Below are 144,179 nucleotides of genomic sequence, written 5' to 3'. Positions count from 1 at the left end.
TATGCGCAATAGGAGCAAGTCCTCTTAACCCAGATTGAAGCACGAAGCCAACAAGAAGAGACCCTATGGTGACAAAAATCTAGGATCAGATGGCTAAAGGAGGAGGAGAAAAATACAAAATTCTTTCACAAGTCTACCATTCAAAGGACAATGCATAATAACATCGCCTTCATCAATAATCAACAAGGGGAGCATTTGGAGGTGCATGAAGAAGTGGAACAGGAATTCACAGAGTACTTTTAGGACATTCTTCGGGAGCCCCTGGGCTGCAGAAACTAGGCTATTCGATCTATAACGCAGCACATTCCAAAATCCATCACGACAGACCACAACACTATGCTTCTCCAACCCATCAATATGTAGGAAGTGGAGGACGCGATGGCCCAACTCAAGGATGGCAAAGCACCTGGCCCTGATGGCTTCACAACCAACTTCTTTCATGCCTTCTGGGAGCATATCAAAACAGAGGTCTGGGAGCTTGTGGAAGAATCACGATCGATGCATTGGATCCTTCGTTCCCTGAATACGACCTTTATAGTGCTCTTTCCTAAAGTGGGAGAATCCAATACTCCTGACAAATATAGGCCCATTGCACTATGTAACATAATTTACAAACTCATATCCAAAGTCTTGGCGAATATGCTCAAACCTCTCCTCCCCCTCCTCCTCTCGCCAGAGCAGATATGCTATGTAGAAGGGCGCCAGATTCTGGATGGTATCATCCTCTCACATGAAGTGATCCACTCCCTCAAGATCCTAAAAAATCCAGTTATGATTCTCAAGTTAGATCATTCTAAAGCCTTCGATAAGCTTAGCTGGACCTATATCAATCATATATTACTTGCCCTCAGCTTCAATGCCACCTGGACTCGATGGATTATGAATCTCATTTCCTGCCCCTCTTTCTCCATTCTTCTTAATTGTTCTCCTTCCCTACCCTTTCATCCTTCCCGGGGTATCCGTCAAGGCGATCCTCTCTCCCCGTTCCTTTTTGTTCTCATGGCTGAAGGACTGAGTCGCCTTCTTCATTCCACTATCAATTCACACTCTTTAAAGGGCATTTCTCTGCATGGTCAACCCCCCATCTCTCACCAACAGTTTTTCGATGACAATATGCTTTTCGGCCATCCATCAGTTTAAGAGGCCTCTACCTTCAAGTCCCTGCTCAATCTCTTCTCAGAAGCTTTTGGCACCACTATCAATGCCTCTAAATCCTAGCTCTTCTTCTTCCATACTCCCATTCTCACTCAAAGAAATATAGCCAGGATTCTAGGCTTTCCGATAGCCATGCTTCCTTTGTAATGTCTTGGAGCTCCCCTGTTCGATTCAGCCACTAAGCATGCCTCCTGGAAAACCCTCCTTAACAATTTAGAAATCAGGCTCTCCTCCTGGACTTACTGCTCACTTAACATTGCAAGCAGGTTTATTCTAATCAAATCCGTTCTCCAAGCCATGCCTCTGTATTTATTTTCAATCCTGGCTGCCACTAAATGGGTTCGTAAAAATATTTGTAATCTTCAAACAAACTTTCTTTGGGGTTCCTCCGGCCATAATAGAAAATGGGCTCTGGTCAAATGGACAGAGGTCTATCTTTCGAAGTCAGCTGGTGGGCTTGGTCTAAGGGATCCCCTCCACTGCAACAACACCATGGGCGCCCGCATCTGGTGGAATTGGATCTCAAAACCGCTCACTCCATGGGCACGTATCTCGCAGGCCAAATACACTCCACGCAGTTCAATGGAGAATCTCATCCGCATCAGCACGACCACCCCTGGCTCGCTGATCTGGAACGCGGCCAAGCAACATAGTGCCTTTATTTAAGCACATAGTTTTTGGGAAATCCACTCAGGTACCACTGTAAGATTCTGGGAGGACTCTTGGCAACAACTTCCCAAACTCGCCTCTCTCTTTCAAAAACACAGGTGGCAAGCAACTATGCAGCAAAATGATCAAATTCATGTCCATCAATTTTAGCAGCAGCAATCCCCTCAAGGTTTTCATCTCTGGTGAATAGCTAACACTTGGCAAGCTAACTGGCAGGAGGAAACCTATGAAGAGATCGATCAAGAGCTCAATCTCGGGAAAATTAAACTCTTTGATTAGAAGGACAAGGTGCGATGGGGATATACTCCCAAAGGTATGTTCACTACTAAGGAAGCATAACAACTTCTCTATCAACCCACACAGAGCATAAAGGATCAGCTATGGGATCAGGTCCGACAACCAAGTATCTGGCCTAAGGTCTCTGTTGGGTCCCTATAATACTAGTAATTACCCCATTACTATTGTAGTTATACCCCTTATTTATATTGTTGTGCCCCTATTACCCCCATATTGTTATTTCTGTGCCCCATAGAATCCCTCTATTGTTATTTTTGTGGCTTTATATTATTATTGTTAGGTCGGCTGGATTATATTTTGACTCCTTAGACTCCTATATATAGAAATGAGGTTTTTTCATTTGTATCATCCAAGAATTGTTCATTTATGTAATGTAAAGGAGGTTGCCCCCTCGAAGAGGCTGAATTCTAAGGCGTTGATCTCTCTTTTCTATCTTTTCTTGAGCTGGTTTCATAACATTTGGTATCAGAGCTTTGGATTCTAGGGTTTCACTGCTCCAAACAGACTCCTGAATTACACTCAAAATAGGTGACCTGGGGAAAATCGTCATAACTTTCTTTCTGAGCATCGGATTGAAATTTCGTAAGAAGTCTATAATCAGGTCACTGCGGGAGATTGTGCATAAATATTTCTTGGAGAATCCAATTTGGATCAGACTAGTGGCATTGGAAAGAGGACATAGAAGGCTACTACAGGTCACAATTTCAGAACTGGATGATTCGAAATTACAGAGATACATCAGATTCAATATCAGGCTTCTACAAAGTAAAAAAAAAGGTGTGTAGTTTTTTTTTAATTTTTGCATAAGCTTGGTTTGAAGGAATTCAAAGGGCATAGTAAAGCATTATTATCGGTAACTGATGCCCCGAGGAAAGAAAATGCAAACACCTAGTAAGGAACCTGAAAGCTCTAGCATGACTCATGAAGAAGAGGAAGAAATGCTACATGATATATCAAAATTACAAGAACAAGTGCAACAAATGTCACGCTCACAAAAGCTAACAGATGCTAAGATAAATGGCGTGGAATCTAAGATAAAGGGCATGGAAGATCAGGTGAATGGCATGGACGCTAAAATTGATGGCATGGATGATAAGATGGAAGAATTGAAGATAAATATGAATAAGTTGCTACAAGAAATGGTCACTAATGGTGAAAGGTAGTAAAGGAAACTCATGATGAGAACAAAAGAAATGTTAATCATGATTCCATAGACTCTAATGTTGGATCGAAGACTCACCATGTTCCAAAAATCGATATGAGGAAGTTTGATGGCAAGGATCCCGCCACATGGATATTACAGATGGAGCAATTCTTCGATCTCAATAATGTGCAAAACACACAAAAGGTACGTATGGCAACTTTATATTTGGAACCAAATCAGTTTGTATGGTATCAATGGCTTTGTTCTCGTAAACAATTTATCACTTGGGCAATTTTTACGGAAGAATTGATAGCACATTATGAGGATACAAAAAGCAACACTTTTTTTAGCCAATTGATAAGTCTCAAACAAAAGGGTTCAATAATGGAGCACATTGAGGAGTTCCAAAAATTGAACATAAGGGTAAAAGATATTCCAGAGGAGCATAGGATTGATGTGTTCATAGGGTCTTTAAAGGATAATATCCAACATGATGTGCGCCTTTGGGAACCTGATTCATTAGAGAAGGCATTCAGGTTAGCAAGAAAAATGGAAAGCAAAATTATGGCAACTAGGAAGCATACCATTCACAACTATAAAGACGGAAGTGTTGTTGCCCATAGTCTTCCACAACCTACAAGGTTGACACCACAACAATTGGAAGAAAAAAGAGCAAAAGGGCTTTGTTACAATTGTGATAGCAAATACACAAAGGTCATAAGTGTGCTGAGAAGAAATTATTCTACATAGATTGTGAAGAGGAAGAAGAAAAGGAGCAAGAAAGGTCAAAAGAAGAGGATATATTCCAGGAACAAAGCCTAGATGAAGAACAAATAAATCCGACCATATCTTGTAATGCATTGGCGGGAATTACCACTCCTCAAACCATCAAGATAGAAGGACAAATCAAGAAGAAAAAGGTAATAGTGTTGATTGATTCAGGAAGCACCCACAATTTTATTCATTGTAGGGTAGCAAAAGAATTGAATTGCTTCCTATATCCAGCACCAGAGTGTCAAGTGATGATTGCAAATGGAGGAACAATAAATTGTTCTGGAAAGTGCCATAATATCAAGCTATCCATGGGAGAATATGTATTGACTAGCCCAATGCTTTCCATTCCAATGGGAGGTGCTGATGTTGTACTAGGAGTCCAATGGCTACAATCCTTGGGTACAATAGCTTTTAATTTTCAAGAACTTTTCATGAAATTTTCTGTGGAAGGAAAGGAAGTTGAATTAAGGGGTATTGCAGGGAAACCAGGAAAGATAATCAGCTCTAATGGCATGACAAAGCTTCTAAAAAAGGAGCAAAGAGGTGTAATTGCACAATTATGTTCGCTAGATGTTTCCACATTGGAATCATCTATTTCTCCAGATCTCCAAAAAGTCCTGGACAATCATTCCAAGGTATTTGAGACTCCCAAAGGTCTCCCACCTATGCGTGATCATGATCATGCTATTCATCTGATTCCAGGAAGTGTTCCTCCAAACATCAGGCCGTACAGATATCCCTATGTCCAAAAAAGTGAAATTGAACGTATGGTTGCAGAAATGCTAGAGGCTGGTATAATTCAACCGAGTCAAAGTTCTTTCTCAGCTCCAGTAGTATTGGTGCACAAGAAGGATGGATCATGGCGCATGTGTCCAGATTATAGGGAGCTCAACAAGCTCACTATTAAAGATAAGTTCCCCATTCCTGTCATTGATGAATTACTGGATGAATTGCATGGATCAATTTACTTCACCAAGTTGGATCTTCGTTCGGGATATCATCAAATCAGAATGAAGATTGAAGACATTCCGAAAACGGCATTTAGAACTCATGAGGGTCATTATGAATTTTTGGTCATGCCTTTTGGCCTTACCAATGCACCTTCAACATTTCAAGGTTTGATGAATTCAATTTTCAAACCATTCCTTAGAAAATTTGTGTTAGTATTTTTTGATGATATACTAATCTACAGCAAGTCTTGGAAGGATCATGTTGAACATGTTGACAGGGTGCTACAACTATTGGAGGAGAAACAATTATATGCAAAAAGATCCAAATGTTTCTTTGGAGTCCAGGAGGTGGAATATTTGGGTCATATTGTATCTCATGAAGGAGTTAAGGTAGACCCTAGCAAAATTAAAGCCATTAAGGAATGGAAAATCCCCACATCCATAAAGCATCTGCGAGGATTTCTTGGGTTGACAGGGTATTATCGCAAGTTTGTTAAGAATTATGGGAGAATAGCAGCACCTCTAACAACATTATTGAAGAAAGATTCATTTTCATGGACTCCGGAAGCAACAAAGGCCTTTGAACATCTTAAAGAGGCAATGTGCCAAGCACCGGTCTTAGCTACACCGGACTTCACAAAAACCTTTATTGTGGAATGTGATGCTTCAGGAAATGGAATTGGTGCTGTTCTAATGCAAGATGAAAGACCCATTGCTTTTGAAAGTCGTCCAATCAAGGGAAAGTTTTTAAGCAAAGCTATTTATGAGAAGGAAATGTTGGCAATACTCCATGCACTTAAGAAATGGCGACCCTACCTAATGGGAAGACACTTCAAGGTAAAAACGGATCATGATAGCCTTAAATACTTTTTAGAACAAAGATTATCCTCTGAAGAGCAACAAAAGTGGGTCACAAAGATGTTGGGTTATGACTTTGAAATCATCTACAAAAAAGGGAAGCAAAATGTGGTGGCAGATGCACTCTCAAGAAAGGATGAGGATGTGGAAGCATTGTTGTGTGCCATTTCTATTATCCAACCAGATTGGATAAACGAAGCAAGGGAGGAATGGAAGAATGACGAAGAAGTGTGGGCACTTATTCGAAAGCTACAACAAGATTCCAGTACTTCTGATACATTTAGCTGGAAAAATGATTCGTTATGGTACAAAGATCGCTTATACCTCTGTAAGAATTCCCAGCTAAAACAAAAGATTCTTATGGAATTGCACACTTCTCCCTTAGGAGGGCACTCAGGATTTTTAAAAACTTACCACAGGGTTAAGAAGGAATTTTTTTGGGATGGCCTTAAATCAGATATTCAAAAGTTTGTGGCGGAATGTTTGGTTTGCCAACAAAATAAAGTTGAAACAATTAAGACACCGGGTCTATTACAACCTTTATCCATTCCAAGCCAACGTTGGGAGGAGGTTTCAATGGATTTTATCACAGGTTTACCCAAGTCTGAGGGAAAGAGTGTCATCATGGTGGTAGTTGACAGACTTACCAAGTATGCACACTTTTGTGCATTATCACATCCATTTAAAGCCAGTACAGTTTCTACTGCATTTATGGAAACAATTCAAAAGCTACATGGAAACCCAAAGATTATTGTAAGTGACAGAGATCCCATTTTCACTGGAAATTTTTGGACAGAATTATTTTCTTGTCTTGGTACTCAGTTAGCTCATAGCTCATCTTATCATCCTCAATCTGATGGGCAAACTGAGATAGTAAACAAATGTTTGGAAGGATATCTTCGTTGCTTTGTATCTGATAAACAGACACAATGGGTCAAATGGTTGCCTCTGGCTGAATGGTGGTATAACACTTCCTTCCATACAGCAACAAAAATGACCCCATTTATGGCACTTTATGGGTATCAACCACCATCCATCACATCATATTTAAGAGAAAATTCTAAGGTTCAGGCAGTGGAACATCACATCGAACATCAACAACAAGTCCTCCAACTCTTAAAGGATAACCTCGTGTTGGCACAAAATAGAATGAAACAACAGGCAGATCAACATCGCAGTGAAAGAAGTTTTGATGTAGGTGATTGGGTATTCCTACGGCTACAACCATATAAGCAAATGTCCCTAAAGCAAGCTAAGAAGGATAATAAATTATCACCAAAGTATTATGGTCCGTACAAGGTGTTGGAAAAGATTGGTACTATGGCATACAAATTGGAGCTTCCTGCAGCTTCTCGATTGCACCCAGTTTTCCATGTTTCATGTTTAAAGAAGGTTATAGGCGACAAGCTCCCAGTTCAAACAATATTGCCAGAACTTGACGAGGAAGGAAAAATTATATTGGAACCGGAAGCAGTCACAGAAACAAGAACTCGACAGCTACGAAATCGATCAATTTCAGAGTATCTTATCAAGTGGAAGAACTTATCCGCTGAAGATTCCACATGGGAGGATGAGAATTTTATGCAGAAGTATCCAGAACTACTCAAGCGTTGAGGACAACACTTTTTTGAAGGAGAGGGGCATGTTGGGTCCCTATAATACTAGTGATTACCCCATTACTATTGTAGTTATACCCCTTATTTATATTGTTGTGCCCCTATTACCCCCATATTGTTATTTCTGTGCCCCATAGAATCCCTCTATTGTTATTTTTGTGGCTTTATATTATTATTGTTAGGTCGGCTGGATTATATTGTGACTCCTTAGACTCCTATATATAGAAAGGAGGTTTTGTCAATTGTATCATCCAAGAATTGTTCATTTATGTAATGTAAAGGAGGTTGCCCCCTCGAAGAAGCTAAATTCTAAGGCGTTGATCTCTCTTTTCTATCTTTTCTTGAGCTGGTGTCATAACAGTCTCCACTTTCCTCTGGCTACTAAGCAAAAAACGGACCCTCACTTTGGATAATCTACACAAATGAGGATTCATTAGGGCTTCCAGATTTCCCAATTGTAACCTTCACATAGAGACCATCTTGCATCTCTTGGACACCTGCCCATTAGCAGATCAACTTTGGGGGAGAACAACAAAGTGTAATAGAAGAACGGGCAGCAAGGATAATTTTAGGGGCGAATGTTCGCCCTTTGGCGAAATTAAGGGGTTTTAAATTTTTAGTGGGCGAATATTTTGTATCATAGTACATTTTTACAAATCACCTCAAATAGCCCACCTTATTTTAAGGGAGAGGGTAAAAAAGGTAAATTTAGCCCTTGAAATTAGGACTTACAACCTTCCATTCGCCCATTTTCAAGAATAGGTTTTATTTAAGTGAATCCATTCGCCCATTTTCAAGAATAGGTTTTATTTAAGTGAATCCTATGGGCCAAATACCATATTTATAAAAGAGGTATGGTAAATTAATAAAAATATAAATAAATGAGAGGTATGGTAAATAAATAAAACGTCTTTTTATACTTACTCAAAAGGTATGGTAAATAAATAAAAATATAAATAAACTAGACGTATCGTAAATAAATAAAACCTCTTTTTATATTTAGTCCATAACCCTCGTTCTATTTATGAAGGCTCAAGAAAGAGGTTTTATTTAAGAATCCTATGGGCCAAATACCATATTTGTAAAAGAGGTATGGTAAATTAATAAAAATATAAATAAATGAGAGGCATGGTAAAAAAGTAAAACATTTTTTTATATTTACTCCATAAGTAACCTTATATTTAAGAACACTCAAAAAATGAGTTATATTTAGGTAAAACCTATGGCAAAAATACTATGGGACAAATACCATGGACTAGATTGTTGTTAATACCATGCAAAAAACCATTATTAACCCTAATATTAGAATTAATAAAAATAAAAGTGGCACATGGTATTGACCCATGGTATTCAAAAAATGGCACATGGTATTGACCCATGGTATTCACCTAGAATGTAGCTTATTTAAATGGGGGAATTAAAGCAGCATGTAGCCTATGCTAAGATTCACTAGGACTTTACAAAGTTTTATTATTTAGTGAAAGACTCGCCAAGATCTTACAAGATTTTATAATTGAGTAAAATATTCGCCATGCCTGGTGAGAGATTCGCCAAAAAATTATATATACATATTATATTATTGATAAAATCACCTTCCATTTTTCCTATATACCATGGAGATTCGCCCATTTATTATATTTATAAATTTAGGGGGGGTTCTTAAAATTTTCCCTGACGGGCAGATGTGCGGGAGATATTTTAAATACCATCAAGAATTGGCCCCGACATCCTTTCCAAAGTCCTCTACTCAATTCCCTCTGGAACCTCATTCTGGGCTTTGTCTATTGGATCATTTGGAAGGAAAGAAATTACAGAATCTTCAAAAATCTTAGCAAGCCCCTAAACACTCTTTGGCTACTTCTCAAGCAAAACCTTCAAGAAACACTAGCTCTAAGACATTGGCAAGATTTAGATATGCCAGTTTCACCCCAGGAATGCCTCATTCTTGCCAATTGGGACCTGGATCTCTCCTCTTTAGCTCATACCAAGCCCAACTCCTCCATCCACTGTGAGTCCCCCAATTCTGGTCCCCTCCTGCCATCCACCCTTACAACCTGAACTTTGACGAAGCTGCTAAGGGCAATCCTGGGCCGGTTGGTTATTGTGGTATCTTCAGAGATGCTGCAGGCTCTACTCTGCACATATCTCATGGTTCGCTTGGAAGAGGCACAAACAACGCTACCAAACCTGAAGGCTTATTGAAGGGCATTTGTATAGCAGAAATAAACAATTTTTTCCGTCTAGAGGTGGAAGGGGATTCTCAAGTTTTAATAGAGGTTGCCATTCGGATTCAATCAGGCTCTTCAGTAGCAAAGATCACTTCGAGCTCGTGGCTCCTAAGCAGACTGGAACAAATTGAAGAATGGTTTAGGGCTCCACATAGCATCACCTTCAAGCATATTCGGCGAACAACCAATAAGGTAGCAAATAAACTGGAAAATCAAGGAGCTGATCAGCAGCTCCCTTTCTTCTCTGGCCCATTGAACAGTTCCAATGATATACAACTCCAACGATACTATACTCTCCTGGTGCAACAAGATCTATTTCTCCCTGATCCGGGTGTTTAATTGCTCGAATGGTATGTGGGCGGCCATAGCGGTTGGCGTGTGGCTCATTACCACATCCACCCGGCCTTGTGCATTTATGGTTTTTAATGCTGCATTAACATAGCCTATCCCTCCCTATCTGTCGGTTCATTCTTCAACCATGTCGCCCCTTCCTGGTCTCACTTGCGCTCCGCCTCTGTGCTCAAGTCATTGCTTCACTGTTGCAGAGCTAAGCTCTTGGACCAGGCCTAGGAACCGTTGGGCTCTAGAACGCTGGGTGGAATTATTGTTGGTCCTTCAGGTATTTCTCCGCCATTTCTGCATTTGTAATAACAACTCATCTTTTGTCACTCCCACAGCCCCTCTGAGTGCTAAAGCTCAGCCTCTCTTAGTCCCCATCTGCATCCTCAGTATTGCAGTCATTTCTGAACCTCCTGCTCTTCTCACTATGCCAAGACTATGCCAGAGAATGAGTTACAAGAGGGGAAGCTCCCGGGGGCAAGTTACCTGCCAAGCCTCCTCCTCCATGATGGATCTCTCGTCATTCTCCTCCGACTTCCGCGCTGACCATTATCCGGCTACTAGGAGTGGTCATGGATAGGGTCGTGGGAAGTTCAATTTGGTAGCGCACTCTCTCTATACTCCTCCTAACACAGCTCATCTTCAGTTCCCCTTTACTCTCAGCAATGTCTCCTTTTTAGCCTTTGTCACCATCGAGCTTAGTGAGGTCACCTCTAATCAGGATGCCGTGACCTCCGGGGCATTTATGGAGATGAGGGAGGAAGACAGGCATGGCACTACTCAGTTCGATAACAAGCAAAGCAAGGCTCCCGGTCCAAGTAAATGCATTGCAACCCAGGTCAAGGATAATCAGGCTGGTCCGAGCGTCCCTTCTGGCGGTGCTTCTTCAAGCAAAGAGGGCCATCCCTCTGAGGATGAAGACCTCTACATTTATGGTTGCTGCATCATTGAAGAGAATCCCTCCACCTCTCATGAAGCCTAACCAGGTCTGCGTTCTATGGTTTTTGTCTTTCAGTGGCTCGAAGGTGCTCATTTTCCTCTTGTTTTATCGCCATGATATGCTAAACAGTTCTCATGTTCAGTCCTTGGTTCCAAAGTCCAGAAGATGGTTTCCCCTGTGTGGGCGGCATTGTTCAGGCAATATGTTTTGGTCAGAATTCATTTTTGATCTGGGAAGCGCCTTTTTGGTTTCTTGCCTGAGCCCAGTCATCTTGTTTTGGTTGTTGAAATTCCATGGGTCAGTATTCAGTTTTCGTCGGGATAATGGTGTTTTTCTTGGTCATCTTCTCAGAAGCCCTTCTGGCTGGTCTTCAACAGGTTTTTTGGATAGTGTTTGGCTTAGCAATGAGTGCATGCCGCATCTCTGGGCTAGACATCTCGAGGTTGTAGTCTCTTTGTATTTTTTTTTTTTTTGTATCAATATAGGAGTAGACCAATTCAGATATATATATATATATATATATATATATATAATAACAATAATAATAATTATTATTGAGAATAACATAATGGTACACATAAATACATATTATTAATAATAAATAAATGTTATTATTATATTGTATGTGACATATATTATATTAACAAAATTTTATGTAATAATCAATATTAAATTAACCTATAAAATATTGTTATTATAATAATTATAATTATATAAATAAAAAATAATATAGTTATTATTATTCATATAGTTATTAATAATGAGAAGTAGTTAGCTTTTAACAAATACAAGTAATAGTTATTAATGTGGTGGATGGTGGATATATGTTTATCTGCTTATATCGATGATATTGGTAAATGTAAAATCACTAAATTAAACATTTTTAATTAGTTTGACTTACTCTGGATTTCATTCTTAAATCCCATTATTTACTGAATGCTTTATAGCATCATAATTTCATTAAACTAGCGCAAAATATTGCAGGTGAAATGTTGCTAAACACATGAAATGATGAGATGTATATAATATATAGGGACACTATGGTTTTTCTAAGCACATGAAATATACAGAGGCGTTGATTTTGGGAAGCATATGAAATCAAGCAATTTATATAGAGACACACTGTGACCAGAAGGAAATGCCTCGTCTAATTCAGTCGGAGTCATATCCCAAAACCAAATTTTACCAAGGAACAGGCATGGGATCAGCTATGCTTTAGCCCATGGAAACCGACCAGGTCTCCTTTAAATGCTCACAGTCGTTGGTTCACATATTCACTATCTATTTCAAATATCGATTTAAGTCATGTTGTTTTTATTCGTTTGTGTTGGAAATTTCTGTTTATTTCAAACACAAAAGAAATTTCACAGAGAACAATGCTCTGTTTTGATACAGGATCTTAATCATATAAGATAATAAAAAAAAACTGTTACAAAATAGTCTTCCTCGACTCAGAGGGATTTACAACAGGAACGCTTCAGTTCCAGAATCTGATTTCACTATCTGAGCATTGCTATGCATTTCAGAAATTACAAGAGGGAAACTCTCAGATTCTTCAACATACTTCACAGGACTTCTGTTCATTACACACACACACACACACACACACACACACACACACATATATATATATATATATATATATATATTGAAAAACATATCTGATTCTAAACGATAAGATAGAAGAAAATATCCTACCTACATTTACCAACCGCTGTAAATTTCATTTATTACACGGCTGAAAATATCTTCTGGTATTTAATGCATGGCTTATCACAATGTCGCACCATTGCATCGGTGGAAGAGAAAAGAATGTGTCGCCGCCTCCATAACCGTTGAATCATGCGATTTGCGATATGCGATCAGATCGCATCACGAAATCGCAATTGCAAACAATCGAAGGGACGCGGTGAAGGTTGACAAGAAAAGAAGTGTGATATACGATCTGCGATCGCATCGCATATAACAAAGGAATCTGTCGGAAGGCTGACATCTGCGATTTGCGATGGATCACATCGCAGGGAAAAAACCTGCAGTTTTGAAATTATAATTTCAACACTCCCCTTTAATTTCAACTGCTGGGTTTTTCTACATACCCAAGCATTTCCTGAAATGATCAAAACTTTTCTTTCCCAATGGTTTTGTCAAGATGTCAGCCAGTTGATCCTCTGTACTACAGTACTGTAAAACAATCTCACCATTGTTAACCAATTCACGTATGAAGTGAAATTTGGTGTCTATGTGCTTTGTCCTTTTATGAAAAATAGAATTTTTAGACAATGCTATTGCCGAGCTATTGTCACAGTAAATGGTTGTGCCCTTTTCTTGTTCATGACACAAATCTCTAAGAACTCTTCTCAGCCATACTGCTTGGCATGTTGTTTCTGTTGCTACCACATACTCTGCCTCTGCTGTCGACAAAGACAAAACTGGTTGCTTCTTGGAAGCCCATGAGATGGCTCCCGATCCCATATGAAACACATATCCAGATGTGCTTTTCCTATCATCAACACTTCTAGCCCAATCACTGTCAGTGTAACCTGTCAACATGAAACTTTTAGAAGAGGAGTATAAAATACCAAACCCCTTCGTTCCATTCACATACCTTAGAATCCTCTTGGCTGCCTGCCAATGAGTCTCTTTCGGTTTTTCCATAAATATGTAAATTACACTCACAGCGTGCATAATGTCCGACCTAGTTGCAGTTAAGTACATAAGGCTGCCAACTATGCTCTTGTACAATTTTGGATCAAAATCCTTGCTGCTATCTTCTTTGGTCAATTTCAACCCCATTACAGTTGGAGTCATAGCTGCTTTGATGTTCTGCATGTTAAATCTCTTCAACACTACTTCTACATATTTATCTTGAGAAATGAAAACACCATTTTCACTTTGGTCTACTTTGATTCTAAGAAAATATCTTAAGAAGCCCAAGTCAGTCATTTCAAATTCACTTTTCATGACTGCCTTAAAATCAACAATGAGAGAAGCATCATTGCTAGTAAAAATCAAATCATCTACATATAAAACAACAATAATAATCTTACCGTCATTCTGTTTTATGTAGAGTGTGGGTTCACCATCACACTTATCAAACCCATTCTCAATCAGATAAGCATCTATTTTGCTGTACCATGCTCTTGGAGCTTGCTTCAGCCCATAAAGAGCCTTCTTCAGTTTACAAAATTTATGCTCTTGGCCTTCAACTTCATAGCCCAAAGGTTGATCAACATAAACCTCTTCTTTTAACACTCCATTCAGGAATACAGATTTAACATCCATCTGATAAATCTTCCATTTGTGTTGTGCTGCAATAAACAACACTGTTCTGACTGTTTCCATCCTTGCTACTGGTGCAAAGGTTTCATCATAGTCTTTGCCTTTTTGCTACTTGTAGCCTTTCACAACAAGTCTTGCTTTGTGCCTGTCAATCTTGCCTTCAACATTGCTTTTGGTCTTATATACCCACTTAACTCCAATGGCATCTTTGCCTTTAGGGAGGTCCATTAACTCCCATGTTTTACTCTTCTCAATTGAACCAATTTCTTCATTCATTGCTTCAATCCATTTATCTTCATTTACAACATCTTAAAAATGAACTCGGTCATCAACATGACAATACAAAGCGAATAATGAATTCAGACCGGTATTGTTACTTACCTCTCCTTGTTCATAAATCTCATTCAGATCTCTGAATCTTGGTCTTCTTGGTGTGCTAGGAGTTCCATCTGAACTTGAGGGTATTTCTGATCCCTGTGGTGTGCTTGGAGAAGCACCTCCTTGACTTCTTAAGGATGTTCGAATTCCAGCTTGTGGTGTGGTTTGTAGTACTTGCTGTGGTGGAGGAGGAGCCACCAACGAAGGATTATTTGCTGCTGTCCCTTCCTCTTCTTCTTCATGAGACACAATTGTCTTCACATTCACTGTCTTCTCTAAGCTTCCATCCCAAGCTTCATCTTCAATGAACTGCACATCTCTGCTTACTATCAATTTCTTGGTGGATGGATTATAGAGTTTGTATGCTTTTGACTCATCACAATAGCCAATAAAGACACACTTCTCCCCCTTACTGTCAAGCTTCTTTCTTAGCTAATCCGGTACATGTGCATATGCCACACAACCGAATACTCTCATGTGAGTGACAGTTTGCTTTTGACCACTCCATGCTTCTTCTGGTATTTTGTTCATGACAGCTTTGGTTGGGCATCTATTCAAGATGTAAACTGCGCAAGTGACAGCTTCTGCCCAATATTCATGCGGAAAGTGCTTTGCTTTTAGCATACTTCTGACCATGTCAAGAATGGTCCTATTCTTCCTTTCGGCAACACCGTTTTGCTGAGGTGTATACCTTGCGGTGAACTACTTTTGTATGCCATTCTCTCTGCAAAAATGCAGAAAGTATTTGGAGATGTACTCTCCTCCTCTATCTGTTCTGAGCACTTTGATATAATGCCCACACTGCTTCTCAAAAAGAGTTTTGAAGTGGCGGAATTTCTCAAACACTTCACTCTTCTGTTTCAGCAAATACACCCATGTCTTTCTGGTGTAATCATCAAAAAAGGTTAAAACATATTTATTTCCAGAAAATGATGGTATTTGCATTGGTCCACACACATCAGAGTGAACAATTTCCAAGGGTGCTTTTTCCCTTATACTCTTTCCCGTTGGAAAGCTTTCTTTGTGTTGCTTGCCTAAGATGCAGCCTTCACAAAGGCTGTCTTGTTTCTCAATCAATGACAATCCCTTTACCATTCCCTTTCTGTGCAACAGATTCAAGCCTCTGAAATTGAGATGTCCAAATCTCAAGTGCCACAACCAATTCATATCTTTCACTTGTTCCTGAAAGACTTCTTGTGTTACAGCCGCAATAGTTCTAGCTTCCTTCAAATCTGCTCTGAGTTTGAGAGGAAACATTCTATTGCAGGTCATCTACACCTGTGCAATGATCTTCTTGCTTGGAGGTATGTCTCTAATTGTACACATATCATCTTGGAAGAACACATTGTAACCTTTGTTAATGAGTTGTCCAATGCTCAAAAGATTACATTTCAGACCAGGTACATAGTATACCTCTGGCACAATCATCTGTTCTCCTTTTTTTTCTCGGATACTAACTCTGCCCTTGCCCTTGACAGATATCTTATCATCAGTCCCTGTTGTTACCTCAGATTTCACATTTTCATCCAGATTGGCAAACATTGCAATATTTCCAATCATGTGATTACTACAACCTGAGTCTAAGAACCAAAAATCTTCTTGCTTGTCTTATGCAATGTTACATGTTAACAACATATTCTTTGGATTCTTATCTTCTTCATTTACAAAATTAGCATTCTGCCTATTATTCATGTCACTTTGTTTTTTCCTACATTCATTGGCATAGTGCCCATATTTCTTACAATATTGACATTGGACTTGGTATTTGTCATACCTTTGTCCATGAGCTCGCTGTTTGCTTGAACCTTCAGCTTGGTTTTGATTGCATCTCCTTCCGCTTGTGCTAGCAGGATAATTTCTGCCTCTGTTTTGGCTTCTTCCAGGACCTCTGTTATTTGCTCTGCCTCGACCTCTTATTTGGTCAAAAGACATCTGAGTCTTGAATGCTTGCTCAAATTAGGAATCTGTTCCTCTACTCAGTCTGTGTTCATGAGACAAAAGTGAAGAACTCTGCTCATCTACTGTGAACTGTGAGAGGTATTTTTTTTCTTTTATTGCTACCACAATAGATTCAAACCTTGAGGGTAAACATCTCAAGATTTTCTCTATAATCCTTCTATCTTCAAGAATCTCACCATGAGATCTTATTTGGGTTATCAAGCCAATAACCTGAGTGAAGAACGAATCTATTGTATCAGATTCCTTCATGCTGAGTGTTTCAAAGTCTCTCCTCAACATCTGCAACTTCGCAGTGTTCACCTTCTCGATGCCTTGGTAGGAAGTTTTGAGAATATCCCATGCCTCCTTGGATTTTGTTGCTGCTGCAATCCGCGGAAAAACACTTTCATGTACTGATTGGAAGAGGAAAAAGAGGGCTTTGGCATCCTTCTTTTTGTCGCTCTCCAACTGGTCTCTTTCTGCTACTGTCAAAGCAGTCAGTGTTGTTCCATCTGCAGGTTCAACATAGCCTGTTTCAACCAGCTCCCATATTCCTTGAGAAGCAAACAATGCTTTCATTGTTATGGACCAATAACGATAATTTTTCCCATTAAACTGTGGCAGTTTGGGATTGTCAAACCTGTTCCAGCATCTGCCATCTTAACCTGTATTGGTAAAGAAGAGATACTGACTGTATAATAAAAAGCAAAGAAAAATTTCTCTGCTTGATAAGCTTCTTACAGCTCCTACAGTGAAAAAAGAACTCTGTTTTTGACTCACTGAGTGCCTAGAATATCTCTGATACCATGTTGGAAATTTCTGTTTATTTCAAACACAAAAGAAATTTCACAGAGAACAACGCTATGTTTTGATACAGGATCTTAATCATATAAGATAATAAAAAAAAACTGTTACAAAATAGTCTTCCTTGACTCAGAGGGATTTACAACAGGAATGCTTCAGTTCCAGAATCTGATTTCACTATCTGAGCATTGCTATGCATTTCAGAAATTACAAGAGGGAAACTCTCAGATTCTTCAACATACTTCACAAGACTGCTGTTCATTACATATATATATATATATATATATATATATATATATATATATATATATATATATATATATATTGAAAAACATAGCTGATTCTAAACGATAAGATAGAAGAAAATATCCTACCTACATTTACCAACCGCTGTAAATTTCATTTATTACACTGCTGAAAATATCTTCTGGTATTTAATGCATGGCTTATCACTATGTCGCACCATTGCATCGACGGAAGAGAAAATAATGTGCCATCACCTCCATAACCGTTGGATCATGCGATTTGCGATATGCGATCAGATCGCATCACGAAATCGCAATCGCAAACAATCGAAGGGACGCGGTGAAGGTTGACAAGAAAAGAAGTGCGATATGCGATTTGCGATCGCATCACATATAACAAAGGAAGCGGTCGGAAGGGTGACATCTGCGATTTGTGATGGATCGCATCGCAGGGAAAAAATCCGCAGTTTTGAAATTATAATTTCAATAGTTTGTTGACATAACAATTTGGTTGTTTGAACCACTCCCTTATCATTATTCGTTGGTTGACATAACAATTTGGTTGTTTGGGCCATCTAAGTTATCCTTATTAATTTCATGTTTGGGCCATCTAAGTTATCCTTATTAATTTCAAATCTCAATTTCTAATAGTGATTTAGAAATGTGTACACATAAATATTTTCCCAAATAAATAAACAAAATGAAGTCCCGAACAGATTCTTTCAATTAGATTTGATATTTCGTTCCCGTAGTAGTGTTCTAAAATCATTTTTTAAAGAATTAATAAAATATTATGATATTAGCAAGTTACTACTGCAGGGCAAGCCTTATACTCTTAAATACTCTTTTATACATCAGTTCACTTGGAATTTAACATGCAATCCCATTAGTTCTCTTACACTATACTTCTACTACAGTAGAAATTCTAATAGACTGACTTGACTTCTACGAATCTTAGAGTAAATTTATACTCAACTAAATTTCTATGAAGTAGGCCTACGCGGTCTTTCACTCTTACAAACAAAAAAAACAATATAGAACCAAGAACAACCACCACCTCTTCCTATCTCCATTGTGCTGGGAATAACAACTAATCTTCTTCCTGCATTAGTAGCTAAAAACAAATATGCCATATCATAGATATCAATACTCAGTAATTCATTTTAACTACCGTTATAACTAGTAGTTGAACAAAGGAATCCAATCTAACACACATCTATTTCATCTAGATTTTAATTGTAAATCCTAATTGTATTCATAATCAAATCAACGAGTATCAAAATATTATGAACCCATATAATATATATATACAATGAGATAAATTAAAAATATATGAGAAAACATGTTTATTTTTCATTTTCTTTTAAGAGAAACATGCTTTGTGAATTTCCAATTTATCAGTGTATCTTTCAAAAATATCGAGAGTTGGTACTCTTCCTATATGGAATTTAGTTCTATAAGTGCATCTTTCAAAAAATATCGAGAGTTGGTACTTTTCTTATGTGGAATTTAGTTCTATAAATGCTTACACTTAAAATTTAAGTAAATATATAATAATATATTTTTAAAAATTAATTATTTTTTTAAATATTTTTATTTTTATTTTTTTATTATATTTTTTTAAACCTAGTTTAGATCTCGGGTTTTTCCTAATATCTTGGTTTCCTTTAAGTCTACTTATCACACTTGTATCTATGATATTTTTTAATTAGTCAATTTAATTATAATGATAAAAAAATGAATAATTAGATAAATTTTTAACTATTAATTTCTAGATATTACTAAGAATATTTTAAAATATTTTATAAAAACTAAATATCTATCATTCATCTAATAATTATTGATAATTAAATTAAAATTATAAAAATCCATATTTAAAATTAAATTATAAAAACCAATTTAATTATAATGATAAAAAAAGAATAATTAGATAAAAATTTTAACTATTAATTTTTATATATTACTAAAAATATTTTAAAATATTTCATAAAAACTAAATATCTATCATTTATGTAATAATTATTGATAATTAAATTGAAATTATAAAAAACTATATTTAAATTAAATTATAAAAACCTTAATTAAGAAGTAAATAACTATGCTAGACATACAAATTATTTCAACAGGATTACAACAAAATTTCTATTTTGCTCCCACAATTGTAATTGAAATAAAGCTACATATCTTAATCAAACCATAGTAACTGAGTTCACAATTTATAGATAGTCAGATTCGAGAAAAGATTAGGCAATCTGACACTCAATTATACAACATTCTAAAAATTAAGATGGCCGGATTCGTGAGGAGATTGGCGGGTTATATCAGAGTCAATTAAACATCTCTGCCAATTAACTGTATATATTTCTCCTTCCCTCTACTTTTTTCTGTTTTGGAACCTCTCGATAGCAGAGCTGCAGCAAGATTGCTGGAGAAAATAATAATTTCTGAAATAAAGTACGTAACTTCCTTATCAGGGAAGGATTTGCATTGGGGTTTCCTATAACGCATTTAGTGGTCATCGTTATGGCTATGCAGATGATCGTTGTGGCTGCAGTATGTCTGAACCTGCAAATACATAGTGCGTCCATAAAGAATGGACGGATTATAAGTTTTATGTTTGAAAAATTGTGGCTTTATTTCGTAATCGATCGGTACGTCAAAACAGACGTCAGAATATGTTCTTTTATCTATTTATTGTTAGCTACAACTCTATTCGGTGCTATTGTGTGATTTTAGGGTTCTAAAGTTCTTTTTAAAGGATATCCCATATGTTCTTTTATCTATTTATTGTTACCTTATCAAACAATTCAAATTAAAGACCTACAATTCTTTTCCATGCTATTGTGTCATTTTGTTAAAGTTATTTGAATGTGGCATTGTTGTATCAGTTGTAGTATATGTCCCTCCTCTATTCATCAGAGTTATAACTGTGGGAAATATTAATCTTAATCATTGCGTTAAACACCTTAATAATGGCCATATTTGTATTTTTTGCAGCTTCTGACTGTGTTGGAAGATGGAAGGATGGAAGCCAGAGAACAGAGGTAGCACAAGAACCATTCCACAACACAACAAAGAATTTAAGGCATTTAATGTATTTTGCTAAATAGATATGAGAAAGCATTCATTCTCTGACTATTGGCCACACTCCACAAACACGTGCGCGATTAGTGTCCACACTCAACAACAACAAATTTGTTATGTCATGTATTAATGTAAAATTGTATGTTGAAATAGATATGTATGTAAAAGTCATTTTGCAAGCAAAAGAGAAAGAGAGCGAGAGTCTTTCATGAACGCGTGAAAAACGACATTAATGTGTTTTATTCTGTTATTTCGCATGAAGTGTAAATCACTGCAAAACCTTTGTTTTCCTAGGTGAACAAGCCACAAATGTCTTTTCATGATTTAGAATTCCATCCTAAGTTATTATTTTGTTGCTCCAAACTTACTCTGTTTTTTTTTTTTTTTTGGTTCTGCTTTCTGTTTTTTTGGATGAATAAATACTATGTTTTTAAGTCTCTTTATAACTGCGGGTAAATTTTTTCAACAATACCTTATGCGTCGAATATTTAAGGGAAGTCCTACAACTGTAACGGTTGCTCTGGGCAATAGTAATTTCTTAGAACAAACGAAATTGCGGTTGAACGTTCTCTGGAAAACTGTGAGATTAGACATTGGCCCGGAGCGTGGCGGGTGGTGAATCCAGTGGTAGGAAACGCCATGATGATATTTGACGATGATAACGCAACATATTGAACAGTTTGATTTTCTAATTATATGCAAACGAAGAACAACCCTTATGGAACGAAGAGATGTATATATATATAGGACACTCTGATTTTGGTAAGTGACTTTGGCAAGCAAATAAAATGGAGGGATTTATACAAAGATAGACACTGTATGTGGAAGGAAATGCCTCACACTATTACCTGTAGGGTGTTTTAAGACAATATTTAAGACAATATTTGAGTCAATTGTCTTAACTTAAGACAAAAAGAAACTTGTGTATTGTCTTAAATATTGTCTCTAAGTGGGGGTGGCAAAATATAATGTCTCAAAAATTTGTCTTTATAAAGACAATATAGAACACATATTATTATTGTCTGTATAGAGACAAGAATTATTGTCTATTAAGAGACAATTTGATTTGTCTCTAGAGACAATTTGATTTGTCTCTCTAGAGACAACTTCATTTATGTCTCTTTAGAGACAATTACATTTTTGTCTTTTTAGAGACAATAGGTGAGATTAAAAACATATTGTCTCTATAGAGACTATATGTCCATAATTCAAACTATTTTATCTCTAGAGACAATATAAAAAATTATTTTAAAAAAATAAAATAAAATCATTTTGAATGTTCTTTCAAAGTAGTTTCACATTCAAAGTTCACAAATAGTACTCATGTATGAGAGAAACCACCACAGAAATCCTTGTCTCATAGAAACCAGTGCATATGGGTTATTAATATTACCTTTGTTTAGCAAGAGGGGATTCAATTCATTACTAAATTTACACCCAAGTTTTACTACTTCAAATGGGAGTCAGAAGATTGGATTTAAGATGCTACCTTAGCTTTGATAAGTGTTCCATCTCCCAGTTTTACTATAGTTAAAGAATAATCTGTAGACTGTTGAATGTAAATGACTTTAGATTTAGACAATGCGAATCTTTATGCAGAAATCAATCAAGAGCCCAGTTAATGAAATGGCGATACCTTTATGTGTTCGACAGACAACATACCCACAAGAATACCCAGGCAGGCTTGATAGCCACAGTTATCAACTATGTAAACCAATTTCAGAGTTAAAATAAATCCTCAAACATAGCTAGAATTTTCAGAGAATGTTTTGACAAGCCATAATATATTACAAGCAACAATCATCGCAACTAGCATTTCCCCCAATAGTGCACAACGAAAGGCACTTGAGCATTCTTGAAATATTTGAAGAGTACAAAAATTTCTTGTGCAAAATGTGCAAGAGTATATAATGGAAAAAATTATCTTAGCATATAAAAATAGCTCTATAATGGAGTTGAACTAAGATAGCTTAGCCAACTCCACTGATGAAAACATCTACACAGTACCCAAATCACATATAGAGAGATGCGATAATGCTATTCTAAGCCCCAAATACAAATCAGAATTAAATGTCAAAACTCAAGAGCAAACTCTAATGATACACAACTAATTGAATCCGCCAATCCCTAAATATGCAAAATCATCTTAACAAAGCTATTCAAAAGCATCATCATTGTCATCTAGAAGGGGTTGGGCCGCAACTTCTACAAGCTCTACCTCGTACCTGACAACATAAAAGATTGTAAGCCAAAGTTTCAATCTTTTAGAAATGGAACAAATTATTTAAATTAAAGTTAACAAAAATAAATAAGAAAATAGCATTGTACTTACTGCTGCTGGGTTGCAAGGTCTATCTGAACCTCAGGAGGAGCAGGAGCAGGTGACTCCACAAAATGAAGGTTTGTATCCCTATAAAAATAACCCATTATAGAATCATTGCAATTTTTTTAATATAGCATTCATATTAGGGAGCATCAGAAACTAGATTAAAGGCTCACCCTGAGAGCTTCTGTGCCAAGTATAGGAATGGCTTCTCAAAGTTGTAGTTACTTTTTGTAGATATCTCATAGTATTGAAGATTCTTCTTTCTATGAAAAGTAACTTGCTTAGCTTTCACTCGCCTATTCTTCACATCAACCTTGTTTCCACATAGAACAATAGGAATGGTCTCACACAACTTGAAATTCACAAAGATATTTAGCTAATCGGTTCAGGTAGTTGTGCCACCACACGATTAAGGAACCTTCATTTCTACTTAGAGATCCAACCCATCTACAAAATAGATACCTGCAAAGATCTCAGTGCCACGTTGGGACATTCTTGTAAGTCAATCGTGCAGTGAAATCAAACATGATAACCTCACATTGCCCAGGAATACTGCAACAAACAAAATCCCAATCAGTAAATTAGAAGGAAACAAATAAATAGAAGTGGAAAAACACGGAACCCTCGCCAATTCAATCAGGAAAATGCCAACGGAAACAGGGAAAGCAAACTAGTATTGACCAAAACAACCAATAACAAAGTCTATCTATAAATCCAAAATCAAAATAAATTAAAATTCAAATAAATATAAGTGGAAAAATATAGAACCCTCGCCAATTCAATGAGGAAAATTCCAACAGAAGCAGGAAAAGCAAACCAGTATTGATCAAATCAACCAATAACACAGTCTGTCTATAAATCCAAGTTTAAATCCATGTAGGACCATTTTAAACAAAAGGTTGAAAAGGCACCGCAAAAGCTCAAATGTACAGTGCTCCAATCAACAGGTGTCTACTACACCTGTAGAGGATGACAGAAAACACAACTTTCGTAAAGTCCCAAGAGACCTGATTTCAAGTGAAAATCAAAGTCATTCTAGTAAAATACAGAAATGGGAAAATAATCAAACTAATTATTGACGTACCTTAACCACATTTTTTCATTAAACCTTACCTCAGTGAGCTATAAATTTGGGTCAACATTTCATCCTTGGCTTTCTCAACTTGACAAAGCACTATAGCCTACAAATCATCAAATCATCAATTCAAGTATCATGGACTGAACAAACACTGAGATTCTCTATGGTTGTATTGTGTGCCCATCCACATGGTTGTCTTACTTTGGCAACATTTGCAGCAAGACTATTCGGAACAGCTTCCACATAACCACAGACTTCTTGAGCCATCATCTGAGCTCCTCCTCTGTATCTACAGGCCTTCTTCCCATTGTTTCCTACATTATAAACAAGAAAATCAAACTGAGGTTGAATATTAACTTGGGAAATAATTTTTCTATTCTCATTGTTGTATATGGTCATGGTCTCCTAGGCTAAAATGTGTATTGATTCTTAAATTATTTAATAGCAAACATTTTGATTATGTATATGTGCAACTTACGATGGAACTTTATGTGCTTCATTGCCTATATGCAAGTGTTTCAATACAAGCTATAGTTGTTCACGATTATACTTTGGGTTACATAAAGTAGTCTTGGCCTCTGGCCAGCTAAATATGGCCTACCCTCTACCTTATATCTATTTAAGTTTTAACAGTGGAAATAGTCTGTCTTGAAGATCGAAGAAAACTCAAAGGATGTTAGTCCTAGCTTAAAGCAAAGACTAACAATCTATTTTCATTTTCTGCTAAATAGTTCTCTACCAGAGAAACCAAATTTTTTGGTTACCTGTAATTATTCATAAGTTGAACAATTGTCCACCAACACAATGCCTGCTTATCTGTAATATAATTGTCTAGCAGAAAATAATGTGACTAGCATGCATTTGAATGCAGTTTACTAATTTTTTAACCATAAAGAGACATGTGAGTAGTCGATAGTAAATCAAGACAATTCCATATAACATAATGTAATTCAGTTAATGAAGGCTTCTCACCAGATCATGCCATCATTATTTCAGTGGTTATAATATATACAATATACAGTTGTGGAGGAACTTCTATTTATGGATATATAACAGTGAACTCAACTCAGCTTGCATTTTATTTGTCTCAAACAACCTATGAAAGGTTTGTTGTAGTATAAAGGGTGCATCTTTATCCAATGCTTTAATTGTCTTTGCAGGTTGACATTGTAATGGGTCAAAGGTTAATGACTCTATCTTCCAGCAAGAATTGGCAAGCAAATGAATTTCATCAATGGCTCCAACATGGAACCAAATTTCAGGAATGGCAGACTAGTGCCTTTCTAGCTTTGATAAGCGTTCCATCTCCCAGTTTTACTATAGTTAAAGAAGAATCTGTAGACTGTTGAATGGAAAAATCTTTAGCATTGAATCTGATCATTTCTAGAGCCAATTATTTTGCAAGGGTATCCAGAAGCATACTCCTTTGCATGCATCGAACTTCATGATTTCTGCTGATAGAGAGGAAAAGTACTTAGTATTACAAAGCATGCGAAAAACATGATGACCAAAATAGTTAATGGGATAGAAAGTACATCATGTCATAGTGGTAATGAGGGAGTGCTGAAGCCATCTCCTAGATGCAGAAATGACTAGGAACAGAAATAAAGAATGCAAACAGGTATACCCTAGACAAAGAAGCAGCAGGTGAAGCATTAAAGATGAAACAGAGAAGCAGAAGCATTAATCTAAAAGAACCAACCAGACTAAAAGGTGAGGGATTTGAGACGAGAAGCATTGGATAACAAAATAGGAAAATCAAGAAAACATCCAATGTAAGTGAGATTTTTTTTTAAAATCGAAGTTTAAGCTACCCTTTAGATGTGAAATAAAAGGCTACCTAATATCAATCTGGATAGCCATATTTTTTCTCCTCTATTTTACTATGCTGTTTTTGGATACCAGGTTTCATAGGTGTTGTGATTGCAAAGAATGTTAAGAATGTTGTTCCCAACAAGAATTGGCTTATATGATTTTGAATTTCTATTGGTTAAACTTAGGGTTCACACCTTTTAGGAGTCCATATTCTAGCATGGCATGGACTATCTGCCATGGAAGACCCCTCTAGTGAGCCCTACGATCATTGTAATATTGAAAATATTCAAATGAATATGGACATTTTTCTAACTGTCCACTGGGTGCACCTATATCAACCCCCTATAAACGGTAAAACTAAAAACCTATTACTCTAAACGCAACGCTGCATGCCTTGAGATAAGTTATGTGTTGGCCATTGTGGTCTTATTGTTTTGGCTATCAAATCCTGAATGCATGAGTGCAGAAAAAATAATATGGTGAGCTTTTACAGTTTCTACATCTATGTTTGATATGGTCTTGCATGCTTTCTAAGACATTTATCAGCCAAGAGTTATGATGGCTTACTTACCATTTTCCAAAGCCAGTGTATGAGAGCTGTTTGGTAAATGTTGAAGGGGAGGAAGTCACCTGTGCCCTATAAATTGGCATACAAGAAGATAAATTATAGTGGGAAGAGCAGCTGGAGATAAAATATAGAGGATCAAATTGAATGATGTAATGATGTAATGATGTAATGAGGATCAGGCGAAGGGACTCTGCAACACCAAGAACATCGAGAGCCCTCCATAGTAGTCTGCATACACAAATGATAGTTTGAATATATCGACTAGTAACTAAACAAAGAATGTAACTTATGAATTCATGAGGCAAGTGCTAGAATGCAGGGTTTGGAGCATACATACAAATAAACAGTGTAATTGAGTAATTCCTAATGAACAACTAAAGTAGCTTACTTTAAATTGTGAGTCTCCTTATAGCTTCTACTCTAAACGAAATGCTGCATGCCTTGAGATAAGTTGTGTGTTGGCCATTGTGGTCTTATTGTTTTGGCGATTAAATCCTCAATTCATCAGGGCAGAAACAATAATACAGTGAGCTTTTACAATTTCTATATCTATGTTTGTTATGGCCTTGCATGCTTTCCGAGACATTTATCAACCAAGAGTTATGCTGGCATATTTACCATTTTCCAAAGCCGGTGTATGAGAGCTGTTTGGTAATAGTTGATGGGATAGAAAGTACATCATGTCGTAGTGGCAATGAGGGAGTGCTGAAGCCATCTCCTAGATGCAGAAACAATAATACGTTGAGATTTTACAATTTCTACATCTATGTTTGCTAGGGTCTTGCATGCTTTCCGTGACATTTATCAGCCAAGAATTATACTGTCATACTTACCATTGTCCAAAGCCGGTGTACGAGAGATGTTTGGTAAATGCTGAAGGGAAGGAAGTCACCTGTGCCCTGTAAATTGGCATACAAGAAGCTAAATTATAGTGGGAAGAGCAGCTGTAGGTATAGTACAGAGGATCAAATTGAATGATGTAATGACAATACCCCTGTAACTGCGATGATTCAGGCGAAGGGACTCTACAACACTAAGAACATCGAGAGCCCTCCATAGTAGTCTGCATACACAAATGATAGTTTGAATATATCGACTAGTCACTAAACAAAGAATGTCACTTATGAATTCATGAGGCAAGTGCTAGAATGCATGGTTTGGGGCATACAGATAAATAAAGTGTATAATTGAGTAATTCCTAATAAACAATTAAAGTAGCTTACTTTAAATTGTGAGTCTCCTTATAGCTTCTACTCTAAATGCAACGTTGCATGCCTTGAGATAAGATGTCTGTTGCTCATTGTGGTCTTATTGTTTTGGTGATCAAATTCTGAATGCATGAGGGTAGAAACAATAATACGACGACCTTTTACAATTTCTACATCTATGTTTGCTATGGTCTTGCATGATTTCCGAGACATTTATCAGCCAAGAGTTATGCTGGCATACTTACCATTTTCCAAAGCCGGTGTACGAGAGTTGTTTGGTAAATGTTGTAGGGAAGGAAATCACCTGTGCCCTGTAAATTGGCATACAAGAAGCTAAATTATAGTGGGAAGAGTAGCTGGAGTTAAAGTACAGAGGATCAAATTGAATGATGTAATGACAATACCCCTGTAACTACGGATGCTTCAAGCGAAGGGACTCTGCAACACCGAGAACATCGAGAGCCCTCCATAGTAGTCTGCATACACAAATGATAGTTTGAATATATCAACTAGTCACTAAACAAAGAGTGTAACTTATGAATTCATGAGGCAAGTGCTAGAATGCAGGGTTTGGAGCATACAAATAAATAAAGAGTATAATTGAGTAATTCCTAATGAGCAACTAAATTAGCTTACTTTAAATTGTGAGCCCGCTTATAGCTTCTACTCTAAACACAATGCTACATGCCTTGAGAAACGAAGAGCTCATCTTGCTCAAAAACCTATCTTGAAGATGCAAACATACCATGGAGCCAACTGGCAATTTAGAGAATTGAAGACCATGTCCAAAGATTCATGTAGATATCTTTGAACACGATCACTTGAGAAGAACTCATCTTGAGAGAAATAGGGATTTTTTTATAACACAGTAAAGCTCAAGGAAAAAAAGCTACCAGATGCCTCAAGAATGATGTGGAGAGAAGAATTGGACCTCTCTTATGCAGAATCACTCCAAAATGCTTTCCACCTTGGAGATTTCGAAGGTGCATGTGAAGTGACAACTGACTGCCTGTCAAACTCAAACCATGCTTTAATAAAAAAATAAATATAACATGTCCTCCTACTGACACAAGATGTGAATTGATACTCTGTTTCAATTTCTGAGATGAGAGAATTACTTATGAGAATATTTAAGATATCTGCACATTCAGAGTGAGGTGGAATTCATCAAATGTTTAAGTTCCCTCCCTCCCTTTAGAAAAACCAAACAGGAATCATTTATCGGTCGCCTGAAGGATGAAAACATAGACCCACAGAGAAAAAAGTAAAATATTGAACAATCTACCTGGCTGGTGGGCAGGTTAAGCAGATGATAATTACCACTGAAAACACTATAAGTCAGTCCATGATCTCAACATGCCCATGCCCTATCCATTTTTTTCTGCCGAAAAAATAAATAAATAAATAAATAAACACCTCAAAAAATAGAAAACTATTGGAATCAGATGTATGAAATCAAATATTGTTAATGATTAACATATAGCATCACAAAATAGATACAACAATGCCAGGCTTCTTGTACAGTCCAATCATAAGGTGCTTTAGAAGGTGTAGATGAAATGAGAATACTATGAATAGAAATATCTGCAAACAAATTCCATGAAACATTCTTATTTCTCATAGCATACCAAGAGCCATTCATGGATATGCTCATGATTCCATGATGTTTATCAACTACTATGATTCCTTCTGACATATATACCCCACTCTCAACACTTCTAATTAATGAATATGGTTGGTTAGAACTCTGTGAAACAAATCAGGACCAATTTCTTTAATTAATTTAGATGTATGGTATCAATCTACACGTACCTGGTCATCTGGAAATAATATATTGATGTGCAAAGCACCTCACAAATCACAACATACCTATTTCATGCCCTGCAAAAACTTGTAAACTCAACCACTGAGATAAAATAATGAAATTAAATAGCATTTTGAACTGTTAAAAATAGAAGGAACGAAGGCCAAGTACTATGTAATCCACACAGTCCACCAAGTGAAAAGGCTAGCTGGCTTGGCTACTCACCAACAAAAAAAATTTAACCAACCCGCGGAAGCATAATATTTACCTGGAAGGAAGAAGCGAAGCACTATCAATGTAAACCCTAAAGCCTGCACTACCTCCTCCATTTTTCTTTGGTTTGGCTGGACCGCTTGTAAAATTTGAAAGCCATCAAAATTGAATGATGGATGACATCAATTATTGCCATTAATCGAGTTGCCCTTCAATATTACATTTATGGGCAATAAAATAAATATAACAGGATCCAACTCTGTTTCAAATTCCAAGATGAGAGAATTACATGATGGAAATATTTAAGATGATAGGATTTACACATTCAGACACCAGCGGAGTGCATTGAATGTTTGACTGTCCTCCCTCCCAATAACCCGAACATCAGTGATTTATTGGTCACCCGACGGGTGAAAAGTGGAGAAGCTAATCAAGTTTGGGTCTGTGTCCCGGCTGGATTGGATGAGAAGACGTCGAACCGGATCAAGCGCATGTAGTTTTAATTTATCCTTGATCCCTTATTCAACTACGTTAATAAGTTATCCTTTAAAGAATTATTCTTACTATATTTTAGATAAGGCTTAAGTTTATTTTAATTTAATAGCTTTATTAATAAGATCGATTAATAGATTTAACAACAATTAGTGGTTTTGGTAATAAATATAACAATATTAACTTACAATTATATTTTTAATTTTTATTAGCACTTTTGATTAAATATAAATTAAAAACTAACTTACAATTAATTAACTAAATATTTAATTATAAAATTTATAAATTTACCATAAAATTTGTAAAATTTATAAATTTATAAATTAATTTATTAATAGTTTATAATAAGTTTTTTATATGTTTATAATATTTATTATTATAAATAATTATTTTCTTTTAAAAAAAACATAAATACAAATTAATAATAATAATAATAACATTCAAACTAGCATTAAAAACAACATTATTAGTAATATTATTAATCATAAAATTATTTATAACATCATTAATCCAATATTAATGATGTTTACAAAAACGATATTAATAAAATTACTAATTAAAATTTATTTTTTAATTATTAACATTCATTGTTACTAACATAATAACATTCTTATTATTAATAACATCTTATTAATAATGATAGGATCTGTTGGGATCGGCTGGTTCTGAAGCAAGATGGCTAGGGTTTACATGAGGGCCACCGTCACAGTGCGCTGCGAGGAGGCAGAGACATCAACAGATCCCTCGAGATTGAACGTCGGACTGCTGGATCTGTATGCGCCACTCTGGATAGGGCATTGCAGAGGACTAGATCACAAACCCCCGGCAATAAATCGAGCATTGGATGAAGAATGCTCGGCTCACAGGTCTTTTTTGTTTTCTCATTTACTGAATAAGGTTTATTTTTACGGTAAAACCCTTGCCCATCCTGTAACAGATCACGGCCAGGATGAAATAGAATGCCTATGTTCAGATCCGCTTTTGATAGCACAACCTCGCCTTGATCCGCACCCCTTGATTGCGAATAAGGGCAAGTATGGAGAGCTGAGGCTGGAGATCCGCCAATGTACAGATCCGCATCTGATAATGCAACTCCATTCGCACCCTCTGACCACGATAAAGGGTAAGTATGGAACAGAGTGGCCAGAGTGGGCCGCGCAAGCAGGGGCCACACAGAACATCGCCCCCCCATTTCCTGTCGGAAGAAGAAGGAGCGGCTTGGTCCCGAGATCAGAGAGCCCTGATGCCATATATCAGGCAGATCTAGTTTATAAACCTGTGAATCAGGGACTATTCCTCACCAACACAGATCTGCTCCAGATCTTTATAAAATCTATTGAAGGCAAACATTTTTGCATGAGACTCAGTAAGGGGACGCGCGTACACGAATTAAAGCAGAGGATCCAGGGGCAACTTGGAACCCCAGCTCATCATCAAAACCTTATCTATTCTGGATACAGTTTACAGGACAGCCAAACACTCCAACACTACGGTATTGCCAATGATTCAACCATCATTCTTAATCTGCGACTGTGTGGTGGTAGCAGCGGTTCCAGCTCAAAAAACACGAGCTCTTTTCGGGATGCAGTGAAGGGGAAAAAAATGGAACACAAAACAGAACCACCATCAGAGCTGCCAGGTCCATACATCGTTGAACAAAAGCCAGAATCACCAACCCTACAAGTTACTGTGCCAGAGGTAAATAACATATATACCGATCTATCCAATACTGCAGTTATTTGTAGATTCAATGGCTTCTGGCCTAAATCAGATGCCCTCCATCAATGGATCTACTCAACATGGTCACCTAACTGTGAAATTTATCTCTGCCCTAAGGGGTTTTTCATAGTTAGATTTAACACAGAACAGGAAAGGGACAGCATTATCAATCAGGGCCCTTGGTTCTGGGGCAGTGCCGGCCTCTTCACCACCCCCTGGTTCTCGGACTTTGATGCTACAACAATGATAGTCTCAAAAATGCCTGTATGGGTGAGGCTACATGGACTCCCACTTCACTTCTGGCATCACAAAGTGTTAATCGCCATTGGGAATTCTCTAGGGAAATTCCTAAAAATGGATGAAGAAAGAGCCATCAGGGGAATCTTCACATTTGCCAGAATATGCGTAGAAGTGGACTTGAGCGAGGGGCTACCTGACCACATCACGCTGAACTTTAATAATACTCAATGGATACAGCAGCTTGACTATGAAAACACAGCATTCCGATGCAGGACCTGTTTGCAGACAGGGCACCTTCAAAATAACTGCCCATTAGCCCGAAAGGACCCCAGGAAAACCAAGAAACAACCAAAAAAGCCCAAAGGCTGGCAGAACACAGACCCATTAGAAGAAGAGGACATAAATGAGGAACCCACAGAGAACCTGACGGAACCAGCCTCTCAAATGGGACAGAAACAAGCACAGGCAGCGAATCCACCATCCACTCATGCGGGGCCGATCATCACAGATCTGCATCAGGAGTTACAATTGGAAGTAAGTGGCATAAAGAGAACCCACAGCTCAGAGGGCTCAGAATCAGACAAAGAACCACAAGTGACCACAATAGAAAACCAGCTAGCTATCATTACACCCACCGCTGACTCAGGAGGATGGCGACGGGTGGAAAAGAAGAAGGGAAGAAAAGTATAGGCTCGCTGGAATTCACAATTTTCTTTTTACTGTTACTCTGTTGTTTCCTGACTTTACAGGAATAGTTTCTCTGCTACCTAGTGTTATTGTCTTTGCCGCTGCCTGTTATTAACAGGATCAGCCATTTGCATATGCCTTGGCATCTACAAAATGTAATTTTATCAATTTATGAATAAAATTACGACTTTTTCCTAGGGGAAAAAAAAACATCTTATTAATAATATTATTAATATTAATATTTTTTTTTTTTTTACTTTTAATGTGTCTATTATGCTTTTGTTTAGAAATAACAATTGATATACAAAAGTCAGTCTATTAGTAACCTAGCCTATTTCATAAACACATGTTAAATGTTGTTTGCAATACATATATACCCAATCATATTCAATTTTATTCAAACTCTTAGTATTTCCATTTATAAATTTACATGGATAATAAAGTTAATAATAATATTTTTTTTATTGTTTAATTTGTGTTATTATGTTTTAGTATTTAATTAATACAAAGTTGAATACAAACATAATATTTATTCCTTTTCAATAAATTAAATTTGAATGCCTTATATGTGATCACTTCATACCAATGTGATTGATATACCACATATATATCATACTTTATACTAACTATTCAACGTCGTAATGCGAGATTACAAAATTAGGGTTAAATATTAGAGTTTATAATATTTGCTCTAATATGGAGGTTTATAATAGTTTGTTTAATATTGGATTGATAATATTACATTTAATATCAAAGTCTTGGTTATTAATAACGAAGTTTATAATATTGGGCTTAATTTTAGGGTTTAATATCAAGTTTCATAATATTAGAGTTTATAATATTGTGCTTGATATTGGGTTTATAATATTAAGGTTTAATATTGAGTTTTATAATCCTATGGTTTATAATATTTATTATAAGGTTTATAAAAATAATCCTAGGGATTATAATATTAGTATTAGCTTTTATAATGTATAATGTTAGGGTTTATAATATTTGATTTAATATTAGGGTTTTATTTTGGAACCATAGAATGCTATGTAAATATATCAAATGTAAGAGTGTGAGAAGCATCGTCGAAATACAACAAACAGTGTGACAATCATTGCCATAGTGATACACTACATTGCAATGTATTTAACACCTCATTATGACAATGGCTAAATTAGGGTTTAATATGTTGCTTTATAATATTGGGTTTATGATTTATAATATTAAGTTTTATAATCATAGGTCTTATAATATTAATCATAGGGCTTTTAATCCCTTGGGTTAATACTATTAATCCTAGGGTTTATAGTCCCGTGGGTTTATAATATAAGTCATAAGGTTTAATATTATTCCTTTGGGTTTAGAATATTGATCCTTTGAGCTTATTAATTGATCGTTCTTATATTAATAACTAATATTTATAAGAATATATTAAGGTTTATAATCGTAGGGTTTATAATATTAATCTTAGGTTTGATGTATTAATCATAGGGTTTGCAATATTTATATTAGGGTTTATATTCTTCAGGTTTAATACTAATACTAGGGTTTATAATATCAATCCAAGTTTTTAGTATTAATAACCTTGGTTTAGAATATTAATACTACCCTTGGTTTATGAATCTATTAGATTTTTAATATTAATCCCATGGGTTTATAAAATTAATTGCATGATACATTACATTGCAATTTATCAATGTCACCATGTGACATTGAATAAATTAGGATTTAATATTATGGTTTATACTATTTGGTTTAGTATTCATTATGGTTTATTATATTGGGTTTAGTGTTTATAATCTTAGCATAACCACATTTACCAATGATAAACCGTGATCAACCATGACAAACCATGGTTAACCATGCTTATTTTAGGCTTTATAATATTCACCTTGGGGTTTACATACCTTGGGTTTATAATATTTATTCCTTGGGTTTAATATTATTCCCTTGGGTTTATAATTTCTTGGGTTTTAATATATTAATATTCTTGAGGTTTATGCCATTAATATATTGATGTATTAATATTATTGTATTAATGGTTTAAAATTTAATAATGGTTTATAATTTTTTTATGATTTATATTGTATTAATATTAATGTATTGATGACAACTTATTATATTAATGTGTTAATCGTTTTTAATATATTAATATTATTTATGTTTATAGTATTAATGTTAGGGTTTAATGGTTGATGATGGTCCATCGTCCCTTTGCACAAAAGATTGTATCAAAATGAAAATCAACCATTGCCAAATATCAACTAACATGTTTATTAGATGGTGCATAATATTTTTGTTCATATTTATATATGTTTAGTTTATATTGTTCAATAGGGTTTAACATTGTTGCCTTGGGCCTAATTCTTTAGTTCTCATTTATAATACATTCGATTTCATGTATTAATATTTATCTTCGGGTTTATGTGCCTTGGGTTTATAGTCTTTCTCCTTTGTGTTAATATTATTCCCTTGGGTATAGTATTAATGATTTTGGTTTAAATTATTCCCTTGGGTTTATAGTGTCAATCCATTGGGTTTATTAGTCTAGGGGTTCTTACCTAGGGTATAATATTATTCATAGGGCTTATAATATTAATCCTTGGGTCTAATATAAATCCCCTTGGTCAATAATCATGGTCAATCATGGTCCAATGTAGCATTGGTACAAATATTTTCTCAATATGAAAAGCAAACGTGGCCCAATGTTGCATTGTGGCAAAGATTGCCTCCATATAAAAATCAATCATGGTGAACTATGGACATCACACTATGAGAAATCTTGTCTTAATATGAAAATCAACCATCGTCAACCATGGTCCAACATTGGATTCTCACAAAGATTGTCTTAGTATGAAATATTATTCATAGGGTCTATAATATCAATCCTAGGGGTTAATATAAATCCCTTAGGTTTATAATCATGGTCAACTATGGTCAACCATGTTCCAATGTCACATTGTCAGAAATATGATCTCAATACGAAAACCAAGCATTGTGAGCCATGGTAAACCATGGCCCAACATCTCATTGTGACAAAGATTGTTTCAATATGAAAATAAACCATGTCAACAATGGGTCAACGTCGCATTGTCAAAATGATTGTCTCCATATGAAAACCAATCATGGTGAACCATGGTGCAATGACACACTATGACAAAGTTTGTGTCAATATGAAAATAAACCATAGTCAATATTGGTCCAATGTTAGATTCTGAAAAAATAATGTCTCAATACGAAATATGTCGGAGATATTTTAAATACCATCAAGAATTAGGCCCGGAATCCTTTCCAAAGTCCTCTACTCAATTCCCTCTGGAACCTCATTCCGAGCTTTGTCTATTGGATCATTTGGAAGGAAAGAAATTACAGAATCTTCAAAAATCTTAGCAGGCCCCCAGACACTCTTTGGCTACATATCAAGCAAAACCTTCAACAAACAGTAGCTCTAAGACATTAACAAGACTTAGATATGCCAGTTTCACCCCAGGAATGCCTCATTCTTGCCAATTGGAACCTAGATCTCTCCTTCTTAGCTCATACCAAGCCCAGCTCCCCGTCCACTCTGAGTCCCCCCAATTCTAGTCCCCTCCTGCCATCCACACTTACAAGCTGAACTTTGACGGAGCTGTTAAGGGCAATCCTGGGCCGGCTGGTTATGGTGGTATCTTCAGAGATACTGCAGGCTCTGCTCTGCACATATATCATGGTTCGCTTGGAAGAGACACCAACAACGTTGTCGAACTTGAAGGCTTATGGAAGGGCATCTGTATAGCAAAAATAAACAATTTTTTCCCTCTAGAGGTGGAAGGGGATTCTCAAGCTTTAATAGAGGCTGCGATTCAGATTCAATCAGGCTCTTCAATAGTAAAGATCACTTCGCGCTGGCGGCTCTTAAGCAGACTGGAAAAAATTGAAGAATGGTTCAGGGCTCCACGCAGCATCACCTTCAAGCATATTCGGCAAACAACCAACAAGGTAGCAGATAGACTGGCAAATCAAGGAGCCGATCAGTAGCTCCCTTTCTTCTCTGGCCCATTGAACAGTTCCAATGATATACAACTCCAACGAGACTACACTCTCCTAGTGCACCAAGATCTATTGCTCCCAGATCCGGATGTTTAATTCCTCGAATGGTACGTGAGCGGCCATAGGGGTTGGCGCGTGGCTCATTACCACCGCCACCTAGCCTTGTGCATTTATGGTTTTTAATGTTGCATTAGCGCATCCTGTCCCTCCTGATCTGCCAGTTCATTCTTCAACCATGTCGCCCCTTCCCGGTCTCACTTGTGCTCTGCCTCTGCACTCGAGTCATTCCTTCACTGTTGCAGAGCTAAGCTCCTGGACCAGGCCTGGGAACCGTTGGGGTCTGGAACGCTGGGTGGAATTATTGCTGGTCCTTCAGGTATTTCTTCGTCATTTTTCCATTTGTAATAACAGCTCATCCTCTGTCACTCCCATAACTCCTCTGAGTGATGAAGCTCAGCTTCTCTTAGTCCCCATCCGCATCCTCAGTATTGCAATCATTTCCAAACCTCCTGCTCTAGCCACTATGCCCAAACTACGTCAGAGAATGAGTTGCAGGAGGGGAAGCTCCTGGGGGCAAGTTACCCGCCAAGCCTCCTCCTCAACGACGGATCCCTCGTCATTCTCCTTAGACTTCCGCTCTGACCGTTATCCGGCTACCAGGAGTGGTCGTGGACAGGGCCGTGGGTAGTTCAATTTGGTAGCGTTCTCTCTCAATACTCCTCCTAACACAGCTCATCTCAGTTCCCCTGTAATCTCAGCAATGTCTCATTTTTAGCCTCTGTCACCATCGAGCTTAGTGAGGTCACCTCTAATCAGGATGCTGTGACCTCCGTGGCGTTTATGGAGATGAGGGCAGAAGACAAGCATGGCACTACTTAGTTCGATAACAAGCAAAGCAAGGCTTCGGGTCCAAGTAAATACATTGCAACCCAGGTGAAGGATAATCAGGCTGGTCCGAGCGTCCCTTATGGCGGTGGTTCTTCAAGCAAAGAGGGCCATCCCTCCGAGGATGAAGACCTCTACATTTATGGCTGCCACATCATTAAAGAGCATCCCTCCACCTCTCATGAAGCCTAACCAGGTCTGCATTCTATGGTTTTTGTCTTTCAGTGGCTTGAAAGTGCTCATTTTCCTCATGTTTTATTGCCATGATATGCTAAACAGTTCTCATGTTTAGTCCTTGGTTCCAAAGTCCAAAAGCTGGTTTCCCCTGCATCGGTGGCATTGTTCGGGCAATATGTTCTGGTTTGACTTCATTTTTGATCTGGGCAGTGCCTTTCTGGTTTCTTGCCTGAGCCCAGTCATCTTGTTTTGGTTGTTGAAATTCTGCGGGTCAGTCTTCATTTTTCGTTGGGATAATGGTGTTTTTCTTGGTCACCTTCTCAGAATCCCTTCTGGCTGGTCTTCAATAGGTTTTTTGGATAGTGTTTGGCTTTGTAATGAGCGCATGCCACATCTCTGGGCTAGACATCTCGAGGCTGTAGCCTCTCTATAATTTTTTTTTGTATCAATATAGGAGTAGACCAATTCAGAATATATATATATATATATATATATATAAAATTATTGAGAATAACATAATGGTACACATAAATACATATTACTAATAATAAATAAATGTTATTATTATATTGTATGTGACATATATTATATTAACAAAATTTTATGTAATAATTAATATTATATTGACATATAAAATATTGTTATTATAATAATTATAATTATATAAATAAAAAATAATATGATTATTATTATTCATATAGTTATTAATAATGAGAAGTAGTTAGCTTTTAACAAATACAAGTAATAGTTATTAATGTGGTGGATCATGGATATATGTTTATGCTTATATCAACGACATTGGTAAATGTAAAATCACTAAATTAAACATTTTTAATTAGTTTGACTTACTCTGGGTTTCAATCTTAAATACCATTATTTACCGAATGTTTTATAGCATCATAATTGCATTAAACTAGCACAAAATATTGCATGTGAAATGTTGCTAACCACATGAAATGATGAGATGTATATACTATATAGGAACACTATGGTTTTGCTAAGCACATGAAATATAAAGAGGCCTGTTGGGAATTTCTGATAATTCCAAACAAAAACTACTTAACAGAATAGAGGAAAAATGCTTTGTTTTAACCAAGGAAATTTAAAAATTTGTTTGCTGAAGACAGAGTTTTACACATGCACAATGAACAGTTTGATTCATTAATAAAATTGTTGTTACATAAATTTCTTCATCTCAAAGGTATTACAACTAGACATTGCTTCAGATGCAGTTCCAAAACAAAAAAAATTCACTCTGTCTCTCCAGAAAAGTACTCTATCTCTCACAAAATAAAATCAACACTGCTGTGTAATTTTTTTCATTCATTGACGCTGCTGCGTTTTTATATTTCATTAAAAAACATTACATTTTCTCTATACATATTACACTAAAAACCCCTTTTTTTACTTCTTCATATGCTCTGCTACGTATTACAAAAAAAAAAACTCTAGAACAACAAAAAAACATTTCATACATTGACTTTTTCTTGTCACTTGTCCCGTAAAACAAAAATTACATTCGTGCAAAAAAAATAATCAACTTAAAAACTTCACCTATATCTACCCACCACAGTACATTTATATTAATTTCATTTAATTGCTTTACGGACAAAAACTGTGGTCAACGAAACTTTCACTTCAGTTTTCACTTCAGGTTAATTCCATATGGTGCAGGCTTGTGCACAACCGTTAATCTAATCGAACAGTTGACCGCAATCCCCTGGAGGTCCCATCTTTCCGAACTTTACCTGCTGGGGAAGTGGTTTTTCCAAAAACTACTGTGTGCACGTGGCAGCCGATGATTGTCATCGTTGCCTCCTCCAAAAATACCGGTGTTCAGCAAAAGCGGTGCGAGGATATGTTGGTGGTTTTCTGCAATAAATGTCGCAGTACAGCAGTTGAAAATAATATTTCAACAAGGCGTTGATTTTGGGAAGCATATGAAATCAAGCGATTTATATAGAGACACACTGCGAACGGAAGGAAATGCCTGGTCTAATTCGTCCGGAGTCATATCCCAAAACAAAATTTTACCAAGGAACAGGCATGGGTTTAGCTACGCTTTAGCCCATGGAACCGACCAGGTCTCCTTTAAACGCTCATAGTCATTGGTTCACATTATCACTATCTATTTCAAATATTGATTTAAGTCGTGCTGTTTTTATTCGTTTGTTGACATAACAATTTGGTTGTCTAGCAGAAAATAATGTGACTAGCATGCATTTGAATGCAGTTTATTAATTTTAACCTTAAACAGACATGTGAGTACTCGATAGTAAATCAAGACAATTCCATTTAACATAATGTAATTTAGTTAATGAAGGCCTCTCACTAGATCATGCCATCATTATGTCAGTGGTTATAATATATACAGTGTACAGTTGAGGAGGAACTTCTATTTATGGATATATAACAATGAACTCAACTCATCTTGCATTTTATTTGTCTTAAACAACCTATGAAAGGTTTGTTGTAGTATAAAGGGTGCATCCTTATCCAATTCTTTAATTGTCTTTGCAGGTTGACATTGTAATGGGCCAAAGGTTAATGACTCTATCTTCCAGCAAGAACTGGCAAGCAAATGAATTTCACCAATGGCTCCAACATAGAACCAAATTTCAGGAATGGCAGACTAGTGCCTTTCTAGCTTTGATAAGTGTTCCATCTCCCAGTTTTACTATAGTTAAAGAAGAATCTGTAGATTTTTGAATGGAAACAACTTTAGCATTGAATCTGGTCGTTCCTGGAGCCAATTCTTTTGCAAGGGTATCCAGAAGCATACTCCTTTGCACGCATCAAACTTCATTATTTCTGCTGATAGACAAGAAAAGTACTTAGTATTACAAAGCATGCGAAAAAAAGATGACCAAAATAGTTAATGGGATGGAAAGTACATCATGTCATAGTGGCAATGAGGGAGTGCTGAAACCATCTCCTAGATGCAGAAATGACTAGGAACAGAAATAAACAATACAAACAGGTATACCCTAGACAAAGAAGTAGCAGGTGACAGAGAAGCAGAAGCATTCATCTGAAAGAACCAACCAGACTAAAAAGTGAGGGATTTGAGATGAGAAGCATTGGATAACAAAATAGGCAAATCAAGAAAACATCCAATTTAAGTGACTAAATAGAAGTTTAAGGTTCCCTCTAGATGCGAAATAAAACGCTACCTGATATCAATCTCAATAGCCATATTTTTTCCCCTCTGTTTTATTATGTTGTTTTTGGATACCAGGTTTCATAGGTGCTGTGATTGCAAAGAATGTTAAGAATGTTGTGCCCAATAGGAATTGGCTTATATGATTTTGAATTTCTATTTGTTAAACTCAGGGTTCACACCTTTTACGAGTCCATATTCTAGTATGGCATGGACTATCTGTTATGGAAGACCCCTCTAGTGAGCTCTACGATCATTGTAATCTTGAAAATATTCAAATGAATATGGACATTTTTCTAATTGTCCACTGGGTCCACCTATATCAACCCATTGTAAATGGTAAAACTAAAAACCTATTACTCTAAATGCAACATTGCATGCCTTGAGATAAGTTGTGCGTTGGCATTGTGGTCTTATTGTTTTGGCGATCAAATCCTGAATGCATGAGGGAAGAAACAATAATACGGTGAGCTTTTACAATTTCTACATCTATGTTTGCTATGGTCTTGCATGCTTTCTGAGACATTTATCAGCCAAGAGTTATGATGGCGTACTTACCATTTTCCAAAGCCGGTGTACGAGAGCTGTTTGGTAAATGCTAAAGGGAAGGAAGTCACCTGTGCCCTATAAATTGGCATACAAGAAGCTAAATTATAGTGGGAAGAGCAGCTGGAGGTAAAATACATAGGATCAGATTGAATGATGTAATGAAAATACCCCTGTAACTGTGGATGCTTCAGGCGAAGGGACTCTGCAACACCGAGAACATCGAGAGCCCTCCATAGTAGTCTGCATACACAAATGATAGTTTGAATATATCGATTAGTCAGTAAACAAAGAATGTAACTTATGAATTCATGAGGCAAGTGCTAGAATGCAGGGTTTGGAGCATACAGACAAATACAGAGTGTAATTGAATAATTCCTAATGAACAGCTAAAGTAGCTTACTTTAAATTGTGAGTCTCCTTATAACTTCTACTCTAAATGCAATGCTGCATGCATTGAGATAAGTTGTATGTTGGCCATTGTGGTCTTATTGCTTTGGCGATCAAATCCTGAATGCATGAGGGTAGAAACAATAATACGGGGAGTTTTTACAATTTCTATATATATGTTTACTATGGTATTTCATGCTTTCTCAGACATTTATCAGCCAGTAGTTATGCTGGCATACTTAACATTTTCCAAAGCCGGTGTACGAGAGCTTCTTGGTAATAGTTAATGGGATAGAAAGTACATCATGTCATAGTGGCAATGAGGGAGTGCTGAAGCCATCTCCTAGATGCAAAAACAATAATACGTTGAGATTTTAAAATTTCTACATCTATGTTTGCTATGGTCTTGCATGCTTTCTGAGACATTTATCAGCCAAGAGTTATGCTGGCGTACTTACCATTGTCCAAAGCTGGTGTACGACAGATGTTTGGTAAATGCTGAAGGGAAGGAAGTCACCTGTGCCCTGTAAATTGGCATACAAGAAGCTAAATTATAGTGGGAAGACCAGCTGGAGGTATAGTACAGAGTATCAAATTGAATGATGTAATGACAATACCGCTATAACTGCAGATGCTTCAGGCGAAGGGACTCTGCAACACCAAGAACATCTAGAGCCCTCCATAGTAGTTTGCATACACAAATGATAGTTTGAATATATTGACTAGTCACTAAACAAAGAATGTCACTTATGAATTCATGAGGCAAGTGCTAGAATGCACGGTTTGGAGCATACAGATAAATAAAGAGTATAATTGAGTAATTCCTAATGAACATCTAAAGTAGCTTACCTTAAATTGTGAGTCTCCTTATAGCTTCTACTCTAAACACAATGCTGCATGCCTTGAGATAAGTTGTGTGTTGGCCATTGTGGTCTTATTGTTTTGGCGATCAAATCCTGAATGCATGAGGGTAGAAACAATAATACGGTGAGCTTTTACAATTTCTACATCTATGCTTGCTATGGTCTTTCATGCTTTCTGAGACATTTATCAGCCAAGAGTTATGCTGGCATACTTACCATTTTCCAAAGTCGGTGTACGAGAGCTGTTTGGTAAATGGTGAAGGGAAGGAAGTCACCTGTGCCATATAAATTGGCATAAAAGAATCTAAATTATAGTGGGAAGAGCAGCTAGAGGTAAAGTACAGAGGATCAAATTGAATGATGTAATGACAATACCCCTGTAACTGCGGATGCTTCAGGCGAAGGGACTCTGCAACACCAAGAACATCGAGAGCCCTCCATAGTAGTCTGCATACACAAATGATAGCTTGAATATATCGACTAGTCACTAAACAAAGAATGTAAGTTATGAATTCATGAGGCAAGTGCTAGAATGCAGGGTTTGGAGCATACAGATAAATAAAGAGTATAATTGAGTAATTCCTAATGAACAGCTAAAGTAGCTTACTTTAAATTGTGAGTCTCCTTATAGCTTCTACTCTAAACACAACGCTGCATGCCTTGAGAAACAAAGAGCTCATCTTGCTCAGAAACCTATCTTGAAGAAGCAAACATACCATGGAGCCAATTGCCAATTTAGAGAATTGAAGACCATGTCCAAAGATTCATGTAGATATCTTCAAACACGCTCGCTTGAGAAGAACTCATCTTGAAAGAAATAGGGATTTTTTATAACATAGTAAAGCTCAAGGAAAAAAAGCTACCAGATGTCTCAAGAATGATGTGGAGAGAAGAATTGGAGCTCTCTTATGCAGAATCACTCCCAAATTCTTTCCACCTTGAATATTTTGAAGGTGCATGGGAAGTCACAATTGACCACCTGTCAAACTCAAACCATGCTTTAATAACAAAATAAATATAACATGTCCTCGTACTGACACAAGATGTGAATTGATACTCTGTTTCAATTTCTGAAATGAGAGAATTACTTAAGTCAATATTTAAGATATCTGCACATTCAGAGTGAGGTGGAATTCATCGAATGTTTAAGTTCCCTCCCTCCTTTCAGAAAACCTAAACAACAATCATTTATTGGTCGCCCGAAGGAAGAAAACATAGACCCACGGACAAAAAATTAAAATTTTGAACAATCTACCTGGCTGGTGGGCAGGTGAAGCAGATGATAATTACTGCTGAAAACACTATAAGTCCCATCCATCTATTTGATTCCATGATCTCGACATGCCCATGCCCTATCCATTTTTTCCTGCCGAAAAAATAAATAAATAAATAAACACCTGAAAAAATAGAAAACGTTTGGAATTAGATGTATGAAATCAAATATTGTTAATGATTAACATATAGCATCACAAAATAGATACAACAATGTTAGGCTTCTTGTACAGTCCAATCATAAGGTGCTTTAGAATAAAAATTTAACATCTGGTAGAGTAGATGAAATGAGAATACTATGAATAGAAATATCTACAAATAAATTCCATGAAACGTTCTTCTTCCTCATAGCATACCAAGAGCCATTCATGGATATGCTCATGATCCCATGATGTTTATCAACTACTATGATTCCTTCTAACATACATACCCCACTCTCAACACTTCTAATTAATGAATATGGTTGGTTAGAACTCTGTGAGATGAATCAGGACCAATTTCTCTAATTAATTTAGATGTAAGGTATCAATCTACATGTACTTGGTCATTTGGAAATAATATATTGATGTCCAAAGTAGCTCACAAATCACAACATATCTATTTCATGCCCCGCAAAAATGTGTAAACTCAACCACTGAGATAAAATAATGAAATTAAACAGCATTTTGAACTGTTAAAAATAGAAGGAACGAAGGCCAAGTACTATGTAGTCCACACAATCCACCAAGTGAAAAGGCTAGCTGGGCTGGCTACTCACCAACAAAAAAATTTAACCAACCAGCGGAAGCACAATATTTACCTAGTAGGAAGAAGCAGAGCACTATCAATGTAAACCCTAAAGCCTGCACTACCTCCTCCGTTTTTCTTTGATTTGGCTGGACCGCTTGTAAAATTAGAAAGCCATCAAAATTGAATGATGGATGACATCAATTATTTCCATTAATTGAGTTGCCCTCGAATATTACATTTACGGGCAACAAAATAAATATAACAGGATCCAACTCTGTTTCACATTCCAAGATGAGAGAATTACATGACGAAAATATTTAAGATGATAGGATCTGCACATTCAGACTCCAGCGGAGTGCATTGAATGTTTGACTGTCCTCCCTCCCAATAACCCAAACAACAGTGATTTATTGGTCACCCGATGGGTGAAAAGTGGAAAAGATAACCAAGTTTGGGTCTGCGTCCCGGCTGGATTGGATGAGAAGACGTCGAACCAGATCAAGCGTGGGTAGTTTTCATTTATCCTTGATCCCTTATTCAACTACCTTAATAAGTTATCCTTTAAAGAATTATTCTTATTATATTCCAGATAAGGCTTAAGTTTACTTTAATTTTATAGCTTTATTAATAAGATCAATTAATAGATTTAACAACAATTAGTGGTTTTGGTAATAAATATGACAATATTTTTTTTTTTTCTACGTAAAGGCTAAATCTATTAAAAAGGAGAAAAATATTTACAGAGAGGTTAAGACCTTAGAGGAGGCTAATGCCATCCAACAACTAGATACCTTGATAGACATATACCCCGGTGACAACAATCCCGGGATTGAGAAGACTCAAAACATGTTTTATAGAGCTCTTACAGACAAAAGTTCGAACCAGAGTGATGAACATCACTACAAAGCATTCGAGGACTATGGCTTTACAAATAACCGTTCTGCCCTGATAGCCATATACAAAATTTAGCAAAAACACTGGCTTTCTGAGCCATGACCTGATACAAAGCATTAAACTATAATGGCTGATAGCGATACCCACCCAGGACCTGATACAGAACAAAATTGACATAATCCAAAGAAGCATAGCAAAATGATATAAAGACCAGAAGGGAAACTACCATCATTAGGCGTGGTACCATAAAAATCAAGCATGTTTTAGAGAGTCTGGAGCACCCTTATCCACCCAGCATGGAGAGCCCATCCACATGTCAATGGCATTGTCCCCATCTCCCATGTTGCCACCACCTGGAGGAGCTACCAAATTCAGATTGTCATCAGAAGGGTGCATCGGCTCGACCACAGGCAAATTGCACTGAGCAGAATCAACTGGAGGCTGAGGTACCTCCGGCACATTCCCCGCTTCCTGTAAATCATCACAATTAAACACAGTTCCTACCACATCTCCTTGAAGCACACTGTCGTCCTGAGATTGCAACGGTGAGGTATGAACTGAGCTGCTGGGCTTATCTTCTTCCTCAGCCAAAATAACTATAATGCTGGCTGAGAGAATTGGTTTATTGAGCCGACTATGAAATTTGAAACGGGTGGTTTGAAAAGAGTTATGCTAGAAGGGCCTGCCATGATCATAGGACGGGGAAGCTGAAGCCAGCGGAATGATATTCTAGGGAGCAGGCTGAGAGTGACCACGATTACCACTAGTGCCTCCACGACGTAAAACACCACGGCGTCGCACCATCTTCAAAAAGACAGAGAGACCTGAGAAGGGGAGTAAACAAGACCAGACAGAATAGGGTCGAGAGTGGGTGAACCAGGTAAAGAACAGACTCTGGATAAGCCCCCAAGCTGCTAGAGCAAAACAGGGATGCGGGAAAAAAGGCAGACGGATATGCAAAGACCCGATGACAGCGATAGCCAGAACCAGAAACTGAGCCATGAATAAAATAGCTTGTGCTGGATCTCGAACAGGGCACACATTCATTATCGAATACTTAACGATCAGCCTGTACCTTAACACATTCACATCAATCGCGGGAAGGTTGTGGGAGCTATGCTAGATAGCCAGGTGCGAAGCCAGCTGCCGGCGGAGAGTTAACCCACCTTAAATGCACCTCGGGAGCACCCGCATCTGGGTAATAAATATGACAATATTAACTTAAAATTAGATTTTTAAATTTTATTAGCCCTTTTGATTAAATATAAATTAAAAACTAACTTACAATTAATTAACTAAATATTTAATTATAAAATCTTTAAATTTACCATAAAATTTATAAATTTATAAAATTTAAATTAATTTATTAATAGTTTATAATAAGTTTTTTATACGTTTATAATATTTATTATTATAAAGAATTATTTTCTTTAAAAAAAGCATAAATACAAATTAATAATAATAATAATAACATTCAAATTAGCATTAAAAACAACATTATTAGTAATATTATTAATCATAAAATTATTAATAACATCATTAATGCAATATTAATGATGTTTAAAAAAACGATATTAATAAAATTACTAATTATAATATATTTTTTAAATATTAACATTTAATGTTACTAACATAATAACATTCTTATTATTAATATTAATATTTTTTTTTTAACTTTTAATGTGTCTATTATGCTTTTGTTTAGAAATAACAATTGATATACAAAAGTCAATCTATTAGTAACCTAGACTATTTCATAAACAAATGTTAAATGTTGTTTGCAATACATATATACCCAATCATATTCAATTTTATTCAAACTCTTAGTATTTCCATCTATAAATTTACATCGATAATAAAGTTAATAATAATTTTTTTATTTGTTGAATTTGTGTTATTATGTTTTAGTATTTAATTAATACAAAGTTGAATACAAACATAATATTTATTCCTTTTCAATAAATTAAATTTGAATGCCTCGTATGTGATCGCTTCATACCAATGTGATTGATATACTACATATATACCATACTTTATACTAACTATTCAACGTTGCAATGCGAGATTACAAAATTAGGGTTAAATATTAGAGTTTATAATATTTGGTCTAATATGGAGGTTTATAATATTTTGTTTAATATTGGATTGATAATATTACATTTAATATCAATGTCTTGGTTATTAATAACGAGGCATATAATATTGGGCTTAATTTTAGGGTTTAATATCAGGTTTCATAATATTAGAGTTTATAATATTCTGCTTGATATTGGGTTTATAATGTTAAGGTTTAATATTGAGTTTTATAATCCTATGGTTTATAATATTTATTAGAAGGTTTATAAAAATAATCCTAAGGATTATAATATTAGTATTAGCTTTTATAATGTATAATGTTAGGGTTTATAATATTTGATTTAATATTAGGGTTTAATGTTGGAACCATAGAATGCTATGTAAATATATCCAATGTCAGAGTGTGAAAAGCATCGTTGAAATACAACAAACAATGTGACAATCATTGCCATAGTGATACATTGTATTGCAATGTATTTAACACCTCATCATGACAATGGCTTAATTAGGGTTTAATATGTTGTTTTATAATATTGGGTTTATGATTTATAATATTAAGTTTTATAATCATAGGTCTGATAATATTAATCATAGGGATTTTAATTCCTTGGGTTAATACTATTAATCCTAGGGTTTATAGTCCCCTAGGTTTATAATATAAATCATAAGGTTTAATATTATTCCTTTGGGTTTATTATTCTTTGGGTTTAGAATATTGATCCTTTGAGCTTATTAATCGATTGTGCTTATATTAATAACTAATATTTATAATAATATATTAGGGTTTATAATATTAATCTTAGGTTTGATGTATTAATCCTAGGGTTTGTAATATTTATATTAGGGTTTATATTCTTCGGGTTTAATACTAATACTAGGGTTTATAATATCAATCCAAGTATTTAGTATTAATAACCTCGGTTTAGAATATTAATACTACCCTTGGTTTAGGAATCTATTATATTTTTAATATTAATCCCATGGGTTTATAACATTAATTGCATGATACATTACATTGCAATTTATCAATGTCGCCATGTGACATTGAATAAATTAGGATTTAATATTATGGTTTATACTATTTGGTTTAGTATTCATTATGGTTTATTATATTGGGTTTAGTGTTTATAATCTTATCATAACAACATTTACCAATGATAAACCATGATCAACCATGACAAACCATGGTTAACCATGCTTATTTTAGGCTTTATAATATTTATCTTGGGATTTATATACCTTGGGTTTATAATATTTATTCCTTGGGTTTAACATTATTCCCTTGGGTTTATAATTCCTTGGGTTTTAATATATTAATATTCTTGAGGCTTATGCCATTAATGTATTGATGTATTAATATTATTGTATTGATGGTTTAAAATTTAATAATGGTTTATAATGTTTTTATGATTTATAATGTATTAATATTAATGTATTGATGACAACTTATTATATTAATGTGTTAATGGTTTTTAATGTATTAATATTATTTATGTTTATAGTATTAATGTTAGGGTTTAATGGTTGATGATGGTCCATCGTCACTTTGCGCAAAAGATTGTATCAAAATGAAAATCAACCATTGCCAAATATCAACTAACATGTTTATTAGATGGTGCATAATATTTTTGTTCAGATTTATATATGTTCAGTTTATATTGTTCAATAGGGTTTAACATTGTTCCCTTGGGCCAAATTTTTTAGTTCTCATTTATAATACATTCGATTTCATGTATTAATATTTATCTTCGGGTTTATGTGCCTTGGGTTTATAATCTTTCTCCTTTGCATTTAATATTATTCCCTTGGGTTTAGTATTAATGTTTTTGGTTCAAATTATTCCCTTGGGTTTACAGTGTCAATCCCTTGGGTTTATTAGTCTAAGGGTTCTTACCTAGGGTATAATATTATTCATAGGGCTTATAATATTAATCCTTGGGTCTAATATAAATCCCCTTGGTTTACAATCATGGTCAATCATGGGCCATTGTATCACTGGTACAAATATTTTCTCAATATGAAAAGAAAACGTGGCCCAATGTTGCACTGTGGCAAAGATTGCCTCCATATAAAAATAAATCATGGTGAACCATAGACATCACACTATGAGAAATCTTGTCTTAATATGAAAATCAACCATCGTCAACCATGGTCCAACATTGGATTCTCACAAAGATTGTCTTTGTATGAAATATTATTCATAGGGTTTATAATATCAAACCTACGGGTTAATATAAATCCCTTAGGTTTATAATCATGGTCAACTATAGTCAACCATGTTCCAATGTCACATTGTGAGAAATATGATCTCAATATGAAAACCAAGTATTGTGAGCCATGGTAAACCATGGTCCAACATCTCATTGTGACAAAGATTGTTTCAATATGAAAATAAACCATGTCAACCATGGGTCAACGTCACATTGTCAAAATGATTGTCTCCATATGAAAACCAATCATGGTGAACCATGGTGCAACGACACGCTATGACAAAGTTTTTGTCAATATGAAAATAAAACATGGTCAAGATTTGTCCAATGTCAGATTCTGAAAAATATTGTCTCAATACGAAATATTATTCATAGGGTTTATAATATTAATTCTACAGTTTAATATAAATTCCTTGGGTTTATAATCATGGTCAACCATGTTCTAATGTTACATTGTGACAACGATTGTCTCAATATGAAAATCAAGCATTGTTAGCCATGGTCAACGATGGTCTAACATCACATTGTGACAAAGATTGTTTCAATATGAAAATCAACCATGGTCAACCATAGTCCAATGTTGCATTGTGACAAAGATTGTCTCAATATGAAAATCAATCGTAGTAAGCCATGGTCAACCACATTTATTTTAGGGTTTATAATATTTATCTTAGGGTTTATAATATTTATCCCTTGGGTTTAATGTTATTCCCTTGCGAGTTTACTATTGTTCCCTTGGGTTAAATATTTTTATTGTGTGTTTATAATCCATTCGGTTTCCTATATTAATATTTATCTTGAGGTTTATATACCTTGGGTTTATAATATTTATCCCTTAGGTTTAATATTATTCCCTTGGGTTTATAATGCCAATCTCACATGTTTATTAATGTAAGGGGTCTTATTCCTATGGAATAATATTATTCATAGGGTTTACAATATTAGTCCTTAGGTATAATATAAATATCCTTAGTTAAAAATCATGGTCAACCATGGTCCAACGTCAAATTACGATAAATATTTTCTCAATATGAAAATCAACCATGGTCCAACAATGCATTATGACAAAGATTTTCTCAATATGAAAATAAACCATGGTCCAACGTCGCATTGTGACAAAGATTGCCTCCATATGAAAATCAATCATGGTGAACCATGGTGCAACCCCATGGGGTTTTAGTATAAATCCCTTGGGTTTATAATATCAATAACTTTTGCTTAGTAATCTAAGGGTTCGTATTCCTAAGGTTTATAATATTAATCATTGGCTCTAATATGAATCGCTTTGGCTTAAAATCATGGTTAATCATGGTCCAACGTAACATTGTGACAGATTTTCACAATATGAAGATCAACCATGGTCTAATGTTGCATTGTGATAGAGATTTTGTGCATATGAAAATAAATCATGGTCAACCATGTTGCAACATCACATTGTGACAAATATTTTCTCAATATAAAAATCAACAATGGTCCAACATTGGGTTTATAATATTAATATTTGAGTCTAATATAAATACCCTTGGTTTATAATCATGGTCAACCATGTTGCAACATCACATTGTGACAAATAATTTCTCAATATAAAAATCAATCATGGTGAACCATTGTGCAACCATTTGGGTTTTTAGTGTTCATCCATTTGTTTTATTATTCTCTTGGGTTTATAATATCAATATCATGCATTTAGTAATCTAATGGTTCTTATTCCTAAGGTTTAATATTATTCATAGGGTTTACAATATAAATCCTTGGGTCTAATATGAATCCCTCTGGTTTAAAATCAGGTCCAACATCACATTCTGACAAATATTTTCTTAATATGAAAATCAACCATGGTCCATCATTGCATTGTGACAAAGATTTTGTACATATGATAATCAATCATGGTCAACCATGTTGCAACATGTCACAAAGATTGTCTCAATATAAAAATAAACTATGGTCAACAATGATAATTCTAGGGTTTACAATATTTACCTTAGGGTTATATAACTCGGATTTATAATATTAATCCGTTGGATGAAGTATTATTCCCTTAATTTTTTAATATTCATCCCTTGAGTTTATTATTCCCATAGGTTTATAACATCAATCCCTTAGGTTTATTAATCTAAGGGTTCATATTCCTAGAGTGTAATATTATTCATAGGGTTTATAATATTAATATTTGGGTTTAATATAAATTCCCTTACTTTAATTAATTAACAATAATTAATATAAATTTATAAAACAAAAAAACAAAATTTTATATTTTTTAATAAATAATAATAATAATATTAGCAATAATAAGAAATAATAAATAATAATTAGCAATAGCAATAATTATTTTAAAATGATTATAATAATAATAATTTATTATCATTATAATTAATTATTAATAGAAATTAATAATATTTGTTAATTATAATAATAATAATATTTTTGTTATAATGGTTTTTTTTGTTTTTTGTTGAAGCAAGAGTAGGACCTTCTTTACCATTAATAATATACAAAATTTACAAAAAGCCACTCTGAAAAGTGGTGGAGGAGACCAGCCTCCCAAAGGAATCAAGAACGGGCCTAGGCAGAAGACTCAATACAAAAAACTTACCTTTCAACACATCACCTTTCAAAGCAAAACAGGAAACGCCAAAAAGTAAACCTAAGTACTTGGCAGACAAAGCGAAAGAAAAAAGGGCCCCACCGACCTTCTAAGACCAGGAGAGAACCGAGCTCCACCGAAACCATACACCAAAGAGCGGGCCATGCTAAACCCACTGAAAACCACCTCTTTCATCAAAATCTACAGTGAAGAAACGTCGGGCCCAATCCAATGGCTCCAAGAAAAAACGTAAAGGAGAGAATCACGCCGCTTAACTGGCAGTTCCTCCAACCTGCTCGACCTATCATCGCCGTTGAAATGAAAAAATGGATCCAACGGTCAAGGGACCAAACGCACCCACCAAGAGTGCTGGACATTAGCATGCGATGGGACCCCATCAAACTGCTCGTTTGATCCCGAGCATTGATCTCCTTCGCTCCATCAGACGACTGAGATGAAAATCGTGCACCCGAAGTCATCACCCTTTAGGGAGCGGGGAGAGTGGTTTTTGAATCAGGCCCGCCACCATGTGTCCTTTCTATGGCATCACTGCCAAAAAATAAAAACCACTTTTGACATAAAAGCGGTGCGGTTGATACGAAACCACTCGTTGGGCGGAATTTACATCAACCGATGAACAAATAGGGTGATCCGGAATTTTAGATGGTGCTTTCTTTGATCAGGGAAACTCTGTCGCCAGTTGCGGAGAATATTCCTGATCATTGTCAACAATGCGCCAACTTTGTCTTACCTCCCATCATGTACCTTTCAGTCCAACCCTGTGAAGCCATCTGACCACTGTCCAAAATTAGTTGGATTCCCTCTATTTACTTCTATACTCTTCTTTGTCCTCCTCTGCGTGGTTATGATAGGGTTTTTTCAGATCGCTCTGCGCCATTGTGCTCCACCTCCTTAAAATTGTGCTGTCCTTGCAGCTGACACCTTGATTGGCAAGAATGTCTGCCAACTTGTTAGCCTTTCTCCTCACATGACTAAATCTGAGTGTACGAAGTTCCTGTAAATGTACATGAATCCTATGTAGAACCTGAGTTAACCTCCAATGTTTTGTGACCTTTTCCGGCCCTATCCCATTACTAATTCTCTTGGTTGCATTTATGACTAACTCTAAATCCGCTTCTATTATGACATTTTGACAATTGTTTAGTATCAAAAATTCTAAGCATTTTTCCAAGACCATTAGTTCTGCCATGTTGTTGGTAGCTTTTCCTAAGTGTCCATGAAAGAGGGAGATTATGTTACCTGTATCATCCCTTAGAACTCCCCCAAAGCCATCCACCCCCAAGTTGCCTTTGGAAGCTCCATCAATGTTGTACTTTAAAAAACCCTCAGGTGGAGGATGCCAAAATTCTTCCCCTTTATCTCTCATGCTTGATTTCCTGTCTAGACCTTGAGGAATAAGCCCCTGCATGTCTAACAGCTGGAGGATTCTTAACTCTTCTCCTAAGGGAATATTTTTGGGGAGATTCCTAACTGTGGTACCAACTGTCTCCTTAAGTTGTTTTAAAATCAGCTTCACCAGGCTAAGTGAGTCAGTATTTACCTCTTTGAACATTCTTTTGTTCCTTTCTTTCCACACATTCCAAATAATGAAGCTTGGCAAGAGATCCCAGGCTAAACTGAGAACTTCATTATCAGAAAAATTATTCCTCCAATTGTTAAGAGTGTTAGAAATACTTTCTTTGTCTCTGTCAGATTGTTTGAAGATGTTGGTAAAAAAATCCCATATCCTGTCGGTGAGGATACAACTATTGAGAAGATGCTCGATAGTCTCCTCATGGTTCTCATAGAGATGACATCTAGAGGGTCCCAGCATGCCCCTTTTCTTAAGGTTGTCCCAGGTTAAAATTTTCCTGTGGTGAACTAACCACATGAAGAGTTTGATTTTCATCCAACCTTTGTGTCTCCAAAGCTTCTGCCAAGTTTTATTTGGAGCTTGGGGTTCCTGATCAAGGAGAAAACCTTTAGCTTCCTTAATATTAAAATTTCCCTGTTTGTTGTTACCCCATCTCAGTTGGTCTTTCCCTTCAGTTACTAAAATTATTCTTTGATCCAACATTCTCTTAAGGGACTCTGCTTTACTATTGAGGGTCCTATCCTCTCTGTCCTCTAATTTTTTTTTTTTCCAAATTCTCCATTTTCCAACATTATGTGGATTCTCCCAAAAGTCTTTCACCTTTACTAAACCATGATTGTCAGTCTCCTGCTTGAGGCCTAAAAATTCTTCCGTCAGTAGCTTAGGTTCTTGTTGCCATTTGTCCTCCCAGAAAAGTGCTAGATCTCCCTCTCTGATTTCCCAGAAACTATTTTTTTGAACCACTTCTCTATTCTCCCAGGCCTTGTTCCATATGGGGGAGTCTTTCACTGTTCCATTGATACATATGATTTCAGAAGCCAGCCAGGCATTGGCATATCTTTACTTCTAGATGCTAACCCATTGAGCTTTAGGATCCTTAACCCACCTCTACCAAAGTTTTGCTCCAAGAGCCTTGTTTAGAATCTCAGGATTGTCCAAACCCAAGCCTCCTTGGTTCTTGGGTTTGCAGATCTTTTCCCATGAGACTAAAGCCCATTTTTTCCTTGTTTCCTCTTTGCCCCAAAGAAAATCTTGTTGAATGTACCGAAATTTTTGTAAGACTCCTATAGGAGCTGGGAGGGCTGATAGCATAAAGATGGGGATCACTTGGAGAACTGCTTTAGTAAGAACCAATCTACCAGCTAAATTTAAATATCTATTTGTCCATTTCCCGACTTTGTCTTGCATTTTAGTTACTAGAGGATCCCATATACTCTTGTGTCGGGGTTTAGTTGTAAGAGGAACTCCCAAATACTTAGAGGGAAGGGATTCCCTTTGAAAGCCTAAAATTCTAGAGACATTTATCTGGATGGCAATATGAGAGTTGAAGAAAAAGACTTTTGATTTGGAAAGGTTTACTTCCATACCTGTGGCCTTCGTGAAGTCATTTAGAATTTGTTTGTAAGCAAGTGCTTCTTTAACTATGGGAATTCCCTGTAACATGGTATCATCTACAAACTGTTGATGGGTTAGAACTTGCCCATTCTCCAAAAGTTGGAGTCCTTGAATTTTTCCCATTTCTCTTGCATGCTTGATGGACCGCCCCAGTCCTTCCATCATGAGGATGGCGGGAAAAGGAGAAAGTGGATCCCCCTGTTTAAGACCCCTGGAAGGGAGAAAAAGTTCAGAAGGAGAGCCATTCACTAAAATTGAAAAGCTGGAAGAGGTCACAAGGGCCATGAACCATATGACCCAATTATGATCGAAACCAAACGCTATTAGAACTTTTTTGATGTACATCCAATTTACTATGCCATATTCTTTGGCTATGTCCAGTTGCATGATCATGCCCGCTCTTTTGTTGCAAGTTAATGAGTGAATCACCTCGTGAGCCTAAATTATGTTGTCCAGAATTTGTATTCCTTCTATGTACCTTGTTTGTTCCACGGAGATGAGCATGGGAAGCAGGGGTTTAAGTCTGTTAGCCACAACCTTGGAAATTATCTTATAGACCACATTAAATAAGGTGACGGGCCTGTATCTCTCTGGTGTTTGAGCATTATCCTTTTGGAATAAGGGCAATAAAGGAAGTATTGAGAGCTTTCAAAATGGTCTTGTTCTGCTTGGATTCTTCGACAATCTCGACAATATCCCTTTTGACAATATTCCAGTAGGCTTTGAAGAAATCCACATTAAATCCATCTGGACCTAATGCCTTTCCATTTTGTGTTTCCTTGAGGACCTCGCTAATCTCCTGTTCATTCACAGGTCTGTTGAGATTAAAATTATTGTCTCTCGATACCAGCTTAGGTATATGTTTAATTAAGTTCTTAATGAAAGGTTCCCTTCCTAAAAAGTTTTCCTTGGAAATGTCCCGAAAATGCTTTACTAACACTGCATCTATCTCCTCATGGGATTGAAGAATTTTTCCATTCTCGTCCTTGATCGAAGAGATTCTGTTGTGAGTTCTATTCGCAATGGTAGATCTGTGGAAAAATTTAGTATTTCGTTCTGCTTCTTTTAGCCATAGAACCCTGGATTTTTGTTTCCAAAATATTTCTTCTTGTTTACACAGCATTTCCCATTCTTGGTGATATTTCTCTGCTTGATCATTTTTGTCTTTATCAGAGCCATTTTTTATCAGAGCTTGGTTGAGCTCTAGGATTTTGTTTTCCACAATTCTCTTACTTGTGAAAAAATTGCCAAATTTCTTCTGGTTCCATTCGTTTAGCTTCTTCTTGATGTGTTTTAATCTCTTATGTAGTAGGGACATAGATGATCCCTGAATCTACAAGTCTTTAGCCCACCATTTTCCAATGTTGCTTATGAAATCCGGGTGTGAAAGCCAAATATTTTCAAACCTAAACGGTTTTCTTCTTGGGGTGCCAATGCCCTTGATCTCCATTTCAATCGGCCAGTGACCTGAGCCTCCAAAATAATGAATATATGCTATTATTTCCTTGTATATAAGCATGATCTCTTCGGAGATCATGAATCTTTCTAGTTTGGAACCTACCTGGGAATCCCCTCCTCTTTTATTGTTCCAAGTGCAAAGACCATTATTTGTCTCAATGTCTACCAGCTTCATGTTTTCTGAAAAACATTGGAAAGCTTAGGAATCTTTGTTTACTGCTCTTGTGCCCCCTTTTTTCTCTGAGAGAGATCTAATCATGTTGAAATCTCCTCCTATAACCCACGGTAGCTCCCCAAATCTGCTTCGAAGGTCCACTAAGAATTCAATAAACTTGATTTTGTCATCTAACCTTTGAGGGCCATAAACATTTGTTACGAGATAAGTGTCCCTGTCTCCTACTAGCTGTATAATAACTGATAAATAATTCCTTGATGCCTCCGCATCATATAAATACCTATTTTTTGGGGATTCCAAAGGATGAGGATACCCCCTGCTGTGTTTTCTGCTTTGACTTCTATAAACTCATATCTGCTGAGCCACTTACTATGGATTTGTCTTATCTTTTGAACAGAGCATTTCATTTCTTGGATAAAAATTATATCTGGAGCTTCTTGTTTCATTCTATTATTCAACATTCTCTATTTTCTTTTGCTTCTTAGACCTCTAATGTTCCAAGTTGTAAACTTCATTATTATTGATTGGTAAAGGAGTAACTGGTTAGGTATTTCATTTTACCTGAGTCTATCATGAGCTTTCCACATTCCATTTATAGCTCATTCTGCTTTTTTCTGCCCCTTTTTTGCCCCAGGTTTCTTGTAGCAAATCCTGGAGTTGATTTTACCGCTTTCATTCCCTACTTGTCTTGTATTTCAATGTTCTTATCCTCTCCGAAGTCCTTTGTCTGAGTTTTCCATAAGAATAACTGCTTTATTCGATTGCATTCCTCTTGTGGTAGAGATTCTACTCCACCTGTTGTTCCCTTACTCAAGAACCCTTCTAGATCTAGGTTTTCTCTGTCGAGACTCTCTTGTAACTCATTGTCTTCCATTTCCATCTCACTCTAGGTCATTTCCTGATCCATATCCATCCCTGATTCACTCATCATGATCCCTTTCCGTTTTTCCTTTACTTGTTCCTGATCTTGTTCTTCTTCCTTTTCCTGCTTATCATCTCCATCCTTCATAACTTGATTTTCCACTGCTGCATCTTCCTCCTCTTCAAGAAAATGGAACTGATTTGGCCTCCATTTTTGGTGTCCACTTTGGTGATGTTTTGGTGCTTTTTTGTCGTTTTTACCTTTGTGAGCTACTTTGTGAAAGCCATTTATTTCTTTCATTGTGTTAGGTTTGCTTTTGTTCTCTGCCTTACTGAGACAACAGTCTCTATGAAGGTGCCCATGTTCATGACATTTTTGACATCTAAATGGAATATGCTCGTAGTCAACCATCTGCACCCATTCCTCATCATAAACCTCCAATATGACCTCATCCAGAATTGCTCCAGATAGGTCCAACTCTAAACAAATCCTTGCAAAGGAGGTATATTTTCCCCTTCTTGTGGCTTAAGAAGTTTTGACATACCTTCCTAATTTATTTCCTATGGCTGTTAGTGATTCTATTTGCCAATAATCCAGAGGTAGCGAATAGAGTCTTACCCAAACCGGGACTAAGTTAAAGGTTTCCCGCTCCGGCACAAAGTTCGTCATCCACGGCCGCATGTAGAGCCCTGCTGCTGCAAAGAAGTAGGGTCCACGTTCAAAAACTCTGTCTTTGTCCTCAATGTTTGCAAGAACGAAGTGAAAAACCCTTGGATCCTAGATGAAGATCATTGCTTCCTTTAGGATTCCAGTGGTATCTGATCCATGTTTGTAAAGCCTTTTCGGTGGGCCATAGTCCCATGAATTTGCATATGATTGCATAAGTCTGCATGTGCTCCTTGTACGCCTGCAGTTCAGGGTTATTTAAGATTACTCTAGGAGTGACTTCAGCTTTGGACTTGCACTATCCCTGTTGTTTCTTGTCTTTTGTTCCCTGTTTTTTGTCATTTTCCTCTTTGTCCTTTGTGCCATCCTTCTCCCTCTACTTGTTACTTTCTGTTTCCTTTTCCCCATCTTTTCCTCCTTCCATCGTGCTACCTCTTCCTGAATCTAGAGGTGTCTTGCTCTTGTTAACCACTACCTTGTGGTAGGAGGTAGTGGAGGTCCCTCCTTTGCACCCGTCCATGGAGAAAGTCCGGCACAGAAACCCTCAACCCTGGTTTTCCACTCTTCCACTCTTCTGCGAACTTGAAAAACAATTTGAATCAATTCAAAGTCCAGAGTGCTAACCACTACACCATAGAACCAACAATATTTTTGTTATAATTGTTATTTCTTAATATTAATATTATTTTTATTATTATATATTTATCAATATGAATATTAATTAACGTTTATCAACCACATTTACTAATCTGGTTAGATTTATAATATTGATAATTCTATGGGTATCCCTCGGTTTAAAATATTAATTTATGGGTTTCTAAATCCATTGTGTTTTTAATATTGATCCATTGGGTTTGTTGATCGCTTAGGTTTATAATAGTTATCTCTTGGATGTATAGTTTAATCCTTTGAGTTTATAATATTAATAATCTCTTGAATTTAAAATATTAATTCATAGGGTTTTTTTATCATTTGAGTTTAAAACGTTAATTATTAGGGTTTATTAATCCCATGTGTTTTTAATATTGATTCCTTGAGTTTGTTGATCTTTTAGGTTTATAATATTTATCCCTTGGATTTACTAATTCATTGGGTTTATAATATTAAACCCTTTAGTTTATTAGTAGTGTCCGTTTATAGTATTAATATTTTTTTGGATTTATAATTTAATTTTTTGGTTTATTAATATATTGGGTTTAAAAGGTTTAAATTTTATAATATATTATAATTACACATTATATTATTATATAAAATATTCTTATTTATATATATTGCTATATTATTATGATGTCATTCTCTTTTATATATATATATATTATTTTCAAGTAATAGTATAATATATTTTAGTTTAATATATATTTTATATATAGTTAACATTATTAATATTATTAATATACTTTAATTAAATATATAAAATATATTAATGAATATATAATAATTATTGAGGATGATATAATGGTACAAATAAATACATATTATTAATAATAACTAAATGTTATTATTATGTTATATGTCATCTATATTATATTAACAAAATTTTAGGTAATAGCCAATATTACATTAACATATAAAATATTGCTATTATAATAAGTATAATTATATAATAAAAAAAATAATATGGTTATTATTATTCATATAGTTATTAATAATGAGAAGTAGTTAGTCTTTAATAAAATACATGTAATAGTTATTAATGTTGTGGGTGGTGAATATATGCTTATCCTCCTTTATTAACCACATTGGTAAATGTGGCTATAGATGTGTTTCATATATGCCTATCGGGTATATCCACCACATTGGTAAATGTAAAATCACTAAAATAAAATACATGTAATAGTTATTAATGTCGTGGGTGGTGAATATATGCTTATCCTCCTTTATTAACCACATTGGTAAATGTGGCTATAGATGTGTTTCATATATGCCTATCGGGGTATATCCACCACATTGGTAAATGTAAAATCACTAAAATAAATTTGTTTAGCTAATTTGATTCACCCTCGATTTCAATCTTAAATCTCAATATTTACATAATATTTCATAGCATCACAATTGCCAATAAAATTACCCGATTAAACTAACACTAAATTAACTTTCTAAATTGTATTTTAAATTTATTTAATATAAAAAAATATATTTAAAAAAAACATGTTCGATGAAAAAGAAAGATGATTTTTATGTATTTGTATTTTTTCTCTATTAATAAAAAAATATGTGAAGTTGGTACTCCTGCAATGTGAAATATTGGCAAGCACATGAAAGGAAGAGATGTATATATACTATATAGGGACAATCTGATTTTGCGAAGCACGTGAAATATACACAGGCGTTGATTTTGGGAAGGATATCAAATGAAGCGATTTATATAGAGAGACATTGCGAGCGGAAGGAAATCCCTCGTCTAATTCAGCCGGAGCCATGGAACAGGCATGGAACAGGCATGGGATTAGCTACGGTTTAAGTGTTGGATTGTAATAATTCCGTTTAAGCCCATACCATACCACGTCTCATTTAAACTCTCAAAGTCGTTGGTTCACATTATCACTATCGTGGTGTTTTTATTCGTTGGTTGACTTAACAATTTGGTTGTTTGGACCACTCCCTTATCCTTATTAACTCTTTATTCGTTGGTTGACATAACAATTTGGTTGTTTGGGCCATCTAAGTTATCCTTATTAATTTCAAGTCCCGAAGTCCCGAATAGATGAAGTCCCGAATGGATTCTTTCAATTAGATTTGATAATTCCTTCTCAGTAGTGTTCTAAAATCAGTTTTAAAAGAATTAATAAAATATGACGATATTAGCAAGTTATTACTGCAGGGAAGCCTTATACTCTTGTATACTTCACTTGGAATTTAACCTGGAATCCCATTAGTTCTCTTATACTATACTTCTACTACTTCAGAAATTCTAATAGACTGACATGGCTTCTACGGATCTTAGAGTAAATTTATACTCGACTAAATTTATATGAAGTAGACGTATGCGGTCTTTCACTCTTAGAAACCAAAAAAGAACAACACAAACGGAACGAAAGGAATATAGAACCAAGAACAACCACCACCTTTTCCTATCTCCCTTCAGTTGTGAATAATAACTTCTTGCATTAATAGGTAGGAACAAATATGCCATCATACCAACACCCAATAATTCATTTCAACTATCGTTATAACTAGTAGTGGAACAAAGAAATCCAATCTAACACACAAATCTATTTCATTTAGATTTTAACTTTATGCCTAATCAAATTAATGAGATAAATTAAAAATATATGAGAAAACAAATAATTCACGCACAAATCACACAAGTTGTTGTTGTTCTACTGATCACAGAAAACATGATGTTTACTATGAACCTGATGAAGGGTATTTATCCTTTTCCAACTAGCGACTCACTTAAAATATCTTGACATGCATCCACGTGCAACGACACACTAAAAGTTATCTATCACTTAACTCGACTTGACTCAATACTCAATCACTTAGTTAACTGACTCTCTAACTTTAGCCAACTCCACATGCGGGAGTAATTACTATTTCTAACACTCCCCCTTAATTATGAAAATATGACTCAACATAACTCAACATGAATTCACTATCACATAAACATGCTTGCTAGTCTATGTCTCAGCTAGGCTTACAATGACTCAAGAATTTTACAAATTTTCATTTTCTTTTTCTCTGCTTCCAAATTCTATATCCTCAAAATTATTTTATTCTTTGTTGAACTTTCTTGTTATAGGATTTATTCACTTGTTGTTGCTGCAATTTTTCTTTGACTTATCTGAAAAACAATTGTATCATGTCTTCTACAACTTCCTCTTCAAATATTTGTTCAACTATGGACTGCTCCCAAAACAGTGCATCTTCAAACTATCTTCTTTGTTTTGCTTCTTGTGTTTCATATTCCTGACTTTCTTTCGGCCATATTTCCGGATTGAAAAATTGTATCTTTGCTTGAATCCATTGTTGAAAAATGACTTCAATGCATTCATCTTTGTCTTCAGAAGCATCCATATCATTATTTTTAATTTTATCATCAGGTACTGCTATTTTTCTCCTGTAATCTGCACACTCAATATCAATATTCACCATTTCATTAAATTCTTTTATTCCAACTATTGTTTTAAGACTCACTTCAATTTGTTTTATTGGTTTCTTAATCCATTCTTCAATGAGCTTCAAATCTGCATCAAATTTATCAACAATCTTTCTTTCAACTTCTGCTCCCATGCTATTTTGAACACCTGCATATTCAAAAAAAATGTTAAAAACATATTTAATATGACTCTCTTCAATGAAAGCTTCCTGCTCTACATCTTCCTTCCTTTCAATTACATGGAGGTTATTTTCCACTGTTATGTTGTTAGTGGATATTCTCATCAAAAAACTCTTCAATCACTCTATCGTATTCTTGATCATCAACTGCTGCTAGATGACAAAATGCTTCATGACCATTTCCAACTGCTTCATATCTTATTGCTCCAGTGGCAGCTTCAACCTTCAATTTTTCATTAAACATTGTGTTTACTATATTGTCACAATTCATCTCTGTTTCAAAAAAGAAACCACACATAACATCAACATAATGTTCATCCATGCTATGGTGGGATATCTGAGCATGCATGTGCTCATTGTCAATTTTATTGACAATTTCAACTTTACATTATCTATTAACTGCGGTTGGATTCACCAATTCACATATAACTTTGCAGTTATTATCCACATGTGTCTCATCATAGTGGGATTCACCATCATTTGCATCATCCACATTACAGTGGAGTCCCTGAGCATTTATATGCTCTTGCTTTGCTTCACATACATAGGCTATTGTTTCTCCCTCTACAATCTTTGTTATATCTTCTTCATCCATATGCATGCTTGCATAATGGGTTTCAATTGTATGGTCTTGTCAAACATCATCTGCTTTTGAGTGAGATTCTCCAAGCTCTGTTTTCCTCTCAGAGTCTTGCTCATCTACTCTCAGATCTGCGACTAACTTCTTTGCTTGTGCCATAACCTATTGTTGCATGTCACTCCCCCTTGCATCAAACTCTGCTTCTAGGAACTTCCATGCTTCCTTAGAAGTTGTAGCTTTCAGTACCTTGCACAAACACTTCTCATCTAATGTTTGTTTTATAGAATTCAATGCTAAAGCATCACATACTTCATCATACGGGTTATTAGACTCGTACTCAATTAACTCTTTAGCTCTAAGAAAAGTTAACATCTTGATAACCCAATGATTAAAATATTTACATGTAAACATAGGAGGTGGTAGCAGATCAAAGCTACACCAATCACCCTTGATTTCTTCTTTGACTTCTCCTAGACTTCTCAGTTCCTCAGTTACGGCCTAAACCTCTCTAACCATGGCAATGATCTTTGCCTCTTCTTTTCGATTTCTTTTCTTCATATGCTTCAGTCGCGCTTGCGACCCATGACTGTGGTCATACTCTATTTTATAGTTTATTTCCTAATTGCATGAGGCTATCTCCCATATCGCCCCAAAAGAAAATATGATTTTCAATATGAGCCCCCATAAAGCACAATCTTCACCCAAAACAATGCCATGCTTGACAAACAAAACCAAATTTTTCCAATAAACAGACTTTTACAAAAGCCCAAAAACTTTTTTCAATCATTATTCTTTCTTATAATAAACCTTTAAAAAAAATCTCCTTTATAGTAAATCTCCTTTTTTTCTCATATTTTTTTTTTTATAAAAAAATATCTTTATACGAAAATTTTATATAAAAAAATCTCGATATATATTACTCACACTATATAAAGCTAGAGTCACACTACATAAAAGGCTTTACATAGCCCCTTTTAAAACCTTTTGAATTTTTTTTTTTTAACAAAATCTCATGAGTCAACTATGACCACGTGATTTGATAATAAATTTGCGTGCAAAATCGGCTGTGACTTCTTGAGGCCTACATACTAACTCCTTCACGGCAACAATAACCTGTGTTACTCCTCTAACGCGACCAACATAAGCTTGACTCGCGTGCATGCATAACAACCTCTTGATCCCAATGCAGCTCTCTATTACGCCTACCAGCTTTACAACGCTCTGTATATCGCAATAAGGTGCTTTATAACCCAAACAAGAGAAACACATATGTTTTTACCGTCACACGGATTGCCCTTAATTTGTTCTTCCTCGGTCTGATACCAATTTGTTGGGAAGACAGAAAAGACCAAACAAATAATTTACACGTAAATCACACAAGTTGCTGTTGTTCTATTGATCACACAAAACATGATGTTTACAATGAGCTCAGTGAAAGGTATTTATCATTTTTCGACTAGCAACTCACTTAAAATATCTTGACTGTGACCACACATTAAAAATCATCTATCACTTAATACGACTTGACTCAACACTCAATCACTCAGTGAAATGGATCTTTAGCCAACTCCACATGCAAATGTAATTATTATTTGTAAAATAACTAGTAATTGAACAAAAAAATCCAATCTAACACACAAATCTATTTTATTTAAGTTTTAATTATAAATCCTAATTATATGCATAATCCAACTAATGAATATCTATTTTGAAAGATAAATTAAAAATATATGAGAGAACATATTTATTCTATTTTAAACCCATCTAATATATATACAATAAGATAAATTTAAAATATATGAAAAAACATATTTATTTTTCATTTTTTTTAAGAGAAACATGTTTTTGTGAATTTCCAATTTACCTCACTGTGTATCTTTCAAAAATATCGAGAGTTGGTACTCTTCCTATGTGGTATTTAGCCCATAAGTGTTTACAATTAAATTAAGTAAATATATAATAATATAAGTTGAAAAATATAATTTTTGTTTTTTTTTCATCCGAAAATTCATCAATTTTGTTTTATTATTTCAATATTTTTTTTAATATTTTTATTATTATTTTATTCTCTGTAACGCTAGTTTAGATGTCGAGTTTGTCTTAATAACTTTGTTTCCTTTAGGTCTACTTAGCACACAATCCTTTTTTACACAACTTCGATAAATCTTTAGACAAAATGGCATTTAGGGTGGAAAAATCTAGATTCAGTTTTTCTTCACTCTCTTCACTCATTGTCAAATCGAAATGCCCCTTCAGTTTCTTCATTGGTTAATTAAAATGAAGCTTGTGGAAAACATTCGTTCAATGCTTCATTCACTGGATTTGCTCATTCATATATTCATTTTCCTTCTCGCACCTTCATCCTCGACGTCATTAGTGATTCCATAACCTATCTTGACCATCGTCCTCATTGCACTATGCAACACGATGCTCTTTTTCTTTCTCAATTTCATAATCACATATGAATTGCTTTTCTCGACACTTTTCTAGCTACTTTTAAAAATTATTGCATACCTCACTTCATTAAATTTGGTGGATGCCTCACTTTATTGTGACTTTTTTGTTACATTTTCATTTTCATTCCAATAGAGTTATTAGGGAATACCATACGCGCTGAGTATTATTTTATTTTATAAAACATTGCAAACTATATAGTTTATTTTAATTTTAACTAATTAGTAATTAACAATTTCTCCCGGAACGGGTAATAACAATGTCATAAAATATGTTTTGTAGTTTCAATTAAAATTAATGTATGAAACCACAACTTCAAAGAAATTAGTGGCATATTTTCTATGTAGGGTAGCGGTCACTAAAGAGTTTTATAGATTATAACTTATATTGCAAGATGTAAAAAGAACTTCAATTAGATTTTAAATATAAAAATATATTAATAATATATTGCAGTAATTTATGCAAGGTATTAGTGTAATTTTATTAATTATATATTTTATAGTGTTAAAATTGAAAAAATCGCAATAGTTAACTAAATCATAAGTTTATTTAAATTATTTTTTATTATTTTTTATAAAAAGAATTAATATATAAATTAAGCATTTATATTATTTTTAAAAAAATATGTAACAAGATTTTTAAATGTAGAGATTTATCATTAGTTTATGGTGGAGATTGTTAATTTTGATAAGTTTTAGTTACAATATAATTAATCAAATATACTATATAAATGACACTTGTATATATATGACATTTTTTAATTAATCAATTTAATTATAATAGTAAAAAATGAATAATTACTTTAGTGGTAAGTTTCTAACTATTAATATATATATATTATTAAGAATATTTTAGAATATTTCATAAAAATTAAATATCTACAATTCATCTAATAATTATTAATAATTAAATTAAAAATATAAAAATTTATAATTTAATTAAATTATACAAATCCTACTTCAAAATAAACAAACTCATAATTAATAAATAAGTAAATTACTATGCTAACAATGCAAATTGTTTCAACAAGAATTGAATTTTTCTCACAAACAATTGTAATTGGAATAAAGTTACATGTCTTAATTGGCCCAGGGTAACTGAGTTCACAATTTATAGATAGGCAGATTCGAGAAGAGATCAGGCAATTTGACACTGAATTATACAACATTTTAAAAATTAAGAGATTGTCGGATTCATGAGGAGATTAACGGGTTACCTGAGAGTCAATTAGACAACTCTGCCAATTAACTATATATATTTCTCATTCCCTCTACTTTTTTCTTTTCTAGAATCTCTCGATAGCAAAGCTCCAGCAAGATTTTGGGAGAAAATAATAATTTTTGAAATAAAGTACTTAACTTCCTTATCAGGGAAGGATCTGCATTGGGCATTCCCTTATAATGCATTTAGTGGTCATCTTTATGGCTATGCAGATGATCATTGTGGTTGTAGTATGTCTGAACCTACAAATACATTGCGCATCCATAAAGAATGGGCGGGTTATAAGTTTTATCTTTGAAGATTTGTGGTTGTAATTCGTCATCAATCGGTACCTCAACACTAATGTGAAAATATGTTCCTTTATCTATTTATGGTTAGCTACAACTCTATTTGATGCTATTGTGTGATTTTTGTTGGAGAATCTAATCCCAACCAATTGCTAGGGGTCAAAATCGTCCCTCCGAGTGTCCCAGTTCAGTTTGATTTAGTTGAGTTTAACTCCAGTCATTTATTTTTCCAATGTAATCTTATTTAAGTGATTTGTAATACTGAGAAGAGAAAGTCCTCTGCTCCACATTTTGTTCTCTTCAAATTTTGTCATGGTATGAGAGATCAGACTGTGTAAGACTCTTTGACAGAGCATAAAAGATCAGAGCAATTTGCATAAGACTCCCTGAGAGAGCAGCAACTTGAGTGAAGAAAGAGAAGCAGAGAGAATAAACAAGTCGGCATAAGACTCTTTGACAGATAATCAGAAATTTGTAGAATCCTGCTGCGAAGAAGTAGAGAGAGAGCATAAGACTCTTTGAGAGAGAAACAAAAGTTTGAAGAATCCTACGAAGAAGGGGAAGGAGAATGAGCCAGTTTTGAAGAAAAATTCCAAGATATTTAAAAAAAAATCGAAATGTGTCCACGGTAACGCATTCAAGAGGTTAATCCAATGCATATTAATGGAGTCTAGAAATTCAGCAGAAGCGTTAGCGCTATAACGCAGCATAAGAATAGAAATCATCATCATTATCCCATCAGGAAATTGGCTCACTAATCTATGTCGTCTTCAACTTAGCATTATGTTTCTTTTTTTTCTAATTGTTTTCTACCTAAGGACAAGCATACCTCTTATTTGAGATGAATTCAATGGTACATTCTTGAGGTTCCTTCGGCACTACTAGAAAATGGGCTTAGGAACCCTACAAATGAGAGAATCCTTGGACCATTGCTTCACAAAATAAAAGAAAAGAATCTTCTCCAGTATCATAATTATTCTGATCTTATATAAATGTCTAACTAAACAGATTATAAAGAAAGTCTCAAACCAACAACATATTTAAAAATCTAGTCCACCATCCACCTGTCTACCCCCTTAGCACCAAGAATAATGTGAAGCATCCATAAGCAGTCCCTCTTTATATTGATGATCTGTCCTCTCATTGAATTGATGATAGACATGAGAGAAACTACTATGATCACACTGACGGGAGATATTTATTATTTGTTGCACAAGTGCCAACAGAGATATATTATTCACCTATAATAACCTTATCCTCCAATTGATGAGCAACAGTTAATCTGCGAAACATTGTATATTATGCCTTCTCGTCTTCATCTTCAATGCATAGAACAATGTTGAAAGCTCAACCTTATTTTTTGTGTCAAATCTAAATATGCCTTTGAATTCAATAGTGTGAGTTCGATAAGAGAAAATGATAAAACCCAAGCCTCAATATGTAGCCCCATCTTGGCTAGCTCCATTGGAGTAAGCCCACAAGATTCCCTTGTCACTGGGAAGAACATGGAGTTGGGGCCCATCCAAGTGTGCTCAAGGATGAGATCCTTTAGATCTAGAGTGTCATGAAGAAAGGAGGTGCCTAGCTATAGGGAACCCGAAGGAGTTACGGGAGGGGGGAGCCCATGTACTCTCAGATTGAGCTCTTGTGCTTGAAAATGCATTCTTCATTTAACTATCCATGTACCACCCCTTTGACCATAGTAAGTAGGGGAGGTTGCTCCTTTTCTAGACCACATCAACCTAAGGATTATGTGTTTCCTGTTATATTTTTGTCTTCTATTAAAAAATGGCCTACTGTTATTACATTCTTCATGTAAATTTTTAATGTTCAAATTTTTTTTAGGCACATAGGGGGATCATCAATTGATTTCTGTAAATGCAATTTGGTCATGTTTTCATTACAAAGACCGGCTTGTTGAGGTCTATTACTTCTCAATGGAGTTGTCGGTTTTTCAGCTTCAAGAAATTCCAGCAAATAATATTTCTAATGTAAAATTTGATGAAAAATTGTTGGCTAATGTTGAATGGTTGCAAGTGATGCAACAAAAACATCATATTGAAATAATGTTATTTGGTGAGACAGTGAAAGACATCCTATCTGCAGCAACACAAGTTAGTAAAGAAGTCGAAGAGACAAAGACAAAAACAAAGAAAGAGGCAAAGAAGGATTCTCATAAAGACAAAACAAAGACAAATGCAAAAGCAGTAGCTCAGAAGGAAGTGCAACAGAAGGAAGCTCTAATTGTAGAGAATAAGGAACAGGACCAATGTGGTTCTGTAAATATTTTTAATTCTAATATTGATTTTCAGTGTGGAGGTACAAAGAATGATTTTGAAGAACAGTGAAATTTTCTTGAAGCATGACTTGCGACACCATGCCTTAATTAGATCTGCATAGAAGCTGCAGAAATGCATGTTGAAGACAACATCAATGAAGAACAAATTAATGAAATTTTCAGGTATTGGAGTCCTAAAGAAATATTTTTTTACAATAATATTATGTTGCATCAAATTGATGATGAAGATCATAGAACAAAAGATGACATGTGGTAAGAGTCCACATACAATTCGTTTTTTGAAGAAGTCCAGGATATTTTTAGACATCTGAAACAATGGAAGACGTGCACCAACAAATGAAGAAACTGGTATTTGAAGGGTACAACAAAGAGAAAAAGTTGAAACAATTTAGAGGCTATAGGATTTGGAAAAAGAAAAGAAGAAAAGCTGAAGTCAATTTTTAAATTGTAAACCTAGCTGAAACATAGACGAGCAGGTATATTAATTGAATTTTATGTGGTTGTAATTAAGGGTGAGTGTTGGAGAATCTAATCCCAACAATTTCTTAGGTGTCAAAACCATCCCTCCAAGTGTTCCAATTCAATTTGAGTTAGTCGAGTTTAACTCCAGTGGTTTATTACTGATGTTTCCAATGTAATCTTATTTAAGTGATTTGTAATATTGAGAAGAGCAAGTACTCTGCTTCGCATTTTGTTCTCTCTATTTTTTTGTTAATTTTAGAGTTCTAAAATTCTTTTTAAAAAATATCCCCTAGGTTCTTCTATCTATTTATTGTTACCTTCTCAAACAATTCAAATTAAAGAACTACAATTCTCTTTGATGCACTTGCGTGATTTTTTCAAAAGTAATTTAAATTTGACATTGTTGTATCAGTAACAGTATGTGTCCCTCCTCTATCAATTAGAGCTATACCGTTATGCGTATACTATTTAAGGGAAGTCCTACAACTGTAACGGCTGCTCTCGGCAATTCTAATTTCTTAGAACAAACCAAATTGAAGTTGAACATTCTCTGGAAAACTGTGAGATTAGAGGTTGCCGCGGAGCGTGGCGCGTAGTGAATCGAGTGGTGGCAAACGCCATGATGATATTTAACGATGATGATGCAACATATTGAAGAGTTGAATTTCTAATTAAACGCGAAATGAAGAACAACCCACATAAAACCGCCACATGGAACGAAGAGATGTAAATATGTAGGACACTCTGATTTTGCTAAGCACATGAAATATACAGAGAGACGCAATGATTTTGGTAAGCAAATGAAATGCCTCGTCTATTCAGTCTGCGTCAAGTACCAAAAGCCACATATTATCACTGAACATGCCTGGGATTTGCTACGATTTAAACGTTGGATTGTAATAATTCCAATATCGTAATTGTAATAATTCGAATGTCGATTTAAGTCGTGGTGTTTTAATTCGTGGGATGACACAAAAACTTAATGGATTAATGACGCAGCTGGGCGTTTCGTCTTGGAGCTTCCACGCTCTTTTCTTAACTTAAGTTTAATTTAATAGCATAACATTCAATATTTAATATATAACATAATTATAACATAATATTAAATATCATGTGCTTTTATAATTTTAAGCTATTAAATATTAAAAAGAATTTAATATTTAAATTATTAAATATCAAGCTGATAAATGTGAAAGCTTTGGTTTTTATAATTAAGTGTTTTATAACTTTAATTTATTTAGTGTTTTCATAATATTTAATTTTTATTAATTTCAGTTTTTATAATTTTATTTTGGTTTTTAAAGTGTTATTTTTTAATAATTACTATAAAAAAAATAAATTTTATAATAAATATTATTGTATTATAAATAAGTTTATAATAAATATTACGCTAAAATTTATATTTTTATAAGTTATTTATTTTATATTTTTAAATTAATTTTTAAGTAATTTATAATAAGTTTTTGATAGGTTTATAATATTGGTTATTATAAATAAAATATTCTCTTAAAAGCCATAACTACAAAATAATAATAATAATAATAATAATAATAATAAAGTTATTAATAACATCATTAATGCAATATTAATGATGTTTAAGAAAATAATATTAATAAAATTATTAATCATAATAATTTTTCATAATTATTAACATTTAATGTTACTAACATAATAACATTAGTATTATTCTACTAATATTAATATTAATTTATTTATTTTTAATGTGTATATTTATGCCATAAGGTGTTTCTCTCTGAAATCAACTCCCCTCCTTGCTTACGTGTAATTTTGTGCACCAAACGATTAGATGTTAGACGATTACACAAATTTCAAGCGTTAGATCTAAATAGTTATAAGTTAGTTACAAATTAGTTGGCAAGTGGTATGCATTAGTTATTGGTCCGCACTAACACTTAGGGTAAACCTTGAAGTGCCGGTAGTTGCATTCACAGTTAACGACAAAGCTTCACACAACCCTTCTTCCTCTGTAACATCTGCAAACGGTGAAAACCAGTGTGACTGAAAGATATCTACATACTTGTGGCTGCCACGACCTATCATCCTCCTTTGTTCGTGTGCAACTAAAATTTGAGGAAGCGCCGAAAGGTACCGTCTTGATGCCAGTTTTTTAATCTCCTATTTCACATGTTCCTCCTCAGCCTCCTCATCGTCATCATCTTCCTCCCCACCCCTAAGTGCAATAGTCAAGTTTATTATAGGTAGGTTCTGTAAAAGACAAAGCTTTATTTGAAGCCGACAGGCATTTTATGTTATGGAATTCGCGCCGTGGAGTTCGTTCCACATGGGATTTGCTGGCAACATGGATACAAACCCCGGAAGATGTCAGACAATGGACGGTAACAAATGGCATTGCTCTAGAGACATCGTTCTAGACCAAAAGTACTGCGAACACCACATGAATAGGGGCCCCCCGTCTTGGCATGAAAGAATATGGATGTGATTATACAACATTGGTCTTGAGTTCTTAGAAAACATCATAAACATGGTATTTGAACCTTTCCTCATGGTATTTGAACCTTTCCTCGGGTTACCAGCGGTGAAATCAGTATTCTGAGAATGGATTATACTTCCCAATGGAAGGATTTCAATGTGATCATGTCTCAATTTCTGTTTTTAAATATTCCAAAATTGCTTTAAGCACTCGTTTATTGTATTTGTCCAGTCAATTTTGTGCTAAATTTATAAGAGAATTGTTTAAACTTTAAATTGTACTCAATGTGATCATGTCAATTTTTTTTCTTTTAGTGTTTTAAAATTGCTTTAAGCACTAGTTTATTATATTTTTTTCAACTTTAAATTGTACTCTAGGATTATAATTATAAAAATAACAAAAATGAAAATAAATATTAAATTTATTTATATACTGGAATATTTTAAACCATTAAAATTTAATATCCAATAAAAATTTAAAACTTATCTCACATTAATTAAAATCTAAAATCCAACGTATTCATCAGGTGATGAATGAGTTCATACATTTAACGATTCCTTCTGCATGACGCTACATCACATGACATGACGGATGAATTCATGATGCTACTGAAGATCACTGTGATGCCTTTCTGTTGCAACATTTTTGAAGTGATCCTGTGCACAGTTATAAAATAGATTATAATTTTGAATAAGATTTTTTTTTTTAAATATATAAATAAATTTATTATTTTGGAATTTGGATTTTTTTAATTATATAATTTAATTTTACTGTTATAAAAAATTGCAAATTAAATTTAAAAAAAAAATTGCTAAAAATAATTTTAAACTAAAAAATAAGATTTTTTTGATATTAAAATATTTTATTTCAAAATTTTTTTTAATAAAAACTAAATAAAGTATATTTATTCTATAGTTTTATATTTTAATATCTAAAGGTTTTAAGAGGATATGAAAAGCAAATATAAACATAGATTTATCTTAAGTCTTGGGGAATAAAATCAATTTGTTGTTATTTTTTTTTTTCATTCATTTACAACCAGAGTTCTAATTTTGGTAGGATAATTCCCTACAAAAAATTATATTTCATTTTCGAAATTGTTGGAAAAATTCAAAATTTTCTACGAAATTGTTATAGTCATTTGTACACACATGTTTTAAACTATAAAAAATAAAATTGCTTTGTACAGGTTGTCATAGGAAGCATTTATTGAAGTGAGATTTCATCGATGAACAAACTTCCTTTCCTTTTCTTGATAAAGTATTTTTCAACATAGGACTCATGATTTCTAAGGCTAAGGAAGCATGTATTGCAGTAAGATTTCATTATAGCATGGTCATTGCCTTGTCTTGATCCTTTTTTTCTATTTCAACACTTTTCAAAGAACCGTTATTTGGTTTTCATTATGGCATGGTCCTTGCCTTTTCTTCATCTTTGTATTTCGTCTTTCAATAGGCGACAAAGAATCATTAATTTGTTTTCATTATAACATGGTCCTTTGCCTTTTCTTGATCTTTTTTTTTCTCTTTCAACACTTGTCAAAGAAGCATTAATTTGTTTTCATTATAGCATGGTCCTTTCCTTTTCTTGATCTCTTTTTTCGTCTTTCAACAGTTGTCAAAGAAACATTAATTAGTGTTATATGACATATGACTCATGATTTGTAAGGCTAAGAAGCATGTATTGCATATAGCATGGTCCTTGCTTTTTTTTTATTTTTTTGTTTTATCTTTCAACAATTGTCAAAGAAGCGTTAATTAATGTTATATGCTATCGATTGCCTTACATAGTGTTATATGTTATCTATTGCCTTACGACGTTTTCTTTGCAACGTCTGGGGCAAATGCTAGTATTATGCTTTTGTTTAGAAAGAACAATTGATATACAAAAGTCAAAGTCAATCTATAAGTAACCTAGCCTATTTTATAAACACATATTAAATATTGTTTGTAATACATATATGTCCAATCATATTCAATTTTATCCAAACTCTTAATATTTACATTTATAAATTTACATGGATAATAAAGTTAATAATAATAATTTTTGGTTGTTTAATTTGTGTTATTAAGTTTTAATATTTAATTAATACAAAGTTGAATAGAAACAAAATATTTATGCCCTTTCAATAAATTAAGTTTGAATGCCTCAAATGTGATCGCTTCATACCAATCTGGTTGATATACCACGAATATAACATAACTTTCTACTAATTATATAACGTTACAACGTGAGATTACAAAATTAGGGTTAAATATTAGAGTATAATATTTGGATTTGTAATATGGAGGTTTATAATATTGTGCTTAATATTGGATGATGAGCCTCAGTACTGAAACAAGAATGTTGCAACACCCAAGGCTACCAACTTTAATTATCAACCTGAGGTTCTTACAAACTTAAGAGGTATCAACACTATATGTGCAGCATACAATGTGTTCTTAATTTGTTGTCATGATATAATATAGTGAATGTAATGCAATCAAATCCTAAACTAATTGTAGGAAATGAAATGCTCGAAATGGAAACCTTAACCTATTACAAGAAAGAGAATACAAGGAAATAAACCTATTCTAATTTCATAAAGTAAAGATCATGAACTAAATTTCAACCACTAAATTTCAAAGAGTTTAAATCCATTAACAAAACTCATTGGATTTGGCAATCAATAAAATCATCATTGTATTATCCAATTCATAAATTTATCGATTAACCCAAATCGTTGAGATGTTTTGCATGGGTAAAACGACAAGTCCTAAGTCATGTTTATCCCTCATAAACTATTGGTTTAGAGCCTAGGTGACATGATTCAACCCTAAGGGACCAAAACCAATCTTTTTGAGCAAATTTGGGCAAGTACATACACGTTGGAAGATTACTACAAGAAATTACTGAATGTTACAAATTTACGACAAGAAGTTATAATTCATTGAATGACCAAGAAAATCAAATACGAATTGGATGAAACTTTTTATTTATTTAATAGGATGTATTAAGTCTCTATTCCAAGTGGAATGACTCAAAAAGACCTATGTTAACCCATGCTAGAAAATAACAGAAAATTACTAGTCTAAAATATAGAAATTTGAGAACTAGTGAGCCAGTAAATCTATCAAATGCCGAACTTAATCAAGTGAAACTGCAATGGGGTAAATTTTGTTATTAACTAGAATTTGTTTTTGATATAATTCAAGTGGAATCAATTAGATTTAAGCTCATTAGGATGCACTAAAAAATAGCATAATCTTATTGTTATTTTCCACAAGGGACTTTCAGAAATCTAGATTTCGGAATAAGCAAACTAATCCAAGTAGCTCAATGATTACTATGACCTTACAAAACTGTTACAAGGATGAAATGATGCTTTTTATCATTCAAAAGAATCTAATTCAACCATTTAACCCAATCTTACAACAAGAAATTATCAATACTAAATGCATAAATAGAAAAGACAAGAACAAGAGATGCATGTGAATAAGAAGTGAAAGGTATAAAAGTAAATCATTTAAAAGGGCTCTGAGGCTCCTAAGATGGCCAAGATAATGGAAACTCAGAATACTATGAAGGTGACCAATATTTATAAGCTGAACATGCCACCAATATTCATTATTTCCATTAAGACAGTTACATCCCTATAAGAAATGAAAGTGGAGCTTCAAAAAATACGAGTTCTCTCCACAAGAAGACTAAGAAAAATCAACCCCTAGAGGAAAATTCCACTCAGTACTTATAAAAAAAGATTAGGAAGCATTCCCCATGAAATGGGTAAGTGTTCCCCAGCAAAAGCCCACAAATAGTGGATCTAGTTCCCAATACTAGGAATCTCCATTAAATGACAGAGAACACATTCCTTGATTTTCTCAATCATAGGAGCTTAATAATCTATGCCATAATTTCATAATATCTTTGTGATTTATAATTTAATATTGATCCCCTTGTAGTAGGGATCAAGTCCCTAAATTATCTTCTCCTCTAAATCTTCATAATCTGCCCAATATTCTCACAATTTTCCACAAAAATAAATAATATTAGGCAAAAATATGCAATTATCCATAAACATTCCTAGTGAACATATTAAAGTTTAAAATACATTATCTAATGCAAAAGAGAAGTTTAATGTGTTGAATGATAGTTAGATGGGCCTTAATTTATGTCTAACTTGGAGGCCCATCATACCCCCATGTTGAAAGTGTTGTTCATCCTCTAAGCAACTTAGTGACCTCATTGTGGCTCATTCATAGCCCTAGCAGCCTCCTTCATTTCTACATTCCTAACTTTTTCCCCTTATGCAAGATGGTTTATTTAAGATTTTCGGTTTGGCAAGATCTGCCACATCCTTTTCCAATATACTGCTACCTTTTTCCACCATTTAGAAACCTCTAGAATACTCAAAATTCCCTTAGATGAGATCCTGTATTAAAATAGGACATCTTGTAGTAATTCCTATAGTAACTACAGGAAACCCTGTAGTAGCTTATTTAAATATGTTTTGAGCAGAAATGATAGTCTGAACCTAGGGTAGGCCCTCAACTTGACTTCCATGCCCCTCAATGCCATTTTAGATCGGCTTTTCCACATCCTTATCCACTTTCTATAACATCTTTCATACATGTACCTACCTGATGGTTGTTCAAGAGGCATTTATGTTTCTACTGAGTTGATGATTGATTCATTCTTCCTTGGAAGTGATAATTTTCTTTTCTTGCTTCTATATAGGTCTTCATATCTTTATAATTCTTTGTCTAATAAGGTTGTTGTGTATAATTTTCTTTGTAGTGTTCAATCTTTTGCTGGTGGAGTGGATGGACTGCTTCCTAAGGAGGTTGTGCCCCCTTTTCAATCTTCAGAAATTGCTTCATACTACTCAAGGTGGCTAGATCTTCTGTTGTGTGGGTGAAAAAAGAATTTATGTTGAGTTATGTTGTAACTATGTAGGTTGTGTGCATGAGTAATCCTCTTCGTATAACATCCATTTAATTCCTCTGCTGGACCTCATTGATGCATGAGGTATTGATGAGGAGTCATAGGAGGTTTAAGGACAAGGTTAAAATAATCAAGAGGTGGTGTAGGTGGAAACATTGATGACAATTTTTTATTTTTATTTTTTTCATGTAAGCAAGAGTCGAATTTGAAGATGGATTTTGGTTAGGTGGAGTGGATGAGTCATGAAAGTGGTGTTGGGGGAACTATATCAACCTTCCCTAAAGAATACATGATCTTTTGACCCCTTTCTCTAATCAGATTATGTCCTGTACCTTCTTCTCGGTCATCTTGTAGTACTACAGGATCTTCCTGTAGTAATTCATGACAACCTCCTATAGCAGACTTGTTTTGTCTATATCTCTGAATGTAACAACCCTCCCTTATTTAGTAAAGTATTGCAAACCTAAGCCAAGTTAAAGGTAGGTGTGATATCCTCCCTTATGTGTTAGATGTTTGTAAACCTAAGCTGAGGAAAGCTAGGTGATATGTAATATGAAAAGAAAATGTGTTATTAAATAAATTAATAAAATAAATCACTTGGAGGGTGGAGCACCAAGAGAGAGGAGATGCTTGTCAAATCCCATGAGGAATGGGATAGAGATGAACCTTTCGTGATAAATATTCTAGATATGATTTTAGATAAGCTTGGATGGATTGCAGATCCATCGGATGGATGGGAGATAAAGATTCATAAGACATAAAAGCTTTGCAGGAGATAAATGAAATCTTTCATGACAAAAATTCTCATGGGAGATAAAGACAAGATTTTCCGAAAAAGGCCTAGGCAAATGGGAAAATCCATAAAAGCAAGAAGTTGCTAATGGTAACTAAATCATGAAAGATGGTATTAAATATCGAGTGCATTGATCAATTGAGGAGAGTTGATCCTTGGCAAGACCTTCGGCTTGGGGGGATCAGAGGTGATTCATGGTTTGGTGGTGGTGCTTCTCCCTCCAAGTGAGGTTTTAGTTGGTATTAGATGTGTGGGATGTTTTTATGATGATTCTTACTCTCTCTCTCTTATAGTTTTAGTTCGTTTATGAGAAGAATTTATTAAGTCTTTGTTATTATTCTAGTTTTTCTATGAGATGATTGCCTAAGTTTCCACACCATGAGAATGTTTGAATGAATTACATGTGTTTTTGTACTAATAAATTTATTAGGATGTTAAATCCTAGAATCTAGATATATGGATTGCTTAATTTCCTCTTTTACAGAAATCATGGATTTAATAATGCATGTAACTATGATGTGCTCTCCTATGCATATCAAAGTTATTAAGGTTATCTTTACAGTGGTAAGAAAGAGTAGCATTCTTTAGTGTTTTTCAGATGTTCATGCATGTGGAACAATTATGGGGGAATGTATTCCATAGTACTATCGAAGGTTCACCATGGTCTATGTCATCCATAATGAAATTACTTTCTCCTGCATGCAGTATAAGGAATTGATGGTACATATTTTAGTTATGCATATATGGGTCTTTAAGGTATCTAGTGAACATGACTTCAATATCACCATGTTGCTGACGGTACCTAGTGTGCCTATAATGAAAGATTTCTCTAGTATTGCATCATAACTCTGTAAATAGTTGTAATATTTATAATTGTATGAGATAGGTTACCTGCATAATGCTTGATCTAATATTTTTATGTAATTAACAAACTTGTTATGCATGATGGAAGAAAGACCTATAATCACGATGGATGATCATGATAGTAGAGTTTAATTAAGATCATTAATGTAGGTAAGGAAATTAGTATAGGTTGCATGCTATGGTTAGTTTTATCTTCATCTAGTAAATCATGTTTATTAGAAATCTGGCACATAAGCCTTGACAATAGAGTTGAAATACCATATCAAAACCACTCTATAATTAAATTGATAATGATTATGGTGTCCGTTATAGAATTGCTAATGATTATATAAGGGCGTGCTAAAGATACCACTTACCAGTATTGCATCTTAATGATTAAATATAGAAAAGAAATACAGAATGGGAGGTTAGGAGCTAAATTCCAGGGTAGGCTAAGGAGGTTTGTTACAAGTGGTATCAGAGAAATCAAGTTCAAACCTTTCATCCTATGGGCCAATACGCCTCCATAAGGTATGGACAAGTCTAAGCCTGAATTTGGCATCATTACCACAAACTTTGCAAAGGGGTTTTGGTATAAGTGTTAAATATGAAGTCCTTAAGATTTAATCTAAATATCAATGTTAAATCCATATGCATAGTTTTGGTTGCTTGAAATATTTATGTCTATCATAAATATGAATGCGTAAGAAGGGACGTTGAAACAACACACACACACACACACACACACATATATATGTATATATATATATATGTTTACTGCTAAAGGTTTTGATTATAATGGTCAACTTTAGGTCTATGAAATGGTGAGATTATTTTAAAGGAAACCCTTAAACACTATACTAATTGAACGAAAGAAAGAAAATGGGAAAATGAAGCTATGTCGGGTTTGTTTCCTAAGACCTTTTTGAATCATATAATATTTTAACTATACAAAAATGGTTTTAATCGTAAGTTTGTCGATATAGGAAAAAGAAATAAAAATATAAGATCTGCCTACAAGTGCATCCATGTGAATATGACAAGTCTCAGTCTGTATTGGTTGAGAGTTGAAATTTTTTTGTTGGGACCACCTTTATTTTTCGGAATTTGAATCGATCTCTGCTTTCACTTTGGAAATTAAGAGAATGAGCACATGTTATTGGGAATTTATTTAAGGACACAGCTACCCATAATTACATGTGTGTGCATTGTTAACCCTAAAGCTAACCAAAACTCTGTACCAACCATCGCTTCATCATGTATGGTCTATCTGTATGGCCTATCTTGACGTAAGAGAGTAATCTTCTTCAAATGTCAAATTACCAAGCAACAACCATATCTGAGATAGACCAAGATCAAATACAAGCGAGATCAATTACAACACATGCACATTGAGAGAGTGCTCACACTTAAACTGCCAAGGGAACAAGAGCATTTATTTAATGTGATTGAAATGTTGAGAGCCAGTTATGTCCATGTAGCGTGTAAATAAGATTATTGTGGTAGCTAAGTGGAATTATATATGTAAAATTATATTTCCCTTGGGCCAATCTTCACACCACAGCCACAAGTCGGGTAGCTAGCAATTAAGTTATGCTTCAGTAGGTGAAGATAAAATTCAAGTAGTAAAAAGATAAAAACCTATTCATATGGACTGCTCAAAATAAACTTATTTTCGACAATGAATATATTACGCCAAATACATCAGCGATTAGATCCAAAGCATTGCTCTTCAAACTCCTTTTCTCGAAGGGGTTCCTTGGAAAAACAATAGATATCAATGCGTCCCAAACAATGACTAAACCAAGCCACAAACCAAGCCAGCACTCCAAATACATATCGCCAGTCGTGTGTGGAGTCAATGGAAGAAGCATGTTTTTTCATAACATGTCAACAGGTGTCTAGAGAGATTCAAAAGTGCATAGGCATCGAGCAGGTTTTCCTATCAGAACACTACCCAAACGTCAACCACTGTGACTTGATCCCGAGTTCAGTCCCACTTCTCTTGGACTTCCTTGGCACTCAATTACATGCTAAGTATGGGAGTTGTATAAAAAATCTGACGGGCATATCGGTTACGACGGGTCAAACCATTGAAACCATCCAAGTGACATTTCACATAAATAAGGACGATAAATACATGTTAAAAAAACTTATCTGTAAAAATTTTTATAAACATTGTTTCTTATTCTGTTTGCATTACCGTAGGCATGAAGAAACAAGGGTGTGGGTAATATCATCCATAGAATGTGATAAAGTATCATGCAATGAATTAATAAGGATGTACGCCTATGAGTTTATGGCGTAATCGAATAACGCGGTGATATTAATGGCGTGAGGACGGTGATTTTGTTATAAAAATCCGCAACCTTCTAGTCATAGCAATCTGTGAAATTAACAAAAGGATGCGTTGTTTCTAAAATTACACACCTTCAAAGCTTGCCTTCATTGGTCATACCTTTTAGAAACATCAGTAGAAAATCTTTAGATTGATGTTTCCCTTTTCAATATTGCATTTCTCATTTGCCTTATCTCGTAAGGAGTGCCAAATTTTTGACTTACGAAGCTGGGAGCGTTAACTGCAGCAACGTGTCTTTGTATGTGAGTATGGTTAATGGGATAAGATTATGTTCTTTTGTTTCCTTTCAGGTTCCATTTCATAGTCGGAGGCATCCAAGATTGGCAACAAAGCCAACATTTTTTCCCTGAATGATTGAGGAAAAGCCGAAGTTGGCCATGTTTTCATTATGTTGATTGTCTACCAAATGGAGAGTGCTGAGTAAGGATAATGATTATATTGAGTAAAAAACACCAATTCATAGGCTGACTATATGAGCATATCGGTTTTAGGAGGACGTGATTGAAAAATACGAAGGATTTTTAGTCATCAAGTTAGGAAAAACGTTGTTGTAATGACTACATTGTTGTTGGGTTTAAGAAGTAGTTAGGTTGTCATTAGATGCCATTATTGTGTTTCAATTTTAGCAGTAATTGAGTCAATTTCCATGTTCTGATCTAAGTGAAAGTTATTAAGATTATCTTTACAGTGGTAAGAAAGAGTGGCATGCTTTAGTGTTTTGCAAATGTTCATGCATGTGGAACAATTATGGGGGAATGTCTTCCATAGTACTATCAAAGCTTCAAGATGGTCTATGTCTTGAATAATGAAATTAGTTGCTCCTGCATGTGGTATAAGGAATTGATGCTACATATTTTAGTTATGCATATATGGCTCTTTAAGATATCTAGTGAAATTGACTTCAATATCACCAGGTTGCTGATAGTACCTAGTGCGCCTATAATGAAAAATATCTCTAGTATTGCATCACAACTCGCTAAATAGTTGTAATATTTATAATTGTATGAGATAGGTTACTTGTATAATTCCTGATCTAATATTTGTATCTAATTAACCAATTCGTGATGCATGATGGAAGAAAGACATATAATCATGATGGATGATCATGATAGTAGAGTTTAATTAAGATCATTAATGTAGGTAGGGAAATTAGTATAGCTTGCATGCTATGGTTAGTTTTGTCTTCATCTATTAAATCATTTTTATTAGAAATCAGACGCACAAGCCTTGACAATAGGGTTATGTTGTGGTCACCAACAACCCCCCTTTCTTCATTTGACATTAGCAATAACGTCAAGCGAAGAGGGGACCCTGAATGAAAATCCCAAAAAAATACTTTTTCTAAAGTTTTTGTATTTCTCTCCCTAAGGCTCAAATCGCATCGCAAAGAAAGGCCGAAGCATAACTCGAGCGCAAAAAACAAATACTGCGAAATTACGATGCGAAGTTCATCACATCGCATACCTCACACGCGCCCCTTAAAAGAAAAACCTTCGAGCAATGCGATCGCTGATATGCGATATCGCAAATCGCAAGCATTACGCTATACGACGTGACCATTAAACGAGAACTTGTGATATTTGCGATTTGCGATTTGCGATTTGCGATGGCGGCGATCTGCGATCTGCGACCTGCGATCTGAAAAGACTTACCACATGATAGACCCATGCATTAAGCGCGCGCCTTGAAAGAATTTAATGACCACATGCTTAAGTATCTAGGAATGATTGCGTTACATTTATCGAAGAGTCAAGTGATGATGGATGTCAGAATTATGCGTTCATTAGAGATTAATGCTTTCACGTCAAGTCTTTTCATTTCACTTCTCCTTTGCGTAAACTGCAAGACACGCAACTGATATAAGTTTATATGTAGGAAACATCTGAAGGAAAGAGGAAAGCGCCAATCAGCAAAGAGAGAATGCTTTCGCAAAATGGATGCCGCATGCAGCAGAACCGCGGATTCTAGGCTATCAGCCAACCGGCACTGATGAAATTAGACTATCCAGGACTCAGAGTCAAAGGCGCACAAAAGCAGCGTATTCGGAAAAGATCCTGAAGCTAAGAATTAGTGAAGCAGAGAAAGAAGCGCATGAGAAGGAGAACGCTTCAGGGAAACCTGGAACAAAGAACGGAAGAAATTCTCGACACAAGGAGTTGCCCATGCAACACGACTCTTAACCCACTCAGTCATTCGCACGATCGGAAACCGAAAACGGCAACAGCAAAATCAGTTCGAGAAGAAACTGGGACACGCTAAGTATACACACGGCGAATACACCCAGCTAGAGAAAGGTTTTCGAAAATATCTTCTGGTCTGCCGGAAGGAAGTGCCAGCTCCTGCTATTTCCACTTTTATCTCTCGAGCGAAACAAGAAGGCGGTTAGCCGACTCTTCCCAGGAAAGCATTACACTGTTGACAGCACTAAAGAGAATATACAGAAACGGTCAGAAATTAGATTTTAAGTTTAGAAATAAAGTTGCTTTTAGTAAAAGGGCGGTCATTTGAGGCCGATTCCCTAATTTCATGTAATTAATATTGATTAGTTAGTAGTATTTAACCCTTCTCATGGTTTTTGGAGAAGGGTCCGGAAATCTGTCAAAAAACTTATCCTCAGAACATGCACTTCTGCACCCTCAGAGGAGGTTTTTGATGAATGGATGGATCGAGATTTATTTATGTTTGCATTTTAATATCTGTTACTGATGTTGCACTTCTGTACTCTTAGCATATGTTAGAACAAGTAGAAATAAATCATTGTTACTTGAAGTTTATTAGCGAACTTAGTCATAAATGGTACTTTTATCTCTTGGCTAGATTCTGCTAGTATTCCTAAAGTGATATGTGGCTGAGTTCTTTGTATGTTATTGCATGAATGTCTGTATTACCATTTGGCACTTCTGTACGGTGGGGTCATTTATTTATGTTTAACATATAGAAAACTGATTATGCGATATGCTGTTCACAACTACTCTGCCTAACTTCTTATGTAGAATGGTTTATCTTTATTGATTTATATTCTGATATCAGTTGAATGATCTTTATTACCGGCTGCTGTTAGAAATCTTTCTAGATCGCATAACAAAAGAAAAACACCCCGGGTTAGCGTAGATTAGATGTATTTTTCTTCATTAGATTACATTAGCATAGAGTTAATTTAGCAGTTAGAATTAAAACTAGATTAGAAGAATCCTCCCCCCCTTCCTTAAATTAATACCATCAGACTCTACGCACACACACACACCCATCAAATTGGGAAACTGGTCCCATTACCCCCAGTCGGACCCGCTACTCCAAACGGGCAAGGAGCCGCCAACCAGGTTCCGGACCGGGTGGGTATCCCCCTTGTTGTTGACCCGACCTCGAGGCCCTCAACATTTCTGGCGCTAGAAGGAGGGCCAAAGCTATGAATGGCACATAATTCAAAACCCAAATACCATTCTAAGAGCAAATCACCCTCACTAACTTCCCCGACTTCCCCAATCCGTCTAAACTCGGAACTGGAAGTCGCTCGGACATCCATCGCTGCTATACATCCCGATACATCAGAACAACTTATTGTCGATCCCCCTGAAGTTCAAACCTTGATCCGTAAACTCCAGGGATTCTCTATTTTTAACCAGAAATCTGATAAATCTAAAAGCAGCTTGACTTCGCAATACAACCCTGCTCATCCCCTGACCCGATTGAAGAGTGAAAAGTTTGGCATTCAGCCAACTGAAATCCCTTTCCCCACTAGGAAAAGAGCAAGGAAAACATTTCAAAAGTCTGACAGAGAGACTCTTTCATCCACCTCATCCATTTCAACTCCCTCTCCGCGAAGTCGACCACCCACATCTCCACCTCAAATCACTCATCCATCTTCCGCAACTCTTCCTCCATAATCGTCAAAGATCATAACATCTCTATCTTCTCAACCTCAAAGATCATCTTCTACACTTTTACTAACCAGCAACTCAGCGATGGCACAATCTCCATGGAACAACCCTGGGGCGGTTCTAATGCCTCCACCCCTGAGTCCAATACCTGCCCATCCCGAGAAGTGGTTACCAAAGTTCAATCCAGAAACTGGAATGCTAGCTGAAGAACATATCAATAATTTCATGCTTTCTGTTAATCTCAACGGAGTTACCAACGAAGACACCGTGGTCCGACTCTTCCCCTATACGATGCAAGGGATGGCCGGGTCATGGTACTTCTCGTTACCCTCCGGATCTATCACCAGCTGGGATATTTTTCAAAATCAATTTCTCACTAAATTCGGCGATGATAGATCGACAGCGACACTGATCAATGATCTGTCCAATCTTAAAGCTGAGGCTCAGGAACCCATTAAAGATTTTAACTTACGGTTCAACAAGATCCTCAATAAAATCCCCGCTGCTTCCCAACCCAGCGAGGAAGTAAGATGCGAATGGTACATCACCGCCTTACCTTCAAACTTGGCCATCTTCGTAGATAGGGCAAGCAAGACAACATTAGTCGAAAATTTGGCTGAGGCATTAGCAGTCGAAAGACACGTAGTAGCCCTAGAAAAGAGATCTACAATCGAAGAGCGTAAATCTAAGAAAATCTCTTTCAAAGAAGAAACCAAGAAGAAGCAAACGAAGGATCCTTTCGACATGGAAGGATTACAAAAGGTATTAAGGCCATGTCAAATGAGATGATTGATATCAGGAAACAAGTAGCAGAATCGTCCCCAAGAAAGCCTTTTAGGAGTTTTAAGAGAAATCCTCCGATGGAGACGAAGCCACCTAGCGTGGTCTCTAACGTGGAATCTGAAGAAGAAGAAGAAGAGAACACCGCTGAAACGCATACCGACGATGAAGAAGTGGTGGAACTGCAAGGAATGTGGGATTTCATCCTCCCACAAGAGGAAGATCAAGAAGCACTTCCGGTTAGTACAAGAAGCAGAAATCAACTTGATCCTCCCCAGACTACCCCAAAACAGAAGGGCGCAAGCCCTCCAGCAAAAGAAAAGGTCGCAACAAAGAAGACAACCCCTAAAGCGACCTCATTTAGCCCAGTCCAATCAGAGCAATCGCCTCCATCAAAGACACTAATAGTGTCGGATGAAATGGAGTATAACATCATCGACGACATGAAGAAGACTAGGGCTAATATCACCCTGTACGAGCTGAGCAAATTGAAACACCAACAGAAGATCATGATGAAAGAGTTACACGCCGTACCTACTGCGCCTCTACCTACAGCTATAGCTTCTCATAATATAGGAAGACCCCCAATCAACACGATCAATAAAATCGATCCAAATGACATCGCCTTGATTGGAGGGAGGTCTAGATCTCACACTCCCCCTTTCCGCCTCACTTACGAGATCTTTAACAGAAACGTGCATAACTGCTTGGTTGATTCTGGTGCTTCAACCAATATTCTACCCAAGTCAATATGTGCCAAACTTAATGTTCAACCGCAAAAATCCGCAGTATGCATAGTTCAACTTGATCGATCACAAGTCGAAGTGATAGGCGAACTAAATCAAGTGAACATAAGACTATCGTCCAACCCCAAGGTGTGCCAGGTCATCGATATTCTAGTTGCTGACATCCCTGAATTTTATGGTCTAATTCTTAGCAGGGATTGGTCCGAGAAGCTCCACGGATATTTTTCGACTGACTGGTCACACATGTGGTTACCCTTCAACGGGAAGCCAAATCAAATAAAGGTTGAACGAGAACTACACCAAAAGTACATAGTGACGGACCTGGAGGGAGAGAACGAAGCCATAGCATACAACAGCAGCATCATAGGAAACTATTCGGTAGACTCTTTCCTTGGAAATTTCAATGCTCACATATCACCATATTTAGAAAGTTCAGTCGTGTCCCAAGTAGAAAACTTTTCCCAGACTGATGATTCAAAATGTGTTAGTTTCTTAGATAACCCTGTAAATACTTATTTATTTTGGAAATTATATTTTGATGGCTCTAAGTCCAACGAGGGAGCGGGAGCAGGATGCGTCTTGATTAGCCCAGACGGAAATAAGACCATGCTCACATGCAGACTGGAGTTCGATTGCACGAACAACACAGCGGAATACGAAGCCTTGGTACAAGGCCTATACAAAGCAATCGGCTCCAACGTCAAATATCTTCAAGTCTTTGGAGATTCCGAGATCGTTGTCAAACAGGTACGTAACACCATACACTGCCTATCTAGTCATTTAAAGCACTACCAATCTTTAGTGCAAGATCTCACTGCGCATTTTACAACATTTAATATTTCATCAATCCCAAGACTTCACAATGCAAGCGCAGACCTGCTAGCAAACGTAGCCTCTAGACTCATTCCCTCCGAAGACTTTAGTCCAGATAGGTTTTCGATAGAATTAATTTTTAAACCGTCTATTCCTGACAACATCACCAACTGGAGAGTATTCAACGACGACCCAGACATCGTAAGTTTCCTTACGTCCGAAGGATCCTACTCAAACCAGATAATCGACGAGGACTGTCATGACCACCAAATACAACAAAGTGGCACTGATAACGCTATACCCAAATCAGTGGTCAAATTAGAAGATTTGTATGACTTAAAAAGCCGGTTCAAAAGGTCAGCTAACGCCAAACTTTACAGTTCAACTCTGAACTACGAATCAGTGAACTTAGGAACCGACGAGAAACCCCAAAACGTCAATCTAGGCCAAGGCCTAGCTCCTGAAGAAAAATCAGCATACATCCGTCTTCTATGACATTACAAAAACGTCTTTGCCTGGAACTACGATGAGCTGAAAACTTATAACACTTCTATCATTCAGCACACTATCCCTATGATCGATAACGAGAAACCCGTCCAACAAAAGCTCAGAAAAATCCACCCCAACCTGGAAAATCAGATAAAAACTGAGCTGAATAAGTTGTTGAGAGCCAGAATAATTTTCCCGGTCAGAAATTCCAAATGGGTATCCAATATGGTACCTGTTAGGAAGAAAAATGGAGATATTAGAATCTGCATCGACTTCCGGAATCTCAACAAAGCCTGTCAGAAGGACAATTTTCCCCTCCCACCTATGGAGCAAATATTACAGGCTGTAGCAAGCTCAGAATTGATGTCTTTCCTGGATGGATTTTCAGGATATAATCAAGTGCTGGTACACCCAGACGATCAGCTAAAAACCACCTTCCGAACTAAATGGGGTACCTACGCGTATCGAAAGATGCCGTTCGGTCTGATCAACGCCGGCGCTACTTTTCAAAGAGCTATGGATATTGCGTTCAAAGGGTTAATCAATAAATCAGTAGTGATTTACCTGGATGATATAACTGTGTACTCCAAAAAACGAAGCGACCATCTCAGAGATTTGAAGCAAATCTTCCAAAGATGTTTAAGGTATGGAATCTCGCTTAACCCGAAGAAATCTTTTTTCGCGTTGAGTGAAGGAAAATTGCTAGGATTCATAGTGTCCAAATCGGGCATTCACATCGAATCTGCCAGAATCAAAGAAATTTCCGAGATATCCATGCCCCATAACAAAAAGACCATGCAATCTTTCCTAGGACAGATCAATTTTGTGAAAAGATTTGTCCCAGATTTTTCACGTATTATTTCTCCTTTACAAAAAATGATAAAAAAGAATTCAAACTTTAAATGGGGTCTAGATGAGCACGAAGCGTTTAACTTAATCAAACAAGCCATCATCGACGCTCCATCCCTAGCAACCCCAAATTTTTCAGAACCATTTGTCTTATACACGTTTGCCTCAGAGCATTCTTATGCTGCGATCTTGACCTAGGCAAACAAAGAAAAGGCAGAAGCCCCAATCGCATTCTTTAGCTCAAACTTACAAGGTGCTGAGCTGAAATATTCGGACGTAGAAAAACAGGCATATGCCGTCTTTAAAGCAGTCAAATATTTCAGACCCTTCTTGCTAAAGGCCCATACCAAGGTCATAGTACCATTCTCGACGGTAAGAAACCTCCTGATTCAGAAAGACGTGGGCGAAAAGAGAGCGAATTGGATCACCGCCTTGCAAGAATACGACCTGGAAATCAAGCCGGCACACATTGTAAGAAGCCAAGGCTTCTGCAAGATGTTAGCTGGAGCATCGCAAATCCCCGAAGAGTCACCTGAAGAGGTACACACGTATGAGGTAAGCCTAAACGACGCAGAATCATTTTATGCCGACATCATTTATTTCCTAAAGAACGGATATGCTCCATTTCACCTGGATCACATAAAAAAGAGAGCCCTGAGGTTAAAAGCTAAACAATACCAGCTCATAAATGATGTCTTATTTAAAAGAAACTATGATTCTTTGCTTCTTAGATGTCTTGAGAAAACTGAAGCCGAAAAGGCAGGAACTCCACGATGGACCAGCAGGTGGACACTATGCTGGAGAAGCCACCGCACACAAGATCATACGTGCAGGATACTACTGGCCCACGTTGTTCAAAGACTCATACAATCACGTGAGAAAATGCCAAGTCTGCCAAACTGCTGCAGGAAAACAAAAGAAGTCATCCATGCCACTGCAACCGGTTAACATCGAACAGCCGTTCAGCCAATGGGGCCTGGACATAATAGGTGATATCGTTCCTCACTCCTCTAAACAGCATAGGTATATCCTCACTGCAACTGACTATTTTACTAAATGGGTAGAGGCGGTTCCGCTCAAGACAGCTAATTCTGAAAACATTGTTGAATTCATAGATCAGTTTATCATTACTAGGTTTGGATTGCCAACGGCCTTAATATTTGATAACGCTTCATATTTTTCTGGAAATACCATGACTGAGTTCGCACTCAAAAGAGGGTTCAAACTGAAGTATTCTGCCAACTACTATCCGCAAGGTAATGGGTTGGCTGAATCAACGAACAAGAACCTAACAAGGATTATCAAAAAGACAGTTGACCAAAACCAAAAGAATTGGCACAAAGCACTGGTAAACGCCTTATGGGCAGACATAATTACCAAGAAAGCCTCTATCGGAACTTCTCCCTTTAATTTGGTTTACGGGAGAGAAGCAGTTCTTCCTACTCACTTACTCATTCCCTCTTTGTCCTTAGTACAATACATTGATGAAGTACCTACTTCTCCCTTACAACTAAGGCAAATGGAGGTAATCAAGTTAGAAGAACGACGAGAACAGGCCAAGAAAACCCATGCTCACCACCAAGCGCTGATAAAATCCTCTTTTGACTCGAACATAAAGACCAGAAAAAACTTCCAGATGGGTGATCTAGTTTTGAAGTGGGATAAGGCTCACGAAGAAAAGGGCAAACATACGAAATTCCAGAAGCTATGGCTTGGTCCTTTTCAAATCGTAGAAGTCATAGGCCCGTCGACTTTTGTGTTGCAGGACTTGACAGGCAGAAGAGATTCTCTGCCCGTAAACGGACAAATCCTCAAAATGTATTTCCCATAGAAGGTCATCCTTCTGTTTTTGTAGGATAGTTTTAAATTTTCATGTTAGTTTTCATTTTTTCATAGATAGGGCTGGTTGTGAATGATCATAAATAGTATTCATGAAGCAACATACCATTTCTGTATCAAATTTTGATTTCACTTGTATAAATAGCAAAACTTTTCGAAAAATCTGATTTTTATTATTGACAAATAGAGTTGACTTTAACCTGAATATGATGTTAGTTTCAAACTTCACAAAGAAACCTGGGATGAGAGTAACTTTTGGCAAAAATTGTTTTATGCCAATGCTATGAAAGGTATCATCGATAGCAAAATAGGTAATCTCTGTAAAACTGCTGTTCTTAAAACTCTCTTATTGTCGTCCAGAGCTTTCTTAAGGAAAAACAATGACTTCCTCCCTGCTAAGGAAAATCGCAGCATCCAGAGAGACAATCCAAGAAAACACTATATCTCAAAGAATAAGAGGTCTCATCACGAGCCGGCTTATCATGATCACGGATATTATAACTTGCTGACTTTGCCACTACTGTCTACCAAAACAGGGCAACGACTCAAGATTGTGCAATCGAAAGACAAGGGGTCTCATCACGAGCCAGCTTGTTCAGCAAAAAGTATAAATCAAGTGAATGACTGTGTCATAATTTGGCCACCAAACCAAGACATTGTTCTTTAGAGAATAAAAAATCAAAAAAAGAAAGAAAAAGTGTCAAAAAGATTTTTCTCTGGAATGTTGTAAATAACCTCAAGCAGGAAAAAGGATCATTGCTGGATAACATGGTAACCCTGTCGAGGCTATGGACGCTTGCGGGCAGCAGAGGCTCTACCTACGACAAATGAGCATACTTTACAAAGCCAGTACGCAGAGAAGACCTTATTTTGTCTTTGAGGAGACTAAGTAATGACTAGGTATGAATACAAAAAAATAACCCAGGGGAAACAAACAGTCAGAATCAAATAAGAAGTTGTGACGAAGCATCATTAACAGGATAAAAGGTAATACTCTATCTGTCCAGAACAAAATTTAGGCCTAAGAAAACTTTTCTGTTTTGGAAGTGAAAATGCAATAGAACAAGCAGAGATAACTGGTTCTTCACAGTGAATCGCCATTGTTGTGGTCACCAACAACCCCCCTTTCTTCATTTGACATTAGCAATAACGTCAAGCGAAGAGGGGACCCTGAACGAAAATCCCAAAAAAATACTTTTTCTAAAGTTTTTGTATTTCTCTCCCTAAGGCTCAAATCGCATCGCAAAGAAAGGCCGAAGCATAACTCGAGCGCAAAAAACAAATACTGCGAAATTGCGATGCGAAGTTCATCGCATCGCATACCTCACACGCGCCCCTTAAAAGAAAAACCTTCGAGCAATGCGATCGCCGATATGCGATATCGCAAATCGCAAGCATTACGCTATACGACGTGACCATTAAACGAGAACTTGCGATATTTGCGATTTGCGATTTGCGATGGCGGCGATCTGCGATCTGCGACCTGCGATCTGAAAAGACTTACCACACGATAGACCCATGCATTAAGCGCGCGCCTTGAAAGAATTTAATGACCGCATGCTTAAGTATCTAGGAATGATTGCGTTACATTTATCGAAGAGTCAAGTGATGATGGATGTCAGAATTACGCGTTCATTAGAGATTAATGCTTTCACGTCAAGTCTTTTCATTTCACTTCTCCTTTGCGTAAACTGCAAGACACGCAATTGATATAAGTTTATATGCAGGAAACATCTGAAGGAAAGAGGAAAGCGCCAATCAGCAAAGAGAGAATGCTTTCGCAAAATGGATGCCGCATGCAGTAGAACCGCGGATTCCAGGCTATCAGCCAACCGGCACTGATGAAATTAGACTATCCAGGACTCAGAGTCAAAGGCGCACAAAAGCAGCGTATTCGGAAAAGATCCTGAAGCTAAGACTTAGTGAAGCAGAGAAAGAAGCGCATGAGAAGGAGAACGCTTCAGGGAAACCTGGAACAAAGAACGGAAGAAATTCTCGACACAAGGAGTTGCCCATGCAGCACGACTCTTAACCCACTCAGTCATTCACACGACCAGAAACCGAAAACGGCAACAGCAAAATCAGTTCGAGAAGAAACTGGGACACGCTAAGTATACACACGGCGAATACACCCAGCTAGAGAAAGGTTTTCGAAAATATCTTCTGGTCTGCCGAAAGGAAGTGCCAGCTCCTGCTATTTCCACTTTTATCTCCCGAGCGAAACAAGAAGGCGGTTAGCCGACTCTTCCCAGGAAAGCATTACACTGTTGACAGCACTAAAGAGAATATACAGAAACGGTCAGAAATTAGATTTTAAGTTTAGAAATAAAGTTGCTTTTAGTAAAAGGGCGGTGATTTGAGGCCGATTCCCTAATTTCATGTAATTAATATTGATTAGTTAGTAGTATTTAATCCTTCGCATGGTTTTTGGAGAAGGGTCCGGAAATCTGTCAAAAAACTTATCCTCAGAACATGCACTTCTGCACCCTCAGAGGAGGTTTTTGATGAATGGATGGATTGAGATTTATTTATGTTTGCATTTTAATATCTGTTACTGATGTTGCACTTCTGTACTCTTAGCAGATGTTAGAACAAGTAGAAATAAATCATTGTTACTTGAAGTTTATTAGTGAACTTAGTCATAAATGGTACTTTTATCTCTTGGCTAGATTCTGCTAGTATTCCTAAAGTGATATGTGGCTGAGTTCTTTGTATGTTATTGCATGAATGTCTGTATTACCATTTGGCACTTATGTACGGTGGGGTCATTTATTTATGTTTAACATATAGAAAACTGATTATGCGATATGCTGTTCACAACTACTCTGCCTAACTTCTTATGCAGAATGGTTTATCTTTATTGATTTATATTCTGATATCAGTTGAATGATCTTTATTACCGGCTGCTGTTAGAAATCTTTCTAGATCACATAACAAAAGAAAAACACCCCGGGTTAGCGTAGATTAGATGTATTTTTCTTCATTAGATTACATTAGCATAGATTTAATTTAGCAGTTAGAATTAAAACTAGATTAGAAGAATCCTCCCCCCCTTCCTTAGATTAATACCATCAGACTCTACGCACACACACACACCCATCACATTGGGAAACTGGTCCCATTACCCCCAGTCAGACCCGCTACTCCAAACGGGCAAGGAGCCGCCAACCAAGTTCCGGACCGGGTGGGTATCCCCCTTGTTGTTGACCCGACCTCGGGGCCCTCAACAGGTTAGAAGACCATATAAAAACCACTCTATAATTAAATTGATAGTGATTGTGGAGTCTGCTATAGAATTACTAATGATGATATTAGGGCAGGCTAAAGATACCCCTTGCCAGCATTGCAACTTAACGATTAAATATATAAAAAGATTACAAAATGGGAGCTTAGGAGCTAAATTCCAAGGTAGGCTAAGGGGGTTCATTACAAGTGGTATCTGAGCAATCGAGTTCAAAAATTGCAGCCTATGGGCCAATACACCTCCATAAGGTATGCACAAGTCTAAGCCTGAATTTGGTGTCATTACCACAAACTTTGCGAAGGGGTTCCATTATAAGTGTTAAGTCTAAAATCCTTAAGATTTAATCTAAATATTAATGTTAAAGCCATATGCACATTTTTGGTTGCTTGAAATATTTATGTATGTCGTAAATACGAATGTGTAAGAAGGGACGTTGAAAAAACATATATATATATATATATGTTTACTGCTAAAGGGTTTGATTATAATGGTCCACTTATGCTCTATGAAATGGAGAGAGTATTTTAAAGGAAACCCTTAAATACTATACTAATCAAACACTAATGGAAAGAAAGAAATAAAATGGGAAAATGAAGCTACGATGGGTTTGTTTCCTAAGGCCGTCTTGAATTAGATGACGTTTTAACTATACGAAATTGGTTTTAACCATAAGTTTATCGATTTAGGGAAAAAAAATTACAAGATCTACCTACAAGTGCATCCATGTTAATATGACTAGTCTCGAACTGTATTGGTTGAGGGTTGATATTTTTCTGTAGGGACGACATATTTTTTTCAGAATTTGAATTGATCTCTACTTTCACTTTGGACCTTAAGAGAATGCACCCATGTTCTTGGGAATTTTTTTAAGGACACAGCTACTCGTAATTATATGTGTGTGCATTGTTAACCCTAAAGCTAACCAAAACTCTGTACCAACCACTACTTCATCATGTATGGTATGCCTGTATGGTCTAGCTCAATGTAAGAGAGTAATCTTCTGCAAATGTCAAATTACCAAGCAACAAACATATCTGAGATAGACTAACATCAAATACAAATGATTTCAATTACAATGCATGCGCATTGAGAGAGCGCTCACACTTAAACCACAAGGGAAGAAGAGCATTTATTTATTGTGTGTGAAATGTCGAGAGCCGCTTATGTCCATGTAGCATGTAAATATGATTATTGTGGTAATTAAGTGCAATTATATGTAAATAAATATTTCCCTTGGGCTAATCTTCACATAGCCACAAGTCGGATAGTTATTATTTGACTAAGTTATGCTTCAGTAGGTGAAGATAAAATTCAAGTAGTAAAAAGCTCACTAGTCACATCAAAACTACAAAGCTAAAAACCTATTCATATGAACTGCTCAAAACAAACTTATTTTTGACAATGAATATATTGCGTCAGCTACATCAACGATTAGAGAAAAAGAATTGCTCTTAAAACTCTTATTCTCAAAGGGGTTCCTTGGAACGTCAATAGATATCAACGCATCCCAAATAGTGAGTAATCCAAACCATAAACCAAGCCAACACTCCAAATACATATCGCCAGTCGTGAGTGGAGTCAATGGAAGAAGCATGTTTTTGCATAAGACGTCAACAGGTGTCTAGAGAGATTAACAAGTGCATAGGTATCGAGTGGGTTTTCTTACCAGAACACCGTCCAAACGTCAACCACTGTGACTTGATCCCCAGTTTATTCCCACTTCCCTTGGACTTCCTCAACACTCGATTACATGCTGAGTATGGGAGTTGTATAAAAACTCTCATGGGCATATCTGTCACAACGGATCAAACAATTGAAACCATCCAAGTGATAGTTCATGAAAATAAGGATAATAAATACCTGTTAAAACAACTTACCTGTAATATTTTTGATAAACATTGTTTCCTATTCTGTTTGCATTACCGCAGGCATGAAGGAACAAGGGTGTGGATAATATGATGCACAGAATGGGATAAAGTATCATGCAACGAACGAATAATGATGTATGCCTATGAGGTTATAGCGTGATGGGATAACGCAGTGATCTTAATGGATGAGTATAGTGATTTTTTTATAAAAGGGCACAACCTTCTAGTCATATCAATCTTTGAAATTAACAAAAGGCTACATTGTTTCTAAAAATTATGCACCTTCAAAGCTCGCCTTCGTTGGTGGTAGCTTTTAGAAACATCACTAGAAAATATTTAGATTGATGTTTCCCTTTTAAATATTGAATTTTTCATTTTCCTTATCTCGTAAGGAGATCCGAATTATTGACTTACGAAGGTAGGAACATTAACTGTAACAAAGTGTATCTCTATGTGTGTATGGGTAATGGAATAAGATTACTGTTTTTTTTGCTACCTTTTGGGTGTCGTGTCATAGTCGGAGGCATGAAAAATTGGAAACAAAGTCAATAATACTGTCTCCATGAACGATTGAGGAAAAGTCAAAATTCGGCGTGTTTTCATTCTGTCGATTGTCTGCCGAATGGAAAGTGCTGAGTAAGGATAATGATTATATTGAGTAAAAAGAAAACCAATTCATAGGCTTACTCTATGAGCATATCGGTTTTAGGAGGACGTGATGGCAAAAGGTGCAGGATTTTGAGTCATTAAATTAGGAAGAAGGTTGTTGTAACGACTACACTCTTGCTGGGTTCAGGAAGTAGTTAGGTTGTTGTTAACTACCATTGTTGTGTTTCAATTTTAGCAGTAATTGATTCGATTTCCATGTTCCAATCTAACTTAAAGTACCTAATTGACTGTTTGAGCGAAAAAAGGAATGGAGAAGAGAATAAAGCACTTGGTGCACATTCATTTATGGTTGGTAAAAATGGAGGAAATGCATTTTTCCTCTAGCAATGAGAATGTTTGTGTCATTGTTTCTGGGATTAGTTGCAACCCTTTTCACATTTTCAAAACAATGGTGTGTATGCAGTCCTGTCGTATTTCGTTTCATGGGAGGCAGAGCTGAGGTTCCCAAGGCAGTTTCTGTGGAATTCAAAATCTCGTTTTCTACTGTGACATCAATGGAAGCCATACCTCCTTCCCCTATATTAACTGATTTGATTTCAAGGTCTTGGACCCCAAGATAAGAAAGTTAGTTATAAAGTTGGTTAAGGGATATTGATTTCAAAAGTTCGTGGCGGTCAAGGTGTTGAAGACCTGCTAAATACTGTCATTCCCCTTCTACCTTTAATATTTCCAGTGATATTTCGAGCTTGAAATCTTTGACAATAGATTTATATCGTTGGAATGTCTACAATAGTTTCCACAGCTAAATGAACTCCAGGAAAAATGTTTATTGACTCGCACTCAGACCAAGAAAATTGTGGAAGCGATAGTGCCATGATAAAAAACAACAAAAAGGGTTCATTAAGATGAGTAGGTCATCAAGAAAGAGAGAACGTTAGAAACTGTTATTAATTAGGAGGTAATTTCCCTTCTCTGATTTTCATAATTGTATGTGTAATTTGAAAATTGTTTGTTGATTCAAAAAATGCAAATTTGATTAGACTGTTTCAGTGAAACAGAGAGCATCGATCTTTGGACAATCTGAATCACTTCACATATTTGTTTTTGTGGTGATAAAAAAGAAGTCTCTGATCTTCACGAGATGATAGTGCCTCTCTACAGACTTGCATGTGAATGACCTTACATCGATGCAAATTTCCATCACTCTTGTGAAGAGATTTCTTGTGGATGACCTTACAACGTTTTGAAATATGAGGATGTGTGGATGGGTGAGGAAGGTGATCATTCTTGTGATAAGAAAGTTCGTGAACATCTCAATTTTTAAATCACGAGATCGAGTTGAAATAAAGAGAAACAAAAATTTATGAAGTAAGCGAGTACAATTTGAAAGAGAAGGCCGTGGTGTTAAAATATTAACCAAGGTATGGTCAAGCATGTAAAACATGAAGAATTTCTTCTAAAATATTTTGCATTGTGAGTAAGGGAAAATTATGTATAAAGCATGATGAATTAATTCATTAATTGTTTAATTATATATGGAAAATTAGAATCGTTGAGGTACATGCAACATAGATGTGAAAACTTTTTTCTGGTAAGACTTGAAAATCTTACATGGAAAAAGTAGTTGCATGAGCTTAAGAAAATAACTACTCATTTGGAATTGCGTAGTAGAGTTAAATCCTTATGTGCATTGATTTTTGTTTACATGAGCAGAGGCAATTTTCTACCTACAATTCTAGGTTATGTTGGGTTGATTTTTCATGTAATTTTCCGAACTAGTCATGCTTTAGCATGTGGAGGTTGTTGTATTGAAAGTGAAGGTATATATATATATATATATATATATAGATTCATGATAGTAACTAGATGTACATAAAGGGAAACTTCCGAAAAATTTCTATTCTGAATGACGAAGAGAAATTAGAAAGCTTTTCTTAAAACCTCTAACACAATTTCTACCATTGGATCAACATCCCAAACCATGACATAAACCGGTTGATGAACCCTGTGGAAAACTATATTGGAATTGATTGTTCCAATAGGTAAGAGATTTAAATGGTGATTGTTACAATTGTGGTATATATGCATGGCTAAATAAAATCATCTAACCCTAGAAAAGATGATTAGATAGTAAAGAAAATCATGGTTGTATCATTGTTGTACTATTGTACCCATGCATTTTTATACCATAGTCTGGTTGAGTGGTCATTCAAATAAAAATGTTTTAAAAAGGATCATGATAATATGCATGCTTAATAATGAGTCATATGAATCTTCCATGTAAGTACTTACTGTTGAATTCCGGTATTGATTTTGGATTCATTAGTCAACCTTATGGTCTCTTACATGGTGACAAAAAGTAAAATCCATTGCTCAACAATCGTAAAGATCTTGTTTACCCCAATTCCTATTAATAGAGAGTATGTTTTGTAGAAGGAAAGAGCGATATTGACCTAATCATTATATGGGTAAGGTAGTGTGGAGTTGTTGTTGTGTTGTGATAAAATGTATGTTTTGTTGCTTAGATGTTGGAAATAATTATGTTGAGCAAGGATTGATGTTTTGTGACTTGTAGAATCAATCTTATGCTACTAAGCAATGCTTACAAATATTCATAGCATGTAGAAATGTGGCTTTTTCCTCCATGCAGGGGATTTAAGTTGCTTCAACTATATTCAAATTATATTTTTCTAGCATACATGCATGGGCTATTATGTACCAAGAAAATAATAAGCAAAGTATGCATGAATAACTCATGATAATGTTTAATAAGTTGTACAAATTGTTGTTCAAATTAATCCTATGATGAATGCATCTGCTTACAATATGATTCGCTCTTCGGTTGGAAGAAAGCATGGTTAAGGGGAAACATAACTTGAACATATTACCAGGACATATGCATCTTCGATGGATATGCATAATGGAACCTAGAAGTATCATTGAGTACAAACCATATTAATTGATGAAGTAGCACAAATGGTATCGAACACTCAGTTAATTAAATTATATTTAACAATCTATTTAAATAGATTGATATCATAATTTGTACCAAGCAATTTTAATAGGATCTCTTGTTGGATTGCATTGATAAGGTGTCTGGATGACATAAGGAAATGTTGCGTATTTCAAACAAGAACTCATGAAATAGATAACTAATATTTTGGTAAAGGGTGATTTAATGATAAGGATGAGCTAATATGTAAATACCATGAGATCATAAATACTTACAACTAAAAGGAGTGTATGATTGAAAGTAGTAAAAAATTTCATGTATAACTACACTGAATTATGCATGGCCAACAGGTTGTTGAGGCATAAAATGGGAAATGGTAAAACCTACGAGATGAATTAATGGTCTCATGAATATTAAACTTCAAAAGCTATGAGTTAATAGTTTGCTTTAGAACATTAAGTAGAAGGTATGATTAAGATGAAAATATGCATGAATACGATACTATGTGATCGATATTGTAACCACATGAAATTTGGAATTGATTTCCACTTGAAATAAATCTTTCTTAATTACATAGATGGACCATGATCATAAAAATTCCTTGAAAACTGAACACAGCTAAAGATAAAGGAATGTTGGTATGATACAAATATGGTGGAAAAATATGTGGATAAATTTTATGTCATGCAGGTGATACCATGAGGACGGTATTATAGGTTGTACCACAGATGGACTATGTGCAATAGTACATATGGGATCGTATGACTACATATGCTACAAGGTTGAAAAATGAAATTTGTATTAGTGTGTATAGCATACCTTATGTACAGGTACGCATACAATCTTTAGATAGATGTCTGGCCAGGTCAACAAACCTAGAGGTTACCAAGAAGAAGGAAAGTAAGTTTGGTATAAGTAACCATGATTAATCACAGTTTGGCATACATACAGTTACGATAAATATATATATGATGGATATATATTGTTATGTGAACTAATTTGTTATGACCTTGCAGACATATGAATGTAGAAAATATGCTAATTGATGTATTGTATGCAAAGAGACTACAAGAAGAAGGTGTTCGACAAGAACACAAAGGCTTGAAAGAATGCAAGCAGAGAACATGCATCCTTCAGATAAAATAAATGATAAGCAATAGATGATTTAATAATATTAAGCAACAGATCATGATATTTATCATAGTTAAACTTTTGCATCTATAAATTGTCACAAATGGTTTGAAAAAAATGTTACATCTAGCTATGAAAGGAGAGCACTCCTTGAGATCAATGTAGCTATGGAAGCAGAGGCATTGGGAGCACTCCTTCTAACTGATGTACAACGGAAAAGTTGCATCAGATGGCAGAGCCATGAGAGTTGTTGACTCAGAAACTAGCTATCTATGAACGAGGACATGATGTAGTGATACAACGAGGATGGTGTAAAATTTAAAGGGGGGAGTATGTAACACCCCTCCCTTGTGTACTAAATTATTTTAAGCCTAATCTAAGTTAAAGCTAGGTTTGATATCCTCAATTATGTGTTAAACGTTTGTAAACCGAAGATGAGAAAAGATAGGTTTCATACTCTCCTTTGTGGGTTAAACTATTCTAAGTCTAAGCTGAGGAAAGCTAGGTTATATGTAATATGAAAATCAAATGTGTTATTAAATAGATTAATAAAATAAATCACTTGGAGGGTTGGAGCACCAAGAGAGAGGAGATTCTTTCCAAATCCCACGAGGAATGGGATAGAGATGAATCTTTCATGATAAAGCTTCTAGATGTGATTCTAGATAAGCTTGTATGGATTGCAAATCCATCAGATGGATGGAGATAAATATCCATCAGAAATAAAATCTTTGCGGGAGATAAAGGCAAGATTTTAGGAGGAAAAGTCTTATGAGAAATAAATACGATCTTTTCTGAAAAATGCCTATGCAAATGGAAAAATCCATAAAAGCGGGACACTGGTAATGGAAACCAAATCATGAAAGACGGTATTAAATACCCACTGCATTGATCAATTGAGGACAATTGATCCTTGACAAGATCTTCTGCCCGGGGGGAATCAAAGGTGATTCATGGTTGGGTGGTGGTGCTCCTCCCTCCAAGTGAGGTTTTAGTTGGTATCAAATGCGTGGGATGTTTCTATGATGATTCTTACTATCTCTATCTCTCTCTTACAGTTCGAGTTGTTTATGAGAATATTTTATTAAGTCTCTGTTATTGTTCCAGATTTTCTATGAGATGATTACCTAAGTTTCCTCGCCATGAGAATGTTTGAATGAATTACATGTGTTTTTGTACTAATAGATTTATTAGGATGTTAAATCCTACAATTCAAATATATGTATTTCTTAATTTCCTCTTTTACAGAAATGATGGATTTAATAATGCATGTAACTGTCATGTGCTCTCATATGCATATCGTAGCTATTATGATTATCTTTATAGTGGTAAGAAAGAGTAGCATGCTTTAGTGTTTTGCAGATGTTCATGCATGTGGAACAATTATGGGGGAATGTCTTCCATAGTACAATCAAAGGTTCACCATGGTCTATGTCATGCATAATGAAATTAGTTGCTCGTGCATGTGGTACAAGGTATTTATTGTACATATTTTAGTTATTCATATATGGGTCTATAAGATATCTAGTGAATTTGAGTTGAATATCACTAGGTTGCTGACGGTACCTAGTGTGCCTATAATGAAAAATATCTCTAGTATTGCATCATAACTTGGTAAATAGTTGTAATATTTATAATTGTATGAGATAGGTTACCTATATAATACCTAATCTAAGATTTGTATCCAATTAACCAATTCGTTATGCATGATGGAAGCAAGACATATAATCATGATGGATGATCATGATAGTAGAGTTTAATCAAGATCATTAATGTAGGTAAGGAAATTATTATAGGTTGCATGTTATGGTTAGTTTCATCTTCATCTATTAAATCATGTTTATTAGAAATCAGAAACATAAGCATTGAGAATAGGGTTAAAAGACCATACCAGAACCACTCTATAGTTAAATTGATAATGATTGTAGAGTCTGTTATAGAATTACTAATGATGATACAAGGGCGGGCTAAAGATACCCCTTCCCAGTATTACATCTTAACGATTAAAAATAGAAAAAAAATACAGGATGGGAGCTTATGAGATAAATTCCAAACTATGCTAATGAGGTTCATTACACCGAAGCAGTAGAATGGATTGACCCCTAACTTTCTAAGCATGTTACCATCATCCTTATGCACCTCCCCATAATACATATTGGCCAATGGATGCGCGAATCTTGAGAAAACATAAAAATGGTTATATGTGATGGAGGTGAATTTTGTGAGAAATGTACACTGGAATTTTCTGAAATATCTTTGGCATGTTACCATCATCCATATGCATCTCCCCATGAAACAACTTTTAAGATGGATGCACAAATATCGCGAAAATGAAAAAAATGGTTGTAGGTGATGGAGGTCAATTTATCGAAAAGAGTGCATCAAAATTTTATGAAATTGCTTCAAAATGTTAATATCATATATATTCATCTCCCCCTAAAATATCTTGGCAAACAGATGCATGGTTTTCAAGATATGAGAACAATAATTTTCTACTCTATGTATTTTTGTTTCGTGTCGTAACTAGAGGATCTTCCTCTAACATTTTAGGAAAATGAGGAAAACGAGTGGTAGAAGGTTAGGAATTATGAGTGGATGGTGAAAATAGATGAAGGTTATGGATTCACATGACCTTGGTCCTTCTAGAGCATTTGAACAAAGGAGGAGAAAGTCCAAGTTTGACATCCTTTGACTAGGCTATTGACCAACATTTCTTTTGGTGGCTAACTTGTTTTTGTTGCTTGCAGATGTTGGAGAATGCCTGCATTCATGAGAGGGAGAGATACATGGAGAAAATATTTTTATTTTTTCATTTTTTCTTCTAGTGCTACAAGCCACCTCAATGAGGTTTTCAACTAGTAGGTCTGCCTAGGCACCTCAAAACAGGTTTTCACCTAGGATCTTTTCTTTTTCTCTTTTTTCCAACCCATTGACTGCCTCATGGATGTTTTCAATCAATAAGCCAATCTCAGGCGTCTCAATGGAGGTTTTCACTTGATATTTTTTTTTTTGTCTTAATTTTCATTTTTTATTTCTTTTCCTGTCCTACTTTACTTGAAAAAAACAAAATCACTTTCAAGTGTAGGAATACTACCAATGGGGTCACTTGCATAAATGGATGACAGATAAAATCATGTGTAGGCATGAATCATATTCTTTGACATGTACCTGAATTTAAGAAAACAAATGCTTTAACTTTGATGATATCAATCACAGTTGAAGAAGAGAGTATTGCTACAACTTAGTGACTATCTGCAACTATATTTTAATATAGTTGTGATGTCGCTATTCCACTTGTTGATTTTGATCATCTTGGAAGTATTCTTCTTTTATGAAATTCAGATCTTCTTTTTGTTGATTATTCTGTTTAAAACATAGAGGATTTGATGGTAACATGAGGGCACTTTCCCAATCTCTGATTTTGATGTCTTCTCTTCGTCAAGGTCAACCCATGATTCTTTGGTCTTCTCATTTGAATTTTCTTTTTCTGCATGTTGTCCTTCAATGATATCAAGAGAAACACTTTGTTGTCATACTCTTCCTGAGTTAATATGAATACCATTTAAATCAAGAGGAGATGTTTGGAAGTTTTGTGCCTCAACCTTGTAAGTGGGTTGAGCTACTTCCTTGTCTGGGTTCGCAAATGGTGGTACAGGTAGTTGAGTGGGAGTGGATATTTGGGATGGATGTGGTTAGGGTTGTGTTTTTGGTGGAGGTGAATGGTAGGGATAACATGGAGTTGGGTATGGAGTATATTGAGGAAAATATTGAGGACATTGTGGATGGCTCCCATAAATTCCTTTCCAACCTTGTTGCCAAGATTTCTTTTGCGGTTGAGATGAACAAGGTTACCAAGGAAAGGGTGGGTTCCAATTACTTTGACGTGGATGTGGATAAGCTTGAAATTATAACTTAGGTTTTTGCATCATATCAGGTTGAATAGGCTTCCATGGTCCTCTTGGTGCTACATAACATAATTGCAGTGGCAATGGGCCTGCTCCATTGTCCTCTTGGTAAACTTCCTTCAACCTTGGTAATGATGGACAATATTTAACATCATGTGATTATGCATGGACAACACAAATATCAACATCTTATTTTTCTTCATCTTTCATTCTCCACATTTCTACTTGTTTTCCTAGATGGCTAAGAATTTATGTTGTAAAGTCATCAAACAAATTTCCAATTTTAGCTTGACTTACCAATCTTGATGCTGATTTACTTACTCTTGCCCTTCCTATTGATATGTGTTTGCATGTTTCACAAATTTCTTCAAATGATAATTGGTATACATCACCTATACTCATGAGATCAAGGAGATCAATCCATTCATCCCTAATTATTCTAAGTAAGAGGGTTCTTAGTGTGTCAGATCCTAAATGATGTAGTTTTTCCCTCTTAACGTTATACATGAACCTCTCTATTACATCCTCAAGGCTCTCATCTTCTTTTTGATTCATTCTAAATATTTCTTCTTTAAGATCATGATATTATATTTTTGTAGAAATATCTTTTTCATATCATTCCATGACCTTATTGAATTAGTCTATAAACTCATTAACCATTTAAGAGATCTATCCTTCAATGTTGTCAAAAATAATCTCAATTTTTGAGTGTTTAGTAAGTAACCATAATATCTACAAACAATTTCAAATTCAAAGAGAAAGGTTTCCCAATCTTCTGACCTTAGACAATGAAAGTTTGGAAGAAAATATGGAGGGATGTTCTTCATGTGAACACTAACATCAGTGTCTTGAATGGAACATCGAAGAAAAAATGCTTCATTTTCATCATCTACATCCATTTATTCTACGTTCTCTATCGCCTCTTCTTCTTCTACCCAAGAAAATGAATGATGATGTGGACCTTACTACACAACATGATCAAATGGGGGGGGGTTGGTGTTCGAGAAGTATTTTTATTTATTTTTAGAATAAGAATGTTAATGTAATGCAATTTTCTGTTATTGAAATGAAATATGCCTAATTCAATTTTTAGTTTTTGCATAAAGTAAAAGAAATGAATCAACTAGGGAAGAAAACAATGCATAATTTGACACCTCACCAACAACAACACCAAAAAGTGATGAGCCTCAGTATTGCAACAAGAATGTTGCAACTCCCAAGACTACCGAGTTTAATTATCAACTCGGGGTTCGTAGAAAATTAAGAGGTATTAGCACTATATGTGCAAAATACAATGTGTCCTTCCTTTTGTGTGATGATGTAATGGAGTGCATGTATTCAAATCAAATCCTAAACTAATTACAAAAAAAGAAATGCTCGAAATGGAAACCTTAACCTATTGCAAGAAAGAAAATAAAAGGAAAGAATTGTATTCTAATTGCATAAAGTAAATATCATGAAATAAATGTCAACCATTACATTTCAAAGAGTTTAGATCCATTAATAAAGTTCGTTTGATGTGGCAATCAAGAAAATCATAATTGTATTATCCAATTCATCAATTTGTCCATTAACCTAAATCATTGAGATGTTTTGCATGGGTAAAAATGCAAGTACTAAGTGGTTTTAATCCCTCCTAAACCATTTATTTAGAGTCTAGGGGTCATTATTGAACCCTAAGGGACCAAATCCAATATTTTCGAGAAAATCTGGGCAAGTACATACATGCTGGAAGAGTACTATGTGAAAATACATGATGTTACAAATTTACTACAACAAGTTATAACTCATTGAATTTAAGAAAATCAAATCCAAATTGGATGGGAATTTTTTTTTATTTACTAGGATGTATTGGGTTCCTATTCCAAGTGGAATCACTCAAAAAACCCTCTGTTAACCCATGCTAAAAAATAGCAGAAAATTACTACTCTAAGATCTAGAAATTTGAGAACCTGTGAGCTAGTAAATCTATCAAATGCCTAATATAAACAAGTGAAAATTCAATGGGGTAATTTTTTTTATTAATTATAATTTTTTGTTATATAATTAAATTGGAATCAACATGATTTAATATCATTAGAGTGCTCTAAAAAATATCATAAATTTACTATTATTTGTCACAAGGGACTTCTAGAAATATATATTTGGGAATAAGAAAATTAATACAAGTACCTCAATGACTAATATGATCTTCCAAAGTTTTTAAAAGGATGAAATTAATCTTGTCATCTTACAAAATAACTTACTTCGACCATTTAACCCAATCCTACAACAAGAAATCATCAATACTAAATGTAGAAATAGAAAAGACAAGAACACGAGATGAATGTGAATAAGAAGTGAAAGGAAGAAAAGTAAATCATCAAAAAAGGCTATGAGGCTCCTGGGATGGCCAAGACCAATGAAACTCAGAGACATATGAGGGATACAAATATTTAGAAGCTGAACATGGCACCAATCTTCATTATTTCCATAAATACAATTACATCCCTGCAAGAAATGAAAATGGAGTTGCAAAAATACGAGCTCTCTACACAAGAAGATTAATAAAAATCAACCACTAGAGGAAAATATAGTTTGGTAGTTATACAAAATTGTTAGGAAGGAATCTCCATGAAAGGACGAAGCTTTCCCCACCAAAATCTCTCAAATAGTGGATCTGGTTCCCAATACTAGGAATTTTCATTAAATGACAAGGAACACATTCCTAGATTTTCTCAACCATTGGAGTTCCAGAATTTTTGCAATAATTTCATAATATATTCTTAATTTATTATTTAATATTGATCCTCCTGTAGTAGGGATCAAGTCCCTAAATTATCTCCTCCTCCAAATCTTCATAATCTGCCCAATATTCTCACAATATTCTACAAAAATAAATAATAATAGGCACAAATATGCAATTATCCGTAAAACTTCCTAATGAACATATTAAAGCTGAAAAAACATTATCTAATGCAAAAGAGAGGTTTGATGTGTTGAAGGATGTTCAGATAGGCCTTAATTTATGTCTAATTTGGAGGCCTATCATTGGGTTTATAATATTACGTTTAATATCAAGGGCTTGGTTATTAATAATTGGATTTATAATATTGGGTTTACTTGTATGGTTTAATATTAGGTTTATAATATTGTGCTAAATATTGGGTTTATAATATTAAGGTTAATATTGATTTTTGTAGTCCTAGGGTTTGTAATATTTATTATAGGGTTTATAAAATTAATCCTAGGGATTATAATATTAGTATTAGCTTTTATAATGTTGGGTTATATAATTTTAGGGTTTTTAATACTTGACTTAATAGTAGGGTTTAATGTTGGAACCTTCGAATGTTATTAAATATGTCCAACATTGTCTTTTTTCTCTGTAAAAAACTAAACTATTAAAATATGTACAGAGTTCCAAAATACATCATGGTGAAACCAGTGAGAAGCAGGCTCTGGGCATGACACCCGAGAGCTGATAATGCACCAAACACAAAAGCAAGAGCTCGCCCACGCAGGGGCACCAGACTAAGACCGAAACTGACCACAGTAGCAAGCCCACGCATGGGCAACAGACTAAAAACCGAGGCTGACCATAGGAGCAAGCCCACGCAGGGGCATCAGACAAAAAGGAGATTGACCACCAGAGCAAGCCCACACAGGGGCACCATCCATTTCCTCCCTCGCAGGGGAGACTGTTCTTACCCAATCCATTAACAAAAATTCCGATACAGAGATGACAAAACAGAAAGCGAAAGAGACCATAACTGAACCAAAGACAAATAGCAAATAAGACCAGTAGACCAGGCGAAAAGCCCAAAGAACCTTGAGTGCGGGCGTCTTCATTCGTCCATTTGCTCTTCCTCAATTCGGCACCACCCATAGGCTTCTCTTTCAGCATCAGTAGGAAATGTCGCTGCTTCTTCCCCAGTTTCCGTCTTTTGAACGTTCTGAGTTTGCTTAGCATTTTCCGGGTCTGAAGCCGGTCCCTTTGCCTCCTGCTCCTTATCAGCTTCCGGAACCTGCGCGGCTTGCCCTGGGTTGACATTCATCCGTTGCCTTTGTTCATCCATGGAGTCGTCATCGTCTTGTGCATTTTCAATAAACAGGATAGAGACATGCGCGCTGATCCGTGGATTATTTGTGGAGCTGGTGAAATTGAAGATGGTGGAGCCAAAGGCTGGCAAGGTAGCCGAGCCCAAAGCCCCTGCATCCAAGAATTGACTGGAGTGTAGGGGGTTAGCTCCAGTAGAGCTAGGAAGATTATAGTGGCAGCAATGGCCAACATTGTCCCCTTCATGCCTGCGTGAGGCTCCCCCTCTAGAAGTGCCTCGACAGCTAAGCATATGCTGTCGAGGTCTCACCATTGAGGGACAAGAATTCCAACAAGCCGCGGGATAAACTAGACTCTCTGCTACCAGAGCCGAACGAGTGATGAGCCCGTCCGTCTGAGAAGGTATCTCTACGAAGACAGAGAGGCCAGTCGTCTGCATAACCACCAACATTCCCTGTTCATACCCTGTTTTATCCCCATCGTCCTCATCTAGCCTGCTCGGGATCACATCCGCCATAACTGTTGCCATCCTTTGGGCCGAATAACCTCTTCACGCATTTACTATCCCATGCCGCTTTGCCTTAAACCGCCTGCGTCCTTTCCTGGTGTTTGCCGTGGGTGCCACGTGATGGCCGAAGGTTGGCATGTGTCCAGCCACCCACGCCTGTCCCGTCTCACATATCACCTGCATCCGAGGGAGTTGCATCTTTTTGGACTATTCAAGAACATTCTTAAGCTTCAACATGAGTTAATATAGTATTCAGTTGCCCTGTGATTAGAGAGTGATTATTCCCCACCCCCGCATTGGCCATGAAGTCCGCAACCCTGTTGCCCTCCCGTCTTGTGTGAGTGAAGGTGATGGCTCTATTGCTGTGAAGCTCATGTTCTATGGCTTCCAGTCTTGCTTCAAGCCTCCAGCTGGTGGCTATTTTTTTAGCCTGAGATCCATTTAGGATTTTTTTGGCCATGTTGATGAGGATTTGAGAATCTCCTTCCACTTCTAGAGGGTGGAAGTTGAGTCCCCCAGCAAGTTGAAGTCCCTGCCATAACCCTTCTAATTCAGCTGAGTTGTTGGTGTCCCAACCGATGTTTCCGAAATACAGTATCAGGGGAGCACCTTCATGATTCCTAATTATTCCGCCAAAGCCTGCTAGACCAGGATTCCCTTTTGAGGCACCATCAAAGTTGAGTTTGAATGTGTGCTTTGGCGGGGGCTTCCATGCGACCTGATTTTCAATGCTGGTTTCAGAGTGGTCCTGCTGGTGTGAGCTTTCAATGCAACGTATTTGCCAATTATCCATGATAGTTTTCTCGTTGGCTAGTGTAGGCCAGTCCTCCTCCTTCCAGGGTCTTAGCATCAGAGTCTCTTGAATATTTTTGCACAGCATGTTCCAAATATTATCCAGCGAAGAGCGCTGATTTTTAAAAATGCGCTTATTTTTATCCTTCCATATGCTCCATAGAATTAGCCCGAGAATCAATCTCCATAGATGATTGAGGATTTTGCTCTTGTACGGGTCCTGTTGCCACTGACGCATGGAATTCGTGATTTCATTTTCAAGTCTGCATCTTCTTTGACATCGAAAGCTTGCCTTTTCCCATAGCTGATTGGCTAGGGGGCAAGAGTCCAGTAGATGTTGGAGCGTTTCCTCATGGGCATTGCAGTTGAAACAGATGGATGGACCATGAAAGTTTCTTCTTCTGAGCTTGTCCCAAGTTAGGATTCTCTGATGCCCTACCAACCAGAGAAAGTGACAGATTTTGGGCCAGGAGCCAGAGTTCCATATTTGGCTCCAGATTGGATCCTGGGGAGCAGAGTCATTGCAGATGATTTTGTATGCCTCGGACGTGGTGAAAGCTCCTTTTGGTTGATACCCCCACCTTAGGATATCTCCCCTTTCGTCACACCTGATTTTCCTTTTGCTGAGTTCCATTTCCAACGCTATGGAAAGTTGGTGGTTTTCATTTGTGAGGATTTGGTTACCCGGTTTCCAGATTCTGAAGCCCTTCTCAGTTTCCTGGGTCCAGTATTGCCTGATCTTAACTTGCTGTGTCTCCTCCTCAATGATGTTTAGGGGCAGGTTCAGAACATTGCTGAGAGTAGGCATTTGATTCCATGCGTCTGTCCAGAATCTAGTATTATAGCCATTTCTTACCTCCCAGAAACTATGCTGCTGGATCATTTGATAATGTTCTTTGGTTGCATTCCAAATTAGCGATCCTTTATCGCTGGGCTTTAATCTAATTAGCTCTTCCTGGGGTCGCTGATTGGCATACTTTGCTGTCCATAATGTGACCCATGGCTTACCTGGGTTGGTAAGCCACTGCCACCAGATCTTGGCTCCCATGATGGCATTGCTGTGCTCCGGATCTCTTAGACCAATTCCTCCTTTTTCCTTCGGTTTGCATACTGTGCTCCATTTTACCAGAGCCCATTTGCGATTAGTTGCATTGCTTCCCCAAAGGAAACCTCTCTGAATATTCCTTAGTCTTTTTAGGACCCACTTTGGCGCTGCCAGGATGGAGAAAAGGTACAGCGGCATTGCTTGAAGAACGGCTTTTATGAGTACAACGCGGCTGACTAAATTCAAAGCTCTGTGAGTCCATTGGTTGAGACGTGATTCAAGCTTTTCAATTAAATTGCGCCAAGAGGAATGTTTGATGGCAGAGTCAGTGAGGGGAGCTCCGAGATACTTAGAAGGAAGGGTGGCTATGGGGAACCCCAGAATGCGGACTATGGCAGACTTGACGACCGGGGGGGTATTGAAGAAGAAGATCTGCGATTTGGAACAGTTGATGCTAGTTCCAGAAGCTTCGGTAAAATCATTTAGCACTGCTTTAAATTTGGAGGCTTCTTGAACAGAGGGATAACCAAAGAGCATAGTGTCATCAACAAATTGCTGATGGGAAATGGCAGGCAATTGGTGGATGGAGATACCTTTAAGCTGGTGTGAGTGGAGGGCGTTTTTAATGTGACGTCCCAGGCCCTCAGCCATTAATACAAAGAGGAAGGGGGAAAGAGGGTCACCTTGCCTGATACCACGGGAGGGGGAGAAGGGGCGAGAGGGGATCCCATTCACTAGAATGGAGAAGCTGGTGGAGGAGATAAGGCTCATAATCCATCGAATCCAAGTGGGGCTGAATCCGAAAGCAGTTAGCATTTGCTGTATATAATCCCAGCTGAGTTTGTCAAAAGCCTTGGAAAGATCAAGTTTTAGGAGCATACCTGCCTGCCTTGAATGCTTGAGAGTGTGTGTGATCTCATGCGTGTGGATGATGCCGTCCAAAATCTGTCTTCCTTCCACATATCCTGACTGTTCCGGAGAGATGAGCATTGGCAAGAGGGGCTTTAGCCTGTTTGCAATGACTTTAGAGATGACTTTGTATATTACATTGCAAAGTGCAATTGGCCTGAATTTGTCCGGTTTGAGCGAGTCCTCCTCTTTTGGGATTAGGGCTATGAAGGTGGAGTTGAGCGAGGGAAGCAGCCAGTGAGAAACTCGCGACTCCTCCACCACATCCCAGACTTCCAACTTTATTAGTTCCCAGAACTTGTGAAAGAAAGTAGTGGTAAATCCATCCGGGCCAGGAGCTTTTCCTTCTTTAAGCTGAGCCATTGCTGTGTCCACTTCCTGAATTTGAATTGGGCTGAGGAGGAGTTCATTGTGCTCCGCTGTGATTAATTTTGGTACATTGTGAGTGATTCTTTCAATTGCAGGATGTCTGTTGATGTCAGGCTCTTGATGGACCTGCTTAAAGTGTTTGAGGAGTTCCTTCTCAATTTCCTCGTGTTGTTCCACCCTTTCTCCTCCTAATTTTTGAATGTAAGGGATATTGTTGCCCATTCTGCGTTGCACTGTGGTTCTATGGAAGAATTTGGTGTTTCTTTCTCCCTCTTTCAACCATCTGATTCTGGATTTCTGCTTCCAGTATATCTCCTCCTGCTTTCTTCTTTCCTCAAGCTGATTGTGGATGCGCTGCTCCTGTTCAAGGGTTCTCTCTGTGTGGCCTCCTGTACTTATTTCTCTCTGCAGATCCTCCAGGGATTTTTGAAGATCGTTTTGCGCCTTGAAGATGTTTCTGAAGGTCTCTCTATTCCATCTCTTGAGGCTAATCTTTAGATGTTTGAGTTTCTGTTGAAACTGGAACATCTTGGATCCTTCTGGAGGGCTGAAGGATATCCACGTAGAGTGGACGAAGTCTTTGAGTGAGGGATGGGTGAACCAAAACTCCTCAAAGCGAAAAGGTCTTCTTATGTTGTTGCCTGGACGTTGCCATTGAAGGGAAATCGACTAATGATCAGATCCAGAGTGTGGAAGAATGGTCACCGAGAAATCTCCCCCTAGGTGGACCGAGTTGTCTGAGACTAGAAAGCGGTCCAACTTGGAGGCTATTTGATGTTTGCCTGCTCTGTGATTGCTCCACGTAAAAGTGCCATTGCAAAGCTGTACGTCTATCAGGGATGTGTTCTGAATAAAGTTTTTGAAGTGGGTTTTTTCCTGTTCCTGCCACCAATCTTCTCCTCTAATTTTGTTATCGTGTTATAATCCCCTCCAGAAATCCAGAGTGGGTGCCTTCTATTGGAGTTAAGAGCTTCTAGGGTATGGAGGAGAGCAACTTTTTCCCTGGCTTCCTGAGGGAAGTATACATTCGAGAGATTCCCATGAATATTTGTGCCAACTATGTGGAAAGTAGCCTGAATTAGATTGTGTGAAGCATGAAAGTCCGACAGAGTGAGTGCTTGAGAGTTCCACGCAATGGCTAATCCCCCAGATGCGCCGGATGCATCTACCGCAACTGATTGACATCCTGGCCAGGCTTTAGAGAGGATCATTTCTAGAGTTGTACCGTTGCATTTTGTCTCTTGGAGAAAGCATATTTGCGGCTTTTCCATTTTCACCATATTTTTTAGCATTCTGAGTTTTCCTGGGCTGTTGAGCCCCCTTAGGTTCCATGAAATGAGCTTCATGAGTCACTATTGGTGGAGGGCTTGTAGTACTTCGTAAGCTTAGCATACCTACCGGAGTCTACCAGGATCTTCCCGACTGCTATTGTTCTTTGGAGGTCAGTTCTTCTTCCCCTTTTTTTGGAGTCTTTTGGGGTTTGGCTTAAATCCCATTGACTTCCTGGCTGGATGCCAAGCTGACTTTGATGGTAGGCTCTGGAGATGACCATTTCCAGTTTGTCGAGCTGTAGCTCTGGGATGCTTTCATACGCTTTCTTCTTGCATGCTGCTTCTAGTTCGAGTATGTCTAATCCATTTAGATCTATACTTTCCGGCTCTTCCTCCATTCGTTGCACCTGGTTATCTTCTTCCGTGGGTATGTCTGGACCCTGGAAGGGGCCTGAGGATCCATCAACCTCCATTTCATTGTCTTTTTCCCGCTGCTTTTCTTTGCTTTCCGTATTGTGGTCTGGGGCATCTTTGGTAGGAAGGGGATTGGATGGAGGGGCTGAGGGAGGTGGCTGGGAAGAGGAGGAGGGGAGATCAGTGTTTGGGGGAGAGGATGTGGTATGCTCGTCCGTGGCATGAGCCAGGATTTCAAAGCTGTTCCTGACTGCATGGTCAGAGGCGTTGTTCTGTTTGGGTTTCTTCCCTGTTGATGGTTTTTTATGAGCTCGCTTGCGGGTAGGGGCTTTGGTGAAGCCATCATGGGTCTGAGAGTCGGTGGGGGAGGGGGCTTTAGCTTGAACATTTAGGGGGAAATCTCTAAAAAGATGCCCTATGGCATGGCATTTACGGCAGCGAAACGGGACATGTTCATAGTCTAAAGGTTGGATCCATTCATAGTCACGGTGAGAGAGACTTACCGATTCTGGCAGGGCTTTGTCCAGGGAAAATTTTAAGAACCCCCCTAAATTTATAAATATAATAAATGGGCGAATCTCCATGGTATATAGGAAAAATGGAAGGTGATTTTATCAATAATATAATATGTATATATAATTTTTTGGCGAATCTCTCACCAGGCATGGCGAATATTTTACTCAATTATAAAATCTTGTAAGATCTTGGCGAGTCTTTCACTAAATAATAAAACTTTGTAAAGTCCTAGTGAATCTTAGCATAGGCTACATGCTTGTTTAATTCCCCCATCTAAATAGGCTACATTCCAGGTGAATACCATGGGTCAATACCATGTGCCATTTTGGTGAATACCATGGGTTAATACCATGTGCCATTTTTATTTTTATTAATTCTAATATTAGGGTTAATAATGGTTTTTTGCATGGTATTAATAACAATCTAGTCCATGGTATTTGTCCCATAGTATTTTGGCCATAGGTTTCACCTAAATATAACCCATTTTTTGAGTGTTCGTAAATATAAGGTGACTTATGGAGTAAATAAAAAAAAATGTTTTATTTGTTTACCATACCTCTCGTTTATTTATATTTTTATTAATTTACCATACCTCTTTTACAAATATGGTATTTGGCCCATAGGATTCACTTAAATAAAACCTCTTTCTTGAGCCTTCATAAATAGAACAAGGGTTATGGACTAAATATAAAAAGAGGTTTTATTTATTTACGATGCGTCTAGTTTATTTATATTTCTATTTATTTACCATACCTTTTGAGTAAGTATAAAAAGACATTTTATTTATTTACCATACCTCCACTTTACTTATATTTTTATTTGTTTACACCCTTACATGTATATAAGGTGACTTATGGAGTAAATATAAAAAATGTTATATTTATTTACCATACCTCTCATTTATTTATATTTTTATTAATTTACCATACCTCTTTTATAAATATGGTATTTGGCCCATAGGATTCACTTAAATAAAACCTATTCTTGAAAATGGGCGAATGGATTCACTTAAATAAAACCTATTCTTGAAAATGGGCGAATGGAAGGTTGTAAGTCCTAATTTCAAGGGCTAAATTTACCTTTTTTACCCTCTCCCTTAAAATAATGTGGGCTATTTGAGGTGATTTGTAAAAATGTACTATGATACAAAATATTCGCCCACTAAAAATTTAAAACCCCTTAATTTCGCCAAAGGGCGAACATTCGCCCCTAAAATTATCCTTGGCTTTGTCTAGGCGCATGAAGATGCAGATGCGGGCCTAAGATGTATATCTTCACAGTTTCATTTCTTCAGCAAACTTTATGTATTCCCCCAAACCATTTCCAATGTTTCTCAGAATATCCTCATCCCAGTATTCATCTGGAAGTGAGTATAGTCTTATCCAGACTGGAGCCCATGTGAGATCCTCCTCATCCGGGTTGAATCTGGGAGCCCAGTCTTGTAAGTATAGGCCAACTGAGTTGAAGAAGTAAGGTCCCTCAACCAGGATTCTGTATTTGTCTTCCAGGCAAAAGAAGATCGTTGTGAAGAATCCTTTTGGGCCTAGCTGCAGAGTCACATCGCCCTTAGGCTTCCATTTCGCTGCGATCCAACTGTGCAGGGCTTTTTCCGTCGGCCAAAACCCTATGAATTTTCCAATGAGCGCATGATCCATCATATATTGGATTCTTGCTTCTATTTTTTCCCCCGGCAGTTCGATTCTGGGTCGATCTGTTGCTATTGGTTTGCAGGTGGTCGAAGAGACCTTCGGGGTTCCGTCTGGTTGGTTATGCCTCCCATTTTCTCCATCCACCTTAGTTTCCAGGTTTTCTTTTCCCTTGCGCTCATTCTGGCGTGGGATTTCTTGATTGATGACATTCTCATTGATAGATCCAAAGAGTATTGTTCTCTCGTTTTGGTGCTGCGATTTGTGTGCTTTGGGGGAGGTTGCCGAAGCCCCCCCTTGGGGGTCGCCCATTTGCCCTGCGACCTCTTACAACGCAGTTGAGAGATGCCTGGTCGTATGGTCAGGTCCTTGATGATTGTCTGCGCAGATCAGTCTGCGCCGTCTGAGCGTGGTGCAGAACCCTAGCAGTCGTCTCCAGAGCTCCGTCCTTCTTCCATGCGATCTTAATTTTCTCATCACTCTCAATATGTCCAACATTATCATGTGAGAAGCATTTTCAAAATATGACAAACAATGTGACAATCATTGCCACAATGATACATTACATTGCAATATATTTAATGCCTTATTATGACAATGACTAAATTAGGGTTTGATATGTTTTTTTATAATATTGGGTTTATGGTTTATAATATTAAATTTTCTACTCATATGGCTTATAATATTAATCCTAGGTCTTTTCATCCCTGGGGTTAATACTATTAATCCTAGGGTTTATTGTCCCTTGGATTTATAATATAAATCATAAGGTTTAACATTATCCCCTTGGGTTTATAATACTGGTCCTTTTAGCTTATTAATCCATTGTTTTTATATTAATAACTAATATTTATAATAATATATTAGATTCTATAATCTTATGGTTTATAATACTAATCTTAGGTTTCATGTATTAATCCTAGGGTTTATAATATTAATATTAGGCTTTATATTCTTGAGGTTTAATAATAATACAAGGGTTTATAATATCAATCTTAGTATTTAGTATTAATCACCTCGGTTTATAGTATTAATACTCCCCTTGGTTTATGAATCTATTGGATTTTTAATAATAATCCCTTGGGTTTATAACATTAATTGCTTGATATATTGCATTGCAATTTATCAATGTCTTAATGTGACATTGAATAAATTAGGATTTAATATTATGGTTTATACTATCGGGTTTAGTATTTATTATGGTTTATTATATTGGTTTTAGTGTTTATAGTCTTAGAATAACCACATTTACCAATGATAAACCATAATCAACCATGATAAACCATGGTTAACCATGTTTATTTTAGGGTTTATAATATCTATTCCTTCAATTTAATGTTATTCCATTTCATTTATAATTTCTTGGGTTTTAATATATTAATATTCTCAAGGTTTATGCCATTAATGTATTGATGTATTAATATTAATGGTTTAATGGTTTAAAATTTAATAATTATTTATAATGTTGTTTTATGGTTTATAATGTATTAATACTAATGTATTGATAATAATAGATCATATTAATGTGTTAATGGTTTTTAATGTATTAATATTATATATGGTTATAGTATTAATGTTAGGGCTTAATGGTTGATAATGGTCCATTGTCCCTTTGTGCAAAATATCGTATCAAAATGAAAATCAAGCATGGTGATATATCAACTGACATGTTTATTAGATGGTGCATAATATTTTTGTTGGGCTTTATATACGTTCAATTTATATTGTTCAATAGGGTTTAACATTGTTCCCTTGAGATAAAGTTTTTCATTTTCATTTATAATCCATTCGATTTCATGTATTAATATTATCTTTGGGTTTATGTACGTTTGGTTTATAATATTTATCCCTTGCATTTAATATTATTCCCTTGGGTTTAGTATTAATAATTTTGGTTTAAATTATTCCTTTGGGTTTATAATGTCAATCCCTTGGGTTTACTAATCTAAGGGTTATTATTCCTAGGATATAATATTATTCATAGGGCTTATAATATTAGTCCCTGGGTCTAATGTAAATCTCCTTGATTTATAATCATGGTCAATCATAGTCCAATGTCACTGTGTTACAAACATTTTCTCAATATGAAAATCAATGATTGTCCAATGTTGCATTGTGACAATGATTGTCTCCATATAAGAGTCAATCATGGTGAACCATGGTCGTCACTCTATGAAAAAACTTGTCTGAATACATAAATAAACCATGGTCAACCATGGTCCAACGTTGGATTCTCACAAAGATTGTTTCAATACGAAATATTATTCATAGGGTTTATAATATCAATCCTACAGTTTAATATAAATCCCTTAGGCTTCTAATCATGGTCAACTATGGTCAAACATGTTCCAATGTCACATTGTGACAAATACTATCTCAATATGAAAACCAAGCATTGTCAACCATGGTCAACCATGGTCCAACATCTCATTGGGACAAAGATTGTTTCAATATGAAAATAAACCAAGGTCAACCATGGCCCAATGTCACATTGTGACAAATATTGTCTCCATATGAAAACTAATCATGGCGAACGATGGTGTAAAATCACCTTGTGACAAAGCTTGTATCAATATGAAAAACAACCATGGTCAACCTTCATCCAACATCAGATTCTGAAAAATATTATCTCAATACGAAATATTATTCATAGGATTTATAATATTAATCCTAAGGTTTAGTATAAATCCCTTTGGTTTATAATCATGGTCAACCATGTTGTAATGTCAAATTGTGGCAAAGATTGTCAAAATATGAAAATCAAGCATTTTTAATCATGGTCAACCATGGTCTAATGTCACATTGTGATAAAGATTATTTCAATATGAGAAGCAACCATTGTCAACCATAGTACAACATTTCATTGTGACAAAGATTGTCTCAATATGAAAATCAACCATGGTAAGCCATGGTCAACCATGTTTATTTTAGGATTTATAATATTTATCTTAGGGTTTATATACCTTGGGTTTATAATATTTATTTCTTGGGTTTAGTATTATTCCCTTGCCAGTATAATATTGTTCCCTTGGTTTGAATATTTTCACTGTGTGTTTATAATCCATTCATTTTCCTATATTAATATTCATCTAGGGGTTTATATACCTTGGGTTGATAATATTTATGCCTTGGGTTTAATATCATTCCCTTGGGTTTATAATTACAATCCCACGGGTTTATTAATCTAAGGGTTCTTATTCCTATGGTATAATATTATTGATATGGTTTGTTGTAACATATTTGGTTTTGATAAGTTTGTTTTTATTTATAAAAGAGGGTATAAAAAAATACAATAAAAAAATGAAAATGCAATAAAAAAATGATGAAAGGAAACCTCGTGAAAAGAAGAAAACATTGTATGAGCGAGAAAACTTAAATGCCACTAGAAAAGAATAATATTTCATTAGAAATAAACTAGGGTTTTGTGTGCATCTTGTTTAAAATGCCACAACCTGATATTTTGGTTTGAATAATATAATTTAACCATGATTAAATCATTTAAAATTTGTTTGTAAATCAGTGAATAAGTTCACCAGATTATTTAATCTTTGTGGAAAATGATTAGATAGGATTGAATAGGATGAAAAATTGGCCCAATATACTCAAAACTTGGCCAAATTATGTATTGGAGTAGGGTTAAAATAGAATTACGGAAACTAGAAATGGTCGCTTGTTTAAATGTGCCAATTCAGAGATTAAATTGGTTTTAAACAGGGTTAATTACATTTTAAAAGATGATTAATTATGTGTAATAAAGCTATGTAATGTTTTAAGTCGAAGTCATGAAACGAAAAAACTTATTTTCTATTTAAGTGGCTATCATGTGGATTTTTTCGACGGTGATCCTCGTCCCCCCCCAAATCAATGGTGGGGAAGCCATTTTTCACTCCCATCCACCGTTTCATGTTAAGGAGAAGGTGGGGGGGGGGGGGGGGGGGTCCAAAGAGTGGGATTATTTTTGGAAAGCTCCTTGCAATGTGTCATTTTGTCATAACTTTGCACCCCCACCCCCACCCTGCTTAATACCACTTCCCACTACGCCCCCTCCTCCAAAATCCGCTCATCCCATTACATCACTACGTCATCCACCAATATTCATTGCCACTTCCTGCACCCTCATTCCACTAATCAGTCTCTCCCACATGTCCATACCCATTCCTACATATGCGTTACACTCATACCCATTCTTCCTACCCATTACTAGCCTCCTCGTATCCATTAATGCACACGAGTCCCATTGGCAACGACTCAATATTAATGGTAATACACTTTGTTTTTATAAATAAACCCTTCAACCCTTTTGCACGGTTTCTTTGATTTCATCACAATTGTTGAATTACAAGGTTTCAAGCTTAGCTTTGGTTAGGTTATGTTATACACTGCGCTTGTTTTTTGAGCAGATACTAGACACCACTATTCACAAAGACTGCTCTTTTTTCATGTATCAATAATATTAGCATTTTGTTACTATTTCTCTCCATTTATTTTTAATATGGCACCCAAAATAAAGGACCAACCCTCTGGTAGCAAGACCCTTACTTAGGAAAATCCAAAAACCTTTGATACCCTAGATCATAACCATATCATTTTAGCAGATTAGTTTTTTAAGATCATTGACGTTGAATGTGAATTCAATATGTTTGAATTATGCCATTGACTAAAAAAAACTTACTAGGATTTCCCATGATCATGTTCCCTTAAACTCATTCATTCCTTGATTTAGTTATGTGGTGTCAGGTTAGGTATAATCTCCTTCAGAGAACTGTTATAGCTTAGAATCGAGACATTCTGATCTCTATCACACCTAAAACCATAAACAAGATGTTGCTCATTCCTGAGAATGACTCCCTTAGCCATTTCTCTACTGTTGTCCTCGTGGATTTATACCATAAACTCACATTTCTCCAAAGAGCTCAAATTTTCGTGATCTTTCTTCTAGAAGATGCTGAACTTCCTAAAAGGCATCCTCCATATCTAGCCTCAATGTTCCTAAAGAGAGCGAAGAAAATCATCTTGCTATTTTCTTTGCTATTAGGTTACCATATAGACCAATGGTTAGATGAACCTATTCTAGGTTATCTATCCATCTTCTCCAAAGAGCACAAGGGGGAATTCATCTATAATTACAGTAAATTTTTGGATGAAAATATGCATGAACAGATTATGAAGATCACAACTGAAGGTGTGTTCAAAGTCCATATGTTCCTTTTTCAAAAAGGAGACATGCTACCAATAACTTTACACAGGCAGGATGATCAAAGTCAATGAATCAATTATACAGTTGACCTCATTGGTGAGAAGAGACTCAACTGAGTTTAAATTTTCAAATTTTATTGACTATTTTATTCTTCCAGATGCACAACTTCTTAACAACTACGGTGAACCAAGAATCAGTTCGAAGATAAAAAGGATCCTGCAACCGAGTGACCAATATAAGACTAGAGACTAGTATCTTTACCATAATTACACAGAGATTAGGGTATATGGCTATATGTTAGCTCCATACAAATTGCCTAAATATGTTCCAATGAGAATCTTCCCTCCCGAATATATAAGGCAAATGATTAACATGGAAGAGCTTCATTTTGTTTCAGGTAAAAGGAATTCTCAGTTTACCATCAAGTCCCGAGTGGGTCCTTTTATTTGTAATACCAGAACAACGGGAATTGTAGCAAATTAAATTATCAATTATATGGGATTTCAACCAACTTTTACTTGGTCATATGACCCATTCAACATAATATCTAATTTAAGGGTAGAACTTAAAACACACCTTATAATTACACTCCAAGACTAGAGATTAAGAAGTATAGGAATCAAGAGCAGTGGGAGGAGAACACACTTCAGGTAGTAGAAGAGTAAATTCTACTTTCTTCTACCCTTCAAACTCCCACTTCTCAAAGTAAGCAGGAAAAGAGGCCGACAGAAGAATCATCATCTTCAACAAAGGGTGCAAAGGATTTTTTCATTTATCAGAAGAAATAGAAGACTGTTTCTAAAAATACCACTATCCAGGGTCAGAAAGAGCCCATAATTATCATTTTGGATGATTGATAGGTTTCTACATGATTAGAGGAAAATGTCCTTAACACTCCATCTTCCTCTTCAGTTTCACATAATCTATTGGAAATTACAAAGTCTGGAGGAGCAAGTGAACAAGAGGAACTAAACATCTTAACTAATTTTCTAGAAATTAAGGAAAATAATGAATCTCTGAAGGCCAATGTCTATGCTTAATTCTAGAAGAAGACATCTACTTCACAACATAGATTGCTGACAACATTTGACAGTGGAAAGGGAAGGATGAAAATGGCATTCTTACATGCCTGAGTACCTTTTTTGAAGAATCCTTCAGACTACAAGAAAACCATATTTTCTTTTGATGAAAATCAAATACATCCTATCAACAGTTTCAAGAGATGCTTTTCTCCACCAAGACTAACACTTCCATGGCACTGTCAAAGTTGAGAACAACTCTTTTGAATGTGCAGTCACAGTTGAAGATAGAGAAGATATACTCCTTGGCAAAGGATAATAGGGTCAAATCATTAGAATATTTAGTAATTAAGATTGGGTATGATCCCACTAATGTTAAAGTTGTAGAAGACGTCACCAAGAATATGAATGCATATATCACAACATTAAGGAATAAACTCAAATTAACTTCTATAGAGGATCCTCAAACCAAGGAGATAGAATAAAGCAAGAAACATAAAGAAGAAATGCTCAAACTAATCATTGAGCAGAATATACAAATAGAAGATGGAGGAAAAGATAGAAACATTGCTCAAGGAAAAGGAATTGTCTATACAAGTGATTGTTGGTCCAATCATAGCTATACCAATCATAGTAGTAGGGACAGCAGGGGAATCAACATCAGAAATAACAAAGTCTACATCAACGATAGGTGATCTAAAAAAATTTGTATAGGAGCTATCTCTCGAGAGATAGGAAAATGAAAAGCTTCAGAATAAATTCAAAAATCTGGAGATAAAGAAAAGAAAGAATGATACTCTTTATGCGGAAGAGATGCAGAAGACCCATAGATGGACAGGGAAGATTGAAGAGTTGGAGAATGAGTCGTTAATGCCTCAGACCTTGGCCCAAGCCAAGGAAAACATTTGGGCTGATTTAAGCCAAGCTATAAATGAAGTTTGGCCATCCATAGAAATTATTTTTGAATAGGAAGAGCTTATTACTAAATGCCAGACAACTATTGAAGAGGTCAAAGAAACATTTAAACAAAAACTAGAGGAGGCCACATATATGATTAAAGTGTTGAATTAAAAGAGCAGAGTTGAATTAGAATAGATTCAGATTGTAGATAGAAAATAAACCATTTTAGAAATTAAGAAAGTTTTTCAGAAGAAGAATCTTATGAATCAATTGGAAACCATGTGCCAGACTTTGAAAACTATTCTCCAGAGATTTCATTTTAAGTTAAAATTGCTTAATCAAAGAGGATTTCCAAGACTAGTAGGACCAAATGACAGATTGATCAGTTTGGAGGAGTATTGCCAAAAACATTATACAATTGCAACTGATAAAACTAAATTTGCAGGTATCGAAGGTCATCTTATAGGGAATTGTTTCTTAGAGGCTTAAGACCTTGATTTAATTATCAAGCATGAAATTAAACATATCTTTGTTAATATGACTACTTTTGAAAGTTATATCGAAGTGGATGAAGTCTATAGAAAGTTAATTAATCTTTCTATCCAAAGTGAGGATAGATGGGATCACTTGTGTGAAATCATTGAGTAATTTTAATCACCAACTAATAGAGAGTGAGGAAACACATTTTGGGGACCAAACCATCAACAAAATCCTTGAATATAGTGCCAGTAGCTCAGCAGTTTTTTGATTCCTATATTTTTTTACTACTTTTATATTTTGTTAAAGGATCTTTCTGGAAAATCAAATATTTTGTATGAATAATTCTTCCTTCGATTCATTATGGGTTGAACCCTTGGATGAGATTTTCAAAGAAAATTTGTAATTGAGCTGGAATTTGCTTCGAATTTATAAAAAGGTTTCTAGATTTGCCTCGAATAGTTTGTCTCCTTGTGAATCTTTCTCATGTTTTCATTTCATTATGTTATTCTTCATATATTTAAGTTTTAATGGAGAACCTTGGATAAGATTAAACTGAATATTAGTTTATCTTAAATCCCCTGTGAAGTTATAATCAACAATTAGAGATTAGTTAATAAAATTGTCTGTTATTATAAACTCTTCTATCTCTATAAATTTTCACACTCATCTTATTAGAATTGTGAGCAGGTAAACATTGTTTATCTGCACTCTGTCTTATAATTAACTAGATACTCAGTTTGAATATTTAGTAAGTTATAACCCTTTCAACTATGTTATCCATTCAATTAAAAATCAATTAACTATTTAGGGACAAACAAATGACCCTTTCATTAACTTCAGCATTGTTAAGGTTTAAACACCTGTCTTTAATTGTTCATAAGTTTAGTCATCCAAAAACCTTAAAACAATAAAACATTTTAGATTCTCTTGCATGATTAATTAACCTAGAATTATCTCAGAGGACAATAGGGTTTATAATGTTAATCCTTAGGTATAATATAAATCCCCTTGTTCTATAATCATTGTCAACCATGGTCAAACGTCACATTTGGATAAATATTTTCTCAATATGAAAATCAACCATCATCCAACATCACATTATGACAAATATTTTCTCAATATGAAAATAAACCATGGTCCAACGTTGTATTGTGACAAAGATTGTTTGCATGTGAAAATCAATCATGGTGAACCATGGTGCAACCCCATTGGCTTTTAGTATTAATCCCTTTGGTTTATTATTCCCTTGGGTTTCTAATATCAATACCTTGAATTTAGTAATGTAAGGGTTCTTATTCCTAACGTTTAATATTATTCATAGGGTTTATAATATTAATAATTGTGTCTAATATGAATCCCTTTGGTTTAAAATCATGGTTAATCATGGTCCAATGTCACATTGTAACAAATATTCTCTCAATATGAAAATCAACCGTGGTCAACCATGATAATTATAGGGCTTACGATATTTATCTTAGGGTTTATATACCTGAGATTTAATAGATTTATTCATAGTGTTTATAATATTAATCTTTGAGTCTAATAAAAACCCCCTTGGTTTGTAATCATGGTCAATCTTGTTCCAACGTCACATTGTGACAAATGTTTTCTCAATATAAAAATCAACAATGGTCCACCATCACATTGTGACAAAGATTGTCTCCATATGAAAATCAATCATGGTCGACCATGGTCCAACCACTTGGGTTTTTAGTATTAATCCCTTTGATTTATTATTCCCTTGGGTTTATAATATCAATACTATGCATTTAGTAATCTAAGGTTTCTTATCCCTAAGGTTTAATATTATTTAGATGGGTTACAATATTAATCCTTGGGTCTAATATGAATCCCTTTGGTTTAAAATCATGGTTAATCATGGTCCAACGTCACATTGTGACAAATATTTTCTCAATATGAAAATCAAGCATGGTCCAACATTGCACTGTGACAAATGTTTTGTGCATATGAAGATAAATCATGGTCAACCATGGTCTACCATGATAGTTATAGGGTTTATGATATTTACCTTAGTATTTATATACCTTATATTTGATAGGTTTATTCATAGGGTTTATAATATTAATATTTGGGTCTAATATAAATCCCCTTGGTTTATAATCATGGTAAACCATGTTACAATGTCACATTGTGACAAATATTTTCTCAATATAAAAATCAACCATGGCCGAATGTCACATTGTGACAAAGATTGTATTCATATGAAAATCAATCATGGTGAGCCATGGTTCAACCACTTATGTTTTTAGTATTAATCCCTTTGGTTTATTATTCCCTTGGGTTTCTAATATGAATACTATGCGTTTACTAATCTAAGGGTTCTTATTCCTAAGGTTTAATATTATTCATATGGGTTAAAATATTAATCCTTGGGTCTAATATGAATCCCTTTGGTTTAAAATCATGGTTAATCATGGTCCAACATCACATTGTGACAAGTATTTTCTCTATATGAAAATCAACATGGTCCAATGTTGCATTGTGAGAAATATTTTGTGCATATGATAATCAATCATTGTCAACCATGGTCAACCATGGTAAACTATGAAAACTCTAGGGTTTACAATATTTACCTTAGGTTTTATATACCTTGGATTTATAATATTAATCTCCTAGATGTAATATTATTCCCTTAGGTTTATAATCCCTTAGTTTTTAAATATTAATCCCTCGAGTTTATTATTCCTATGGATTTTTAATATGAATCCCTTAGGATTATTAATCAAAGGGTTAATATTCCTAGGATATAATATTATTCATAGCGTTTATAATATCATATTTGTGTTTAATATAAATCTCGTGACTTTAATTAATTAACAATAATTAATATAAATTTTTAAAAAATAATATTTTATATTGTTTAATAATAATAATAATAATATATTTTTTTTTTTTTGTAAACTACGGAGGAACCTTTCTTTTTCTATTACTGCAAATCAAAACCACTACATGCTTGTGGTGGCCTCAACTCGCCCCAAGGGGAAACCGGGTTTATTGGCCACCTTAAATTTTTAACAGCCATCCAAAAATAGAAAGTTCTAATTCTTCTTGTCCATGCTAAATATACTAAACAGTCATAAAGATTTCTATTGTTTCGAGTCTGCATTCTAAACTTCAAAAAGGAACTAAAGATGCCACTCTACTATCTAACACTTTCTTGAAACCAGCATATATACATATCTTCCATTATTGTGTCGCCGTGTCTGTCTACTACTCCACTTCTTTCTTGATGTCTGAGTGGCAATCCTTTATCTACTGTTGTATTTTATCCATTTTTCTGTCCTGCATTAACAGAGTAATCTGGATGTTCTTCAGTTCTTTCCTTAGATTTGGAATTCCTTGAGAAAGCTCTGCCATTTCCATAGCTACTTGCTCCATTGCCTTAGCTAGCAGTCTTTTCATTACCCAGTAATAATAATAATATTACTACTAATAATAAATAATAATTAATATTAATAAGAATAAATAATTAGTAATAAGAATAATTATTTTAAAATGATTATAATAATAACAATTTATTATCATTATAATTAATTATTAATATGAATTATTAATATTTATTATTTATAATAATAATAATAATAATAATAATGATGATAATTTTGTTATAATGCATACCTTTTAATAATAATAATATTATTATTATTATCATTATTATATATTTATCAATATTAATTTAACGACTAAAATTTGATTTATACCATTAACGTTTATCGACATTTTTCAACCATGTTTACTAATATGGTTAGATTTATAATATTAATGATTTTATGGGTTTATCAATCCCTTAGGTTTAAAATATTAATTTATGGGTTTATACATCCCTTTTGTTTTTTATATTGATACCTTGGGTTTGTTGATCACATAGATTTATAATATTTATCCCTTGGGTTTACTAATTCCTTGATTTTATAATATTGAACTTTTGGTTTTATTAGTCGCTTGGATTTATAATTTAATCCCTTCAGTTTATAATATTAATAATCTCTTGACTTTAAAATATTAATTCCTAGGGTTTATTGATTGCTTAGGTTTAAAATGTTAATTGTTAGGGTTTATTAATCCCAAGTGTTTTTAATATTGATTCATATGTTTGTTGACATTTTAGGTTTATAATATTTATGCCTTGGGTTTACTAATTCATTGGGTTTATAGTATTAGTAATTATTTCCAATTATAATTTAATATCTTTGGTTTATTAATCCGTTGGATTTAAAATATTAGGGGATATTAATATATTAGGATCCATATTTAAAACACAAAGAATTAATAAATCCTAAGGTTTAATATATGAGGGTTTAAAGAGTTTAAATTTTATAATATATTATTATATAAAATATTCTTTTATATATATATATATATATATATATATAAATATATATAATGAAGTCTCTATATATATTTTATTTCAAAGGAATAGTATAATATATTTTAATTTAATATTATTCTATATATAGTTAATATTATTAATACACTTGAAGTAAATGTATAAAATATATTAACAATTTTAATAATAAATATATAATAATTATTGAGAATAACATAATGGTACACAAAAGTACATATTATTAATAATAAATAAATGTTATTATTATATTGTATGTGACATATATTATATTAAAAAAAATTTATGTAATAATCAATATTATATTAACATATAAAATATTGTTATTATAATAAGTATAATTATATAAATAAAAAATAATATAGTTATTATTATTCATATAGTTATTAATAATGAGAAATAGTAGGCTTTTAACACATACAAGTAATAGTTATTAATGTAGTACAAGTAATAATTATTAATGTAGTGGACGACATTGGTAAATGTAAAATCACTAAATTAAATATGTTTAATTAATTTGACTTACTCTCAATTTCAATCTTAAATGCCATTATTTACCGAATGCTTTATAGCATCATAATTGCATTAAACTAGCACAAAATATTGCAGGTGAAATGTTGCTAACCACACGAAATGATGAGATGTATATACTATATAGGGACACTATGGTTTTGCTAAGCACATGAAATATACAGAGGCGTTGATTTTGGGAAGCATATGAAATCAAGCGATTTATATAGAGATACACTGCCACCGGAAGGAAATGCCTCGTCTAATTCGGCCGGAGTCATATCCCAAAACCAAATTTTACCAAGGAACAGGCATGAGATTAGCTACGCTTTAGCCCACAGAACCGACCAGGTCTGCTTTAAACGCTCGCAGTCGTTGGTTCACATTATCACTATCTATTTCAAATATCGATTTAAGTCGTGCTGTTTTTATTCGTTTGTTGACATAACAATTTGGTTGTTTGGACCACTCCCTTATCCTTATTCGTGGTTGACATAACACTTTGGTTGTTTGGGCCATCTAAGTTATCCTTATTAATTTCAAATCTCAATTTCTAACAGTGATTTAGAAATGTGTACAAATAAATAAATGTGTACAAATAAATATTTTCCCAAATAAATATTCTTTCAATTAGATTTGATATTTCCTTCTCGTAGTAGTGTTCTAAAATCATTTTTTAAAGAATTAATAAAATATTACGATATTAGCAAAGTTACTACTGCAGGGAAAGCCTTCTACTCTTAAATACTCTTTTATACTTCAGTTCACTTGGAATTTAACATGGAATCCCATTAGTTCTCTTACACTACACTTCTACTACGCTAGAAATTCTAATAGACTGACTTAATAGACTGACTTGACTTCTAAGAATCTTAGAGTAAATTTATACTCGACTAAATTTCTATGAAGTAGACGTACGCAGTCTTTCACTCTTACAAAAAAATAACAACACAAAGAGAACGAAAGGAATATACAACCAAGAACAACCACCACCTCTTCCTATCTCCATTGTGCTGGGAATAACAACTAATCTTCTTCCTGCATTAGTAGCTAGCAACAAATATGCCATATCATAGATATCAACACCCAATAATTCATTTTAACTACCGTTATAACTAATAGTTGAACAAAGGAATCCAATCTAACACAGATCTATTTCATTTAGATTTTAATTGTAAATCCTAATTGTATTCATAATCTAATAAACAAGTATCAAAATATTTTGAGCCCATGGATATATATACAATGAGATAAATAAACAATATATGAGAAAACGTGTTTATTTTTCATTTTCTTTTAAGAGAAACATGCTTTTGTGAATTTCCAATTTATCAGTATATCTTTCAAAAATATCGAGAGCTGGTACTCTTCCTATGTGTAATTTAGTTCTATAAATGCTTACAATTAAAATTTAATTAAATATATAATAATATATTTCTAAAAATTCATTATTTTTTAATATTTTTTTTTCTATTTTTTTATTATATTCTTTGTAGACCTAGTTTAGATCTAGAGTTTTTCCTAATATCTTTTTTTTCCTTAGGTCTACTTAGCACACAATCCTTTTTTAACTAACATCTTTGTTTCTCTTAGCTATGTGGAGCACAAAATTCTTTTTTACACAACATCGATAACTCCTTAGACAAAATGGCATTTAGGGTGGAAAAATCTAGATTCAGTTTTTCTTCCATAAATACCTAGCATTTTCCCTCTCTAACATTCCTCATCCTTCTGTTAGTTCATCTCTTCAGTCCAGGTTAATAATCCTTCACCATGTGATCCAATGGTTCATTGTCACATCGAAATGCCCCTTCAATTTCTTGTGGAAAACATTCGTTCATTGGTCCATTCATGTTTTTATTCTCTATGGCCACTCCATTATTACAATATTCTCTATAACCATTCCATATAGGGACAATCTGATTTTGGGAAGCCCGTGAAATATACAGAGGCGTTGATTTTGGGAAGCATATCAAATCAAGCGATTTATATATAGAGACATTGCGAGCGGAAGGAAATGACTCGTCTAATTCAGCCGGAGCCATATCCGAAAACCAAATATTACCAGGGAACAGGCATGGGATTAGCTACGCTTTAACTGTTGGATTGTATTAATTCCGTTTAAGCCCATGCCAGACCACGTCTCATGTAAACGCTCAAAGTCGTTGGTTTACATTATCACTATCTATTAAGTCGTGGTGTTTTTATTCGTTGGTTGACTCGACAATTTGGTTGTTTGGACGACTCCCTTAAGCTTATTAACTCTTCATTCGTTGGTTGACATAACAATTTGGTTGTTTGGGCCATCTAAGTTATCCTTATTAATTTCAAATCTCAAAACTCTAATAGTGATTTAGAAATAAATATTTTCTATAAATAAATAAAATGAAGTCCCGAATAGATTTTTTCAATTAGATTTGATAATTCCTTCGCGCACAGTGGTGTTCTAAAATCATTTTTAAAAGAATTAATAAAATATGACGATATTAGCAAGTTATTACTGCAGGGAAGCCTTATACTCTTGTATACTTCATTTCACTTGGAATTTAACCTGGAATCCCACTAGTTCTCTTATACTATACTTCTACTACTTCAGAAATTCTAATAGACTGACTTGGCTTCTACGAATCTTAGAGTAAATTTATACTTGACTAAATTTCTATGAAGTAGACGTATACGGTCATTAACTTTTGGAAACCAAAAAAACCAACACAAAGGGAACGAAAGGAATATAGAACCCAAAAGAACAACCACCACCTCTTCCTATCTCCCTTCGGTTGGGAATAACAACTAATCTTCTTCCTGCATTAGTAGGTAGAAACAAATATGCCATCATACCAACACCCATTAATTCATTTCAACTATCGTTATAACTAGTAGTGGAACAAAGAAATCCAATCTAACACGCAAATCTATCTCATTTAGATTTTAATTGTATGCCTAATCAAATTAATGAGTATATATTTTGAATCCACCTAATATATATATAATGAGATAAATTAAAAATATATGAGAAAACAAATAATTCATGCACAAATCACATTGGTTGTTGTTGTTCTATTGATTACAAAAAACATGATGTTTACAATGAACCTGATGAAGGGTATTTATCCTTTTCCAACTAGCAACTCACTTGAAATATCTTGACATGCATCCACATGCAACCACACACTAAAATTCGTCTATCACTTAACTCGACTTCACTCAATACTCAAACACTCAATTACTCAATCACTCCGTTAACTCACTCTCTAAGTTTAGCCAACTCCACATGCGGGAGTAATTACTATTTCTAACACTCTCTCTTAATTACGACCACATGACTCAACATAACTCAACATGACTTTACTATCTCATAAACATGCTCGCTAGTCTATGTCTCAGCTAGGCTTACAATGAAGAATTTTACAATTTTTCATTTTCTTTTTCTTTACTTCCAGATTCTATATCCTCGAAATTGCTTTATTCTCTATTGAACTTTCTTGTTGTAGGCTTTATTCACTTGTTGTTGCTGCAATTTTTCTTTGACTTATCTGAAAAACAATTGGATCATGTCTTCTACAACTTCCTCTTAAAATATTTGTTCAACTATGCACTACTCCCAAAACAGTGCATCTTCAAACTATCTTCTTTGTTTTGCTTCTTGTGTTTCATATTCTTGACCTTCTTTCGGCCATATCTCCAGATAGAAAAATCATATCTTTGCTTGAATCCATTATTGACAAACGGCTTCAATGCATTCATCTTTGTCTTCAAAAACATCCATATCATTATTTTCACTTTCATCATCAGGTACTGCTATTTTTCTCCTGTAATTTGCACACTAAATATCAATATTCACCATTTCATTCAATTATTTTATTCCAACTGTTGTTTTAAGACTCGCTTCAATTTATTTTATTGGTTTATTAATCCATTCTTCAATGAGCTTCAAATCTGCATCAAATTTATTAACAATCTTGCTTTCAACTTCTGCTCCCATGCTATTCTGAACATCTGCATATTAAAAAACAATGTTAAAAACATATTTAACATGACTCTCTTCAGTGAGAGCTTCCTTCTCTACATCTTCCTTCTTTTCAACTGCATGGAGATTATCTTCCACTGTTATGTTGTTAGTGGATATTCTCATCAAAAACTCTTCAATCACTTTATCCTGTTCTTGATCATCAACTGCTGCTAGATGACATGATGCATCATAAACAGTTCCAACTGCTTCATATCTTGTTGCTACAGTCGCAGCTTCAACCTTCAATGTTTCATCAAACATTGTGCTTACTATATTGTCACAATTCATCTCTATTTCAAAAACGAAACCACACATAACATCAACATAATGTTCAGCCACACTATGGTGGGATATCCGAGCATGCATGTGCTCATTGGCAATTTTATTGACAATTTCAATTTTACCAAATTCATCAACTATGGTTGGATTCACCAATTCACATATAACTTTGCAGTCATCATCCACATGTGTCTCATCACAGTGGGATTCACCATCATCTGCATCATCCACATTACAGTGGAGTCCCTGAGCATTTATATGCTCTTTCTCTGCTTCACATATATAGGCTATTGTTTCTCCCTCTGAAATCTTTGTTACGTCCTCTTCATCCATATGCATGCTTGCATAATGGGTTTCAATTTTATGGTCTTGACAACCATCATCCGCTTTTGAGTGAGATTCTCCAAGCTCTGTTTTCCTCTCAGAGTCTTGCTCATCTACTCTCAGATCTGTGGCTAACTTCTTTGCTTGTGTCATAACCTGTTGTTGCATGTCACTCCCCCTTGCTTCAAACTCTGCTTCTAGGAACGTCCATGCTTCCTTGGAAGTTGTAGTTTTCGCTACCTTGCACAAACACTTCTCATCTAATGTTTGTTTTATAAAATTCAATGCTAAAGCATCGCATACTTCATCATATGGTTTATTAGACTCGTACTCAATTAACTCTTTAGTGCTAAGAAAAGTTAACATCTTGATAACCCAATGATTAAAATATTTATCCGTAAACATAGGAGGTGGTAGTAGATCAAAGCTACACTAATCACCCTTTATTTCTTCTTTGTCTTCTCCTATACTTCTCAGTTCCTTGGCTACGTCTTGAACCTCTATAACCATGGAAATGATCTTTGCCTCTTCTTTTCGATTTCTTTTCTTCATATGCTTCAGTTGCGTTTTGCGACCCATGACTGCAGTCATTACTCTATTTTATAGTTTATTTCCTGATTGCATGAGGCTATCTTCCATATCGCCCCCCCAAAAAATATGATTTTCAATATGCGCCCCCATAAGGCACAATCTTCACCCAAAACACTGCCATGCTTGCTAAACAAAACCAAAATTTTTCCAATAAACAAAATTTTTCTTATAATAAACCTTTGAAAAAAAAACTCCTTTATATCGTAAATCTCCTCTTTTTTTTTCCTTATAGTATTTTTTTTTTATATAAAAAAGACTTTATAATTAAATTTTATATAAAAAAATCTCCATATATATATATTACTCACACTATATAAAGCTAGAGTCACACTAAATAAAAAGCTTTACAGAGCCCCTTTTAAAACCTTTGAATTCTTCTTTTCTTAACAAAATCTCATGAGTCAACTATGCCCACGTGATTTGATCATAAATTTGCGTGAAAAATCGGTTGTGACTTCTTGAGGCCTACATACTAACTCCTTCACGGCAACGATAACCTGTGTTACTCTAACGGGACCAACCTAAGCTTGACTCGCGTGTATGCATAACAACCTCTTGATCCCAATGCAGCTCTCTATTACGCCTACCAGCTTTACAACGCTCTTTATAACTCAAACTAGAGAAAAAAATATGTTTATACCGTCACACGGATTGCTGTTAATTTGTTCTTTGGTACCAATTTGTTGGGAAGACGGAAAAGACAAAACAAATAATTTACACGCAAATCACACAAGTTGCTGCTGTTTTATTGATCACACAAAACATGATGTTTATAATGAACTTGGTGAAGAGTATTTATCATTTTCCAACTAGCAACTAACTTAAAATATCTTGACATGCAACAACACATTAAAAGTCGTCTATCACTTAACACTACTTAACTCAGCACTTAATCACTCAATTAAATGAATCTTTAGCCAACTCCACATGCAGATGTAATTATTATTTGTAACAGTAACTAGTGGTTAAACAAAAAAATCCAATCTCTCACACAAATCTATTTCATTTAAGTTTTAATTGTAAATCCTAATGGTATGCATAATCAAATTAATGAGTATATATTTTGAAAGATAAATTAAAAATATATGAGAGAACATATTTATTCTATTTTGAACCCATCTAATATATATAGAATGAGATAAATTTAAAATATATGAGAAAACATATTTATTTTTCATTTTTTTTAAATGAGAAACATGTTTTTGTGAATTTCCAATTTATCACACTGTGTATCCTTCAAAAATATCGAGAGTTGGTACTCTACTTCTGTGGAATTTAGTCCATAAGTGCTTACAATTAAATTAAGTAAATATATAATAATATAAGTTGAAAAATATAATTTTTGTTTTTTCTTTCATCCGAAAATTCATCAATTTTGTTTTATTATTTCTACTTTGAAAATTCAATATTTTTTTTTTATTTTCTCTGTAAAACTAGTTTAGATGTCGAGTTTGTCTTAATAACTTTGTTTCCTTTAGGTCTACTTAGCCCACAATCTTTTTTTACACAACATCAATAACTCCTTAGACAAAATGGCATTTAGGGTGGAAAAATCTAGATTCAGTTTTTCTTCCATAAATACTGTTATTCATCCATCATCCTTCTGTTATTCATCTCTTCAATCATTGTCAAATCGAAATGCCCCTTCAGTTTCTTCATTATTTAATTAAAATGAAGCTTGTGGAAAACATTCGTTCAATGCTTCATTCACGTTTTTATTCTCTATAGTCATTACACCATTACAATGGGCATTCACTTGATTTGCTCATTCCCTGAAAAAAAAAAGAGTAGCTGGTTCATACACATGCTCATTCATATATTCATTTTCCTTATCGCACCTTCATCCTCGACGTCATTAGTGATTCCATACCCTATCCTTACCATCGTCCTCATTGCACTATTCAACATATTCCTTATAGTTATTGGCAGTTATTTCAACATGATAGTCTTTTTCTTTGTCAATTTCATAATCACATATGAATTGCTTTTCTCGACACTTTTCTAATGACTTTTAAAAATTATTGCATACCTCACTTCATTAAATTGGGTGGATGCCTCACTTTAATGTGACTTTTTTGTTACATTTTCATTTTCATTTCAATAGAGTTATTAGGGAATGCCATACACTCTTATTTTATAAAACATTGCAAACTAGATAGTTTATATTAATTTTAACTAATTAGTAATTAACAATTTCTCCCCGAACGGGTAATAACAATGTCGTAAAATATATTTTGTAGTTTCAATTAAAATTAATGTATGGAACCACAACTTCAATGAAATTGGTGGCATATTGTCTATGTACTGTAGCTCTCACTAAAGAGTTTTATAGATTATAACTTAGTGTAGGATGTAAAAAGAAATTTAATTAGATTTTAAATATAATAATATATTACAATGATTTATGCAAGGTAATAGTGTAATTTTATTAATTATATATTTTATATTGTTAAAATGGAAAAAATCACAATAATTAACTCAATTATAAGTTTATTTAAATTATTTTTATTATTGTTTATAAAAAGAATTAATATATAAATTAAGAATTTATATTATTCTTAAAAAAATATGTAACAAGATTTTTAAATGTAGAAATTTAACATTACTTTACGGTAGAGATTGTTAATTTTAATAGGTTTTAGTTACAATATAATTAATCAAAAATACTATATAAATGATAGTTGTATATATATGACATTTTTTTAATTAATCAATTTAATTATAATAGTAAAAAATGAATAATTACTTTAGAGGTAAGTTTCTAACTATTAATTTCTATATATTATTAAGAATATTTTAGAATATTTTATAAAAATTGAATATATACCATTCATCCAATAATTATTAATAATTAAATTAAAATTATAAAAATTTATAATTTAATTAAATTATAAAAATCCTACTTCAAAACAAACAAACTCATAATTAATAAATAAGTAAATTACTATGCTAACAATGCAAATTGTTTCAACAAGATTTGTATTTTGCTCACAAACAATTGTAATTGGAATAAAGTTACATATCATATCGACCCAGAGTAACTGAGTTCACAATTTATAGATAGCCAGATTCGAGAAGAGATCAGGCAATTTGACATTGAATTATACAACATTTTAAAAATTAAGAGATTGTCGGATTCATGAAGAGATTGACGGGTTACCTGAGAGTCAATTAGACAACTCTGCCAATTAACTATATATATTTCTCATTCCCTCTACTTTTTTCTTTTCTGGAATCTCTCGATAGCAAAGCTCCAGAAATATTTTGGGAGAAAATAATAATTTCTGAAATAAAGTACTTAACTTCCTTATGAGGGAAGGATCTACATTGGGCATTCCCTTATAATGCATTTAGTGGTCATCTTTATGGCTATGCAGATGATGGTTGTGGTTGCAGTATGTCTGAACTTACAAATACATCACGCGTCCCTAAAGAATGGACGGGTTATAAGTTTTATCTTTGAAGAATTGTGGTTGTAATTCATCATCGATCAGTACCTCAACACTGATGTGAAAATATGTTCTTTATCTATTTATGGTTAGCTACAACTCTATTTGGTGCTATTGTGTGATTTTTGTTGGAGAATCTAATCCCAACCAATTGTTAAGGGTCAAAATCGTCCCTCCCAGTGTCACAATTTAGTTTGATTTAGTTGAGTTTAACTCCAGTCATTTATGTTTCCAATGTAATCTTATTTAAGTGATTTGTAATACTGAGAAGAGAAATTCCTCTGCTCCACATTTTGTTCTCTTCAATTTTTTTCATTGTATGAGAGATCACACTGTGTAAGACTCTTTGAAAGAGCATAAAAGATCAGAGCAATTTTCATAAGACTCCCTGAGAGAGCAACAACTTGAGTGAAGAAAGAGAAGCAGAGAGAATAGACAAGTCGGAATAAGACTCTTTGACAGATAATCAGAAATTTGTAGAATCCTGCTGTGAAGAAGTAGAGAGAGAGCATAAGACTCTTTGAGAGACCAACGGAAGTTTGAAGAATCCTGCGAAGAAGGGGAAGGAGAATGAGCTAGTTCTGAAGAAAAGTGCCAAGATATTTTAAAAAAATCAAAATGCGTCCACGGTAACGCATTCAAGAGGTTAATCCAATGCATATTAACGAAGTCTAGAAACTCAGCAGAAGCGTTAGTGCTATAACGCAGCATAAGAATAAAAATCATCATCATTATCCCATAAGGAAATTGGCTCACTAATCTATGTCGTCTTCAACTTAGCAGTATGTTTCTTTTCTTCTAATTGTTTTCTAACTAAGGACAAACATACCTCTTATTTGAGATGAATTCAATGGTACATTCTTGAGGTTCCTTCAGCACTTCTAGAAAATGGGCTTAGGAACCCTACAAATGAGACAAACCTTGGACCACTGCTTCATAAAAGAAAAGAAAAGAAAAGAATCTTCTCTAGTATCATAATTGTTTTGATCTTATATAAATGACTGACTAAACAGATTATAAAGAAAGTCTCAAACCAACAACATATTTAAAAATCTAGCCTACCATCCCCCTGTCTACCCTGTTAGCACCAAGACTAATGTGAAGCATCCATAAGCAATCCCTCTTTATATTGATGATCTGTCCTCTCATTGAATTGACGATAGACATGAGAGAAACTACTATGATCACACTGACGGGAGACATTTATTATTTGTTGTGCAAGTGCCAACAGAGATATATTATTCACCTATAATAACCTTATCCTCCAACTGATGACCAACAGTTAATCTGCGAAACACTGTATAATCTGCCTTCTCGTCTTCATCTTCAATGCATAGAAGAACGGTGAAAGCTCAAACTTATTGTTTGTGTCAAATCTAAAGTTTCCCTTGAATTCAATAGTGTGAGTTCGATAAGAGAAAATGATAAAACCCAAGCCTCAATATGTAGCCCCATCTTGGCTAGCTCCATTGGAGTAAGCCCACGAGATTCCCTTGTCACTCGGAAGAACATGGAGTTGGGGCCCATCCAAGTGTGCTCAAGGATGAGATCCTCTAGGTCTAGAGTGTCATGAAGAAAGGAGGCACCTAGCTATAGGGAACCCGAAGGAGTTATGGGAGGGGGGAGCCCACGTACTCTCACATTGAGCTCTCGTGCTTGACAATGCATTCTTCATTTAACTCTTCCTGTACCACCCCTTTGACCACGGTAAGAAGGGGATGTTGCTCCTTTTCTAGACCACATCAACCTAAGGATTATGTGTTTCCTGTTATATTTTTGTCTTCTATTAAAAAATGGCCTTCTGTAATTACATTCTTCTTGTAAATTTTTAATGTTCAAAGGTTTTTTAGGTGCACAGGGGGATCATCAATTGATTTCTGTAAATGCAATTTTGTCATGTTTTTATTACAAAGACCGACTTGTTGAGGTCTATTACTTCTCAAGGGAGTTGTCGGTTTTTCAGCTTCAAGAAATTCCAGCGAATAATATTTTTGATGTAAAATTTGATGAAAATTTGTTGGCTAATGATGGATGGTTGCAGGTGATGCAACAAGAAAATCATATTGAAATAATGTTATTTAGTGAGACAGTGCAAGACATCCTATCTGCAGTAGCACAAGTTAGTAAAGAAGTCGAAGAGACAAAGACATAAACAGAGGAAGAGGCAAAGAAGGAATCTCATAAAGAGAAAACAAAGACAGACGCAGAAGTAGCAGCTAAGAAGGAAGTACAACAGAAGGAAGCTCTCATTGTAGAGAAGAAGGAATAGGACCAATCTGGTTCTGTAAATATTTTTAATTCTAATATTGATTTTTAGTGTGCAGGTACAAAGAATGATTTTGAAGAAGAGTGAAATTTTCTTGAAGCATGACTCGCAACACCATGCCTTGATGAAGTCTGCATAGAAGCTGTAGAAATGCATGTTGAAGACAACATCAATGAAGAACAAATTAATGAAATTTTCAAGTATTGGAGTCGTAAAGAAATATTTTTTTACAATAATCTTATGTTGCATCAAATTAATGATGAAGATCATAGAACAAAAGATGACATGTAGCAGTAGTCCACATACAAGTCATTTTTTGAAGAAGTCCAGGATATTCTTAGACATCTGGAAGAATGGAAGACGTGCACCAACAAATGAAGAAACTGGGATTTGAAGGATACAACAAAGAGAAAAAGTTGAAACAATTTAGAGGCTATAGGATCTCGAAAAAGAAAAGAAGAAAAGCTGAAGTCAATTTTTAAATTGTAAACCTAGCTGAGACATAGACAAGCAGGTATATTAATTGAATTTTATGTGGTTGTAATTAAGGGCGAATGTTGGAGAATCTAATCCCAACCATTTCTTAGGTGTCAAAACCGTCCCTCCAAGTGTCCGAGTTCAGTTTGAGTTAGTCGAGTTTAACTCCAGTCATTTATTACTGATGTTTCCAATGTAATCTTATTTAAGTGATTTATAATACTGAGAAGAGCAAGTACTTTGCTCCTCATTTTGTTCTCTATTTTTTGTTAATTTTAGATTTCTTGCGTGATTTTTTCAAAAGTAATTTAAATTTGACATTGTTGTATCAGTAACCGTATGTGTCCCTCCTCTATCCATTAGAGCTATACCGTTATGCGTATACTATTTAAGGGAAGTCCTACAACTGTAACGGCTGCTCTCGGCAATAGTAATTTCTTAGAACAAACCAAATTGCTGTTGAACATTCTCTGGAAAACTGTGAGATTAGAGGTTGCCGCGGAGCGTGGCGGGTAGTGAATCGAGTGGTGGCAAACGCCATGATGATATTTAACGATGATGATGCAACATATTGAAGAGTTGAATTTCTAATTAAACGCGAAATGAAGAACAACCCACATAAAACCGCCACATGGAACGAAGAGATGTAAATATGTAGGACACTCTGATTTTGGTAAGCACATGAAATATACAGAGAGACGCAATGATTTTGGTAAGCAAATGAAATGCCTCGTCTATTCAGTCTGCGTCAAGTACCAAAAGCCACATATTATCACTGAACATGCATGAGATTTGCTACGATTTAAACGTTGGATTGTAATAATTCCATTTTGGCTCATCTCGTTTGACACGGTAAGTCGCTGGTTGGCTCATTTCGAATATCGATTTAAGTCGTGTGTTTTAATTCGTGGGATGACACAAAAACTTGGTGGATTAATGACGCAGGAGGGTGTTTCGTCTTGGAGCTTCCACGCTCTTTTCTTAATTTAAGTTTAATTTAATAGCATAATATTTTAATATAAAACATAATTATAACATAAATATTAAATATCATGTGCTTTTATAATTTTAAGCTATTAAATATTAAAAAGAATTTAATATTTAAATTATGAAATATCAAGCTGATAAATGTGAAAGCTTTGGTTTTTATAATTAAGTGTTTTATAACTTTAATTTATATAGTGCTTTTATAATATTTAATTTTTATTAATTTAAGTTTTTATAATTTTATTTTGGTTTTTAAGGTGTTATTTTTTAATAATTATTATAAAAAAATAAGTTTATAATAATTATTATCATAAAATTTATAATTTTATAAATTATTTATTTTATATTTTTAAATTAATTTTTAAATAATTTATAATAAGTTTTTGATAGGTTTATAATATTTGTTATTATAAATAAAATATTCTCCTAAAAGACATAACTACGAAATTATAATAATAATAATTAATAAATAAATAAATCATAAAATTATTAATAACATCATTAATGCAATATTAATGATGTTTAAGAAAATAATATTAATAAAATTATTAATCATAATAATTTTTCGTAATTATTAACTCTTACTAACATAATAACATTAATATTATTCTACTAATATTAATATTTATTTATTTATTTTTAATGTGTATATTTGCACTATTTATTTTTAATGTGTATATTTGCACCATAAGGCGTTTCCTTATGAAATCGACTCCCCTCCTTGCCTACTTGTGATTTTGCGCAGCATACGATTAGATGTTAAACTATTACACAAATTTCAAGCATTAGATCAAAATAGTTATAAATTAGTTACAAATTAGTTAGTTACAAATTAGTTGGAGAGTGGTATGCATTAGTTATTGGTCCGCAGTAAACCTTGAAGCGCCCGTAGTTGCATTCACAGTTAACGGCAAAGTTGCACACAACCCTTCTTCCTCTGTAACATCTGCAAACGGTGGAAACCAACGTGACTGAAAGCTATCTACATACTCATGGCTGCCGTGGCATATCATCCTCCTTCGTTGGTGTGCAACTAAAATTCGAGGAAGCGCCGAAAGGTACTGTCTTGATGCCAGTTTTTTAATCTCCTATTTCACACGTTCCTCCTCAGCTTCCTCCTCGTCATCATCTTCCTCCCGCACCCCTAAGTGCAATAGTCAAGTTTATTATAAGTAGGTTCTGTAAAAAATAAAGCTTTATTTGAAGCTTACAGGCATTTTATGTTATGGCATTCGCATTGTGGAGTTCGTTCCACATGGGATTAGTTGGCAACATGGATACAGAACCGAGAAGATGTCGGACAACAGACGATAACAAATGGCATTGCTCCAGAGACGTCGTTCTAGACCAAAAGTACTGCGAACGCCACATGAATAGGGGCCCCCCTTCTCGACACGAAAGAATACGGATGCGATTATACAACATTGGTCTTGAGTTCTTAGAAAACATCATAAACATGGTCTTTGAACCTTTCCTCGGGCTACCAGCGGTGAAATCAGAATTTTGAGAATGGATTATACTTCCCAGTGTAAGGATTTCACTGTGATCATGTCTCAATTTTTATTTTTAAATATTCCAGAATTGCTTTTAGCACTGTTTTATTGTACTTGTCCAGTCAATTTTGTGTTAAGTTTAATAGAGAATTGTTTAAACTTTAAATTGTACTCAATGTGATCATGTCAATTTTTTTGCTTTTAGTGTTCTAAAATCGCTTTAAGCACTAGTTTATTATATTCTTTTCAACTTTAAATTGGACTCTATGATTATAATTATAAAAATAACAAAAATAAAAATAAATAGTAAATTTATTTATATTCTAGAATATTTTAAACCATTAAAATTTAAAATCCAATAAAAATGTAAAACTTATGTCAATATTCATCAGGTGATGAATGAGTTCATACATTTAACGATTCCTTATACATGACGCTACATCACATGACATGAAGGATGAATTCATGACGCTACCGAAGATCACTATGATGCCTTTCTGTTGCAACATTTTTGAAGTGATCTTGCGCACAGTTATAAAATAGATTATAATTTTGAATAAGATATTATTTTTCTTTTTTAAATATATAAATAAATTTATTAGTTTGGAATTTGAATTTTTTAATTATATAATTTAATTTTATTGTTATAAAAAATTGCAAATTAAATTTAAAAGAAAATTTGCTAAAATAATTTTAAACTAAAAACTAAGATTTTCTGATATTAAAATATTTTATCTCAAAAAAAATTAATAAAAATTAAATAAAGTATATTTACTCTATAATTTTATATTTTAATATCTAATAGTTTTAAGAGGATATGAAAAGCAAATATAAACATAGATTTATTTGACGTCTTGGGGAATAAAACCAATTTGTTGTTGTTTTTTTTTCATTCATTTACCACCAGAGTTCTAATTTTGGTACAGAGTTCTAATTTTGGTAGGATAATGCCTTACAAAAAAATTATATTTCATTTTCAAAATTGTTGGAAAAATTCAAAATTTATTTACAAAATTGTTATAGTCATTTGTACACACATGTTTTAAACTATAAAAAATAAAATTGCTTTGTACAGGCTGTCATAGGACTCATGATTTGTATGGCTAAGGAAGCATTTATTGAAATGAGATTTCATTGATGAACAAACTTCCTTTCCTTTTCTTGATAAAGTATTTTTCAACATAGGACTCATGATTTCTAAGGCTAAGGAAGCATGTATTGCATTAAGATTTCATTATAGCACGGTCTTTGCCTTGTCTTGATCTTTTTTTCTCTTTCAACACTTGCCAAAGAACCATTATTTTGTTTTCATTATAGAATGGTCCTTGCCTTTTCTTCATCTTTGTTTCTTGTTTTTCAACAGGTGACAAAGAATCATTAATTTTTTTCCATTATAGCATGATCCTTTGCCTTTTCTTGATATTTTTTTCTCTTTCAACACCTGTCAAAGAAGCATTAATTTGT

The sequence above is a fragment of the Pinus tabuliformis genome, chromosome 9 (genome assembly GCF_031772625.1).
Source record: "Pinus tabuliformis cultivar Carrire ecotype Pingquan chromosome 9, CPIR1, whole genome shotgun sequence".
NCBI lineage: Eukaryota > Viridiplantae > Streptophyta > Pinopsida > Pinales > Pinaceae > Pinus > Pinus tabuliformis.
This window is presented reverse-complemented; position numbering follows the sequence as displayed.